The sequence below is a fragment of the Mustelus asterias genome, chromosome 12 (assembly GCF_964213995.1).
Source record: "Mustelus asterias chromosome 12, sMusAst1.hap1.1, whole genome shotgun sequence".
NCBI classification, from domain to species: domain Eukaryota; kingdom Metazoa; phylum Chordata; class Chondrichthyes; order Carcharhiniformes; family Triakidae; genus Mustelus; species Mustelus asterias.
This window is the reverse complement of record NC_135812.1, coordinates 21,532,184-21,676,362: the sequence shown is the minus strand read 5'-3', so window position 1 is coordinate 21,676,362 and position 144,179 is coordinate 21,532,184. Positions and strand designations below refer to the sequence as shown.

Below are 144,179 nucleotides of genomic sequence, written 5' to 3'. Positions count from 1 at the left end.
TGTTTCTGTGTACATTTCTCTTCATTTTGCTCTCTCTGCCTCTTTTCTCCTTCTTGTTAGTAATTATGTTTCATCCCCCAAATGCAATGGGCAGCACGGTGGCACAGTGGTTAGCATGCTGCCTCACAGCGCCAGGGAACTGGGTTCAATTCTCAGCTTGGGTCACTGTCTGTGTGGAGTCTGCACCTTCTTTTTTTATTCATTCGTGGGACATGAGTGTCGCTGGCTGGCCAGCATTTACAGCCCATTCCTACTAGCCCTTGAAGGGCAGTTGAGACTCAATCATATTGCTGTGGCTCTGGAGTCACATCTAGGCCAGACCAGGTAAGGACAGCAGATTTCCTTCCCTAAAGAACATCAGTGAACCAGATGGGTTTTCCTGACAATGGTTTCATGGTCATCAGCAGGCTTTTAATTCCATTTTTATTTTTATTGAATACAAATTCCACCACCCGCCGTGGTGGGATTCAAACCCGGGTTCCCAGAACATGAGCTGCGTTCCTGGATTATTAGTCAAGCGATAATACCACTAGGTCATTGCCTCCCCAATGTGTCTGTGTCTGCATGGGTTTCCTCCAGGTGCTCTGGTTTCCTCTCACAGTCCGAAATATGTGCTGGTTAGGTGCATTGGCCATGCTAAATTCTCCTTCAGTGTACCTGAACAGGTGCTGGAGTGCGGAGACTAGGGAATTTTCAGAGTAACTTCATTGCAGTATAAATAAACTTAAACTTAAAAACCCTGAGTCCCAAATGTGCAGTTTTTTTGGGGGTGTATTTTTTGTTATTCTTTCATGGACCTCGCTAGCTGCGCCGGTAATCATTGCCCATCATTAGATGCCCTTTAACTGATTGGCTTGTTAGGCAATTTCAGGGGGCAGTTGAGAGTCAACCACATTGCTGTGGCTCTGGAGTCACATGTAGGCCAGACAGGTAAGGACAGTAGATTTCCTTTCCTAAAGGACATTAGTGAACCTGATGGGTTTTTACGACAATGGTTTCATGGTCATCATTAGACTGTTAATTTGAACCCAGGTCCCTAGAACATTAGCCTGGGTCTCTGGTTTACGCATCCAGTGCGGGAAGACAATGGCCTAATGGTATTATCGCCTAACTACTAACCCAGAAATTCAGCTAATATTCTGGGACCCGTTTTGAATCCCACCACGGCAGGTAGTGGAATTTGAATTCAATTTTAAAAATCTGGAATTAAGAATCTACTGATGACCATGAAACCATTGTCGGTTGTCGGAAAAACCCATCTGGTTCACTAATGTCCTTTAGGGAAGGAAATCTGCCGTCCTTACCTGATCTGGCCTATATGTGACTCCAGTGCCACAGCAATGTTGTTGACTCTCAACTGTCCTCCAAGGGCAATTAGGGATGGGCAATAAATTCTTGCCACCCAGTGATGTCCATGTCCAACGAATGAATAAAAACACCATTGCTATTTGTGAAAGGAGATGTGGGGAGATACTTAAGTGGGTATATTTATAATCTGGTTCTGAATTTTTGATGTGTTATGTGAGGAATTGTATTTGTAAACCTGCATTAAACTATATTGTGTCAGAAAGTATTTTTGTTACTGATTGATTGAGGGGGTGGGGGAGAGGAGCGGGAAAGCTGTTATGGGGTGAAAATTGAATGAAGAGGCAGTGACATTATATAAAAGTCGGCAAGAAAACAAAAAAGTTAACAATTATAAAGGAGAAAAACACAGCGACTTAATATTTCCTTTGAAAGTAGAATGGAGCTGTGGTTGTTTGTGTTAGCTATAAGGTATGTTGTAAAAGTAAATGTAAGGTACATAATAAAGACACCAGAGTGATAAAGTGGCTGGTCCCCACTTGCTATTAGCATTTATGATGGACTCTTGAGTCTCCAGGGTATGGAGTGACCCTCTGGCTTTTGGGGAACTGTCTGATTTGCAGAGTCCCCCTATGGCGCTGTTTACCCTCGCAGCTATGTGGGTATTTCTGGGTTTGCAAAGAGCTATGACTGTAACATTACAATCGGCACTCTCCCCTTTCCTTCTCTATGAACGGTATGCTTCATATAGCGTGCAAGAAACAATACTTTTGACTGTATACCAATACATGTGACAATAATAAATCAAATCATCCTGAGATGCGATTAAACTCCTCGGTTACTGGCTCGATGAGGCAGCCCAGCGGCACGCAGCCGAAGCTGCGCCTGAGTCCTGGCGTTGTTGTGTGCAGTCGAACCCCTTGGAAGGCACCGACTGAACCCTCGGGCGGGCGTTGGGAATTAGGCCTAGTTTCTGTGTGCTGCTTTAGAGCGAGCACTCGGTGCTCAGTGGGAACACTCGGTGACTAGCCTTCAGTGCGATTGGAGCGATTAAGTCAACTGGCTCAAAGCACTGTTACCAGCAATCCCGTGAGCTGCGTGCAGAGGGGTGAGATAACGCAGCACTGAGAGGCACAGCACCAGTGAGTGGGTTAATTCAGCCTTCACTTTCCTCCGGGAATTGGCAATTAACCCTTGATGGTACTTAACAGCAACTTAAATTCCGGTGACATTTGACAATGCCTGTGATGATGTTGTTACCGACTAATGTCCGGAATCGCCAATAACTTGCGTGACACATAAAAAAAAACCAAATGTACAGTTGAGAGATCTGATATTTCGGAGCAGATACTCTGGCTCCCTGTTAGAATTGGCCCCTGTTTGGGGGGGGGGGGGGGGGCGGTTGCCATTATTGCTGTGGGGCTAGATGCTGTAGCAACTGGAAACCGCCTTCAGGGGCGATGCAGAGCACAGCCCGGGCACTGAATTTATAACATGCTACAATGAATTAGATCAGTGTAATGATATCCAGAGTAAAAATGCCTCCGTTGTAGAAAATGATAATATATTTGCAAAGTCTATGCTTTATTCCCAATAATTAAATACCACACAAAGATAGTTCTACCAAAATATAAAGATTCATTGTAGCAGGCTTCGAAATCAGGTGTTAGTTATTATTCGAAATGATCTTTTTCAGTAATTTCAGGACTTTAGGTTGCGGGGAATATTTCTCTGTTTCTGATTGTATATTGGTTCTGCTTTTTTTTAACACTTCCATTTATTATCTCATGGTCCTCCCTATTTACATCATATCGATATTCTTCCTCGTGTAGATTTTTTTTCCATAAGGCATTCTGATCTGCGTCTGTCGTTTTGTGAGTTATTCGTCTTATTTGCAAGTTAGAGTCTGCGAAGGTGAAATAAATTAGGAACCTCTCTTTTTTCCCATAAAAAAGAAAGCTCCGAATGTCTCAGTGTCAACGCTGCTACTCATAAATCGCCCACAACACATCAAAGACATTGTACCTTTAACCGATTGTTACCAAGGCCAGATTCGAGGCAAAGGCCAGATAAAGGTTAAACTGACTCCTGACACCGCCGACACCCCCCCCTCCCCCCACATCCTAAAGTTTGGAATGTCACTTGTTCCACCTCAACACTCTCCCTCAACTTGACACTCCTCCAAGTCTGACCAAGTGGCCACCCATCGGTGTTGCCTGCAGCTCTCCTGTTACCTCGTCGGCCAACATTTGGGCCAACCTCTCCCAGTCAAGGTGAGAACTCTGACCCGCCCGCAATCCACTGAACCGCCTTTATTTACAACCCGCAATGAAGAGGTGCCTGCAAAAACAACCAGTCGCACAAACAACGCCGGGCCGCGAGAATGAGTAACCCCTTTTAACTGCCACCAGTCTGATGGTTGTAAATAACTTTTTTTTTGCAATTAAAGAGACAACATCGCGCGAACGACGCATATATTTGAGACCAGCATAGATAGAAACAGTGCCTTTAAGTATCTTTTCTTTAAAAATATAAATCGCCCTCGATTCAATACTCATGTCACAGAAGAAAGCCTGCAGAAATCAAGTCCCTCTTCAAATTAATTTCAGATGAATAATGTCGTTTCATTCGAGGCATTTTATTTGTTTAAATAGGCGTTGTCTTCAGCAACCTGCGAAGTTGTGAGGCTATAATACTTAAATGCTACTTTACACGTCGTGTTTCCTAGACTGTGCCAACCCTGGAAAATAGGTTGTAATGGCAGGATTCATTTTACTATACAGCAGGAGAAAAAAACATTGCGAGATAGATGCGCTATTTTAGGAGGCTGCAGATTAGATTTCAAGAGGTTTAATACAGTCTTTTAGGACAACCACTGCAAATGTCATGCCTATTTGTATGCAGTCATTCAGGTGTGCAGTAAATTCAAATTACCCCTCCACAGCTCCTTATTTTACACATATGAAATATGAGCTGGAAGCCTTAACAGTTCCAGAAGCATTTGTGCGCCTGTAACATTTGGGACACAAATGACAACAGGAGCATAAAATATTGCCGCTGCCTGAAGTTTCCTTGCTGTTGGAAGGAAGCTTCCTGGCAGCAGCTCAGCTGGTAAAGGGAGCCGGTCTGTATATCAGTTGTTGGGTTGGATATGAGTTTTCACTCATCAAATTAAACAGCATCACTTGCTCTGACCAACAATGGTGCACACATGGCTGGAAAGTGCCCACTCCATTGTATTCCATTCCTCTACTGGGTTTAATGCATTGTTTGGGGCCAACCTTCTGCAAACGGTGTATTGTTGTTAATATTTATTAATTGGGAAGGCTTAGTGGTATTATCACTAGACTATTAATCCAGAAACTCAGTGAATGTTTTGGGGACACGGGTTTGAATCCCGCCACACAGATGGTGGAATTTGAATTCAATATAGAAAGTCTGGAATTAAGAATCTACTGATGATCATGAAACCATTGTCAGAAAAACCCATCTGGTTCACTAATGACCTTTAGGGAAGGAACTCTGCTGCCCTTACCCGGTCTGGCCTGCCTGTGTTTACAGAGCCACAGCAATGTGGTTGACTCTCAACTGCCCTCTGAAATGGCCCAGCAAGCCACTCAGTTGTATTAGCATTTCAAGAAGGCAGCTCACCACTACCTTCTCAAGGACAATAAATGCCAGCGACGCCCATGTCCCACGAATGAATGAAAAAAAAACGGTTCCATCTGTTTGCATTCCTTACGATAGTTGCCATCGTTTTGTGCGGATGGTTGAGAGGCAGAATACCCCTATAATACAGGTGCTTAAACAAGCATTGCGTATGGACTGAAGTCCCGTGCCGCCTCTTGAACTTATGGACACAGTGCCATGTATCTTTTTTTTAAGAAAAGGCCGTGGTCTTGAATTGTAACTTACATGAATATGATGGGTTTGGAAAAGGCATAATCAAACCATAGGCAAAGCGAAATCCAGGAGACATTGGGAACCTGCTTTGTTGTCAGAGCCTATTCTTCTGTCAAACTGCTCTTTCTTACCCAGTGCTCCCTCGCCTTTTTTTAAAAAGTAAACCAGAACCATTCCTTTGCCCTAGGACCAACGCTTTCAAAATGTAGTCGGAAAGCCCATCATCACTCACTGATTTTGTACAGGAGAGAGTAATTTCCAACTTAAATCCCTCAGAGCCTCCCATCCGTCCTAAATCCCACATCACCACTCCTTCCATACAGTGCTGACACGCAGCAAGCCAAAGCAGTCGGGTTTTGCTTATGCATTAACAATTTATTTTGTCTCCCTGACACGTCGCTAACATAAAACCGTAAAATATAAATAAAATATCTCTCCCCCAGCACCAGTTCCCAGCGAGAGAAAAAAACTGCTCTTACCACCGCCCCCCCCCCCCCCCACACCCCTTCCCCATCTAGAAGGAATAAAATAAGGCTTAGCCGGTGCCTCTTATGCTAGAACTGCGGTGACCACAAATACACACACACACATTCAGACAATGAAGATGGATGAGCTGGGATTGGGATCACACTCTTAGGGGACACTGTTCTCCTTTTCAATATACTCTCTTCCCCCTTCTCTCTCTCTCTCCCTCGCATTCTCTTCACTCTGTCTCTCTCAGTGTAAAGCCATTGATAAGCACATTTGTATTTCTGTGCCCGCCGTTATTCCCAGGCCCCCGGTGTAGTGTTGGGGCTGATTGCAATTTATCAGGCGCTCGCATCAGTTTGTAGCATGTGTTCTTTGCCTCCTCGACATTTGCACTGATAGTATCGTCCGCTTGCAACGGCATCATTCTGCGAAACTCAACGTTGGGTGGACAATTTGCCACCTCTCCCCCCACCCCCGTTATGTTTTCGGAAAACATGTATTTTGAGCGTCTCAATCCTATCTGTTGACGGCGATGATTAATTGGAGCATTTACTAAACGTTGTGGAAGTGGTATAAGGTTCCTAGGGTAAAATGCAGTTGATCGATGTCACGGCTAATCTAAAAGTTTCTCCCCCCCGACTGAAAGTTTGGCGTTGGACCTGGGAGTTAATGAGGGGAACAAAAACAGAGAGGCGGGGGGGAGTGGGTGGGTGGGGGAAAGAAATGACATTGTTGTGCCTGTAGATTATTGGGTTTGGAGTGAAACTAGCAGCTGTCCCAGTGACATGACTACAGGAAGATCTATAAACTTCATCGAATTTCTAACCCAGGCTGTCAGTGAGATTTTTAATCGGGGGAAATGTCGCGCTGCTTTGTTTTTGGTCAATATCTCGACCCGACTGGCAGATGTTGTGATTTCTGCCCTCCCTATCCTGGGAAGAGACGAGATGCAGGGCCCCGCTGAGTCGCAGGAGCTCGGGAAATCTTCCCCTCCTCAGAAGCCCCAACCCCAATTAGTAGCACGAAGTTCGAATAATGTTGGTTCTGCAGTTGTCCATGTTGTAATGAAGTTATGCACTGTATTTTATTTAAAACAAGCAACACAATAAGAAACAGTAATTCCTTATTAATATTCTGTTTTAATGCTATGGATTCAAACACACATTATAGTTCTGCTAACAACATCTGGCCGTCTGTTATTAGAAGCAATATCCTCAGAGATAGTTAACTCAAGATTCTTTCCAAGTTCTGCAAAACGATTGGATATATAGAACAAGGCTGCACTACTTGCTTATATTTTAACTCCCCCCCCCCCCCCCCCATTACCCACCTAGGTTTAGTTCAAATGTATTGGTGACCTCTTCCCGCCCCCCCCCCCCCCCCCCACTTCCGCTCCACCACTCCACCCAACCCAGCCGAGAAAAAGATAGTTTTAGATCAATCAAAAGTTTAATTCACGGTAACTATTAGCTGTCGATGCTTTGGGAACCACAGTCTATAGTCCTAAGACTACAATGTTGGTCTATTAGTGTAAGCTAGAGTATTGTTAAAAACAACTTATGCTGTTGCGCCCTCATGTAATTTCTGGATCTCAATATTGATAGTTAGAGCTTCTTTAGTTTGGGAGGAGTTGGTGAATGATTTGTTCATTCATTTCCCATTGCTACCTGGAAGGACTATGATTCTGTTTAAATCTATTATACGATCGACCTTCGCAACCTATAATTGCGGTTATACGTGCAACATTATCAGTAATGATGGACTGTTTTTGTTCCATATACCGTTAGAATTACTAAGGTGACAGGGGAACGCGTGATTATCGGAGAGTCGTGTACAGAATTCGACTTGATAACTTCCCGGAAATATGCCTTATTGACGTCTTATTGGAAATACCAACAAATAGCTTGCTGCTCCAACTAATCAAATACAAATTGGGGTTCAAGTAGTTTGTCAGGTCCATAAGTGTTTGAGAAGCAATAATGTGTCTGTATGTGGCTGAAATTTTGCTCCAAAAGCGGCTTACTTCCTATTCACAACTAATGGGAAGTTACTCAGACCTGATCTGATCTTACATATAAAGTTATTCAGTAGTTTACTCCCAATCATATTACCGGGTCGCCATTACAATTACAAACATGTCTCGTTAGCTGGATGGAAATGTTAAGCTAGGTGACAGTGTTCCTAACGACCACCTCTTGTCTGTGTGCAAATCTTACTTCCAGAATGCATTCTGCCATCGGTAGTTTAACTGTGTGTTCATTATTCGGTACTGTGTTTATGTCAATGGTATACCTTCCCGTCCTCTTGAATCTTGTCTTCCTGATAATCGCGCCTATTGGAATTAAGATACGGAAGGAAAACGGTGTGGGAAAAAGGCAAATAAGGGTCACCGAAACACGTTGGTCAACAGCCTCGGAGTATAAGTATGACTCCGTGCCATTTTATTCATTTTATATGTCACTGACTGAATGCCTTCTTGTGTGTTTTGCAGCAATCGAGCGAATTGTATCCATCCTTCTATTGCTGCCGTATATCGTACTCAGATACACTGATTTAAGCATAATTGCAAACAAATTCTAGCCAGAAAGTTTTACCCTATTGAAACATAGAAAGGTTACAAAATTGGAGGAGGCTATTCAGCCCGTCCAGTCCATGAACATAGAAAATAGAAGCAGGAGGAAGCCATTCGCCCCTTCGAACCTGCTCCGCCATTCATTATGATCATGGCTGATCATCCAACTCAATGGCCTCATCCCGCCTTCCCCTCAATATCACTTGGTCCCCTTCACCCCAAGAGCTTTATCTAACTAATTCTTGAAAACATACAAGGTTTTGGCTTCGACTACTTTCTGTGGCCGCAAATTCCACAGACTGACCACTCTCTGGGTGCCTGCAAGAGAAATCCAGAAAGCAGCCCCCCGCCCCCCCACCCCTCCCTCCCCCATCCCAAATTCACTTCAACTACTTATCCAATTCACTTTTGAAAGCCACGATTGAATTTCAAACTTTAATCATGCGGTTAAATGACTTAATCCATGAATGCAGTAAAAATGTCCAATGTTGTACTTGTGTTAAGAAGGAGGTGAGTTTGCCTTGTACAGGGCTGGTGTTCATGTGCTATTGGAGAGCTGGATATAAGTTCGCTGACAGCGCGGATGGTAAAAAGTTTTGAAAATATTGTTGAGGTCTTTTCTGTCTGGCGTGCCGGAGTTTCCAGCGGCGAATCAACTCGTGGTGCGTTTGATGCCGGCCTGCCTGTTGTGTTACACTTACTGCTGCACTCACTCACTCACTCACAGGGAGTGTTCTTTCAGTCGTTTGTAATCCCCGTCGCACTTGGCCGATCACAGCCCCCTCAGCTAGAGCGCTCTGCAGTTTTCTCAGTCCATCACAGGTGTCACCCACATCTTCCGACACAGAGGTCAAGGTGGGGTGTCTGGGGGTTTTGACAAACGAAGCGACCAGTCTGATGGCGGCGGGCAGAGAGTCACTTGTGCTGGAGGTGGGGTGGGGGTGGGGGGTGGAGAGTGGAAAGGAGTTCCATGGTTAAAAACAGGACGACAAAAAGAATCCTTGTAAACCTGAACTTGGCAAACTTCCCCTCCACTTACATTCCCAGCGCTTTCCTGAACCCATTCAAATTTTCTGACCCCTGGCATCAACGATACTGAAATCCCGAGTCTCTCTCTGTTACTGTAATTATACACATTGAAGGTACTTTATGTTCATTCCGGTCGACTATTTATTGAGTCTAAACAGAAAGCCTTGGTTTGGTTGATTTTAAATGTTTGTAGAATTGGCAAGAACATTTTATTTTAAATGCCCCCCCTCTCCCAGCAGTGATAATGTTGATAATAGGACATAACTTGTGTTTGTATTGAATGGTGATGATTATTAATTTTGCATTTACGAATAGTCGATGCAAGTGGCGATATTCCATTGTACTCCCTTTTCAATAGTAATTAGGTGCATATATAGTTACAAAATACCAAATTACAATTGCAACTGACCGGACCTCACCTTAATTCTTCATTGCATGTATTCTGTGCTAATTATTGTTCGGGGGGGGGGGGTTATTTACAGATTGAATCTCTGTAAGTCTTCCTCGTCTCTATCTGATAAACTGCCCTCCTTACTGAGCGAACATACCTACTATCACCGAGTCGCTGCGGCGCAGAAGGAGGCCATTTGGCCCATCGTGTCTGCAGCGGCTCTCCAAACGAGCATCAACGGTTTAAAAAAAACATCCGCTCGGGTCTAGGAAGTGAATTGCAAATTGCATCGAACGTGACAAGACAAAACGTGTTCTTTTGAAATAACAGAACTTTAATAAACGTGTTAAAATAGATTAACGACGTTCCCATTCTCTTTATTTGATAACAGGTAATTATCCTAGTGTATTTCAATATGTTGTGGCCATTAGTCAGCCATATAAACGGTATGTTCACCACAGAGATGCATGTCATTATATAAAAGTGCTGACCGCTCACAAACATTGATGTTAATATTATATTGTCTGCATAATTGGATGTACGGGTTAACGCACCGCGTGGGCCATACACGTTAGTCATAATATAAAGGTAGAATGTAATTAAAACACGCTGGAAAGAGAGAGATGAGGAGTAGGGGCACCTATTTTGTGTGGACAAGGTCGAGAAACTCGCATCCTGCTGTGCAAAGGAAAAGGCTGAGTTTGTGAATTGTGTTTGGGCCGGTTAACATTCATGCACATTGACTGGGTCCTCACTTTCAATCGATATCTCCCTCCATTCCGCGCTGACAACCATTGGCTGCGACTCTGGCTGCTTCTGTCCTTGTTTTCGTGAAGCTAAAGAGATTCTAGATCTGTTTATACCGCCAGCCTTTGAGCCTTCTGCCGATAATCTCCTCCTCCGAGCCATGGCCATTTCTGAGATGAAGTGTTGTGAAATCGCCCTGTCAATGATTGTCGCCTTGTGTGGGTGTGTGTGTTTGTGGGGGGGGGGGGGGGGGGGTGGAGAGGGAGGGTGCTGTAGGGGGCAAGGGAAAGAATTAAAACAGAATTCACGGTTGGAAGTTGAAGTGTCAAGAAGGATTATTTTGTGTCATCTTCTAAACGCTCCACCTCGGGACATTATGTTTCTTTTCACGTCAGCTCAACCCTCATTATTATTACCCTCATTTTTAAAAATACATACCAGTGCAAAGACACAATACTCTGGAGTAAATTGGGGCAGCCTATTTTGGCCCACATACGTATTCTATCTGGCGAGCTGCTCGAATTCAAATCTACCCAGCAACCCTTTGCAACGTGCCCAACAATCGCTTCACACAATCTACTTTTACCAACCAAAAGTGGATGTCTAACAGGGGGAGAGTCCGCTTACAATGCCGGGTCACACTGTTTGCAGCGTTGTTTATGCCGGCTTGATTAGATTCCACTTCAGTCCTTTGCAGAGTGAAAGGATATTGCCAGTGAGGGTGGCTCCTATCTTGAGATTCCGGCTTTATGCAGAACGAGGCCTGATCAATTAATTCCACCCAAACCTCCCCAACAACAAGCACAACAGCAAAAAAAACCACACACATATTCGAACCAGCCTCTTTTACAGATTTAGAAATGCCTCGGCGTCAAATTGTCCCACAAATTTCACTTTTAACACCCCCATCACGTGATTGGAAGGAACTTATTTCGACTCAGTTTCACCTTTATAGGCGGGCCTAGGGTTTGCCGGATGTTGTGATTAGTTGCACAACCCTATTAAATGCACAAACTGGGGAGCAGTTTCGTGTTGGCTTCTGGTGGTGTGGGCTGTGCGAGGTGGCGGAGTGAACGACTTCTGTCACCCAACTGCAGAACTCTTTTGATACGGCGCGACAGAAGCTTGTGCAGCGCTAATACAACCAGATGCTTTGCAGCTGAACACAATCTTGGGAGCGGAGATAGAAATGATGGCCGCAAAGATGTTGCTCATCTCTTATCTCTATTCATTCCTGACCAACACATGTCATCTGGGGAGAGAGTCAAAAGGAAAAAAAAGGGTCCCTAGATAGAAGACTACAGCTGTCACTGTGAAGTCTGGAGTGCCAGCTCCGTACGCAGCCACGCTTCTCTCTCTCCCTTTTGCATGAGCAGCCCCCATATGCAGAAGGGATTTATTGATTACTTTTCTTTTACGTTTATCACAAAGATGGTTCGTGGGACATAAACTGGGAAGCGTCTGTTTTTGGGGGGGATTCTGTACGGAGGGGCGTCAAATGCAAAGAAAAGGCGAGCACCTAAGCGAAGGAAAAGTTGGCGCTCACTAAATGCTGCACCTTTATCAGGATGTTCCCTTGCTCCTCCTAATTCTAGGAGTTTTCACCCAGATGGCCCCCTAGTCTGCAGGGAATAAGGCCTATTTATTTGCACTTTTCATTTGTCAGAAACTACACAGCAACTGCTGCCTATTGGGTTTCCCGGTTAGAAATTAAAGCTTAAGATTATTTGGACGCTTAGACATATTTCCGTTGTGAAAGAACAGAACTGGGTGGGAAATTGCTCTGTTCCAAATGGTGAACATGTGAGTGTTGAATTAATTGGCGACGTCGGTACACATTGCGACACAGCAATTGTCAACCCAATATGTCAATGCTTAGTCCGGGTGGGGTGCGGGGGGCGTGGGGGGGGGGGGGGGGGAGGTGGGATAAGATTTGGGAAGCTACAAAGTTGTGTGAAATTGAACGGTCTGGGCATCAATGACAAGATGAGAAACCCCGACAGGAAATGGTAGAATATTTTGTCAAAATAAGGACTGGCTATAGGTTTGCTCGGAACTCGTTAAAGCAATGCGATGTGAAAAGTTCAAACGCTGTCTCGCAATCGAGTTGATTCGCTAATTGAGGTGTTAAGACGCTGCCGCAGAAGACGGGTTCACATGTCTTATGGAATACCCAAAATGAATGCACACCAAACAGTATGCGTGGGTTTCCCAAGCAATCTGCATCCCCGGATTAACTCCCGTTCAAGGCCGATTGAAATGGAACTGGAGGTGGCCTCAGGATCCTATCCGGAGAGATCGGTTACTCTTAGCCTCCTCATTCATCCTTTGCCGTTCCTCTGCCCGGCGAGACGCTCGGGTTCCCCCACTCTACAACTACTTCTGGCCGCAAGAGAAAGATTTATCTGGGGCGGACTGTGGTGCTGCAGACATTTATTTTTTTTTGGGGGGGGGTCTGGGTGGGGGAGAGAAAGAAGTATGGGAAGCGTCTGAGCTGAATGCAAATTTTCAACTTTCACGGCGCCCACGGCTTTGGCAGCTGAGATCTGTCAACTGTTAGAGAGGCTGACTGCAGGGTAAGCCTTTCTTGTCTTGTTTCCATCCGCGCTGACGCGAGACGCAATACACACATCAGAAAAAAAATCAAAACTTTTCATTCTAACACTAACTATGCAAATATGGCCAACCACTATTTGGTGTCGAGTTCAAGATTAATGGGGGAGGGGGGTGGGGGGGGGAGGTTGGGTTAGTGGGACGTCCATTAAATATTGCAAGTAAGCATTTCCCTTTTGAGTAGGACATTCGTCAACAAGTGCAGAGGTGATAACATGACTTGTTAGGTCTGTTCTATCGTCTCTCACGTTTTAACGGATGCCACTTCAAAGGTTAAGACGCATTTGCAGGCAGGGGAAAAAGGCTCATGCATATGCAACTTATTTATTGACTCACCCCACCGTTGTGTTTGCATCAAACGTCATATACTCCTTTTCCATTTTCACCTGCTGATAGGTATCTACACAGCAGCCCTCCCCCCCCTCTAACCTGCCGAACTTCCTAAGTTTGTTGATCAGATAAAGGAATCACCTTGCCCCCCCCCCCTTCCCATCCCTTTGCAAATAAATGTGGCTTACCATTTTAATAACAACTCAATCATTCTCCAACAGCAACATTGCAGAATGACCATCAACCAAGCAAAACAACAAAATAATAAATAACTTGGGAAGTGGAAGCAATCCCTTGAATCTCAGTTGCTGGACTCAAGCACTCAAAATTAAAACTTGCTGAGAAGAACCCTCCAAAAAAGAAACAATCCCCCCAAAAAAGGGGGTCTGAACATACTTGCTTTCTGCCCCCCCCCCCCGCCCCCCCTCTCAGCCGGGCGCTTCCCCTGTGCAAAATTAATATTGCAACTGGAGGGGCATAAAAGGAACCCCCCCCCCCCCTCAACCCTCACCAAAATTAATATTGCAACTGGAGGGAAGGAAAGCAACACCCCCAACCCCCCACCAAAATTAATATTGCAATAGGAAGGGATAAAGGCAAACTCCCCACCAAAATTAATATTGTAACGGGAGGGGATAAAAGCAAACCCCCCTCAACCCCTCAACAAAATTAATATTACAACGGGAGGGGATGAAAGCAAAGCTCCCCAACCCTCCACCAAATTAATCTTGCAACTGGAGTGGATAAAAGCAATCCCCCGCCCCCCCTCCAAAAAAAACGTAACTGAGCGAAGGAATGCAACAAAAGCAACAAAATGCAACAATGCAACAATACCTAACCCCTTTTGGAAGCGGCCCGCGGCTTGCCTTATTTCTCTGAGGCGGAGATGTTGCGAGTGGTCGGAGAGGCAGAGGGGGGTGGGGGGAAAAAGGCAACACGGCGGAGAGGACAGCGCGACAGGGGGAAAAAAAAGTGTCATAAATTAGCGGTTGCCATGGCGCCGCGGCGGCTGATTGGACGGGGGCGCCGGTGACGCGGCGGGACGCGTGACGGCGATGTGAATAAGGTGTGCACCAGCTCCAGGAAGCATGCAGTGGAGTGAGGGGCGTGCGGCGGGCAAGGCAGCCAGAGCAGCCGGTGATTGGCATGTTTACCCACACAACTACTCTAGCTGTACAGTAAACACGACTGGGGGATATTTCTCTACCAGACCAGGAAAGTTAAATCATGAAATCAAAATCAATGCTTGCCACAGGCCTGTCACCCATATTTTATGTCTGGAGTATTTAATATCTATCTATGTATTATAATTATTATTTCGCTAATGGTACTCAAGACAAGCAAACTGCAGTATTTATTATTAAAACAAAAGCCAACCAAAAAACAAAGTTGGCATCTTCTGTGCATCATGTTGAAATCAACAATTTAATACTCCGGAGTGACAGCACTGTTGCTTGTTGATAAGTGTAGTTTCTTTTTTTTTCCCAATTTTTTTTTGTTTTGTAGTCATTTCTTTTGAAGAGGGCGATTTGTTGCTTTAGCAGCACACCTGCAATCGGTTTGCTTTGACTCATATCAGCTACCTCAACAGAAACAAGAACAACAACAACAAAAAAATAAAACCGCTGGCCACTTCATCCGTTGGAAAGCATCGCCCTTTAATAAGAGCCATTCTAAGGATCAGCGTGCTGGACGTTCGAGGACCTCATTATTACCAGCCAAATATCTAACCGTCAGCTATCTCATTATCGGGGAACAATCCAAAGACAATGGTGCACTGTGCGGGGTGCGAGAGGCCTATTCTTGATAGGTTTCTACTAAACGTTCTGGACAGAGCTTGGCATGTGAAATGTGTACAGTGCTGCGAATGTAAATGCAATTTAACAGAAAAATGTTTTTCACGAGAAGGAAAGCTCTACTGCAAAAACGACTTCTTTCGGTAAGTGCAATTTGGCTGCATTTTCCAAGGCATCGTCGGAATGGTGGTGCCTTGTTGTATTAATACGGTGTGAACTTCAACTTTGCTTTACATTATCCTGTTAATTTAATTTATTGGGACCTTATTTAGTGCATGTAACGGATTATCCTTAGTTAAAAAAAACAGGGATAACTTTCATGATTATAAAGACTGACTGACCCGAATAAATTAGTATAGTAAATATAGTACTAATTCCTCGGATAACTTTAACCGCTTTGCGATTCGATGAAACAACTGAATTGCTTGAAGGTAGAAATTCGCACAATTTCGTTCAGCCCTGTCCAGCAACTCTGCGGGTCTGAAATACAGAAAATGTGTATTCGGCAGGCGAGAACACGGCGGGGAGTTTGCACGTTTCTATTGCTGAGGCAAATTAAAGCAAAGATCAATAACTACGAATCCTGGAGGAAATCCATTCACTCTGTCTGCCTTCTCGGTATTTTTTTAAACTTTATTGTAACGATGTGATGATAAGTGGTCTTGAATAACAAAGTGAAGAGGAAACCACAGACAAAAGGGTTTATGGGCAAACCTTTTGTCAGCAATCACCTCAGCGCAATCACCGCACAGATACCTGCACAAATGCAATCCCCCATATAGGAACTAAACCCCAGAACCAAAATGTACAAGATGATTCTGATAGGAGATATATTGCATGATGTAAAGTAGTGTTTTTTTTATCTTGCTTCCTAAGCAAGTTATTCTTATCTAACTTTTCATTGTTCACAATAACTTTCATTTGCAACCGTGCATAATATTACTGCTCCTTTTTTTAAATCAATAACCCTTACTTGCTTTACCATCCAAGGAGATGTTTTAACATTTTAAATTATATTATCTCTTCCCTCAAATCAAACTACCAGTTCTGTTTCAAATTCCCGACAGCAAAGTTATCCTTTACCTATTGCTTACACACCGGAACCATTGATTGAACTAGCCAACTCCTCAGTTATTATTAATGAATGGTTTAATGTCAAGTTTGGAGACCTTTCTAATCAGGCTCTCCTGAAGTCTCCTTCCTCCTCCGGGATCATACGCCGTCATCACTTCAATCTGCCGTCACCTGTAAATGACGTAACGTTTATTAATCCAATGATTTTTACATCCAACATGGACAAGAGATTATTTTAAAATTTAGTTTTCGATAGATTGTTATTCTATTTTCTGCCGCATCGATAGTTACGAAAACATTCCCCACTCAATTGCCGCCCCTGCTGCCTTTAAGGTCTTTTTCTCGAATATATTGGTGAGCCCTCGCCCTGGTTTAGATAGAATTGCAGGTGAACCCCGGCAAAGTATTTTGTGCTCACTTGTGATACGATTTCGTTAAGCACAATCTTAGTGAAGAAGTGCACTGAAATTAAATCATACACCGAAATGTCTTCACCATAAAAAACGTAAAATACCTCGGGCTGGTCAGCAAACTTTGTATCAGGCTGAACAAGCCAGGAATCGGATAGGCGTCCCGTCACCCTTACAAATAAGCTCAAGAGTTTGCATCTTCTGAAAGATAACACCAGGACGCTGTGACCATGAGTATCTTTACCTTTACCGACAATTAAAACTCATTTAAGGAACGTTTATGTCCACTCTGGCTTTTTAAATCGAAATGGAAGCCTACACATTAATCCAGTTGATGCAAATAATACCTGAAGTCCGTTGGCTTTACCAAGGATCATAACATGCATGTGAATTCCCCACAGCATTCTGGACACTTCTGGTCAGTTTGCTGGTATAGATTTCTCAGAAATACCAGCACTGGTTTTTAATAGTTTTACTAAGAACAAATACCGGCCCAGCGAGCAATCTGTTCCACGCCGTTGTAACAGCCCCGATAGTTGGGTGGTTTGTGTTAGTTGCTTGCTAACGCGCGGACCGGTACAATTATAGGTGGCTTTTCGTTTCCGCTTGTGGGCTGGTGCACACATATGCGGGCAAAACATAAATTAAATATCAACGCTGATCCTCCTCCCTGTATAAAGGCAAACCAGTGTCTGCGCTTTGCTTGTCCTAATCGGCCGGGATTAAAATAGCTAACTGTACTGAATGAAATTGAAAATTTATTGGACTTTTTCTTTCTCCCCCTCCTGGGTGGTGCGCCTCAGTCGTTTTGGTACCAAGTGTGCCGGCTGCTATCAGGGTATCTCCCCGAGCGATCTGGTGAGGAGAGCGAGGAGCAAAGTCTTTCATCTGAACTGTTTCACTTGTATGATATGCAACAAACAACTTTCCACTGGAGAAGAGCTCTACATCATAGACGAGAACAAATTTGTTTGCAAGGACGATTTTTTAAACAGCAATAATTCGAGAGAAAACGGCGCGCTGTCAGGTAAGGCCAAATACATGTGTGTGTGTATCTGTGTGTGTGTGTGTGCTGGGTGGGGGGAATCTGGGCGACAGTGTTATCCAGTGAACTGTTTAGCCTGAACCTTATTGTAGCAGTCGGCTTGTAGCATTACTCGAATCCCGCCCGCACGTGTTTTATAAAACGAAATAGCAACACCATCACAAAACAGCGCTGCTGGTCAGTGTTAAATGTAAAGTATTCGGAATTGGGGCTGTACGGGGATTTGATTACAAAAGAGAGTGTGACATGCTTTGAGTCTCCACGTCCGCCCCATTTTTCATAATTATTGGCCGGTTGATTCCCTTCAATTCTTCATAAATCCCATGTGCTATATCCACACATCATGGGGAGCAGACACCGCTTGTACGGCGTTGGTGTAAACGCTTTCCTCTATGTCCATCCTGTCATTTTATTCCGGTTTTTAAATGTGCCAACATTCTCTCCCGTTTTTTGTATTTTCATTTCAGTGTAGATGGTAATGTGGAAAGCGATGCGCTTAGGGGAGAGTTGAGGAGGAATATTTAGAACGCCCGTCTTTGTATAATTTAACTTTGTTTGGGATATCTCCTATTTTAACTCATAGAATCCCCCCCCCCCCCCCCATTGTGCGATCCAGCGGGGCTGTATATCAATGACCGGTACACTCTCGGTAATTAACATCGTCTTACCGCGTTATTGATGTGATGTGGTCTCATACATCATTCCATTTCATTTTGTGTGTTGTACAGTAACGGCATGTAGTGATCAAAGTTTATCACCGGATTCTCAAGATCATTTGCAAGATGACACAAAAGACTCAGAAAGCGCCAATATTTCAGATAAAGAGACTGCCATTAACGAGAACGAGGAACAGAATCTGGGAGCCAAGCGCCGGGGTCCCCGAACCACCATCAAAGCCAAACAACTGGAAACTCTCAAGGCGGCGTTTGCAGCAACCCCCAAACCCACCAGGCACATCCGGGAGCAGCTAGCGCAGGAAACCGGGCTAAACATGAGGGTTATACAGGTAAGGGAAGACCATTTGGAAATGAGTGCTCAATGGGGGGAACAAAACGTGGAGAGAGGGAGAGGCAAGCACAGTACAAATCATGTAGAGGGATTAAACGGCGACGAATTACTTCAGGAAATTAAGTTAGGGAGGGTTGTTGAAACGAGATGTTTCGATATAATACAAAGAACAGTTAAGTCGGGGAAGCAGACTAAACATGACAAGTGGAGGAGGGGTGTGGGGGTAAAAATTGTGAAATAACGGGTATAGTTAATTGATATCTTTGGCCCGGGATAAATCCTCACAGCGCATTATTGCATCGAAAGATTGATTATCGAGGTGGCCAAACCTCAGTGGGGAAAAGTGTTTAAAATCTAAAGCGTGCAGCACAAGAAACAAGGCTAAACAAGGGGAGGTGGGGAAATAATTGGTTTTAATCAGGTCTCAATGAGCACAGGATGCCGAGAGAACCCAAACGTCTGCGCCCAAGAGGTCAAGCCGCGTCCAAGCAAACCTGGGTAGGGATAATAAAGCGGGTCAAATGTAGCAATGATATCGGCAGAGCGGTTCAAACCAAAAACAAGTGAGTGTACCCGAGAATAGCTGGATCAGGAAATCGGATTAATCACATGAATTGGACAGAGGTGGCTTAAACTACCCCTGTTTAGGGAACCAAACCGACAGCCCAGCAAAAGTGCACAGGAATAGCTGGGTTATAAATGGTAGTCATGATGTGGAGAAAATGGTAGGGCATCTGATGAAGCCGGCTGCAGAATTAGGTTGACCATTGGCGTGAGTTTAAAGGATGTGATGTACCCGCTCCCGATTAATTAATGCCCAGCTTCCAGACAAGTCAGGTACAAAAAGGGAATTCCCGTGTAATGGGGGTCCAGTGTCACCACATTGCAACAGGGGAGTATTTTTATCCATTCATCCAAATTGTGGGACAAATAAAGGGATGGAGAATCCTGAAATGGGTTCCGAAGGGGTAAAAGGCTGTCATTGTAATTCATAGAAGCCAATTGACCCTGGAACACACCAGTCCCAGGTCAGGGATTACAATTACTTATAATCGTGCAGGGCCAACTGAAATTGGCTTCACAAAACTTCATCTGTCAACAAAGCAATATGTACTCTTGAATATATATACATAAATATATTTCAATTTGCGGCACTTCTGTGCTAACTGACTGAACCATCAATTTACCTCATTCAATGTAACTTTATTTATTGACCTCAACCAGAAAGTTCAGAACTGAACTGTTACTTCATGCGTCCATTGTCTTGTTAATGGGCGTTTTAAAGGCAAACTGGCCAAGAATCTTAAAAGGCACTTTGTTTAAATTATTAAGGCCCACCCCCCCCCCAAAAAAAAAGCAGTCGAAGCAGTATCCCAGTTGGTCTATTCTTTATTTGAGAAGAAAGAAGTTGAGTTTTCATTCGTGACATTTTTAAATATGGTCACTACATAACTGGGAACCGGGAAATCTGGAATCGTTTGCATGACTATTGTAAATGTGGGTTCGCCTCGAATTCTGGGCAAGCCTTTCGAGCTTCTTTCGGCTTATACTAGAGGCTGATGTAAATATTGGCATTCTGTGTTCCAAGACTGACTCGAGATTAATGTTGCGGTCTAAAATTAAATGGAAGCTTTTTTTTTAAAGAAAGATGTGCTGCAGGCTCACCTTGGTTCTGAATGATGGGACTGTTTGCGCTGCATGTGTGGTTTAATATTAACTCGGGGTTGTGGAAATAAAAGGAATGTTGTGGCTGCTTTGTGCCCCAGGTCTGGTTCCAGAACAGGAGGTCTAAGGAGAGGCGGATGAAGCAGCTGAGTGCTTTAGGGGCACGTAGACACGCGTTTTTCCGCAGCCCCAGACGGATGAGGCCCCTGGGAGATCGCCTCGACGGAGCTGACATGATGGGAAACGGCCCTTTCAATTACTACGGGGGTAAGTCCCAATTCATTTCTGTTAAACACTCCCCAGGATGTGCTTAAAAACTGATTACTTATTTAATGAGAGGGACGCGGCAAATTCAGTTTTACAGTCGCGTATTGAGGGACAATTGAAATACTGTATGAAGTTAGCCATGTATTGATTTATTATTGACTTATTCAATCACTGATTACGCGAAGAGACTCTCCGTGCTATTTTAAGGCTAAAGTATCTCTTTTGCCTCAACGATCTACTTGTCAATGTCAGATCAGTTTCATATGCCGAATCAACCAAGCAATCTTTCCTGCGTGCGTGAACCGAGTGAGGAACAGGGAGCCCCCCAATAAATAGCCTGTAAACTAGAGCACAACAGGATTATACAAAAAAGAATTAAAATAACGCAACATGCGTGCACATCCGTCCATATTAAAAATATACAGAAAACAACATAATGATGCAGTGCCATGGGGTTGTGCTTGCGGCTGACATCTACTCTGGGTTCTTAAACAGATATCGCAACACCTTAAAATGTTTTCAGTCTTCCTACGCTTGCAACAATGGCTTTTGTTTTCCGATTTGGAGTTGAACAGAATGCAAACAAAGCAGGTTGCATTCATAGAGTATGCCACAAAGTTGAGCATCGTTGTTTTGTGGCTAGGCCCTATTTGATTACTTTATGGGTTGGCTTGGCTAGGTTATATTGCTAGAGATTATGCATTCGGCATTTACCTATTTAAACTTCCCAATATATAAACATCGCTCTCTCTCTATGTGCAACATGGACACCCGCAATATGAAACAAGTCCTTCCGTTTTATTTATAACATGTTTACTTTATACAATTGTAAACGTTATAATTACAATTCAGACCAGGGCGCTGTTAGAACAGGGTCTGGAATTGTTTGGTTTGTATATGGATACATTTTATCTGTAATTTATATAACTGGCTTAATTTTAAAAGAACAATGCGCTAGAATGCCCATGATATATATATTTTTACATTATACCGAGATGTCGAAAATATCTATTTGGTAGAACGCTCCTAAACTGTCAGCTGGAATAACATTTGTGAACTTTTCTGAAACAAAGTTTCCATGTTTATGTTTAGTGACAGGCTGGCTGGGGCTTCCAGTGGATTGTAAACATGAGACTTGCTGTTATTTGATGGCAAGAACACAGGGAAGACAATAAGCACACAGGAGGGGCTGGGGTTTAATTAATATGGTGTGAGTGTACAGAAGAAATATGGGAGGCTCTGAACAAAACCATAGCTCCTCTTCCAATGCCCCCACCCTCAAGTCACAACTTTTGCGTTTAAATCGTAGCTTGTACACCTTTCCCATTCATTCCGAAAGGAAGAGGAGGTGTGCTGCCATCCGCTTCAAGTGAAAACGAGAATGAACGCGCTTTGCTGTGTTCATTTAACTGCGAATCATAGGGAGAGGAAGTTTAGTTTTAACTTCATTGACATTAGATTATGATGGCAGTAAATCGCCAATGCCGTCTCATCCAAAGTACCTTTAAAATAAAGCATTTTAGAAGGTGCTTTAAGCACGGCAGTGAACGGGGCAGCTGCCAGGCACACCCCCTGGTTCCATCTTACAGTGAGAACAAATTAGCTCGGATTTGAGCGCATTTATTTAAGTCTTCTATACAGCTATTGGACGATTCTGAAGTACCAGCATCATTTTCATCCGATATGTAGCTTATACTTAGTGGCCAGCTTCAGCATGCATATTCTCCATTTCATTTACTTATGTAAATTAGCATGCATTCAGGCGGACTTGTAAAGGCACCACCAGGCGTGTACACAACAGTGCAGCGGCGTTTGAGTTTCGAAATATGTTTTACAAGAGAAGAATCCAGATGAATTTCAGAAAATCCTTCAAAAGAATTAAGCGCACATTTAACATTCAATGCCGTTGTTTGAAAAGAAAACAGACCCTAAGAAGATTTTGTGGTGTAAATTGTGTTGGTACATAAACCATTGTTTTTGATACTCGGATGTTTAAATAATGCCCGCGGGGAGTATTTTACATTAATACCTGTGGAGCATTTAGGCAGCGCGCTATTTTCCGAACATTTTATTGAATTCTTTGGTAACTAATAAGTGAGCGTGTTTAAACCTGGGCTCCGAATAATAAACAATCTTACAAGATCTTTCCAACTGCAAGAGCGCGGTGGCAGGTTGTTATTTGCCGACAGCTCCACAATGACTGGTTGAGTGGCGGTTTCCAGAGAGCGGTTGCGTTTGTGTAAAATGAGTGAGCATTATTCAAAAAAATTGGGACCCTGCTGCGCCAGACCTTCTGTGTGATAGGGATTAATAACACCGAATAGTTTCCCAAGCGTTTGTTTGCAATCGCATCTGCTTCATTTTTCACTTAAGAGGTGAAATCTTGAGGGGGGGAACAAGACATCAGTCTGATTTACAAATGGGACATAAATTAGAACAAAAACGTTTGATTGTGTTTGCCTTGTACGGTGCACGTCACACTGTGAGCCCGGAGAGTGATTCTGATCAAGGGAGTTTGGGGTGGTAGAATGTAAGGATCATTAACTAAAAGAGAAAATAATTCAGTGTGCCACAAAAAAAATGTTCTGATTTTATTGCCCGTTACATGGCTCTGAAAGAATTTACTGAATGTTTGTTCTGGCTGCCAGAAATTAAAATTTCTAGAATTTTGTACATGTTTCGTTTTGTTTACATCCCCGAAGCAGAGATATTACCCAACCACAAGGCATATCATTGGGCCAGAAGGGATCATTGCCAGCTTACCGCGCCGCCCTGTGTTACAACAAGGCCGCTTTATGATATTCCACGTTGGCACCCAGCAGCATGTAGGCGCCGGTGGAGGTTTAGTTTCTGTTCACAGATTGCAGGTTGACAGCAGATCAAGTTTGAGTAGCTTATGGAGGATAACAATGAACGCAATAATTTGTAAAGGAATGCGCATGACTTTTTATTGACAGGTGAATCTATGGGCCAGGTTGTAACTGTGTGTGTGTGTGTGTGTGTGCCTGCGTTGGGAGGCATGAACAAGTTGTGAGTTTGGTGCCTTTACAGGCCAATTAATGTTAAGGAGGTACCAACCGTTTAATGGGTCCCCAATGCACAAAGGAAGTTAACTAAAATCACCGATTTTAATTCTAAAGTATTCAGAGTTCAAGTCTTTCAGATTTTTAATTGGTAATGGGTTGAAGGGTTATGGGGAGAAGGCAGGAAAATGGGGATGAGGAGCAAATCAGCCATGATCGAATGGCGCAGGAGACTCGATGGGCCGAATGGCCTAATTCTGCTCCTATATCTTATGAATTTATGAAGACCAAGTTAAATTCCAAATTGAATACTTTGTTCGTGAGTTTTGATTCGGTTGGCGTATTTTTAATGTGTAAAAATGGTAGATTGTTTTTTTTAACTTTGATTTCATGTGGCTTGCGTTTTTCTTTTGAATAACGCTGATATGCTCCAATAAAATCTAGCCCGTTTGATTGCAAAGTTTAATTATTTGATTTCTTAGAACTGCAACGTGTGTGTACCAATGTCTAAGACTACTTGATTTTACATTTAGTTGCTGTTTTCCTCTTCACCCCCCCCCCCCCCCCCCCCGCCACAGATTATCAGACTGAATATTATGGTCCTGGAAGCAATTACGATTTCTTCCCCCAAGGTCCTCCTTCGTCTCAAGCTCAGACTCCAGTGGATCTGGGTTTCGTGCCCTCCTCCGGGCCTGGGGCGACCCCACTCGGCGGACTCGAGCATCCACTGCCCGGCCATCACCCAAGCAACCTGCCGGGACCGGGCGACAGCCAGAGGTTCACCGACATGATCTCTCACTCTCACGGGGACTCTCCAAGCCCGGAGCCGGGCCTGACTGGACCGTCAATGCACTCGATGGCGGCGGATGTGTTCGGGCCGGGTCCCAGTCCATCTTTCTCCCTCACCAATGGGGGATACACCAGCCACTTGTCACATCCGCCTCCGGAAATGAACGAGGCTGCCGTTTGGTAACGACTTCCCATTTAGTGGAAATTTGCTGAAACTAACGTCAAGGGACAATATTGACAATGATGTGCCCCCCCCCCCCCCGCCCCCTCCCTCTCCTTCCTCTCCTTCCTCTCTCTCTGCTCATCCCAACCCCAAAGACAATGCGTTGCCCGGACAGCAAGTACAAAGTTCAAAACTCGTTACAACAGACATTAAAATCGTAATTTAAAACAAAAAAAAATAACTTCAATCAAAGAGAAAGTTCGAACGAGCTGACTAAACATAGTTTTAACCCTTGGGCGACAAAAGCTGGGATCCTAAAACCCAAAAGGAACACATTTCAGAACGACCTCGAAAAGACAAAAAAAGCGTTCGGAAGCCCACAAGACTTCGACGCGCAAACTACTCTACCTACACAAAGCTGAACAACAAATAAAGCTCATGAATGAACTGAAAGAGTCTACTGTTTACGTATTATATTTAATTCAGGACTTTAATGTTTTAGAAAACATTTTAGAACCTCTTGATCTGAATTGAAGAAACGGGCATCAAGTAACCAAACTTTTTTTTTTGTTTTTCCAAGAAAAATGTACAAAGGGTTTGTTTTGAGTTGTGGTTCACAGCTCCAGTTTGTACAGTGTTTCTTTTTTTTTGCGTATGTTTACAAAAGTGGAAAACAAACTAGAAAGGTGCCAAATAGATAAGTCATAGCACAATTACTGTAGGTGCACTGCACCATCCACTGGAGAAAGTGTTCGGAAAGAGAGTGTTAAAAATATACTTTCTGCTAATTTTTAGCTCTCTCGTAGGAATCATTCATATTGTTAATAATGCCCATATAGATTCATACAGGATTTTATTTTTGTGTCTCACAGAAACAGAAGGTCAAATATTTAAACAATTTTACTACATGGTCAAATATGCAGTCGATAGCTGCTACTTTTTTGCTTTATACAGTATAGGATTCCTCATGATATCATTTTTGTCATAATAGGCCTAAGCTTCTGTGACCTCCGTTGCATATTAGACCATTCACTGTATAAATGAAAAACATGTTGAATAAATTTGTGACTTTTTAATAAAAAATTGATGTTTTAATGTCTTTAAATGTAGTGCCTTGTTTATGACCAAGTTATGGTGGCAGAATTAAATAGCTGTTTCTTACCCTCGCTTTCACTTATCTATCTATTCATTAAATGTCAATTGCTGCCTCAGAAGCGCGATCTGGTTAAGACTCCCAACGTTTATAAATTACCCACCCCAAATTATATTAGAACAACTTTAAAGCTTGCATAACTTTGATGTCTTTGCATTGAAATGGGTACCTACCACTCTATCCAAATAGTTAATTTAATTACATTACTTAAAAGTTAAAGAGAAAATGTAGATAGGATCAAATGTTTACTCGATTGTCATTTAAATACACGGGAGTTGAACTTTATCCAGTTTAGTTTACTTTGTGATAAAACACCATTTTAGCATTAGCATTTGCAATTACATCGAGTTGCAAGTAACGGGGTACAATATTTGTAAAAAAAAGTCTAACCGTTGAGTCTTTTCATTATCAGTAATTAATAATGTTCGGCATTGATTTTACAGTTAACTGCAATTACTTACAAACAAAAATTGGCTTAAACCAATTTTAGCGATGTATCAATAAGACAGGTCAGATGAATAGTAAAACTTGCACCTTGATAAAAATGTAATTCCTCAGAAATTCGTTTTTTTTGTTGGAGAGGAGACACAATTATGATTAGAGGACCAGCATATTTGTCTTTTCAACATACCGCTTAAAACAATTTATGGAACTGGTATCCACAATTTATAAGAGAGATGTTAACCACTTGTACACATGTGTAACTTGAGTGTAACACCTAGATTTTCCTCCAACGATGTCATCGCCGTTCACTTTCTGCACTCTTTTTAACCACTGAAGTACTATTAATGTCGTCCTTGCAGATGATAACCATAAAACGAATTTCTACATAGGTTAGAGTTAGGGACTGATTTAAGAAACGTGCAAACACCCTGAATATTCCTTAAAGTGTGATATCACCAACTCACTTGCCTCCCAAATTTGGATCGCCGCATTGTTAATTTTGCCACAGAAATGTGATTCCTAGGCATTAAGGAGCACCAGTTTGACATCGCTCTTAGCTGTAATGAAAATCCAACGCTGTATTAGAATCATAGATTCTTTAACGTAATGAAAATCAAACACCGTGTTAGGAAAGACTTTCACTAATAACCACCTCATAGGGGTCCGGTCCATTTCACTTCTTTTTCGGACGCCAGATTCTACTGTTTTACTTTATTGTAATCGTTTATACACTTGAATTGCAAAGTGTTCTTCAACCCTCCCGGATACAATTTTGACACAAGGGATTTTAAAAAATTTCCTGTTGTAAGGTCACACACCCATAGAGCACATATTGCTTTTGCCTCCGTGTATCGTAAATATAGAATCCCTACAGTACAGAAGGAGGCCATTCGGTCCATCGAGCCTGCACCGACAACAATTCCATCCTATCCATGTAACTCCACAGTTACCCTGCTAATCCCCCGAAACTAGTGTCAATTTAGCATAGCCAATCAACCTAACCCGCATATCTTTGGTCTTATATTTTAAAAGAATCCCATTGTATTTTGCACATCTTCCACGCAGTACCCATTAGGAAGCTGAATTTATATTTTCCGAGTCGAGTACGACGAAATTATTACATTTAAAACAATTTTATTAAAATAAATTAATATAAATCCGACTGGTTAATCAAAACGTCCGTTAAAATAATTAAATGTAACGTTCAAAGATACGACAATAGATTTTGAAACACTTATTCGCCGTTTACGAATATTTTAATAACCGAACCATAGTATCATGGTTCGAGCAGTATTTGATGAGTTATGATGCGAATAATGCGAAACAAATACGACATGTTTGTTTCATTTTCACTATATGCATCACACGTATGAATTGAAATAATGGTTAATATTTTCATTAACCTAATTCTACTGTACTTCCACAGCGGATCTTTCTCTACACCCTATTTCTAACTGCAACAAGAACAGCTTCTTCCCTGCTCCCGTCAGACTTTTGAATGGATTTACCTTGCATTAAGTTGATCTTTCTCTACCCCCTAGCTATGACTGTAACACTGCATTCTACACTCTCTCCTTTCCTACTCTAGGAACGGTATACTTTGTATGGAAAGCAAGAAACAACACTTTTCACTGTAGGCTAATACATATGACAATAATAAATCAAATCAAAAACACTATATTCTGCACCCTCTCCTTTCCTTCTCCCCTATATACTCTACGAAGGTATGTTAAGTGTGCAAGAAACAATACTTTCACTTTTTCCAATACATCTGATAATAATAAATCAAATCAAAATGAAACAGCCATTAACTATTAAATAAAGTCTCCTTGGTTGTCGATAGGACAAGGTTCTCAACCTTAGGAAAACTCACAGAAAAATAAGAGTGAAATGATTGCCTATCAGTTTTATTCAGACCCTAAGCAGGTTTAGGCTGCTGTATTTTATAGGAATAAGGGATTTTTGAATATGTTAAAACTGTCAGTGCAATAGAATTGGGGAAAAAATGAATATCCTGCAGAACTTTTCTATAATGATTTTTTTTATTCATTCGTGGGACATAGGTGTTGCTGGCCAATATTTATTGTGTTTACCCCAGTCCAACGCCAGCATCTCCACAACATTTATTGCCCATCCCTAGTTGCCCTTGGAGGACAATTGAGAGTCAACCACATTACTGTGGCTCTGGAGTCACAATTAGGCCAGACCAGGTAGGGTTGGCAGATTTCCTTCCCTAAAGGACATTAGTGAACCAGGTGTTTTTTTTTCTGAAAATTGTTTTATGGTCACCAGCAGATTCTTAATTCCAGATATTTTTTATTGAATTCAAATTCCACCATCTGTCACGGCGGGATTCAAACCCGGATCCCCCCAAAACATTAATGAGTTATCAGCACAATTATGCAGTTTCTTATTCTGCTGCCTCATAGCGCCAGGGACCGAGGTTTGATCCCCGGCTTGGATCACTGTCTGTGCGGAGTCTGCATGTTCATCCCATATCTGCATGGGTTTCCTTTGGGTGCTCTGGTTTCATCCCATAAGTCTGAAAGGTGTGCTGGTTAGGTGGATTGGCCATGCTAAATTGCCCCTTAGTGTCCCAAGATGTGTAAGTTAGGGGGATTAGCCTCCCATTCATGAGTGCATGAAATGTGCCTTGACATGTTCGAAAGACATGCTGGTTAGGTGCATTAACCTTGCTTAAAAATTCTCCCTCAGTGTACCCGAACAGGCGCCGGAATGTGGCGACCGGGAGATTTTCACAGGAACTTCAATGCGGTGTTAATGTACTTGTGACACTAATAAATAAACTTTAAGCTTAGGAGAGTGGAAGAAAAGAAGACATATTTCAGAAGAAGGTTATTGCAGCAAGGAAGGAACAAGCTGAACACTGAAAGTAGATGGGAGGTGATGATGAGCCCTGTGTGTGAGAGGCAGGGTGGGGGAAGGGGACCGGAAGTCCGCCTTGTAACCGGAAGTGCGAGCTGGAGGCAAGATGGCGGCGTCCATATCGAAGCAGCTGGAGGATTTGCTGAACCCTTTGCCCACGTTCCAGGACCCGGAGGACGAGCAGGATGAAGGTAACCGTGCTCGCGGTCGGTTCGTGGCTGGAGGAGAGGAGATTGGTCGCCCGTGGGTCGCGATAAGCAGATGTTTTCGAAGCCGGCGTGTGAGCGAGGGTCTGGCGGCGGGCGGTTGCTATGAGTGAGCGCTCAAGGCCCTGACTCCTTCGAGCAGTCACAGCGGGATCTGGGCATAAACAGCCCGGCTCTGGCTCACAGCTGGAGCTTTTAAATGTTTTCGCCAACAAGAGTCTTGAATAATCCCCAATTCCTGGAAAATACAGCAGCCTACAACACAAACAGAAAATGCTGGAGCATCTCAGTAGATCTGACAGCATCTATGGGGAGAGAATAGAGCCAACGTTTCGAGTCTAGATGACTCTTCGTCAGAGGTGGAATCTGTTTAAGGTCCGAATAAAATTGATGGGCAATCATTTCAGTCCTATTTTTGTCACTCTTGTGAGTTTTCCTGATAACCTTGACAATCAAGGAGACTTTATACTTAACAGCTGGGTTTGGAGTCCTTTGGTTTTGTTGGTTTTAAATGCACAGTGCAGTCCATCTCCCGCGCCATGGCCTTCACCCCCTCCCCTCTCTCCCAGGACAAGGATACAGTCCCCCTTGTTCTCACATTTCACCCCGCCAGCCATCGCATGCAAAGCATAATCCTCTGCCATTTTCGCCAACTCCAGCGTGATGCCACCACCAAACACATCTTCCCTTCACTTCCTCTGTCAGCATTCCGCAGAGACTGTTCCCTCCGGGATAACCTAGTCTATACCCAACACCTCTCCTGTCACTCTTGGCACCTTCCCATGCAATCGCAGAAGGTGTAACACCTGTCCCTTGCTTCTATGCTCACCATGCAAGGTCCAAAACATTCATTCCAGGTTAAGCAGCGTTTCACTTGCGCCTCTTTCAATTTGGTCCATTGCATTCGCTGCTCCCAATGTGGTCTCCACTATATCGGAGAGACCAAGCGTAGACTGGGTGATCGCTTTACTGAGCACGTTTGGTCTGTGCGCAATCAGGACCCTGGCCTTCCGGTTGCTTGCTATTTTAACACATGATCCTGCTCCCATGCCCACATGTCTGTCCTTGGCTTGCTGAAATGTTGTAGTGAAGCTCAACACAACCAGGAGGAACAGCATCTCATCTTCCAGCTAGGCACGTTACAGCCTTCCGGTCTCAACATTGAATTCAACATCTTCAGATGATTTGGTCTACCCCACCTCGGCCCCCTTTGTTTTCATTCTATTTTTTTTTCTTGTCCACCCCTCCCCCCCCCACACCTCCCCCACTCATCCCCCCTCCCCCCCCCACTTCATCCCCCCCCCCCCCACTCAACCCCCTCCCCCCCCCCACTTCATCCCCCCTCCCCCCCCCACTTCATCCCCCCTCCCCCCCCCCCCACTTCATCCCCCCTCCCCCCCCACTTCATCTCCCCTCCCCCCCCACTTCATCCCCCCTCCCCCCCCCACTTCATCCCCCCTCCCCCCCCCACTTCATCCCCCTCCCCCCCCCCACCATCCCCCTCCTCCCCCCCACTTCATCCCCCCTCCCCCCCACTTCATCCCCCCTCCCCCCCACTTCATCCCCCCTCCCCCCCACTTCATCCCCCTCCCCCCCCACTTCATCCCCCCTCCCCCCCCACTTCGTCCCCCCTCCCCCCACTTCATCCCCCCTCCCCCCCCCACTTCATCCCCCCTCCCCCCCCCCCACTTCATCCCCCCTCCCCCCCCCCACTTCATCCCCCCTCCCCCCCCCACTTCATCCCCCCTCCCCCCCCCACTTCATCCCCCTCCCCCCCCACTTCATCCCCCCTCCCCCCCCACTTCATCCCCCCTCCCCCCCCACTTCATCCCCCCCTCCCCCCCCACTTCATCCCCCCTCCCCCCCCACTTCGTCCCCCCTCCCCCCACTTCGTCCCCCTCCCCCCCCCACTTCGTCCCCCCTCCCCCCCCCACTTCATCCCCCCTCCCCCCCCACTTCGTCCCCCCTCCCCCCCCCCACTTCGTCCCCCCTCCCCCCCCCACTTCGTCCCCCCTCCCCCCCCACTTCGTCCCCCCTCCCCCCCCCACTTCGTCCCCCCTCCCCCCCCCACTTCGTCCCCACTCCCCCCCCCACTTCGTCCCCCCTCCCCCCCCACTTCGTCCCCCCTCCCCCCCCCACTTCGTCCCCCCTCCCCCCCCCACTTCGTCCCCCCTCCCCCCCCACTTCGTCCCCCCTCCCCCCCCCACTTCGTCCCCCCTCCCCCCCCCACTTCGTCCCCCCTCCCCCCCCCACTTCGTCCCCCCCTCCCCCCCCCACTTCGTCCCCCCTCCCCCCCCCACTTCGTCCCCCCTCCCCCCCCCCCACTTCGTCCCCCCTCCCCCCCCACTTCGTCCCCCTCCCCCCCCACTTCGTCCCCCCCTCCCCCCCCACTTCGTCCCCCTCCCCCCCCCACTTCGTCCCCACTCCCCCCCCCACTTCGTCCCCCCTCCCCCCCCACTTCGTCCCCCCTCCCCCCCCCACTTCGTCCCCCCTCCCCCCCCACTTCGTCCCCCCTCCCCCCCCACTTCGTCCCTCCCCCCCCCCACTTCGTCCCCCTCCCCCCCCCCACTTCGTCCCCCCTCCCCCCCCCACTTCGTCCCCCTCCCCCCCCACTTCGTCCCCCCTCCCCCCCCACTTCGTCCCCCTCCCCCCCCCACTTCGTCCCCCCTCCCCCCCCACTTCGTCCCCCCTCCCCCCCCCACTTCGTCCCCCCTCCCCCCCACTTCGTCCCCCCTCCCCCCCCCACTTCGTCCCCCCTCCCCCCCACTTCGTCCCCCCTCCCCCCCCCACTTCGTCCCCCCTCCCCCCCCACTTTGTCCCCCCTCCCCCCCCACTTCGTCCCCCTCCCCCCCCACTTCGTCCCCCCTCCCCCCCCACTTCGTCCCCCCTCCCCCACTTCGTCCCCCCTCCCCCCCCCACTTCGTCCCCCCTCCCCCCCCCACTTCGTCCCCCCTCCCCCCCCCACTTCGTCCCCCCTCCCCCCCCCACTTCGTCCCCCCTTCCCCCCCCACTTCGTCCCCCCTCCCCCCCACTTCGTCCCCCCTCCCCCCCCACTTCGTCCCCCCTCCCCCCCCCCACTTCGTCCCCCCTCCCCCCCCACTTCGTCCCCCCTCCCCCCCCACTTCGTCCCCCCTCCCCCCCCACTTCGTCCCCCCTCCCCCCCCACTTCGTCCCCCTCCCCCCCCCACTTCGTCCCCCCTCCCCCCCCCACTTCGTCCCCCCTCCCCCCCACTTCGTCCCCCCTCCCCCCCCCACTTCGTCCCCCCTCCCCCCCCCCCACTTCGTCCCCCCTCCCCCCCCACTTCGTCCCCCCTCCCCCCCCCACTTCGTCCCCCCTCCCCCCCCACTTCGTCCCCCCTCCCCCCCCACTTCGTCCCCCCTCCCCCCCCACTTCGTCCCCCTCCCCCCCACTTCGTACCCCCTCCCCCCCCACTTCGTACCCCCTCCCCCCCCACTTCGTCCCCCCTCCCCCCCCACTTCGTCCCCCCTACCCCCCCCACTTCGTCCCCCCTACCCCCCCACATCGTCCCCCCTCCCCCCCCCACTTCGTCCCCCCTCCCCCCCCCACTTCGTCCCCCCTCCCCCCCCCACTTCGTCCCCCCTCCCCCCCCCACTTCGTCCCCCCTCCCCCCCCCACTTCGTCCCCCCTCCCCCCCCCACTTCGTCCCCCCTCCCCCCCCCACTTCGTCCCCCCTCCCCCCCCCACTTCGTCCCCCCTCCCCCCCCCCACTTCGTCCCCCTCCCCCCCCCACTTCGTCCCCCCTCCTCCCCCCACTTCGTCCCCCCTCCCCCCCCACTTCGTCCCCCCTCCCCCCCCCACTTCGTCCCCCCTCCCCCCCCCACTTCGTCCCCCCTCCCCCCCCACTTCGTCCCCCCTCTCCCCCCCACTTCGTCCCCCCTCCCCCCCCCACTTCGTCCCCCCTCCCCCCCCCACTTCGTCCCCCCTCCCCCCCCCACTTCGTCCCCCCTCCCCCCCCCACTTCGTCCCCCCTCCCCCCCCCACTTCGTCCCCCCTCCCCCCCCCACTTCGTCCCCCCTCCCCCCCCCACTTCGTCCCCCCTCCCCCCCCACTTCGTCCCCCCTCCCCCCCCCACTTCGTCCCCCCTCCCCCCCCCACTTCGTCCCCCCTCCCCCCCCCACTTCGTCCCCCCTCCCCCCCCCACTTCGTCCCCCCTCCCCCCCCACTTCGTCCCCCCTCCCCCCCCCACTTCGTCCCCCCTCCCCCCCCCACTTCGTCCCCCCTCCCCCCCCCACTTCGTCCCCCCTCCCCCCCCCACTTCGTCCCCCCTCCCCCCCCCACTTCGTCCCCCCTCCCCCCCCACTTCGTCCCCCCTCCCCCCCCCACTTCGTCCCCCCTCCCACCCCCACTTCGTCCCCCCTCCCACCCCCACTTCGTCCCCCCTCCCCCCCCACTTCGTCCCCCCTCCCCCCCCCACTTCGTCCCCCCTCTCCCCCCCACTTCGTCCCCCCTCCCCTTACCCTTTCTACCCCCCACTTCACCTTTTCTACATTCTCCCTCTGTTCCATTCTGCCGCGCCATCCGCGCCCCCCCCACAAAATCTCCATCTGTTACAGCTTCTCTGCCATTTGGCCATTCACAACCTTTATTCTCTCTATGGACAGCTATCAGCAATCTTTTCCCCTGGTTTCTATGGCTATGACTCATCTTTCATTTCCTCCTCCAACAGTATAAATACTTCCCACTTTCTATGCCTTTTAGCCTTGACAAAGGGTCATCTGGACTCGAAACGTCAGCTTTTTTCTCACCTAACAGATGCTGCCAGACCTGCTGAGATTTTCCAGAATTTTCTCTTTTGGTTTCAGATTCCAGCATCTGCAGTAATTTGCTTTTATTAAATGCACATTGCCCAGAGTCTGCTTGGGAGTTTTTGGCCCTTTTCAACAGTGGGCAGAGTTTGTGAGTGCTGTCTTAGGAAGGGCCACCCCATCTGCTTCAGGGAGTGTTTATAATACTGCCGTTTACTCTGTCCCATGTACAAGCAGCTAGAATTGAGGATCAGTCTCACCTGGGTTTTTGGGGGGTGGGGGAGTGTCAGATATAGGTGTGGGCATCGCTTCCTCCCTGTGTTAAAACATCACCATTGTGCAAACAGGCCATTTGGCCCAACTAGCCTTTGTTGGTGTTTTATGCTCACCCCACTAGCATCCTTTTATCCTACTTAATTTAAATATTTACTGGAACAATTTGAATTTATTTATTGCCTTTAACGTGGTTTTAAAAAGCTCCAAAGCGCTTCATAAGAAAGCACTGAGCCACATAGAGGATAAAACCCTGAAGCAGATGGTCTTTCAAAACATTTAACTTAAATGGATTTAGCTTCCTGAGTGCTTTGTAATGTAGCAATGTTTGCTGGCGGAAGACCTTGGGTTCATCCAGCTCGCCTCTCCACTTCAACTAATAATGTATGAACAGAAAAAGCTGGAAAATCTCAGCATGTCTGACAGCATCTGTGGAGAGAGAATAGAGTCCATCTCCAGAGATGCTGTCAGACTTGCTGAGATTTTCGAGCAGTTTCTGTTTCAGATTCCAGCATCCGCGCAGTACTTTGCTTTTATAATAATCTATGAATCCAGGTTTGAAGTCAATCCAACCCTCCTCCTCCCAGGATTTTGTTTCTGTTATGACAAATAAAAGTGGTGTGACAATGCAGTTTCCAGGCAATCTCTCTCTGCTCTGGGATCACAGTGCTAGTTCAACATTGCTGTGAAGATAAAATCACACTACAAAAAAAGACTTGGGCCAATTAGACAAACAAATATAGAACAACCCTTTCGACAATGAAAAACTACTACAGCCCTTGCGTCACTTGAGATTGTGACCTCTGATTCTCCCTCACCTATTTAGATCAAATAGACTGTAAACACAAACACAATTTCTCTGTCTTTTAAATCTAGATCAAGTTGCTTCTAAATATATTTTTCTTTTAAGTGTAGCATCCCAGTTGTTTGAGCTTACTTTGGTAATTAAGATACTTCAAACTCTGTGGTCCTCATCTGCACCCTTTCCAAAACCACTCACCATATGAGGAAACCAAAATTGAATGTATATTTTTTTTAAACATAAGCTAAAGGTCTTTATTTCAGGATAAAACTATAGGACATATCTTCTGGTCAATTGTTCCATAAGTACATCCTATTTGCTCCACCTATCGCTTCACAGCATTGTTTGTGCACCTTCCAGATACATGCATTAGACTGTACTTTTCTAAGTTTTACATCATTTGCCAATCATAAGCTTAATTTTCCAGCAGCTCAGTAATGGTGTTCTTTCCCCTGACTTCAAGCCCTCATGCTCGGGGTTTTGAATACTGAAACTGGGGTTGGCATTTCAGAGCTGCATTGTTGGAGGTACCAGTATTTTGAATTAGCATTAAGCAAAGATTATTTCTTAGTTCATGTGAATGTTAAAAAAAATCCTGTCATGTTTTTCAAAGAAAAGTATGGGAATTTTCCTCCAGTCCAACATTTACCCTTCATCCAATATAAGCAAAACAGGTTAATGGTCATTATTCTCAGTGCTGCTTGTAGAGCCTTGCTGTGCACAAATTGGCTTTTGCATTTGCATCTGTAACAGCATCGACTATACATCCCAAAAAATATTGGTAGGAAAGTATTTTGGGGTACCTTGACAGTGTTAACAATTCTATATCAATGTTAGTGTTTTTTCTCTATGTCACCTACGTTTTGTTGCCAGTGTTCTTGCTCATGACAAGTCCATTTCACCCATCATCCCTGTGCTAACTAATCTACATTGGCTCCAATTCGAAAAATGCCTTGAATTTCCTCCATGCCTCACCGATCCCTTTCCCCTCCATCTCTCAATCCTCTGAAATATCTGCATTTTATTTCTGACCTCTTTATCATCTCCAATTTTAATTGCTCACCATTAATGGTCATGACTTCAGACTCCGGAATTCTCTCTCAACCTCTCCATCTCTCTTCCTTGAAGACACTCCTTTAAACCAACCTCTTTCACCTAACCTTTGGCCGTCTGCCTTAATATTTGCTTTGGTATCCAATCTTGCTTTATAACTCTATGGGCGGCACGGTGGCACAGTGGTTAGCACTGCTGCATCACAACATCAGGGACCCAGATTCAATTCCGACCTCGGGTCACTGTCTGTGTGGAGTTTGCACTTTCTCCCCGTGTCTGCGTGGGTTTCCTCCAGGTGCCCTGATTTCCTTGTCTGTGTGGAGTTTGCACTTTCTCCCCGTGTCTGCGTGGGTTTCCTCCAGGTGCCCTGATTTCCTCCCAGAGTCCAAAGATGTGCGAGTTAGGTTGATTGGCTATGCCCCCTAGTGTCAGGGGGATTAACAGGGTAAATGTGTAGGGTGACAGGAATAGGGCCTGGATGGGATTGTGGTTGGTACAGACGCGATGGGCCAAATGGCCTCCTTCTGTACTGTAGGGATTCTATGATTCAACTCTGCTGTGATGTATCTTGAGATGTCTAATTGCATTAACGGTGCTATGTAATTACAAGTTGTGTCACCCATGGCTCAGCAGGTAGTACTCTCGCCTCAGAATCATAAGGTGCTGGGTTCAAGATCCACTCCAGATGTAGTTCTGAAAGACTGCTGCATTATCATTGGTGTTGTCTTTCAGATGACGTGTCATAGAGTAATAGAATGACTAGAACACAAAGTGACCATTTGGCTCATTGTGTCTGCGATGATTCTCTGAAGGAGCAGTTCACCCTGTTCCACTTTCCCACCTTCTCCCTGTAGCCCTACATATTTTCCTTTTCAGATAATAATCCAACTCCCTCTTGAGTGTCCTGGTTGAACCCGTATGCAGCAGGCTCCCAGGCAGTGCCTTCCAGATCCTGGCCACTCGCTGCATAACAGCTTTTCCTCATGTTACCATTGCTTCTTTCGCCATTACTGTAAATCTGTGCCCTCTAGTTCTTAATCCTTCCGCCGTGGGAACAGATTTCCCAGCAACTCTGCCCAGATTCCCCTCAGGCATGAACTGCTCCATCAAGTCTCCTCTCAACTGTCTGTCTCCAGGAGAACAGCCACAGCTTCTCTAACCCATCCACAGAACTGAAATTCCACATTGCTTGTACTACTCTCATGAATCTTTTCTGCAACCACCTTAATGTTTTCACATCTTCCCTCAAGTGTGCTGCCCAGAACTAGAAACCATATTGCAATTGAGGTCAAAACCAGTGTTAGATTTATCAGAGCTTCATTACTCCCCTATTTATAAAGCCCAAGATCTCGCGTTCTTCATTAACCACTTTCTCAACCTGCCCTGCCACCTTCAGCGATTTCCTCAGATTATACCCTAGGTCCCTCTGCTCCTGGACCCACTTTAAAATTGTACCCTTTTATCTTGTATTGCCTCTCCTCTGACCAAAATGTCCCACTTCACATTTCTCTGCATTAAATCTCACCTACCACATGTCTGCCCATTCTACCAATTTGTCCATAGCCTTGAAGTTCTATCCTACCCTCACATTTCAGGTGTTAAACCAGGGGCCCACTGCCTACTTGGCTGCACAAGACCCCATACATTATTTTGAAGAAGAGCAGGGGTTTATCCCCACTGACCAAGCCTCAGCATTACAAAAGACAGATTATGTGGTCATTATCACATTGCTATTTGAGAGAGGTTGCTGTACAAATTGGTTGCATGTTTCTTATATTACAACAGTGACTACACTTCCAAAAGTACTTCATTGACGGCAAAACCCCTTGAGTCATTAGGTGGCTGTGAAGAGCACTTTATAAATGCAAGTCTTTTTTTCCCTTTTTAATTAGAATTAAATGATTCTTTCTTCAAACAGCTTTCCAGCTTCTCAGCATCAGTTGACCTGTAGTTGATTTAATCTTGTGTGGTTTTCTGCACTGAAGTTGGAACTGTATTGTGGTACAAATGCTAGACTTGTTTGCAGCTAAAACCTAACAGATGTGAAATCATACAATTATTTTAATGTATATTCGACACACTCATTTCCGGATTTTATATTTATAAATGTGGAGATGCATGCTGTTAATTTGCATGGATGGCAAAAATGCTGGCCCAGCAGGTGACACCCGCATCCCATTAAAGGATTTTTAGAAGTTTTATTTCAGTGGTTTTTGTTTACATGAAGTTCAGTTTTGGGGCTTTGCCTACATTCAACTGTAAAAGTGGAAAATAAATATTTGCATGTGTATAAAGCCGTCACATCTATGGGATGTCCAGAGTGCTTCAGTCTCTGAATTACTTTTAATATAGTTACTGTTATAGTGTGGGGAAACATTTAACAAATTTATACAAAATAAGGTCCCACAAATAGCAATGAGAAAAACTTAACAGTGTTAGTTGTGTTGATTGATTTGATTTATTATTGTCACATGTATTAGCATACAGTGAAAAGTATTATTTCTTGTGCACTATACAGACAAAGCATACCGTCCATAGAGAAGGAAACGAGAGAGGGCATAGGGTAGTGTTACAGTCATAGCTAGGGTGTAGAGAAAGAGCAGCTTAATGCAAGGTAGGCCCATTCATAAGCCTGATGGCAGCAGGGAAGAAGCTGTTCTTGAGTCGGTTGGTACTCGACCTCAGACTTTTGTATCTTTTTCCTGACGGAAGAGAGAATGTCCGGGGTGCTTGGGGTCCTTAATTATGCTGGCTGCTTCTCTGAGGCAGTGGGAAGTGTAGACAGAGTCAATGGGTAAGAGGCTGGTTTGTGTGATGCATTGGGCTACATTCACGACCTTTTATAGTTTCTTGCGGTTTTGGGCAGAGCAGGAGCCATACCAAGCTGTGATACAACCAGAAAGAATGCTTTCTATGGTGCATCTGTAAAAGTTGGTGAGAGTCGTAGCTGACATGCCAAATTTCCTTGAGAGTAAGTAATCAGATGGGGTGCTGAGGCAACCTGGCTTTTCTTCAAATTGTGCTAGAACATCTCTCATTTCCATTTAGAAGGGCAGTTGTAACCTTGGTTCAATGTGCCATTGAGAAACGACATCCAGTGTTACACTCTTTCAGCTTTGCGCTGGAGTGTCAGCCAAGGTTCTGAAAAACAAACTCTTTCAGATGGGCCAGAGCTTCAGCTTTTTGTACACTGAGCTCTGTGAATCACTGACACACTCGAGTATCATCTTGCTTCAAAGCTTTTCCCAATTAAATCTGAAAAAGAGTTAAAGTGGGAAGTCAATATCTGCTTGGTATTAAGACCACGTACTTGCATTTATTTTATAATATTTACAGTTCCAGTGAATCACAGCTAAAAATTAAACCAGCTTCAATACATTATGAAAATATAGGGCAATTGGGGCTGTGCCAGGTCATAATTCCTAACTGTAATTTCCACTAATGTGATTTTCATGATGGTGGACCCAATTCTCTAGAGGGATTTGGAAGGCACTTTCAATAAAGAGATGGGAGGCACTAAAGTGCTCTCTGTGCTAACAATAATGCTGACAAAATGTAATAAATGGAATTTTTATTCTTCCATAAACACAATATTTAATTGCAAGCCTTTTGAGTATTAAATTAATCCTAATCGCAACTCATTTTCACCTGTGCTCGTCAGTTTCTCACATTTTCATATTTAACAGCTTGGCATTAAGTGTTTTCCATATGTTATTTCACCTTGATCTGTCCCCTGTTGGTGATACATATGCACAATTCTGGTGGTAGGCTGGGATAGTCAGGGTGTGTTTTGTGATCTAATATATGTCTGCTGCTTCATTTTAGTGACTTGTGAAACAGTACAAAATAACCAATAGAAGGTAGTTCAGATGACAAAAAGCTCCTTGCTCTTCCATTCACAGCTTTCCTGGTCCAACATTGTTCTTATTGCTTGAGCTGTTGAAGCCTTTCACTATTTTTCATTTTCTTCTCGCCTCAATTTTTAAAGCTTATTATCTTCAGGCTTCATAATTTTAATAAAAGCAAATGACTGCGGATGCTGGAATCTGAAACCAAAAGAGAAAATGCTGGAAAATCTCAGCAGGTCTGGCAGCATCTGTAAGGAGAGAAAAGAGCTGACTTTTCGAGTCCAGATGACCCTTTTGGCTTTGACAAAGGGTCATCTGGACTCGAAACGTTAGCTCTTTTCTCTCCTTACAGATGCTACCAGACCTCCTGAGATTTTCCAGCATTTTCTCTTTCAGTTTCATAATTTTAATGCTACTTTTTAAATTGAAAGATTATTTTGATACTAGTATACTGCACACAGCTTGGTGATTACCTGTAATTCAATGTTTTGGAAATGTCAAAGAATGGTTCTATTAATTTGGTAATACAGAACTTGAATATTGTTGAAAAAAGAGACATGTTGTCGAAGCTTTTCTTCACTATCAGAACAGTTTTCAAGAATACAAATATTAAAGGGCACAACAATTTATACTGTATGAGAAGTGAGTGCCAGTTGATTGGCATATGGACTCTGATTGGTAAAGGCATTCCATGGTGAATGCACCAGGGATGGTTAACTGCCAAGCTTTTGTCCAGATTCAAACAGGCAGGTTGACTCTGATTTAAGGCATTGCTGTGGGGGCAGAGAATGGCAGTCTTCCAAGCTTTTATTTAGTTGAAGAGGGTGGACGTGCTTTTTCTATCTGCAAAGGTGACAGAATCAGCGAGTTTACTCGCCAACCAACAACATTCGCTTCTCAGCCAGTATAAATTGTTCTTCCCTTTACTTTTGATATTCTTGTAAACTGTCATGATGGCTGCAAGGCAAAGAGCTTTGACAGCATGTCTTTTTTTTTTCAGCAGTAATAGTTTAATTGCTGAATCGGAGGTAAAGTTACATATATTTACTAGTTTCATCGAGATGATAGACTGGTTTATAGTTATCACATCTGTGGCCTATTATGTAATATGCTGTAATGCTGGCTATTTCATGCTGTACAGAAATGTTTAACGATTTTAGGATGTTGTAAATTAAGGGGTTTTGTTAAAAAATGACTATAGTCAATAGCATTTTTCTCAAAATGCAAGTATCATATGAAGTAGAGCTTTAAACAGGCTTGTGACTTCATGCATAACTGTTAACCACATGTTGAAACATTAGATTTGGAAGCAGTTTCAACATACTAAAACTATATATGTATTAAAAAGTCTTGCATGCATTGATTACTTTCCACCACGTGCAAATTTGCTACTTTGAACCCTAACTCTTAAATAGAACTCTGATTAATTATCTCCAGTGGTTCTCCTTGTTGCCAAATTGTACCTCTGACCAAAGTGGAGCTGTTCACAGGAATTCCACCAGGCACCTCATATCAAACTATTGCTGGCCCACTGATTGAACTTATTGTGCTACAATGAAGCCAGTCACAACCTGTTTGGAAAATCACCATTTTTCCATTTGGGATTTGGCCATCAACAATGCCAAGAAAATTGATTTCAACAAATTTTGGGTAGCTGTAATTCTAATCCATCAGCCCAGCAAATAAGAAATATTGGTGAAAAGAATGAAGGAGTTGCAGGTTTTATGAGGTGTTTGTGGGTATTTGACTGCAGTGTGAGCAGTGAGGATGATTACATTGTACCACACACCATTTCACACAAAACCTTTTTTTTAAACAGATGTAGATGAAAGAACCATTTTTGTTCAGGAACGAAAGGCATATTGTATCATTGACTGTGGTGTCCAGGGTACTGCTGAGGTTTGCAATGCTAAACCAGCTCTTCCTTTCAATTGGCTGGAGTGTCCGACATAGTGCTGAAACAAGTGTGACTGTCCTATGGGCAGCTATTGATGGGAAATCAGACTACAGATGAAGCAACAGACAATGGCAGCCTACCCAATCCACCAACTCTGCAAATGTCAGTCCGAGCAAGGTGGCAGAAAATCTTTTAAAACAATCACTAGAAGTAAATTGTAACTGTCACCTGTGTCAATTAAGGAATATTGCATCACGAACAATTCTCTAATGAGACAACCTTGCAGCATTTATTGGAGTGGATCTGAGTTATTTATATCTGAGCTAGAACTACATTGTCTTGCTCTTAAAACCAAGTGCATGCCAGGGCTAAAGTTTTCTCTTTGCTTTGCAGCAACAATTGCCAAAGTCATTGACAGATTTGATGAGGGGGAGGATGACTGGACATTTGACAGTAAACTGCGGAAACATGCTTCAGTTTTGCTGTCTGATACAGACAAGAGGTATGCTGGGAAGACAACCTCTCGAAAGGCATTGCGGGAAGAAGGTGGGGAGAATTCTTTGCCTGGCTCCTCAGGTAGGTGATATGCTTGAGCGCTTTCATAGTTTCAAGCAGGCCTAATAACACCATATGCTTTTGGGATTCAGATCCAACTCAACTATTAGCTATAAAGTTCATATATCTTGTAGAAGTAATTTATTTTTGTCACAAGGTTATGACTTTCTCAATTTTCTAACTTTAAAATGAGAGAACAGAAACTTTACAAAAAAGTATTTTAGTTTGAAAATACATTGTCGAAAATACATTATCAAAAATACAGGAGTGTTCCTCCGTTATTAGGAATTCAGAGTTAATATTCAGTAACCATTTCTGTGCACATTTCCATTTATTTTTATCTACTGTAAGTTGAATTCCAAAATGTGTTTTTCTAATTTTAATGAGCTATGTTTGGATTATGAACAAATAAAAGTTATGTAATTAAAATGGCATGTACCAAGGGTGGGTTGGGCTTTAAATATATCCTGCAATGAGAGTAGAATTCGCTTGCCAAAGTAAGCAGCTGACAATTAAATAGAAATTATTGTAATGGTTGTAGGTCTCAAATACCTTGCAGTTGACTTCAAGTCACTTTAAATAGAGGTGGCTTTATGCTGTCCGTGTGAATTATTTATTAAATATTTGCTGGTCACAAGGCTGTGCAACTCATGACTTTGTCTTTTGGAAGTTGTCCAGTGCATCAGGTCGTAGAAATAATAAGAAAAAAACTATTTCAAGAAAAGGCATTGAATCTCCTTGAATTCCATCTTGGGTACTGTGCAGCTCATATAGCTATCAATGTTGGCACTGTTTGCTTTAAACATTTGATGGTGTCTGTGACCATGAATTCTCTTCGTGTAAGCCTACCACATTTTGAAAACATGTGTATACCTCAAAGTAACCTAACTTAGCAGCAATATTCCCACCAATTTGGACCATCCGGTTAATCTTATGGTTTTTAAAATAATTTTTGTAAAATAATCTGCCAGAGTGCTGCCAGCCTAAGATGCTGAGGATTGTCATTTCACCTACAGTTTTAACAAAGTCATCAGGAAATTCAAAGGAGGCCATGCAGTATAAACATTTAGATGGGGAGTTATGAATTATTTTGCAAAAACATTTTATGTACACGTTGAAAGGATGTTTCTGAGTTATGCAAAATATTTCCTGAGTAAGGAGGCAAAAGCATGAAATCTTAAGAAACCAGTTTTAATTTTTTAATGTTTTGTGTTCGTCATTGTTAGATGAAGAGGAAGAGCAAGCTGAAGATTTTGAAAGCACTGAAGATGACGAGGAAGAGGAGACAGACGTAGAACCTTTGTGTAATACGATGAAAAAATGTAATTTTGACTTCCAAAAAATTAAGGATTTTGAGAAGTTCACAGAAGGCATGGATGATATTGGAGAAAGTGATGATAGTAGTGAAGAAGAAGAGGAGGAGGAGGAAGAAGATCAAGATGATGACATAAATCACGAAGATATGGAGGAAGACAATGTCACAGTAATGAGGTTGTCCAAGGAAAAAGTGGCTGAAGAGGTGGAGAAGGGACAATCAGTAAAAAACCAAATAGGTACATTAATGTTTCCATAGTACTGCTGATTGTGGTTATTGCGGCCTTATGATTACTTTCGGAAATATGTTTGATTGTGTAAAGAAATGCTATTTTCTTTTTTTTGACCTCTTGTTATATTTTCTCTATTCTCCATTCACTACATCCTTCACCAGGTAGCACAATTTTGAGTTGATTCCAATTTTTCTGTCATTGTATGTTGTTGGGTTGATGGGGTTTTTTTTCTGATGGGGCAGGATTGATTCTGATCTTCAATTAAGAATATTCTTTCAGGATGCTTCAAAGTGTTAATGGTGTTATGAGTGGGAGCAATATATTTGGAGTTAAATGATAATTGAACGTAGGCTTCCTAGAGATGTATATTTTTAGTAGCTTTCCAGCCCATGAAGAGAGACTTGAGTTTTTTTTCAAATGCAGGTGCATCCAGTGAGAATTGTTCTATTGCTTTATACCTGTCCTCGCACAGTGGTTGGCACTGCTGCCTCACAGCGCCAGGGACCCAGGTTTGATTCCCGGCTTGGGTCACTGTCTGTGTGGAGTTTGCAAGTTCTCCCCGTGTCTGCATGGGTTTCCTCCGGGTGCTCCGGTTTCTGCTATCAGTCTGAAAGATGTGCTGGTTAGGTGCATTAACCTGAACAGGTGCCGGAGTGTGGAAACTAGGGGAATTTCAGAGTAACTTAATTGTAGTGTTAATGTAAGCCTTACTTGTGACCAATAAATAAACTTTTAACTTTAACTTTTCCCATCACCACTTTCTCTCATGCCACCAAAAAGCCTTAAAATATGTGGCCATTTATTTCTGATGCAGTTTGTGTAGTGTCAGAATGGAATAGGGAACCCTGGGGCTTGCATTGAGCCTGGAAATAATTCCTCTTGTGACGGGTTGGCTTTCTTTTAGCTGAGGCAGCATTTCCACTTTTAAGTAGGAATTGCCTCCAGAACCAAAGAGGCATATCTGCTGCAGGCTATGAACACAATTATTCTAAACTTCCAAAAATGGTTATGATAAAGAAATTTGAATTCCGAGGAACCATTTTAAAGGATTGCACAAGATATTCACTTTCTAAGATGTTTAGTGCAACAAATACACTAAAAGCAACATTAAATAAACATTACTTTGTAGGCAACTAATACACTAAACTACAGAAAAGATATCCCCTCTTAACTTCCTACCACGATTGAAAATCCCCTGCTGCCTTTGTGTTACACCACGCTCTCCGCAGAATTGTAGTCTTTACAGGAACCAGTCCCAAGTTATTCCAAGCTTCCAACAGACTCACTTCTCCCTGCTTCTCTGAGTTGTAATGTCCGTGTCCATCACAAGTCCTTTCCCATAGGCTTTTGAGAATTACTGAACCGATTTCCAACAGCAAGAAACACTCTAGCGCCGCCTTCTCCCAGCCAAGCCAGGGTGAATCTTCCAGTGTCCTTAAATTTCTACTGGTCCAATCTCTTCGACCAGAGAACTTGCCCCCATCCTCATTCTGATTGATGGCTAAGAGAGTTAATAGTGATGGTTTCCCTCTCCCTCTAAGTCGAAGTAGGATCATCATACTTGCTAATGTAAGCTTCCTATATATCGCATTCTAGCTTCTGTGTTAAAAGTTGAAAAGAAGGATGAAGGAACATGGTAGAAATGCTAAATTCTTGTGTCAGGATTTCTGCAATGTGTCAATTAATGGACCTACTCAGGATTTGCTTAACATCAACCACATTTAAATTGACTTCTGTGAGCCCAATGTTTGCTTTGTAGTAAATAGATTTGTAGTCCTTAATGGGGCACGTACGCCTATAGACAGAGCCAGTTTTTACCAGCAGGTTGAAGGGGGCGAGATGCGATTCACATTGGAGAGAAACACAAACTCAGCAGAGCCATTTGATCTTAGTTCAAACAGATCCGATTTTGGCTTTAGCAAGGTCCCTTGCACTGTGTGAATCACAAATTTATGAAGTTTATGAAATTTACGAAATACTCTTGAAGGGAGAATGAAGTGGAAATAATGTCGAAGTGCCATGATCTGGAAATTTTTTTAATCCCCCAATCTTTAAATATGGAAAATAAGCCATTCATGAAAGTTTTTTTAAAAACCCTGAGCTGGATTGCTTTGATTGACAGGCCACCTGATATAAGTTAGTTTAAAAAAAAACTATCGGGTTGTGTAGTCTCAATAGATGTCGTTATTGACATTTATCCCAGGACTATGTCATTGTGACCACTTGGCTGAGTGAGTTTCAAAAGCTGAATGTATCTAAACTGATGATGAGACTTCACAGTTTGATTGACAGTTTAAAGAGATATTAGAGGATTAGCTCTCTGCGGCCTGAATAGAAGTTTGTTTTTAATATGAGATTAACCATGTCAGATTTTGAATGGTTTCATGAATGGGATTTTTTTTACTATCAAGTCTATATGAGTGAAATTCTACCTGGCTCCTGAGGCTTGTCCATAGTATATACGGGGTGAATAGCTATCGGGGTGTAAATGGGCCGTCTGGGGGTGAGTGGGGGTTGTGAGCTGAAATGGGGGGTGACGGGGTGTAAGGGTTGATGGCATGAGAACCTAACAGCCTTGAAAACAAAGGGAAGAAGTCTGATAGAACTGAGGTGGATCTACTGACCAGTATGCATTCACCCTGCCCTTAGGCTGCCTGAGATCTGCTTCTGTGGGTGGCAGGCCCAGCTCTATCCTGCCCTGCATCCCTGGAACCAAAATTTGCTTTAACATAGTCCTTTAAATCGAGGTGGATCTGCTGAGTTGGGAAAGTTCCTGAAGCGAACTACCCTGCCTCGACAGCAAATATCCAGCCCAGTATATCCAGTGTTTGCCACTTGTCATTTTCAGTGTTGGAACTCAATTTCTGTATAGCCCTCACTTCAACAGTAGTCCAGAAGTTCTTCATGAATGCATAATACCAAAGCCAATATATTTGTTGGGGAATTTCACAGAAACTTCATTGCAGTGTTAATGTAAGCCTTCCTTGTGACTAATAAATAAACTTTAACTTGTAGGCTCTCAACCTTTTGTACAAACTCTCACTTAGTGCTCACGTAACAGTAATTATACTTAAATAGACACGTCAACATGTTAGCGAAATAACATATTGTTTGAATGGTCTAAATTTTCACACTTATAACATATTCCACAATTGAACCTGAGGAGTACCACTGGATGCTAATATATTAAAAACTGTAGGTCTGCTAGTTTATATTACAAATGCAAAATCATCTGATTTTAACTTTCACTTAATCCCATCTTGCTTTCCCTCTCTATTTTGCTTTCTGTACATAGCTTTTCATCAATCTAAATATTCAGACATTTCCTGGTTTAGACTCTGTGCTTCCATTAAAACCTTTCAAACTGATAAGTTAAGGAGATACACAGTTGTTTGCCCTGTTCACACAGGTCCAAAATCCCCTATCAAAGACACTGCACCAAAATGGATTTCTAATTACTGTCAACGTTAATTCCCCAGATGTCAGTGGCACAGTGGTTAGCACTGTTGCCTCACAGCGCCACGGACCCGGGTTCAATTCCCGGTTTGTGTCACTGTCTGTGTGGAGTTTGCACATTCTCCGTGTCTGCGTGGATTTCCTCCAGGTGCTCAGGTTTCCTCCCACAGTCCAAAAGACATGCTGGTTAGGTGCATTGGCCATGCTAAATTCTCCATCCGTGTACCTGAACAGGCGTAGGAGTTTAGCGACTAGGGTTTTTTCCACAGTAATTTCATTGCAATGTTAATGGAAGCCTACTTGTGACACAAATAAATAAAAATGTTTCTGGGCTTGGCACTGATGATTCAGTTAATTCATCTTGGGCCAGGAAATAAAGCTATTTCTTTCTTAGCTAAACAATTGGGTTCCTTGCTCAAATTGCAATTAATTGTGCTGAATCACCTCCAATTTAGGCTGGGAGAGAATGCAGCCTGAGAAAATAGAGTCTAAGGTATTAACAGACTGACAGACCATGTTCATAAAGTTACCTGTAATTTTGCTAGGCTGTGTAAAACACAAACTAAATTGAGTTGCAGTAACTTACAGGCATACTGTAGTTTGCAATTGAAGACAATTGTCTCATTGTTTAATCTTTTTTCTCAATAATAACTATGATTAGTTTGTATGCACCCATTTATTGCTTAAATATTGACAAGTCAACCACACTAAAGTAGAAGGACCGTAGGCAGCATGGTAGCACAGTGGTTAGAACTGCTGGCTTGATTCCCGGCTTGGGTCACTGGCTGTGTGGAGTCTGCGCGTTCTCTCCATGTCTGCGTGGGTTTCCTCTCGGTGCTCCGGTTTCCTCCCACAGTCCAAAGGACATGCTGGTTAGGTGCATTGGCCATACTCAATTCTCCCTCGGTGTACCCGAACTGGCGCTGGAGTGTGGCAACTAGGGGATTTTCACAGTAACTTCATTGCAATGTAAATGTAAGCTTACATGTGACGATAATACTAAATAATATTTAAAAAAAGGAACTAAAATAATCTGCATTCTTTTTGTTTTAAAGTATTATGGGATCAAATACTTGAAGGACGAATCCAAATGCAGAAAGCTCTTGTGACAGCCAATCAGCTTCCACAGCCAGACTGCTTACCTACTTTCAGAAAGGAAGGTGGAGCAGAATTTGCAACTGCGTTGAAGGACAGTAAGTTGTGTTCAGTCATATATTTTATATTAATAATCACTTTCATGTCTGGTGCTTTCCAGGTGCAGATATTCATTACTTGTTGATACAGATTCTGTTTCTGGCTTTGGAGGTTTGCTGGTTACTCAAATAGCCAGAGTAATGTTTAGATTCCCCCTCCAGACTTATCAAGCAGAAGCCACACCCAGGCTGGAATTTATTACTTGCTTCTTGCACTTGTTTCTGCCTTTCTGCTGCCGCTTGCTGTTCATTCACTGTGGTCTTTGAAATTTTGCAGCATTTAATTTTTTGTTACGGAATGGCAACTCTTCCACTCATGAATTCTGATGTTACAACTGCGGTTCTGGTTTAAGGCATATTTTATAATATCACACCTGTTAACATTTTTTATTGTCCTCACCATGCCACACATCTTCCCCAGCTGAAAAGACAATCTAGAAATCTAATAACCCAATAGAAGTCCACTAAAGTTTCATGAGACAGGCATAGAACCATAGAAACCATAGAAAATTACAGCTCAGAAACACGCCTTTTGGCCCTTCTTGTCTGTGCCGAACCATTTTATGCCTAGTCCCACTGACCTGCACTTGGACCATATCCCTCCACACCCCTCTCATCCATGAACCCGTCCAAGTTTTTCTTAAATGTTACCACTTTGTTACCACTTTATCTGGCAGCTCATTCCACACTCCCACCACTCTCTGCGTGAAGAAGCCCCCCCTAATATTCCCTTTTTTCTCCCCTAGCCTCAGCGGAAAAAGCCTGCTTGCATTCACTCTATCTATACCCATCAAAATCTTATACACCTCTATCAAATCTCCCCTCAATCTTCTACGCTCCAGGGAATAAAGTCCCAACCTATTCAATCTCTCTCTCTAACTCAGCTTCTCAAGTCCCGGCAACATCCTTGTGAACCTTCTCTGCACTCTTTCAATCTTATTTATATCCTTCCTGTAACTAGGTGACCAAAACTGTACACAATACTCCAAATTCGGCCTCACCAATGCCTTATATAACCTTACCATAACACTCCAACTTTTATACTCGATATTCCGATTTATAAAGGCCAATGTACCAAAGGCACTCTTTACGACCCTATCCACCTGTGACGTCACTTTTAGGGAATTTTGTACCTGTATTCCCAGATCCCTCTGTTCAACTGCACTCTTCAGAGTCTTCAGAATGCATGGTGAAAGAAAATAGTAAGGGACTCCAAGTGCAAAGATGTAACAAAAAGAATCCAAATTTAAATAATTGCAGGTAAAGTGGTTTTGATTAATCTGGATTAGAAGCGAATAATTGATTTTGCACATCAAGTTGAGATGACTTGCATCCCAAGTTGCTCAAGGAAGTGTAAGTGGAGATAGTGGAAGCGTTTACCATAATCATCCAATCTTTCCTCAATATGGGTGAGGTGGCAGAGAATCGGAGAGTGGCAAAAATGATAACCCTTATTCAAGAATCAGTCAACGCTCAATGTCAACAAAATGAAGGAGATTGTCATTGACTTCAGGAAGCATAGAGGAGAACATGTCCCTGTCTACATCAATGGGGATGAAATAGAAAGGGTCGAGAGCTTCAAGTGTTTAGGTATTCAGATCACCAACAACCTGCCCTGGTCCCCCCATGACGACACTATGGTTAAGAAAGTCCTCCAATGCCTCTACTTCCTCAGAAGACTAAGGAAATTTGGCATGTCAGCTACAACTCTCACCAACTTTTACAGATGCACCATAGAAGCACTCTTTCTGGTTGTATCACAGCTTGGTATGGCTCCTGCTCTGCCCAAGATAGCAAGGAACTACAAAAGGTCGTGAATGTAGCCCAATGCATCACACAAACCAGCCTCCCATCCATTGACTCTGTCTACACTTCCCGCTGCCTCGGCAAAGCAGCCAGCATAATTAAGGACCCCACGTACCCCGGACATTCTCTCTTCCACCTTCTTCCATCGGGAAAAAGATACAAAAGTCTGAGGTCACATATCAACCGACTCGAGAACAGCTTCTTCCCAGCTGCCGTCAGACTTTTGAATGGACCTACCTTGCATTAAGTTGATCTTTCTCTACACCCTACCTATGTTTGTAAGACTACATTCTGCACCCTCTCGTTTCCTTCTCTATGAGCGGTATACTCTGTCTGTATAGCACGCAAGAAGCAATACTTTTCACTCTATGCTAAAAAATGTGACAATAAATCAAATCAATTCAAAAATCAAAAAGAAAAGGTGACATTCCCACTAACTACAGGTTGGTCAGTGGTAAGGTGGTAGGGCAGGTTAGCTCTGCTGGTTAGAGCATGGTGCTTAATAACACTAAAAGCTCAGCCCCTGTACTGGCTAAAGTGGTTCTTGGAGCCTGCCTCTTCCATTTGACCTATTGTGATATCCTGGCATCAATGAGCCACGATTGAAGGGATGAGAAATTTGATTCCAATTTTTGAATCACCAATTTCACCCGTTTAATTTTTTTTCCTGACCTCTTGGGGAACCCTCTTTAATCCGCCATCAATTGTGACTCGTGTTTTGTGGTTGGGAGATGCAGAGGTCATGCCTCCTGGTAGTTGCTGTTCCAATGTGCAATCTGCAGAGTGTCTTCCTGCATTGGGCTATCTTCCTGGTGCTATCACCGCTGTAGGAATCACCGCTAATGGACAGGGAGGGAAGTTGGACTAAGGCCTGGAGCTAGGATCTGGGGCTAGTGGGGAGAGGATCCAATGTCTGGATTCTGGGATCTGTGGGAATTGGGGCTCTGCAATGCTGAGGTCTGGCAACTGGGGTCCAGGGCCTGGCTTCTTTCCCACATCAATAGTTCATAAAAGTTTAGGTTTTGAGTCTATTTTTAAAATGTTTCTCTTTGTATCCCCTTTATGGGACACTATTATTGCTGCTTTTACCCTCCAGCTGCCCCACATCCAAGGAAGGTGGAAAAATCTGGGTGGGGATGGAGGCATGTGTGAGTGAGTGGGGATTGTGGGATGGGAGGGTGGGCATGAGTGAGTGGGGGAGGCTGGTTGAGAAGAGGGGTGTATATGTGGGGGGATTAATTCACTGACCTTCAGTTACCATACAGTATGGAGAGTTTGGCTGAAACCTACATGAGTGCATCAAATATTTTTTGCAAAGTGCTTTAGAAATACAGATTTTCATATTTATATGATCTATTATTATACGCTGATCAATAATACACAAACATTTACAATGTTACTACGCTGTTTTATTGCTGTTTTGTCTTTGCTAGTGTCCGGGGCCATGTTAATTTTCAAGAATTCTTCTTGTATATGTATTCATTGATGAGATGTGGGCATTGCTGGCAAGACTAGTCTTTGTTGCCCATCCCTAATAGCCTTTGAGAACATGGTGGAGAGTTAAAATTGGGCCACATTGCAGAATAGTTTGCGAAGCACTCCTATAGTTCTTTGCTTTGTTTCACACGTACATGATCCAGTAAGGTCATCTTCTGTTTGCATGGACTTCATTCTGCATTACATGGAACCGCATTGAATGCTGAAATCCTGAAGTCACTTGTGATTTTTTCCAAATGCATTGGCCCACGGTTTTGATGGCATTGGAGGTAAACAAAGGGAAGACTAATGTTACTAACCACTTGCAGTCTAATAATTCCACCCATTTGAAATGTAGAAGTATTTGTATTTCACTGCTGATCATAAAGAATGCTAAGTTTGCACAATCCCTTGTTGCAAAAGAATTTCAGGCTTTTTTGTCTTTGGCCCCTCTTATCCCTATGATTAAGCAATCCTCAGACATTGAAAACACCAGATGGAGAGAAAGGGATGAGTAAGGTATTAGAAACTATAATACAATCATGGCTGATCTCATTTCAACCTCAACTCTACTTTCCTGCCTGTTCACCATAGCCCTTCAAACCCTTACTAATTAAAAATCTGTCCACTTTCTTAAATTTACTCAAAATCCCAACATCCACCACACTCTCGGGTAGTGAATTCCACAGACCCATGACTCTTTGAAAGAAGTAATTCCTTCTCATCTCTTTTAAATCTGCCATCCCTTATCCTAAAACTATGACCTCTTGGTCTAGATTGCCCTCAAGAGGAAACATCCTCTCCATGTCCACTTTGTTAATCCCCTTTATCATCTTCCACACCTCAGTTAGATCTCCTCTCTTTCTTCTTAACTCCAGGGACTATAGGACTAAACTGCCCAATGTCTCTGCGTAAGACAAACTCCTCATCTCTGGAATCAATCTAGCGATTGAACTAGCCTCCAAGTGCAACTACATCTCTCCTCAAGTAAGGGAACCAAAACTGTACACAATATTCTAAATGCGATCTCACTAATGTTTTGTATTGTAGTAGCAGCACTTCACTACTTTTATATTCCATTCCAATAGCAATAAATCCAAGAATCCATTTACAAGATCAGGTTTGAGTTAATTAAGGAGAGCTAAAATGGATTTGTAAAAGGCATATTATACTTGACTAATCAACTTGAATTTTTTGACGAAATAACAAAGAAGGTGACGAAGGGAAAGCAATGGATGTTGTATATGTGAATTTTAAGAGTTTTTTTTACAAAGTGCAACTAAAGGATGGAGATTTATGGATTAGGAGGGTCAGTGTCAGCTTGGATAAAAATTTGGTTTGAGGCCATAAAACAGTGAGTTGTTAAATGGTTGTTTTCCAGACTGGGGGATGGTAAACACAAGGCATAATGCTGGGACTACTTTTTTTTGATTATATATAAATGATATTGGAATACAGCGAAAAATTTCAAAATTTGCCAATGGTACTAAACTTGAAGGTGTGGCAGATGGTGAGGATGATACCAGTTGATGGCAACATGACATAGGCTAATACAATGGGCAGACAGGTAGCTGTTGAAATTTAATACAGGTAAGTGAGGTGATGCATTTTGGTAGATGAGATCAGAAGAGTCAAAAGTGGCTAGATAACACCATTCTAAAAAAGCTGCAGCGACAGAGGAACCTGGGGGTTCACGTGCATTTATCTTTGAAGTTGGCAGGACATATTGAAAGAGTAGTTAGCAAAGCATATATGATATTGGGCTTCATAAATAAAAGGTATTGAGTACAAAATTGGGGACGTTATACTGATCCTATCTAAATTCGAGAGGATTGTGTCCTGTTCTGGTCATCACACTTCAGGAACAATATAAGAATCCTTGAGAAGGTGCAGAGGATATTGACCAGAATGATTCCAGGAATGAAGAATTTTAGCCCCAAGGTTAGGTTGGAGAAAAGAAGATTGTGGGGAGATTTGATAGAGATGTAGTCAATTGACAGGTTTAGACAAGGTAATCAAAGGAAAGTTCCCATTAGCCGATGGTTCAAGGACTAGAGGACATAGATTGAAGGTTTTTGGCAGGAACTTGCTGCATACGAGGTTGGTGGAAGCAGAGATGATTGGTTGAATAATGTGGGGGGATACAGACGGCATCAAGCCTAATCGTTCATTTAAATATGGCGGGCTGATTTTGAGCTTGGGGGTGAGCAGAAAGGTGGTGGGGCAGGCACCCACCCCATTTTATGTGTCCCCCTCTATATGCTCTCCCCGTGGGAGGCAGGTCAAATTCAATCTCATGAATGAATCCGTAAGGAAGTTGGATTGGCACTTGAGAATAAAGTTGCAGGGGACAGAAAGACAGCATGGACCTGATGTGTTGTTATTACTCTAAAGCGTTAAACAGATTGTTTAGTCAGTAAAATAGCTAAGCACATGCTATTCTTTGGTTCTGAATGCTCTTGTAAACCATGTTGTGAATTGCTTGCACAATAAACACATTACTTTTGGTAGAATGTTTTATTTCACATTTGCAATTCCTTTTGAGTTAACTGCACCCTGCCTCAACCCCAGTGATGATGCAGAGCAGTGCTTTGGAGTTTGGGTTTTACGATATATTGGTTAAAGGTGAAAGTAGGACTTTTGAAACTTGGCATTTTGAGTGATGTGCATATTGCGTTGAATGAAGGTGATTGGGAGGGTCAAACTGCATAATAATTATTTGACCTTATTTGTAAAATGCATGTTGTTAACTTATTTAATGAGTTACATTACAAGCTGTGGAAAGTGCCATGTTTCATTACCGGCCAGGAATGCAATATCATTACAGAGGTATGGCAGAATAAGCAGTTGGTGCTTTGACTCGTCAAATTAGTCAACTGTGTCCAATAATAAAAACAGCATGCACTGCAACTGAATGTGTATTGTGAGGTAAACTGTTGCTGTATAATTGACAGCTTAGTGACTAAATTGCCAAATGGTGATATGAAAAGCCATTTCTGTAGCAATATCATTTGACATGCTGTAAACTGCCCTGTTTTACACCTGGGGCCACCTATAATGCCTTTCTATACGTCTTTGTGTCTCATTTTTCAAATTGTATTTTGCTATTAAAGCTCGTTTTGTTTTTGTATACAGTACGTGTACATTCAGAATAGATCTAGATAAATCCAAAAATATTTTGATCAACTGATACGGGTTTAGTTATATAGACATGAGAGTGAATTGAATAGGATCGTGGCACTCAAATTAAACTGAGAGAAGCTTTACACAAGTTGCTCGATCAATTATTGAAAATTTGTAGACATCCTCCTGGCTCTTTCACTTGTACCTCTGGCAAAACCCAGGAGTGTCCCTGAATACCATTAACTCATCCAGATTACAGTTTTCATTAATGATTCCTGCCTCTCAAATGAAAGCGGGAATTTTGTATACTTAAGAGTTTAGTGGAATCTCACCATGACTGGACTAAAACAATGTTTGTAGTATCTGAAACTGTCAATTTTCTTGTGATTTTGGCTGTAATTATATTGATCTGAGTATCTAGGAAGTGCAATGCTACATTTTTTTATTTGTTTCATTGGATGCGCAGGTTGCTGGCTAAGCTAGCATTAATTGTCCAACCCTAATTGCCCGTGCAAAGATGGTGATGAGCTGCCAGTTTGAATTGCTGCAGTCTCTTAATGCTATTAGGATGGAAGTTTCAGAATATTGACCCAGTGATGATGAAGGAATGATTATATGTTTCCAAGTCAGGATGGAATGTGACTTGGCTGTGGGGGGGGGCGGAACTTGCAGGTGGTGGCATTCCTATGGGCCCACTACCCTTGTTCTTAACAGTGGAGGCCATGGATTTGCAAAGAAGCCTTGGCAAGTTGCTGCAGTGCACCTTATTGGTGGTAAAAGTTGCAATCATGGTGCGGCAATGTTAGAAAGAGTGAATGTCTTAAAGTGGAGGATGGGATAGACTGGGATCAGCGTCAAAGGTCTGCACGTACGTTCTTAAATGACTGTGCATCCCAAATGCCTAATTTTAAATGTAAGAGAGCACACACAGGGATGTAGGCTTTCTGTAATGAAAATAATGTTTTTGTGTGTATCTCCAAGGTACTTTTGAAATATAACTCCAGCCTGGCCAGTGGTTGATGCAGTTTCTGGATGGAACCCCTTACTTTTTGATTTTGCCATTCCACTTACTTGGGGCACCATCTCCCAAGTTATACTACATTTTTTTGCCTCCATGTATGAAAGCTCATTAGCATTGGCTTGTGAATGGCAATGTGGATGCAGTGTCCATCACTCAACTCTGTGATTATGATTTAGACAGAAATAATGCTTTTCTGTTTTTCTGATACTGATAAAGTAAAAGGTCTTTATTCTTTGCACATTTGTTTTGATCTGTTTCTCTCTGGTGTAAAACATTTTTATGGTATTGTTCTTGTTCAGTCCTCAAAAACGTTCAGTATAAAGACTATTCCTCCCCTCCATATTTCACCCCTGCTCCGCTCAAGCGCTGACTCTCTGGTATTTGGGTCCATGAATGGTGGTCATGCTCTGGTACCTCAGTCAAGTGCCGTCTTTGTGTGAGTCTAAACAATGGAGGCATTCTAGTGACGCCTGATTCTGTCTTAATCTCACATCTAAACGTGCACAGTTATAGTAGAGGCACGTTCCTCTGAAGCACAGAATCATGGCTAATTTTTTTTCTCTCTCTCTGTCTCAGTCCAGTTGTGCTGAGGTGCTTGGAGGCCCCTACTGTCCTGGCTGAGATTTGCTCAGGCTGGGAATTGAACCTGGCAGTTTCGGGTCTGCACAGCTGTTGCGTTGATGGCTCAGTCCCACTCAGCCATTGGAGTTCATCTAATGTCTTCATAAACTTTTGCTGAAGTACAACTTTTTCAATTCAAATGTCTGGCTACTGTAGATATTGCTGTATACGTCAACATCCGAAGCCTCAAAATCCCTTTTTTCAAAAAAAAACAAGGGCCGACTTATATGCCCAGTGTAAAAATCAACTGCTGCTGTGGGCCATCTTTGCCATTCACCTCATGGGGTCTGCCCAGTATGGGTGTGCCTTAACACAGCCCTATATTGCTGGCTTCATCTCTTGTACTCATCTGTAAGGTACCAGTCAGTAAGATATCCATCAATGGAAATCATAGAAACCCTACAGTGCAGAAGGAGGCCATTCAGCCCATCGTGTCTGCACCGACCACAATCCCACCCAGGCCCTACCCCCACATATTTACCCGCTAATCCCTCTAACCTACACATTTTAGGACTCTAAGGGACAATTTTTAACCTGGCCAATCAACCTAACCCACACATCTTTGGACTGTGGGAGGAAACCGGAGCACCCGGAGGAAACCCACGCAGACACGAGGAGAATGTGCAAACTGCACACAGACAGTGACCCGAGCCGGGAATCGAACCGGGGACCCTGGAGCTGTGAAGCAGCAGTGCTAACCACTATGCTACCGTGCCGCCCCAAATGTGTGAAAGATTGACACTGACTATTCATATGAGTATTGCTGAAAAAGAGGGTTGACTTGTATGCTGAATATATGCAAAAACATGGAGCCAAAAGAATGAGAATGTCTAGTGCGCCACAATCTACGGTGAATTAAATGACCTGCAAGTTCAGACATGTTATCTTCACAAAATAATCCCTGTGCTCCATCAGAATATTTTTGTATTCCTAACTTCTATATTTTTGATTATTTTCAACTTTGATTGAAAACGACTGTAAACCCAAATATCACGATTATTTAATGAAACTTGAAATGTTTACACCCTCACCTGCAGTTTCTTCCAATTGCTCTCCTTCATAATTTGTGCATCTACTCCCTTGAAATACCACAAGCTTCCAGGTTGGGAGGAGGAGCATAATGCACTTTAGAGTGATGCAAATTAATGCTATATATGATGCACCATGGTTGTGCTAATGCCATGTATCCTGGCTTAAGATGTCAAATCTGCAAATGAATAGTTTAACAGCAGAATTTATTTTTATATTTATTTTATCCATGCATATAATTAAATTCAAGTGAAGGCAGCAGCTGGTTAGGGGCAGAACAGAAAATGGATTTGGTATGTGACATGGACAAAATTTGATGAACTGTTGTGTTTGAATTTGCTGGTATAGATGCAACCTGAGTGCTGGTTCCAGCTCATTCTTTAATCAATATAAAGTGTTCAAAAATTAACTTTTTGAATAGTGGTCAGTTTTTGAAGAATTTTATGCCTTCCTGCTGTCCGTATGCACCATAAAACTGATCACAGTAATCTAAATCACATCATTACAGAAAATTAGTGTGAAATCTATTGCCACTGATCTGATCCTTACACTACTTTTTACACGTTCTGCCCAACCCCAAATTGAGTATTAATTTGCTGAAATTTAATATATTCACTACTTTGAAATGTGCTTGGTTTGCATGCAATCACTAATGATGACAGCGCTGCCATGCTGTTTATTGTCTTTGTTGTTCAGAATGAGGGAGGATTCTTGTGCTGTGCACTATTTATTTGTTTAAATTGTGTGGCACGATGGTACAGTGGTTAGCACTGCTGCCTCTCAGCGTCAGGGACCCAGGTTCAATTCCAGCCTTGGGGGACTATCTGTGTGGAGTTTGCACATTCTCCCTGTGTCTGCGTGGGCTTCCTCCTGGTGCTCCGGTTTCCTCCCACCGCCCAAAGATGTGCGGGTTAGGTTGATTGGCCATGCTGAATTGCCCCTAGCATCAGGGGGATTAGCAGGGTAAATATGAGAGGTTACAGGGAATGGGGTCTGGGTGGGATTGTTTGGTGCAGACTCGATGGGCGAATGGCCTCCTTCTGCACTGTTGGGATTCTGTAGCTACTGTTTCCCATTTATCCAATGTACAGCAGGATAATTAAAAGTAAAGTGATTGGATTTTGCAGCTCAGAAGTTCTGTTTGGCTAGACCTGCATGCCGAGGCTAACTCTGCCCACTCAGTGCTTATCCATCAACAGCATTATTTTAGAACTCTTCCAATGTCATCATGGAACCTGATGATATTATCATACGCCCACTATCATCATGATATAACTCACTATATTTAGACGTTTTGTCCATCTTAGCGAATTGTATGTTGTGCATGCATAATAGCCAATTTGTCCTGGCTACTGTACTCCAGAACAATGCCTTTAAGCCAATGTTCCAGAAAATGCCGTACATTGTTAGAAATGAGCCGTCAGTAAGATAGCATCTGATTTTGTTTCTCACTGGTTGGTTTGGAAATGTGTTCCTTGAAGGACAGTATGATTTTGCCTTTGGTACATCGCTTACCCGAATTCTGACAGCAAAGCATTTAGTACCCTGAATATTCTTTTTCACTGTTTGGTAACTCGTGTAAAATGTGAAAGCAGAATATTTGAACTGTTAGTGGCTGTTAAAATAGTTGACGTATTGGTATTACGTTAATTGTTAGTTTTGCCTTAATTTGCCCTTAAATCATTATTTATTTACAACTGTCTCAATCTATTGTGGAGAATAATATGACGTGACCTTTTGTAAAGCTCAAACTCTTGAACCAGATCAAAGCCCTGTGCAAACCTATAATAAAGGAGAACACTATGGCCTGAAGCCCCTTCAACAGAGAAGTCTTTGTCTCATTACTACTAATCTGAATTGCTCTTGCACTGGATTTACTTGGTTAACCACTGGAAGGAATTGGCTCCACATAATGAAAAGTTATTTCCAAAGAAGGTTCATGTAACTTGCACCTTCCGTCACCATAGGATGTTCCAAGTATAGTCACTGTTCTAATATAGGCAGCTAATTCATCCACATTCCCAGACAGCAATATGAAAAAGTGACCAGATAATCTGTTTTATGTTGATCAGGGCACTTATAGAATTCCTCTGCTCATCTTTGAATAGTGCTAAGAGATATATATATCAGAGGCCAGAAAGAGTCATGGTCTGAAGTCTCGCCCTAAACCAGCACATAAGATAATATAGTATCCCCCCAGTACAGCACTTGAATATACGCCTAGATTATGTGCTCAGGACTTGAATGTTGCTCGAGTCCACAATCTTTTGAGACAGATTCAAGAATGCTACTACTAAGCCCGGACTGACACCCAAGTTCGGGTTTTAGTTCACAACAATATGGCTTGTTTGTTTCCTTGAACGTAGTTTGTTGTTTATCCAACAGAAGTGCAACAAGTAAAGGTAGAGTTGAACCTGTTGTCATTTACACACTCCAGTGGCATTTTTATTTACACCAGAGACAGAATGAAGTTAACCAACTGGGAGGAAAGAAAAACACTTTGAGAATGTACCTTTGATTAAATTGATTTTGTGCTAGAGGACTGTATAGTTTGATTGTTCGAATAAACCAAAATGTAGTTTTTCAGCTTTTGAGTTTTGCTTTTTCCGGCAAATTAAATGTGGCAATTGATTAAGCTAATTTTTCCCTTTAGCTCTAAAATCAAAAGTTATTTTCTTAATCCACGCCTTATTTTACAATTTTTCAGTGAACCTTGTCCAGAGCTGATGTTGACATGTTGAGTGCGAATTAAATAAACTTGATTTGTGTCTATGGTACAGGAATCTTGTATTTAAAATAGCAGCTCCTACTTCGTTTGCTGCAATTTGGTATCCTATTGGAAAATCTTATCCTTTCAACAATTCCAATATGAGACACTCCTTTTCATTAGACATGTATAAACTCCCATATAATTCCTCATTTCATAGAATTGCAACGGTGCAGAAGGAGCCATTAGCCCATCGTCTCTGCACCGACTCTCCGACAGAGCATCTTACCCAGGGCCCAGCCCCATAACCCCACACATTTACCCTGCTAATCCACCTAAGTTACACATCTTGGGACACTAAAGGGCAATTTAGCATGGCCAGCCTGCACATCTTTGGTCTGTGGGAGGGAACAACCCGGAGGAAACCCACGCAGACACAGGGAGAATGTGCAAATTCCACAGACAGTCATCCAAGGCTGGAATTGAACCTGGGTCCCTGGCACTGTGAGGCAGCAGTGCTAACCACCGTGCTGCCCCTAACATTTCCTATATGTTAACATTTTATGTTTTGCTGAATGAAGAGATGTGCTGTTGAAGCTTTCATCTTGTACTTACCAGGACGGATGTACAAATGCTGAATGTCAAAGGAGCAATAATGTATCTGAGATGAGGAAAGGATGCTGATTGCTTGGCAAGTCGACTCTGGTTGAGGCATTGCTGTGGAGAATGCATCAGGGAACTATTGTCCCCCATGCTTTTATTTAACTAGAAAAAAGGTGCAATGCCAGAACATGTTCCTTTTGCCTGCAGGGAACACGTCCCTGCATAAATATATGTAGCTTCTAGTAAGCATGAGTGAGCCACATTGCGAACCCGACTGATGATAAATTTGTTGTTAAATGGTTGCCTGTTCACAGTTTGTTTTTTTTAAAGCTTGCCATTTCCTAATTTTGTTTATTGTCAATAAGATCTCATGTTTCATATAAACCTGATGCTGGTACAAAAAAAATTCCAATAAAATTCTGATCAAACAATTAAAGCATGAATATAAAGAACAATTAAAGTAATCCACTCCATCCTGCGGTCAATCGGTAATCCAGACACTGTTGTGATTCGATCTATTTTTGGTCTTTTTTTTAAAAGAGAAAACTTTATTTCAAAGTCAAAACCCTCTCATCTTTGCTGACCCAGGAACTTAACCAGTTCCTGTTTGAATTCTGTAACAACTTCATGAAACGCTCAGCTGGCAGCACAGTGGTACACGGGGCCAGAGACCCGGATTCGTTTCCCGGCTTGGGTCACTGTCTGTGCGGAGTCTGCACGTTCTCCCCGTGTCTGCGTGAGTTTCCTCCGGGTGCTCTGGTTTCCTCCCACAGTCCAAAGATGTGCAGGTTAGGTGAATTGGCCATGCTAAATTCTCCCTCAGTGTACCCAAACAGGCGCTGGAGTGTGGCGACTAGGAGATTTTCACAGTAACTTCATTGCCGTGTTAATGTAAGCCCACTTGTGACACTAATAAATATACTTTAAAGCTTAATTGCACTTGGATTAGGTTTTCTGATTGATCATGAAAAGTAAAATACTTACCCCAATCTGCGCTGTAGCAGAAGTGAAGTTAAAAGACTTTGGTATGCGCAATGCAAAAGGGGACTGACAACTGCTGGACTGACCACATTCAGTGTGCTGAGCACTGAAAATCTAAATAGTTTGGGGAACGTTGTATGCTTAGATCAGGAGTTCTGAATATTGGGCGAATGGATGTTGATTTGGTACATTGGAATTCTATGGTTGGGTCAGAATTTTGCTTAGATCAGATATGCATTTATCTGGAGTCAACTGTAATAGGTTAATGCTCCTTCAGCAAGCTTTGTAAACACAATTACGGTACTTGCTGATGCTGCAGAAAGGGTTTTAAACCTGGATGCCCCAGCTCATTTGAGCAGTACCAAGAAGATTACTTGAAATATGCAAATGAGTTTTCTGGGATTCCCCTAATGGGCCAGTGCCTAGTAAAATGAGCTCCTTGGGGTTCTTCAGTTTTCCCTCCCTAAGACGCGTGGTTGCCTAGTTAGAATGTTGTGTGGCTTGGCTGTGATTAACCCTAAATTGAAAGTTAGGTTGATTGGCCATGCTAAATTGCCCCTTAGTGTCCGGGGGGACTAGCAGGAAACAAAACTTGGGGTTAGGGGAATAGGTCTGGGTGGGATTGTTGTCGGTGCAGGCTCGATGGGCCGAATGGCCGCCTCCTGCACTGTAGGGATTCTATGAACCCTTTTCCCATTGCTGATTAGTCTGCCAGTACTCCATGTTTAGATTCATGCACATCTATCTGATCAGGGTGCTGGAAAGAGATACTTGCATTCCTGTTACGCCTATCACATCCATGGGCATTCCAAAGCACCTTATAACCAATTTGCGTACTTATGAAATATAGTCGCAATTGTAATGTAGGAAGCACAGTAGCCAGATGGCATGTGAAGCCATAACCCTATCGGATCTTAAATAGGCAGAGAATTGGGTAGGGAATATTCTGCACAATGAGAAATATTTTGATTTTTCTTGGTACTTGGTTTCTGAATAGAGAGATAAATAAAATGGGTATTAGCTTCCCATGTATTGAAGTGGAAAAATATTCCAGTGATTAATTAGGAAAAACACCTCAAAAGTTACAGTATTGATTATAGTCTAGATTATTTTTACAGTGTATGATTCAACTACTCGATACATCGGCATCTTCAGGCTTTATAATCTGCACTTAATTTTAAGATTGTATGTGTATCTGTGTGGTTACGTCTTTTGAAGGGCAACTCCCTAGGTTGCGTTTTCCCTAATATCTGTTTTTGTTCATACTTGCCTGTTTCTTACCTGCTGTCTTCAAGTCGCTGCTTTATAATTTTTATTATTTTGTCACCAAATGATATCCCCACTGTGGTAACATAGATTTTTGTTTCAACAGTTTTTAAGTTGTCAATTAATATGCTCAGTCTGTGGTCTGTTAACCCACGTAGTTCGCCGTGCATTCTAGTCAGTATCTGGGAGAGATTCGAAATACCCACCTTAAAATCTTGTTTTCGTTTAGCAGAAATTAGTTTGCAGTGGGGTATGCACATAGATTACATTGTGGTGTCTCTTTTAATTTTTAAAAAATACTGTCTACCATCCCTTTCGGTGATGTGTCAGATTTGTGAAAATTAAATTGTTTATTGTGCACACCCTTGAAATAAGACGCTCATCCTTCACTCTTCGTGATTGCAAATGTGGTTTCAAAAATTTTTCCCCAGCCCTGTTCCAAAGCAGTCTACAGTGTTTTATATAATCAGAAGTATTTTCATAACTTGTGATTTTAATTACTATTTCTCCTGAATCGTAGTTGTGCAGCTGGAGAAAGTACTGCACCAGTAGTAGTGTGTTGCGTAGATTTTGTTTTGAGAAGGGCCTTCATTAATCACTTGCTCCCTCCTACATGCATGAATTACTGTTCTCTCACATTTGTGAATCTTTATTTTATCATAACTGATACTGTGTACTTTTATCGTACATGTGAGCATAATATTTTAACAAGTGAAATGGACTGCTTCAGGGAATTGCTGGTACAGTGGACTTAACACGTTGTCCTTCTATCTTTGGGAATTGGAATATAACCTAGCACAGATCAATGGAATAAAAGGTCTCTGTCTGCTGACTGGAAACATCTTAAGGGAATAGTTTATAGACTTTCAAGTTGGGGTTTCTGACTAGGCTGTTGCTGTCTGAGGTCAAGCATATTGGACAGCATGTTGAGAGTACAGTATTGTACATTCTGTTCTCAATACTACTTTTGCATTGGTTGACTTCCTGCATGTTGTTGCCATTATAGAACAATATTCAAAAATGTCTGAATTGATAAATGTTTACCTTTAGCTGATGCTATCTTTTGCAAATTAGAGTGAAAAAAATGACACACATTAATCTGCCAACAGTTGAAAGTGTTATAAGGGCAAAAATGTTTTGTGCACAGTACTTATGGATCTCTTGTCTAAAGTTGAGCCTTTCACCTTAGTTGTTCCAGGCTGCCGAAATTGATAATTTATAACTGCAGCCATGTGAGCCTTTACTCAAGTGAGAACCAAGTGTTTGAAATTTGAAATTCTGGGTGCGCCGGGAAGTTGGGTGGCTTCAGAAAGATCAGCTGGCATCTCGCCAGTTTGCGATATTTCTTTGGAAGATTACGGTTCTGGGAGGCAACTGCAAAGACAACTTCCATCTACATAGCACCTTTACTGTCGCAAAAAATTCCAAACCATAAATAAGGGGCTTATCATTAAAAACACATTTGACATTGAGCCACAGGAATGATTCAGAGGATTTCAGGGAGATATAATTTACATAGGTCTGTTTTGTAAGGTGTGCGCTTGTGGGATGGATAACATAATACCAGGCTAGGTTGATGCATGGTTGTGAATCTGTGGGAAAAATTGTAGTAAAAAACAGTTGTTGACTAAAGAGATGATGATGGGACTGATAGTTATTTTTTCGTGTCAACGCTTGTAGATGGCATCAAATTCGGTGTAGTAGTCAGTGATGCTCTCCAATGTTTGATGGGTCTCTAATGGGTCTCAATGCCAATAGACAGAGAAATAGCAAATGGATAAGTGTAAAATCCAGAGATTAAACTTTTTGTGTTGAACCCAGTTTAAAGTTAAGGGCTGTTAGAGGAAAATGGATCAGGTTAGCATTTGTTTTGGAGGAGGGTAAGTGAATTATAGAACTGAATACCAACAAGGCTTGTAGAATAGAAAGCAATGCAGTTTTACAAACAAAAATAGGTTTACAGGTGATTTACAAAATCACGGTAAGGAAACTGATAAGCTTTTGAAAAATGAGCTAGGTGAGCCAAAGGTCCTTTGCCTAAAATATTGCCATTAGAATCATGGAACCTCCCAAATGGTTGCTTTGCACCAATCTGGTTCTGCTTATCACTTTAGCATAATTTCACATACTACCTCGTAAAAGAATAAGCATGTTGGGAAAACACATTTTTATGTTGTAAATTTGCACTGTACAGCAATCTTGTGGCCTGTTATTTGTAGGAAAGATATCAGCTGGAGTTCCTGATTGCTGATAGTAAGCATGAGCATAATATATAATAAGATTTGACTTGGCTGTCATGCTTCCCAAAGTCCAATAGCTTGACAGCCTGCACAGTCTAGGCTGACACATGAAGAATGGCCATGTACCAGAATGCAGTCGTCGCCTGATGATTTGTAACCCAGCAAGGATCAGTAACAAGAAGTGGGGGAAAAATACAATTATACAAAATGTAAGAATTTCAGTTTTCGAAGTTGTTTGGGAAAAATGTAATGATTTGACTATGCCTGACATAGCCCAATTTGTTTTACCAATTCCTCTTTGCTAAATCTGAATAGTGTGCAGACTACAAAATAGGGATATAATGGAGAGGGAGAGAAATTGATAAAATTGAAGGAGTGGGGAAACAGCGATGTGCCTCCTAATGTAGATTTCTGTCGCTGTACTGTTAGTTTCAAGTAGGGAAAGAATCTTGCAGAGGTAGCGTCTTTAGAATGTTCCAATCATTTGTCACCCAATAGATCCGTTTCGTATCTGCAATAATTAATTAGGCTGTGCTACTGGATAAAGTTAGGGTCATTATTTATGTATGCTGCTTTTATCCTTTGCTTTATCAATTATAAACGGATAAGATTTTCAGCAATTCTAATTAAAAAGAGATGTTAAATTTTCCTTGTAAATCTAACCTTTCACTTCATAGCACTGCAAGGTATCACACTGACTCTGGTGTAAAGCAATGTGACCTGCTGTACTTACAAAGGCTTCACATTACTGGAATAATCTACCACTTGCCTATACAAAATGATTACACTGCCTTGATTTTATTTTGGTTTGCATCTCTAAGATAACAAATTGCATGTTTTTTTTTTGCCTCTGAGTAGATATACATTCAGTCCTAAACTGTAAATTCGATCTCCTTGACACACATCTCAGCACAAAATTTAAAGCTTTATTATTTAGTTTTATATAAGCGTTCCAAAATTTAAACTTTGAATATTGCTATTCTAAATCTAAATGTCAGCATGGATCAGTCGTAGGGCTCTAATCTCTGAGACTGAAGATTATTGGTTAAAGCCCTGCTCCAGGTCTTGGCGCGCACAAATCTAGGTTGACACTTCAACAGTGCCGCACTTCACCAGCACTGTACTGGAGGGGCTCATTTTTAAATTAGATGTTAAACTGGGGTTCTGTCTGCCTGTTCAGCTGGTCCTTCTCGAAGAAGAAAAATGAGTTTTCCCAGTAACCCAGGCAATACTTACCTGAGCCAACACCATCTAAACAGATTAGATTAGCCATTCTTTTCAATGCCATTAATAGAATTTTACATGCACAAATTGGGAACCATGTTTATGAAACACTCAGATATCCTGATAAAATGAAAGTTCCAGTGTAAATGCAAGTTTTTGCCTTAACTACAAAAATCCTTTGTGACTTTAAGCATAGCGAGATGGCTAATCATCCTTTTCAGCACGGTTTTAGCTCATTTTTAAGAGACCTAGCTGGCACAGTAAGATTATAATGTTCCTTAACCATGAGAAGTTGGGTTTGATTCTTGTCCATAATGAAATTGACAGGGATGCAAATCTCTTTGCCCCTCCTGCTGGGTTTGTTTAACCTAGTTCAATTATAGGTCGGCCAGAATTTCTTTGAACAAGTGGCGAACTGAACTTTTGTTGGACACTGTACAATACTTTACAAGGCTAGTTCAGAGGTGTAAAGTGCATGTGGAAAATGTTGAAAACCACACACTTGTAAACTATAGAAAATGATTTAAATTTCAATGAGGCATTTTACTTTTGGTTTGAAGCCCTCTAATAGTGGCTTAAAAAGTGACACAGCTCTCTGATTCCTCCTGTGTTATAATACGGTGATATTCTGTTCTGCAAATTAGGGGGGAAAGTTTCAAAATTCTAAAGTGGAAGTTGACCTTCATTGGATCCCTTCTGCAATTTTAATCATTTTTGTAAAGAATTCCCTCAGTTTTATTCACACAATGAATTGAAGGTCCTCTCCCTTCAGAGTCCAGTAAGACCCATGATCCTGATGTTATTTCTGGTCTCAAGATCTACCTTCAGCATTGTTCTTGAATTATGCAGTCCTCTTTTTGATTTTTATTGGAAGCATACTCCTGCATTCTCTAAGAAAATTGACCCATCTTATCCTTCTGCCTTACTGTTCTTACATTGGTTATCCTCTTCTGGAAGCTGTTACTTTGTCTCAGATTATCCATCACTTTGAAAGTTCTTACTGAATCAGTAATTGGGGGTATTGTTTCCAACTTTGCCATTTAATTGGTGCATGCTGTGTGTAACAGTGCTCTAGAGCTCTGCTCTTGAACACTGACCTATTAGCCATCATTGGTTTGAACACTTCCAAAGCCTTTTGTCTGTTGTCTACTGGCATGCAGTTCCAAACTAGTAATCCTATGATCTCTCACCAAAGCAATGATCATGGCGATTTAGTTCTTTTTGTTTTATTTATTTGAGCAATGATTGATGGCTCATATTCTGACTTTTCTATTTACTCAGCCACCCTCAGCGTTTTATACACTGTCCCAGTTGATCTCTCATATCATTGATGTCCTTCATTCATTAATATCATTCTCTCTTCATCAAATTCCTTCAATTTAAATGCCATTACCATTTACAGTATCCAGTACTTCTGCTATTCAGTAGTTGAATCACTATATTTTGATCTTTTCCATGCTCTTAATGAAGGGATTATTTTTCAGATCTTCAAAGGCACTAGGCTAAATCTCAACTTCGTGAAATGGGTGGGTTGGAGGTTAAAATGCAAAAGGTTTCAACAGAAGATGGGGGGGTGAGACGGGTGATTAGCCCCATCGAAGTTGTTAGGTCATTTAAATATTATGAAGCTGCGTGCCTTCATTTTAACAGTCATTCTATTTTAACCACAGGACTTTAGGAAATGTGGCGGCTTAAAAAAGGCAAGGGCTGAATAAATGAGGCAGATGTGTTTACAGCACTGCGTGTGGGCCAGGAGCAGTGGGAATGCTTCAGACTACCATCTGACCTGTGCCAACTTCCCAGCTCCCACACCTTGGTCTCTCTCTCTCTCTCCATCAATATTCCTGCCTGCTCTCATAGGCTTTGGCCGCGATTTAGTAGCATTGCCAGACATGGGCGCAAATCCCATAATGGCCACTCCAGAGAGGCTAAAAACGAGATATGTGCCGGCGAGAATCCCAACCGTAATCTTCCCCACGCCTTGAAGGGTGCAAACCCGATTAGCATACTTTATAATTTTAAATATGATTACAGGCTTATCGCTGTTACTGCCACCCTCACTGTATGTTCCCACCCACGCCATCTCAAATCACTACCTGTTTCCAAAAATGAAAACCAGTTGTGATGACCATGCCGGGGGCGCACAGTGATGTTTAGCCCCTGGGTGTGGGGCCTGGGCCTAGGTAAGGGGGAATGCCAGGGTAGCAGTGTCAGGTTTGAATGGGGTGGGGGGAGGAAATGGCAGTGGGCGGGGTTCCCCAATCTTGTGTGTTGTTTGTGGGGGGGGGGAGAACGGGACTGTCCCCGATGCTTGGGGGCGGAATCCTGATGTCGAGGAAGGGAGGGCTTTAACTTTGATATCGGGGCGCCTTTGAGAAATGGTGCCCTGATCTCAGAATCCTGGGGTTGCTGGCATGTTTAGGCCCCTTCCCGCCAGCTGGCTGTGTGATCCCGCCAGCACTTTTATTGTTTAATCAGGCGAGAAAAGGCGGCTGTGAAGCCGGTGAGTTTCACATAGCTTTTCCTGCCTGATCCATCTTTCCGTGCAATTTTGGGGATATTGCTTCCTGCCTATCCAAAAGGTCTCCAATCTGCTAATCAGGCTTCTTTGTGGGCAGGAATCCACATTCTGAAGGACATGGAAACATGTCTTTCGGGTTGGCTCTTCAGATCACGGTTTTTGTGGCAGGGTTAACCAACAGCTCTATTTTCTGCCCTTTGTGGTCATCACCCTTGATCTATTAATATTCTTGTTCTCCCTATCTTCTTTGATCTTAGAGCTACTAGATTTCTTCAATTACCAATGCTGCCTCCAAAACGCTTGGTGCCAAACACTGATTTTTGCATCAGCCACTCTTAACACCACATGTAAGTCATTCAATGAAACCCTACTTTGTCCAAAACTTGATTACTACTTTGTTATTTGACAAGATTCTTATAGCAGTACTAGGACACTCCAGGTCAACAAATCAACATGTTGAGTATTTTCTCTTCTCAACCTCAGTATCAAAAACCTTCTTGCCTCTCTATAATATTGTACTGCTCTTAACTTCGCTTTGTTGTTTCTTTTAAGCTCATAGTGTGGCATCGTAGACCATCTTTTTTTGTATGCATTTCTGCTGTGTTGGAATCGCGACCCATTGCAGTTTCCTCTTCTAATCAATACTTTTGCCTGACCTAAAAAAAACTGGAATTTTATATGTTCCCTCCTCCTTGGGATCTTAAGATTTTTGAAACTTTTATTCATCAGCAATAAATGCAAAATAATACAGATGCTGGAAATATGAAATAAAAACAGAAAATGCTGGAAGCATTCAGCAGGCCAGGCTGCTGAATGAAGAAGCAGAGTTAATGTTTCAGGATTGTGATCTTCGTTAGAACTGATAACTAACTGATCAATACTTCTTGATTTTTGCATCATCTTTTATTACTCTCGGCTGAATATACCGTAGTGACTTCACCTCAAATTCTGAAGTTCTTCAGCAATAGACATGTGAGAGCAGTTTTACTTTCATCTAAGGCCAGCAACCGCTTGGTATCACTCTTAAAATTCCAAAATAAATCAGGTTTTATTTATCTGTTTGGAGAGAAACCTGTATCCTTGGCTACTTTTGAGACTAGTATGTGAGGAATAATAAACCAATGTGAGAGGAATAGACCCCTAACTGTGGGAATGAAAGTGACCCAGTAGGCGGTGTCGGTAAGTAAGCATTTTTTTAAACAAAATTTGTTGTCAGTGATTTTGTTGACATAAACTCTAGCAGAGATTGTAGGATTGTTTCATTTTGTGCTCGTCAGTTCAGGGAACAGAGCCTAAATATCACACTTCACTGGCTTCCAAGCTGAGATCAACTGACTTGGCAACCTGGTTCGTATTTTGGACCTTGCTGGTTTGTGTGGAAAGCTACAATTCTTTTTAAAAGCGATGGCCACAGAAGCAGAGCCTAGTTTTAAATCTTGATGGGTAAGATACCTTTTCAGATGAAAGTCATGATTATCCCTTGGAGTGAAATTTGCAAGCTAATGCATTTTGATTTGGACTATACTGTTGTATGACTTTGTTGATAAAGTTAGCAAAATCGTTGATTGGCAGCATTTATGTTACCAGGCAGACTTATTAGCCGGAGGACAGCAGAGGATTGTGGCTCGTAATTAAGCCATTTATTCTTAACAATATCACTTTTCATGTCATCAATTTTGCACAGAGATTGCAAAAGTCAAGTTTTCTCTGCAAAACAATGACTTGCTGTTATTATCGGACATTCACGTTCATAGAACTGAGAGTTAATTGTTCAAATATGGAGCAAATTTCCTGCTGAACAGAGTAGCTTGTGGATAATATGTGATGGATAACAATGTTCCTCTGCCCCCCCACACCTCTCCGTCATCCCAAAATGTACACTTTGCTTTGAGGTTTTCATGCAGTGATGTTGGGCCACCTTTTTGGTTCAATATTTTCTCCTTTCCCTGACTACCAATCCAGAGGACTCTGGAATTTACGAGTGATGTAAACTAATGCTGTTCGTCCTAACAGTACACTGCAGCTTTATAGAATCCATTCCATTGTGTGATCTAACCGTGCTAAAACATAGCGGAGATCAAGCTATTTTATAAAGTATTCATAAGACTACATTTTCATAATGGTGGTTAGGCAGGAACAAGTTGGTAGAACTTGTACAGTATATATTTCATAAGTTAGTGGATGTCAATTCATGTGTATAAATAAAAAACCATCCCATTGTTATGTATTGATGGAAAGAATAGAGACCTGTTGTTAATTGTGAACTTCCAATGTTGACAAAGATTTTAATTTCTGTAGCAAACTCTTGAGCAGAGAAATATCTCAAAAGTGCTTCATTAGGTGTTGTCCTCACAGTTCTGGGGGCATGTTTGGAGCATCTCAATTAAATAACAAATAGACTGTTGTGAAATAGCTGCACATTGTAAGATCAGGGAGAAAGGAAAGCATTGTTTGAAGAGAATTGAGGGCATGAGAAGCTTTTGTTTCAAGATGGGGTGGTTTCTACAGCAGTTTTGAGAACCTTATAAGACTGTGCCACAGAACGTTGGCAAACCTAGGCCCAAGAATGGGAAGCTGAGTGCTCAGGGGAGATAAACAGGAGCATCTCGAGGATGGAATTAATGGGCATCATGGATGTTAAGTGAAGGCTGGATAGAAGATTGGGAAGAAAACCAAAGTAAATTGGTGGCAAAAGCTCAGCTCTTAATACTCTTGATGACAAAAGACTTCTGAGTAAGAAAATTGTGCAGGAACAAATGCGGTGTTGGACTTGGGTGTATAATCTACAGTTACACTTGAACAGTGTTACTTTGAGCTTTACATTGTTACAGCTGCTATCTTTTGGATGCCAAATCAAGGCTTAATCTTTTTGTAGAAGAACAGGTAATTTTGCTAGCCAGGATTTATCCTTCAGGCATTACCTGGTCATTTATCTCATTAACTATTTGATAAGCCTCACCATATGCAGATTATCTGTCTTTTTTCAATCTAATACTGTCTGGTTGTGAATTACTTGGGAATGATAAGGTGCTATATGCGAGCACTTTTTTTACCTTTGCAACATAATTCCGAAACAAGTTCTTTAAAACAAGTTTATAGAAAATAAATGGAATGTGCAATTATAGAATTATTATTATAGAATTCTATCTATGTTTGTAGTGGAAATGGTCAATGTAAATTTGTCATGCTTTAATCGCACCTTCCCATCAGTGAAACTCCAATCAATTTACTCTGCTTCTCTCATTACCACAACTTTTGCTGTTTAACTACAAATAATATAAAATCAAAGTATTACTTCATAGGACAGAATGCATAACTTTAAAATGGGAATGAAATTGCATCAAGCCCTGGTTCAGTTATTCCCCATTCTGTAACCTGAAAACCATATTTGACACTTATTCCCCATGTTCAATATCACAAGTATTTAAAAGAAAACGTTTCACCACATTTTGTACAGTGAACTAATGAGGACAAAGTGGAAGAGCAAAGTAAACATATTCAGACTCTTTATTATGTTTGCATTATGTGATGCCTTGGATGTAATTGATGTTCAGAAAATCCACTCTTTATGTGGATTCCTGTCAGAAATAATACAGAAAAAAACACCTCAATGAATAACTAGCCAATGAAAAGTTAACACTAATTATTCTAGGTATTTTTGTCAGATGTCCACATGATTAGACAACTAATTGTATATATTTTCAAAATCAAAATTCTGAACATGTTAATAAATATCAATCTATAAACCTATATTTTGAGTGTGTACATAATGTGTAGGATCTATATTAGTAACTCAGATGGCATGCTTTGCTGCTTATAACAGCTCATTTAAATGGCTGATTACCTGCTAATAAAGGATTTTTGCTAACTATATATTGGCATTCAAATTAAGTTTGATAAGGTATTAAACACGCATAAGGTTGGGCTGAATTAATACTTTCAACACTCTTCCGTCAGTCGGATTGAAAGTCTAAATTCATCAGAGCTTCTTTCTGTCAGAATTACAATTCTGTAGGGTATTACAGGATAAACTGAAAAGTAGCACTAGTGCGCTTTAGGATTATGGAATAATGCTAATTCAGCAGCAGAGCAGTTCATATGTTATTCTTTGTTAAGGAACTTTGCAGAACCTTAATGTTGAAGCTTATTGTCATTCCGAGTTGATAATCTTCGACTGGTTTAATAATTTTTCCTCATGCCTGGATAGTCTGCAAGTTGCACAATAATCACTCAGGCAGCTTTGTAATCAATGCCCACAGTAATAGGATTCCTCTGGCCACTGGCAATTAATAAATTTGTGTCTTTTTAAAACACTAGCAAGTTGGCCTGAAATACGAGTGACTAGCTTCTCATTTGCATATTTATTGCAGTGGAAAAATTCACAAGGAATGATTGATGTGGAGCCTGCCTTTTGAATTCCAAACAGCACATTATTATGAAATGAAAAATGCTGGTGTACAGTTGATTAAAGTTGAAGACGGCAGGATCGGTGTTTTTTAGATTGTAGGAGAATTAAAGGCATACTTTAATGGATGTTGACAAGAAATGAACTAACAAAAGCAAAGCAAAGGATTTGCTTGAAAAGATTTAATCAAATGTATTCTTGGGATTAATTGCAGGGGACGACTAGAGAAAGCAGCAGGCTTGTGGATTTGAATGAAAACCATTGTTCTCAGGTCACAGATGTGGGTTTCCTGTCATATTGAGCGATAGACTTGCTATCCTAAGAGTGATGGTGGACGAAGCAGCTTTTTTTGAAAGTCATTCCTCCTTTGCTTAATAAGTAACAGTCATACTTTTCTTAACCGTCTCAGAAAGTGGCTGAAAATGATCCGAAAAGACAAGGATGTACCAAAGGCTTTGCCCCGACCATTTCGGGGACCTATTTTTCAGCCATATTCATCCTCTCGTTAGCTATCTGAGAATTACGGCTGAGGGAGGAGACATAATTGAAAGAAAATATGCATCTCAGCACCCATCAAAAAATGTATTCCCCCCCCCCCCCCCCCCCATTTGATATTCAGCAATAGAAATGTTAATGAATTTTTGTGGAAACATAATAAAAACTGCTAGCATGTGTTAAAGGTCGTATGGGAAATGTGCTCAAATAGTTAATCAAAGGTTAAAAAACAGATATTCGTCGTAAGCTGTAGAAAATTGAGTCACCCTGCTGAATAAACAAACTACTTGACACAAATATTGCAGTAAATACCTTAATGCTTTAACTCCTAAACATATGACACTTTATTTTTTTCCATAACTTTGATTAATTATTTTCTGTATGACTGTATTGCAGATTATTGGGTTTATTCTGGATACTGCCTGGAGAACCTGGCTTTTAAGTTTTATTTAAAGGGAAAAAATATCCACTGATGCCCTTAAAAGTTCAAAAATGAGTGGTCATGTATTGAATATTTATTAGGCGGTGTATTCTTGATTGGCATTTATCTACAGCTCTATTTTCCAACAATTTAAGGCTGCTGTCAGCACTTTGTGGGCTTCTCGCTCCTCACGACTACATTCCTCCCCCAAAAAACTAAATAGAACTCAGGTTGACGTGTGAGAAATAAATATGGAGATTGTGGAAATGCATTAACACCCAGTAAAATAGCAAATTTTTCAGAATATTAAAGTTGACATTCGGTAAACTTAAGAAACAGATCATACAGTGACACAGGGTGAACTAGTTGCCCAAGGCAGGCAGATTTACAGTGCAGTAAGTGGCAATCAATTTCTATATGAAACCAGAATACAAGAAATCATCAATAAAATAGATATGTAGCCATTTCTAGTTTCCTGCACAAATTCCAGGTCCTTAGTTCCCCAATCTGTCTTCTCTCCCTTTAACCCTTTCTCTTTGCCAATCCCTAGTGCTCACTAGGTTTGTCACTTGAATTGATTAATGTCTCCATAATATGTTTAGTTAATGTAAGAAAAACTTTAAAGGGAGAGGGCATGTTCTAATTTCTGCTCCTTTTGTGTTGTCGGCTTATCGTACCTTACGGCTGTTGCACTTTAATCAGGGCGTCCCAACATCCAGCACCATTATGAGGAGCAGCAATGATGTGCAACAGTCCCACTCCAACCAATTCAGTTGTTTTACTACTACAGAAAAAAAACATCACTTTATGCCAAGCCCCAAACCGAATTCCACCTTTTCACTATATTTGATGGTTGAGAGGTATGCCAATTATATGCTCATACGAATGGATGCTACAAACAATTGACATTTCCTCGTATGTGCAGATTCAGCAACGTTTGAGCATGTGGGCCCCTGGAGTTGTTAAAGTGGCAGCTGTGATGAAAGCCTTTACCACTACATCTGATATCTCATATTGTCATTTACACGTGTAAGCAATTGGAAATGTTTAAATGTTAATGATATTGACGAAAACCAAAACCCCTGATTTATACATATTGACCTATAACTTGGACACTAGTACTTCAATTAATACAATTAGCTGTTTAACCCTTTCACCACAACTAATGAACTTGACCGACTGTAAGAACTTAAATTCTTCATTGTCCTTCCATGCACCAGTTGATTAGTTCCAGGCATTTTACAAAATAGCATAGCCACAAGTTTTTCTGTTCTCTCATGAATTCATAGTAAATTCCTAAAATCTAAAATTGATACTTTGAAAAAAAAACTGAAGGAAATTCTAACGAAAACAGAAAATGTTAGAAAGACTCAAAACTGCTTCTGGTTCACATCCGAAACGTTCTCACCACGGATGCTGACTGACTTGCTGAGTGTTTTTGTGTTTTCTATGAATTAATATTTTAGTTGCCCTTCTAGAAATTGTTCGATTTGACTAGCTACCAGTAACTAAAAGCATCAGCTTTTACTCAAGTAATTTATCAAATATCCTAAATTAATCTTTGTGAATGTTGTGTCTGGTTGATGTGTGCTAACTTGTGCATTGAATTTCTGTCCTGGGTGTTTTGTTGTTTGGTTGTAATTCACATTTTTGTACAATGGATTGAACGTTTAGTGCCCTCAGCTCCAATGATAGCTCCAGCCTCTAAATAAATTCCTGTCATTTGAAATCCCTGAAAAGTTATTTAGCACCTCCAACTGATTGTTGTGTGAGATTCCCAACATAAACACAGCAAATTAAAAGTGTAAATAAAGCATTTATCTCGAGCTTTTTAAGCAACAGCCTACTGCATTTGAGGCCCTTGGTGGGCGACAACTGAAGACTATCTCATTCTTTCAAACTGCGATCGACATCAATGCTTGAGAGGTTGAAAAGCTGTCTACAATGAAAGAGCAATCATTGATACACGTCAAATGACCTCCGTATGCTGGGATGCACATCAAATCCAGGTTTCATTGTAAATAAGATTCTCAAAATATTCCAGCTCAACCAGAGTTCTGGCTACTTCATCTTAACATTGAATTAACCTGCCCCTACTAGGGTCTATTAATGTAGTTAAATATTTAACAAGGTGTTGGGGAAAGAGTTTGATGATACCAAGAGCGGCACGGTAGCACAGTGGTTAGCACTGCTGCTTCACAGCTCCAGGGACTTGGGTTCGATTCCTGGCTTGGGTCACTGTCTGTGTGGAGTTTGCACATTCTCTTCGTGTCTGTGTGGGTTTCCTCCGGGTCTCCGGTTTCCTCCCACAGTCCAAAGATGTGCGGGTTAGGTTGATTGGCTATGCTAAAAATTGCCCCTTAGTGTCCTGAGATGCGTAGGTTAGAGGGATTAGTGGGTAAAATATGTAGGGATATGGGGTGGGATTGTGGTCGGTGTAGACTCGATGGGCTGAATGGCCTCTTTCTGTATTGTAGGGATTCTATGATTCTATGATACAAAAGCCTGATTGACATAGATTTTGAGCATTTTGTTTCAGATGGCATGGTGGTTGAGGATGAGTGTTCCAACGTAGGAGTGCGATGGTTTTCATTCTACAACATTAGCAAGAAAGGGAAGATTTCAAGATGGACGGAGTTTGGAGAGAGTTAATGGGTGCAAGGTTTTGACGTGGGAAGAGCACTTGAAGTAAAGAAACAGCAAAAGCTTGAAAAAGAATAAATGAACTTGGTTCAAATGTTTTGCAAATTCAGTGGATGAAAGGACTAAAATTGTCCTCGCGTGCTGGCAGAAATTAGTGGAAAGCCTTAACAAGAGCATGATTTCCCTTGCAGAGCATTCTCTTGAGTAATTTAATACCTTTTATTGGAATTGATCCCTCAAAATTCAACTGTCTGAGGCAAATATGTTACGTTAGGAAGAGGAAGAATATTTGCACTTGATCTTGGCCTGCCACAGCCCGGGGGTGGGGGGGGGGGGGGGGGGTGATTTTTGTATCTTTGAGAGATTTTATTTTTGTTGGCATTCATTAAATATTAGAATAGCAAGTTTAATTGTAATATGTCTTGCTTTAGAATCAATGGTTTTAAATGTAAATCTAGGTGTAATGTACTCGGCAAACATGTTGAGCAGTTTCACCTCAACACTATCTGTAGGTCACTTAATTCCCTGTGCACAATTTATGGACTCCAATTTTTCTGTTTAATTTGGGATTTCCGGTTCTTTCTGGATGAGGAGATAAATTAATATAATTACTGTCCCAAGACATTTGCATGTGCATATATGTGTAGATTTGTATGTGTTTGTGTAAAGTGAACAAGTTTTAAATTGGCCTATATAACATTGGCTTGATATTGTGGATTGATATTAACTGTATTGCCTCCATGTTGGGAGGTGAGAACTTTAGTCATAGGCCATGCACAATCATGATTTCATGGAGTTGCCTTTCAGGTTTCTATGGCTGTGGCCATCCAGTGGATACTCGCGTGCATTATAAAATACTTGATTTGTTTTACTTTTAGCTCTCCAATAAATTTTGAAGACTTCAAGGCAATGTTCCTCCTTTGCTTATTCAGTCTTCCGGCCACTGCTTTTCCTCATGGTTTATTTCTCCTATTTTCCGTTCAGTCACTGTCCTCATCCTTTTCTGTGGAAAACAAATCTCAACAGCCCCTGCTTGCCCCTTTCTTTTAGAGTAGCATGAATGAGGTGCCTGTGATGCATGTTCATCTCAATAAAGCTGACAAAAAATAGTTCCAGTCACCTTACAGGGTTGACTTCAACCTTTAGGATTGTCAATGCAGCCTTTGTTCTGAAACTCTGCCTTCAGCACAGGACCTAATGAATAAATCTAGTAGTATTCTTAGAATCCCTATAGTGCGTAAAGAAGCCATTTGGCCCATTGAGTCTGCATTGATTCTCCGAAAGAGCATCCTAACAAGATCCTCCCCTCCGCCCTACCTCATAACCCCACACATTTACCATGGCTAATCCACCTAACCTAGGCATCTTTGAACTTTTGGAGGAAAGCTGAGCACCTGGAGGAAACCCATGCATACACGGGGAGAACATGCAAACTCCATGCAGTCACCCAAGGCCAGAATTAAACTCGGGTCCCTGGTGCTGTGAAGCAGCAGTGCTAACAACTGTGCCACTGTGCCGATATTTATAAGATTTCATCTGAACTAGATTTCATTCTTGTGGGGCTACCTTCAGGGCTGATCTCCATTTTGTGACCAATGAGGGCAATTTCAGATCAAGCCTTTAAAGGCCTCACTAATTTTTTTAAAAAAAATCATAAGCAGGAGCTTAATCCCATGTTAATTCCATATTTTCTCTACAAATTGAAAGCTTACCGATGAAGTGACAAAAAAGGTTCAATTAATAATTAATTATAGTCTGATGTGTAAACTCCGTGCATGCCTTTTCCCCTTAGGTTGCAAAGCAATGAAGGCACTGCTCAGGTCACTAGTTGAACTTCAGGATGAACTGCTTTTCCAGTATCCGGGCACACAGCATTTTGTCAATGGCAAGAAGCCAGAACCAGACAGGTAAGCGCGGTGATAGGAAAGTGGATAGCAGTAAGTGAGTTGATAATGGGATATTTCAGTCACTTGCTTTCTGCTCTAAAATGCTGCCCAAACAGTATTCAGACTAATTACAGCGGATGTTGAGCAGGTGTTTGTGAAGCTGTTGGGAGTTGCAGCCGACAAGATTGTGTTGGCAGTCCAAGAACCGTCCCAGTGGACATGAATTTGCAGCCTTTATTTGGCTGTCAAAATGAATGCTGGTGATTTCAGACTCAAAAGATTTATACGACACTTACAATGAGTTTTGTAGGTGCCAAATCTTTCTCCTGCTGTTTTAAGTATCTTTTTCCATGTGTAGTACATCTTACCAGTAACTCCAAGTTGTCTCTTTTCATATTGGCATTTTACTGCTGTATAAATATTAGTCAATATTCTAATTTCTTTTCTCAGTTCTTACATAAACTGGATCTATATCCATTAAATGGTTAGCACTTGACAGTTACCAAAGTTGCTTGATGTATTTTCCAGGGAAATTTAGTTAGAGCTGTAGGTATTATTGTTTCAAAGGAGGTGTCTGTTGCTTCTCTAAGAAGCAGATTGATTTGAGTCCCTGGATGGACATTCCACTTACAAACCTGTGAAATAAAAATGTCAAGCGCTTGAAATAAAACCTGAGGAAATACACCTCCAAATTAGCTTAAAGGTGCATTCAAGAGCATCACAGATGTCAAAAATGTCATTGCTAATATTGGTAAGAGCAAAACATTTGGTGATGTTGAGGCATTACCAAGAGTTAACCAGGATTGCGGTTATTAATTGTGAATTTTGTACTTGTGCAAGGAAAATAGAAGCCATTTTTATAAGGTACCACTTCCTTTGTTTCTAGTGAAGAGATTCCCAGTGACGATGAAGTGGAGGAAGTGCAGAAGAGGAAAAGGCCGCAGAAAAGGAAGCTTGAAATGGACGAGTACCCAGAGTTCATGGCTAAGCGGTTTGCTGACTTCAAAACATATCGGAACAGTACATTGCAGAAATGGCATGAAAAGACAAAATTGGGTTCAGGCAAAATAGGCAAGGTGAATTGACCTTTTGTTTCTGCATTGTTTTTGATTCTTTTTCAGAGCAGGAGGGAAGATTTTATTTGAAAAGTGACTAGAACTGTTTGCAAGGATGTTTTGCAGCTATGACAAAATGAAGCTTTGTATATGCATGCACGCTGGCAGGTTTGGTGTATGGTGCGTAAAAGATACAATTAATATATATGAGGATCTTTATTGCCTTGGTCTTGTTCCTGTGGCAGACTTTGTCCAGAATGGGTTGTTTATCCATCAAAAGTGCAGTAGATGATCTCATCTGACCTCACCAAAGTTCTGAGGCTGCATTCCCATCATCTCTTGCAGATGGAAGGATACTGACCTAACCCTTGGTCTTGATACAAAACATGTTCAGTGAAATATTTCACATTATTGAAAACGTTATTGCACTTATATTTGGTGCAGGTGAGGGCAGCAATATTTTTGTTTAGTTTACCACGGCAATGGTCATCTTTCTTCACTATGCACTATTGGATCAAATATCTTAGCAAGTATGTTTAATCAAACACAATTAAAGTTTGTGGAACCCCTATAACAAGAAGAGGTGGTTTGATGGATAATTGATCATCCTCCTATTTAATCAGGTGCATTTTTGAAATTTTGATTGGCCTATTATTGTTTTCTATAAACAGCAACCTATTTTTCTTCAATTCATAATTTCTGATGATGTTTAACAAGCTAACTCCTGGTCTCCAGATCTAAAACCAGAAGTTAAACACCAGAGCTGTCCAGATTCTACCAGGTGTTGAATAAACAGATTCATCTGGATCAACTATCCAGATTCCAAAAAACATCAGATGATGGCACATGTCTTATCTGGATTACGCAAAAGTAATCCCTGACATTTTGGCATGTGCATAACTGAAACTTCATTGCATTTGTTTATAGATTTTGTTGGCTGGACTCGTGTGTAACATTTATCCTGGGGAGGCAGTGGCCTAGTGGTGTTATCACTAGATTATTAATCCAGAAATTCAGCTAATATTCTGGGGACCCGGGTTCGAATCCTGCCATGGCAGATGGTGGAATTTGAATTCAATAAAAAAAAATCTGGAATTAAGAATCCACCAATGACTAAGAATCTATTGTCGATCGTCGGAAAAACCCATCTGGTTCACTAATGTCCTTTAGGGAAGGAAGTCTGCCATCCTTACCTGGTCTGGCCTACACGCCATTCCCGAGCCACAGCAATGTGGTTGACTCTCAACTGCCCTTGGGCAACTAGGGATGGGCAATAAATATTGGCCAGCTGTTAGGAATGGGTTAACTGCAACCTTCCACTTTTGACCTAATTGTTGAATAGTACTCACTGGGATATATAAATGGGTTACAGGTGGCACTGGGTGTTAGGGTGTGTGTATATGGAGTTGTAAAAGAAAATAAAGTGAGTTTGTGAAGAAGCTGGACTTGCAGGATCTTTTATTACTGGACTACAACTGGGAGGCTTAACACCAGCCAGTGATGCCCATGATCCACGAATGAACAAAAAAAATGTAGCTTTTTGCTTCATAGATTCTGTAAATTTGCTTTTACTTTTAAGAAAATGACCTGTGGGGAAGGACCATTAAATAAAACTGAAAGATAATTTTGATCTTCATCCAGTTAGAAGTAGCACTCAAGCTGTCATTATGAAATGGAATGTTACCTGAATTCTTGCTGTCCTGATATTGTTGTTTCAGGGGTTCGGCGCTTTTGAGCGTTCAATCTTGACACAGATTGAGCAGATTATGGTGGATAAAGAGAGGTTGCTACGACGGACGCAGACCAAAAGATCCTTGTATAAAATTCTTGGCAAAGCAGAGGATGATTCTCTGAAGATTCCAGAAACTGCGCCTGGGGAAATGGTATGTCAATAAAAAAAATTAAAACTCTAAATTTGTATTCTGAAGGTCTTTTTTTAAAAAAAGAATAGCTTCTCTGGTTGGATATGTAGATTGGGGGGATTAGTGGGTTAACTATGCGGGGTGGGCCTGGGTAAGATTCTCTGTCAGAGAGTTGGTGCAGACTCAATGGGCCAAATGGTGGCCTCCTTCTGCACTATAGATATTCTGAGATAAAAACAAATGTGTAACTGAGTCTCTCAGTCCCGAAAGACAAAAACAGAAAATGCTTGAAAAACAGAACAGGTCAACTAACATCAGTGAAGGGAACAGACAGTTAAGCTTCCAATTTATAGCTTGCAGCTGAGCCCATGAACTAGTGGGTTTTGATGAAGGGTACAGACCTAAAACACCCACTGCCTGTTCTTTCAGCGGAAGGTTGATTTGCCATGTGTTTCCAGCTGTTTCTGTTTATGATTTGCAGAGTTTTGTTTTTTTTTCCAAACAAGAACATTCCAGGTTCAGTCCCAACCTGTGCTATGTTTACTGATCTCAGCTGGAGTGATTGAAGGAGCTGTGTGGTTTGACTCACTGCCCCAGGCACTGGAGAGAGAAGCAGTTAGGATTCGTAGTCCTGATCATTATCCAGTGACACCTGCTGGAAAGTGTGTGTCGTGGTGTGGACAGGTTTGGGCTTGACTGGTAATGCCTGCTTCCTCCCCCTCGCCCCCCCCCAACCTTGCACACACACGCACACATACACACAGTCACAAAGCCTGCCAACACTAACTGTTAAAGAGCCAACTGAAGAATGACTACTTAGGATAGGTCCCAGAGGGGAACCATGGAACTGTAATCCAAGAGGCATTAACACTTTCAGGAGGGTAAAAATATCGTCAACCTTTTGGGACATTTGAAGCAAGTTTTAATACCATTGCTTTAAAATTTAACTTGAATGCTTGGATCTCGTGTATCGTTCTGGTATTGTGCTTGGTATGGTGTTTCTCTATTGTACTTGTTGAATGGATTGATGATTGGATGCCCTTTTGAAGCTTTCAAAATGCATGCTGTTTGGGAACAGTAAACTCTACTTTTAATGTTGGATACTATCAAAAAGAATGGACTCAAAAAATTGAACAACTATTAACAGCTTAGACTTGACATTTCTAAACAAGGAAATCATAACATGCTCAGAAATACCCCAAAGTTTAAAACAAATGGTGGCAACCTTAGTGGGCAAGTGACATGACAGTGAGCCACCAGACAAGCAAAGCCCAAGCAGTCGGTGTCATGTTGCCGAATTTCAGCCATTGCTGTCACTGTCTTCACTTGTTCACTCCTGAAAAGGGCACTTGTGTGAACATTGGGTTTGGATGGTCTTAAATGTAATTTCTCCTGTGGATAAATGGCTGGCCAAAGCCACACATGAAAGGTGGATTTGCAGCAAAGTTATTGGATGTGCCCATGAATGTATCAGAGAACTGTAGAATCCTAACAGTGCAGAAGGAGGCCATTCGGCCCATTGAGTCTGTGCCAACTCTCCGAAGAGCATCTTATGCTGCTCCACCCCGCCCTATCCCCATAACCTCATTGCACATTTGCCATGGCTAATCCACCTAACCTACACACGTTGGGACCCTGAGAGGCAATTCAGCAAGACCAATTCACCTAACCTGCACATCTTTGGGGTGTGGGAGGAAACACCTGGAGGAAATCCACGCAAGCACAGGGAGAACGTGCAAGACAGTCATACAAGGCCGGAATTGAATTTGGGTCCCTGGTGCTGTGAGGCAGCAGTGCTAATTACTGTTCCATGAATCCATGCCTTCAGTAGTGGCAAATACCAGAGATTTGTTAAAATGTACAAAATATCTTTTATGTATCTAGGCAGTAAGAGAAATATGACAATGCTTTTAGTGAACTTTGAATTATTTTTTTCCCTGACCTCTGTAATGGATAGATTATTTTTTCTACACAGGAGACTGTGCCACAAGGAAAGTCAAATGCACATCTGAAAGACATAGATGAAGAGATTTTTGATGATGACGACTTTTACCATCAGGTAAGTGTCCATTAATAGAATGAGGGGTTCACCTACCCAAGCCACTGTTTGGATATCAATAAAGCATCTAAATTGACGTGAGTAACCTAGCGATAGAGGAGACAAGGGTCATTGTAGTTCAGGTTGTTCCAAATCAGAGAAACATTTCAGTCAGCAAGTCTTGCATTAAGAGACATTTTGCAATAAATCATCTCAGAAAAGATACGGAGCTGGCACTTGTTCTGGATGAACAGAGTAGTGACCTGGATAATAGACATTGTTATCAACTCCTATTTTTTTTTTTCAAAGCTGGATTAAAATGCCAAACACAGTGAATAACTGTGATCAAGTTCAAGTAATGTCACATGGCTAAGCATTTTTTATTCTGGGGGATGCAGGGGATGTGATCTTCCAAAGTCACGTGAAGTGACACTAAGTGATGTTGTGTGAATAGTTCAGCTGGGGAGGTACTGCAGCGTCTTGGAAAAGTACTTAGCGTTCACTATGAATATGATTTATGCCCATGCTATATGGGAGGCTACAATGTACCTTAACCCAACCAGCGTACCGTCAACAATCCAAGCGAGTTGCTTTTATAATACGCTGGGCAGCAGTGCATCATTCAGTCAGAACCTTTGTAACAAGCTTGAATATCACAAGCTGCTTCAATAGACACGTCTTTTGTAGTGATTGCTTCAGGTTTTAGATATTTCAGACAAGTTGAAATTCTCACTAATTTGAATGATGGCCGGCCTGTGAAGGAATCACTGATGGAGTCATAGAGATTTCAAGCACGGAAACAGGCCCTTCGGCCCAACTCGTCCATGCGATGATAGGCCACAACTTCAGGCTTCCTAGTCCAGTCTGCACATGGCTGACATCCTGAAGTGGTGATTTTCAGAGGGGTAATGGCATCGAACGCTGGCAGTTTGCCCTCAACCCCCACCCCCACCAAAATCTGGCCCAATATAATGAATGGATTTTCAAATTAATTTGCCTTTCTTTCCATCCACGATGTAAATGTTTTATGTTGACATTTTAGTGTCGCAAATGTTCTGTCACTATGTTCTTGTGTTATGGCTAATTACTGGATAACCCTGCTTCACGTAGATAACAGCAGATGACAGTGACTGAGCTTTGGTGCTGTAAATTGGAAAAAAAAACATTATATTTCAAACTGTGAAAGTGACGTTCCTGGGTGGTTTAGAAAACCATCAGAATCACAAAGATTGGGCAGCAGTGCTGAATTATTCACTTGTATGTGTAAATATTAAGAGATTTTACCTATCTTTTTAGTGTTTCAAATTTTGAAACTTCTAGGCCATCACTTGGTGCCTCTCATGTCTGCTTTCCGGAAGTAGGGAGTACTGCAATATACACCATTCCTATTTCAAAATTATGGTTGTTCCAGGAGGAGAAAATGTTTTTGAGAGTAAAGTCAACTGTGGTTGACTTTAGGGCGGCATGGTGGCACAATGGTTAACATTGCTGCCTCACAGTGCCAGGGACCTGGGTTCAATTCCGACCTTGGGTAGCGGCGGACTCTGTGGAGTTCGCATGTTCTCCCCGTGTCTGCGTGAGTTTCCTCTGGGTACTCCGATTTCCTCCCAAGTCCAAAGATGTGCAGGTTAGGTGGAGTGGCCATGATAAATTGCCCCTTAGTGTCCCAAGATGTGTAGGTTAGTGGGGTTTGCGAGTTAAATATGTGGGGCTGTGGGGATAGGGTTGGATAAGAATTTTAAAAAAGGGTCGGTGCACGAAAAGAAAGCCTTTTAATAAAGATGTCGACTAACACAAATGAGACATTAATCTTGGAGAGGAAGCAATGGGTCTGTACTCGTTGGAGTTTAGAAGGATGAGGGGGGGATCTTATTGAAATTTACAGGATACTGCGAGACCTGGATAGAGTGGACGTGGAGAGGATGTTTCCACGAGTCAGAAAAACTAGAACCAGAGGGCACAACCTCAGGTTAAAGGGACGATCCTTTAAAACAGAGATGAGGAGGAATTTCTTCAGCCAGTGAGTAGTGAATCTGTGGAACTCTTTGCCGCAGAAGGCTGTGGAGACCAGGTCGTTGAGTGTCTTTAAGACAGAGATAGATAGGTTCTTTATTAATAAGGGGATCAGGGGTTATGGGGAAAAGGCAGGAGAATGAGGATGAGAAAAAAATCAGTCATGATTGAATGGCAGAGCAGACTCGATGGGCCGAGTGGCCTAATTCTGCTCCTATGTCTTATGGTCTTAATAGTAAGAGTTCCAATTATTTGAACCACTGTGTTCTTTACCATCTTGCTGTCATGCTCGTCAACCTGCTGCAATAGAGCCCAATGCAAGATGGGGGAACAGAGCCTCGTTTTCTGAGTGGGCACTCTATAGTCTTCCGAGCTCAACATGAAGTTCAACGACTTCAGACCATGAACTCTGTCTCCTGTTTTGAACTCCTCCTCCATGCATTCCCCCTCCTCCCCCACCCCCACCAACCAAGTGCTAGTCTCTATGTCATGTTTCAGGCTTTAAGACAGCTGACCATTATCCTGTTATTAACACCTACTCTGGACCAATGCTTATTTTGTTCACTGCGACAATAACCATTCCCTCTGCCCTTTTGTTCCATGACATCTTTGCTATTTAATCACTTCATCCTCTAACATATCGCTGGCCTTCCCTTTTATTTCCATCTCATTGTATTGGACTCAAAACATGAACTCTGTTTCTCTCTCCACAGACCCTGTCGGATCTTCTGAGCTTTTGCAGCACTTTGCTTTTTATTTCAGATTTTCCATGTTCTCTATCAACTGTTTATAAAATAGTTAATGATTTAGCCAGATTTTTTAACATTTAATTTTTAAACATAATTTTGAGAATAAAAATATTTGCTTCACTTGACAAAAAAGGCTTCATTTTGAATGCACTGTGCTTGCATTTATGTAGCTACTTAAAATAGTCCTCAAAAACTGGAGAAGTTGAGATGGATTACCTAGTACATAGTTAATATATCTATTAACATAACTCATTTAGTAATTGGAAATAGTAATTATATTTAGGTATTCTTTCTTAAATTTTCGATATTAAAAGTGTCACCCTTGTTAAGGGTTAATAAAGGTGAAGGAGTTAAGTTACAGAAATATCAAATCACTGAGTAAACCCAGTGTGTCTCTGATGCAAAAACTTCATTAGTTCCCCAAAGGATTCGCCACATCTGAAACAGCAGCAAGTCAGAGAGATTCTGACATTCTTTTGGTTGAATGATGGTTGACACTTGTTAACGCAGCAACTGCAGAATGTTCCAGATTGTGTGGCTGCTGTGCCAACTCATTCTGTCCAAGTGAAGTAAATAGAAACTGAAACGCTAGCCAACATCTGGCATCGCAGCAAGGAATGGGTGCAAGTCTTGACTCCTGTAGACTTTAAATATGGTGCTTAGACTGTGGAGGCTTTAATCACTTAGCCAAACCTTGACAGATTTCTACGACAGCTCATCCCTGCCTTGTACATCACCCACAGACATCTGCTGAGCTGCAAGGCGGCAGCACATTCATTTTCCTTTATAGTTTTCAATACATTTCTTCAGAGAGATGATCTGTAAAGATTACTGCTTCATTGTGTACAAGTAATTGTGGGAAGTGAGTGGTTGACAGACATAGTGTTGCACCTGTTTCGCTGACCTGGTTAATTTCTTCTGTTGAGTGGGATTTGGCAGGGAGAGCCACTGAACTTGCTGCAGTGATTAAGGGCACACGTTTACTGAGCAGCAGTGGTATGTGGGTTTACAGTGTCATAAGCCAATGCATTGGTGGATTTGTATCTTTTATTTAGCTGCCAGAAGTGACTATGATGAACAACAATAGATAAACTGACAGATTGTCTGCCAGAGAGATGTTGGAAGTAGGTCAGATGAATAGAGCGTTGATGGGAGGGATGCTTTCTAGTAACGTAGTGAGTGCAGTGGCTTATTAGGTTTGTGAAATGATAGTATCACAATAGACCTGCAAATTATTGGTATCCTAAAAGTTCTGTTGAAAACTGCAGTGAGTCTATTGTTTTAATAATAAAGTTGACTAATATTAACAGGCACAATTCAGTTCATGGAAAATTGTAGTAATAGTGTATTTTGATAAGCTGTGATCCAATAGCTTTTAAAGTGCGCATATTTGGTAAATATGTTCATCAGAATGCTGAACACTAACGCTGAGAAATTGAACGTGTTCAATTTTGTCATTGTCCATCAGCCTTGAGCACAAGCAGATTCAGAGTAAGGTTCCAAATCTCTGTCTCAACAAACCTCAATTCCAGCTTCAGCAGAGGATCCTATACTTTACATTTTCTGCCACCCATCCTGTGACCCAGTGATTGAACCTGTCTGCACGGTTCTGAAGAATGAGCCGTTCTCCTCATTGTGAGTTGAGACTGCCCAAACCCGCCTCACAAAAAGCATCCTCTCGGCCTGAAAAGGCAGAGGAGGAGACATTTATCCCATCATTGAGTTTTAGTCAAACTCAGGACAAGCAACAGGGTGGTGTGCTAACCCACCATGCTACTCAATTCAAGAATCAACCATCACTTTGTATTTTGAACATTGAATCTGTGCTCATTCGCCTCCTCATTGAAACTAAGCTGAGCCTTGGAGCAGCACTGCTATTTAAATTTGTGAGAATTGATGTCTGTTGGACTGGCAGAAAGCAACAGAATGTGAATGCAGTGATAGAGAGATTGAAGATTTTTTTCTAATCGTTGTCCTCAAGTTTGCAGTTGTCTGATCATAGCTGTAGTGCAATGGTTATCAAATAATGTAAGTTTTGCACTTAAATTGATGTTTGTAGTATAAAAAGAAGTTGCTGTGGATCTTGTGAATTTGTGGAATTCACGACCCCAAAGTGCGGTGGATGCTGGAACAGTGAGCAAATTTAAGGAGGAGTTAGACAGATTTTTAATTGGTAATGGGTTGAAGGGTTATGGGGAGAAGGCAGGAAAATGGGGATGAGGAGCATATCAGCCATGATCGGATGGTGGAGTGGACTCGAGGGGCCGAATGGTCTAATTCTGCTCCTAGATCTTAAGAACTTAGTGATAATTTCTCTTAATTACTTGGCAAAGAAAGAAAGACTTTTTTTGAGAAGGATGGAGCATCCATGGCTGAACAAGGAAATTAAGGATAGTATCAAATTTATAAAAAAAAACAAATATGCAAATAGCTAAGATTTAGTGGGAGGGCAGAAGATTGGTCAAATTTTAAGAACCAGTAAATAATGACTAGAAATAATAGAGAATTAAGCAAATGGGAGAAAGCTAGCAAGTAATATAAAAACAGGTGGTAAGAATTTCGGCAAGTAATTAAATAGGAAAAGAGTAACCAAAGCTAGTGTTGGTCCTTGAGAGAATGGGGAATTGATAATGGAAAGCAAGGAAATGGCAGAAGCTTTGAACATGTATTTTGTGTCTTTCTTCACTGTAGAAAACTTTAAAAAATTTCCAAATGTACTTGAAAATCAAGAGGCGAACGGGAATGAGGGAGTTTTTTAAAAAAATCACCAACTAGGGAAAAAGTGCAGGGATAACTACTAAAGGCTGACAGGTTCCCATGACCAGATGGCCTGCATCCTAGGGCTTTAAAAGAAGTGGCTGCAAAGAGAGCAGATGAATTGGTCATAATATTTCTTAGATTCTGAAAGGGTCCCAGTGAATTGGAAAATTGTTAATGTAACACCTTTATTCAAGTAAAGGGGGTGTCAGAAAGCAGGAACTACAGCCCAGTTAGCCTAATATCTGTATAGGAAAATTGCTAGAATCAAGTATCCATTAGGCTATAGCAGGATACTTAGGAAATCATAATTTGAACAAGCCAAGTCAGCATTGTGAAATAAAATTGTTTTAAATTAATTAATCAGAGTTTTTTGGGAAAATAACAAGGTGGATAAAGGGGAACCTGTAGATGTGGGTTACTTGTATTTCCAGAAGGCATTTGATAAGGTACCACATCAACGGTCACTATAGACACTGGTGCTACACAAGATGTACTGCACACATGGTTTAGGAGGTAACATATTAACATGGATAAAGGATCGGTTAGCTAATAGGAAACAGAGCGAAGAGATAAATGGGCCTTTTTTAGATTGACATGCAGGGATCAGTGCTGGGTCCTCAACTATTTACAACCTACATCAATGATTTGGATGACACCAAGATAGGTAGGAAGGTAAGTTGTCAAGAGGAAGTGGAATGTCTGTAAATGGATATAGGTAGGTTAAATGATTTGGCAGATGGAGTATGATGCGGTTAAATGTGAAGTTGTCCATTTTGTCAGGAAGAATAGGAAAGCAGTATGCTATTTAAATGGAGAGAGATTGTAGAACTCAATGGTATAGATGGACTTGGGTGTCCTGGTACATGAATCATAAAAAGTCAGCATGCAATTACAGCAAGTGATTAGGAAGACAAATGGAATGTTGGCTTTTATTGCAAGAGGAATGGAATACAAACGCAGGTATGTTTTACTGAGGCTGTACAAAGCATTGATGAGACCATATCTGGAGTACTGTGTGAACTTTTGGTCTCCTTATTTCATAGAGTTATAGAGGTTTACAGCATGGAAACAGGCCCTTTGGCCCAACTTGTTCATGCTGCCCTTTTTTTTTTACCACTAAGCTAGTCCCAATTGCCTGCGTTTGACCCATATCCCTCTATGCCCATCTTACCCATGTAACTGTCTAAATGCTTTTTAAAAGACAAAATTACAACTACCTCTACCACTACCTCTGGCAGCTCATTCCAGACACTCACCACCCTCTGTGTGAAAAAAATTGCCCCTTTAGATCCTTTTGTATCTCTCTCCTCTCACCTTAAACCTATGCCCTCTAGTTTTAGACTCCCTGCCTTTGGGAAAAGATGTTGACTATGCACCTTATCTATGCCCCTCATTATTATGTAGACCTCTGTAGGATCACCCCTAAGCCTCCTACACTACAGGGAAAAAAGTCCCAGTCTATCCAGCCTCTCCTTGTAGCTCAAACCATCAAGTCCTGGTAGCATCCTAGTAAATCTTTTCTGCACTCTTTCTAGTTTAATAATGTCCTTTCTAAAATTGCATTTTGAGTTTCTAATGGAAAAAAAAGATGTAATTGCATTAAAAGCAATTTAGAGAAGGTTCATTCAACTTATTCCGGGGATGAGGGGCATTTCTGATGGAGAAACGTTGAATAGGTTGAATGAGAGGTGACCTTATTGAAACATATGAGATTCTGAGGAGATTTGATGGGGTGGACTACCAGGAGACTAGAACCAAGGCACACAGTTTAAAGAGGTCTACTGTTTGAGATAGAAATGAGGAGACTTTTATTTCTCCAAGGGTCATTGATCTGTGGAATTCTCTTCCCCACAAAACAGTGGAGGCTGGGTCATTGAATTTACTCAAGGCAGATTTCGACAGATTTTTGATAGACAGGGGAGTCGAGGGTTATGGCAGACAGGCGGCAAAGTGGATTTGAGATTACAACCAGATCAGCCATGATCTTATTGAATGGTGGAGCAGGCTCAAATGGCTGAATGGCCAACTCGTGCTCCCAAGTCCTATGTTGGCTTATTTGAAAACAACTCTTGCATCTCAAATCCACAGTAACTTACTCTGCATCAGAGGTTTGTGGTTTCAGTCCTCCTCTGAATCTGGAGTACATGATTCTGGTTGACACTTCACTCTAGTGTTTTGTGGTCAGGTGTGTTGCCTTGCAGTTGAGGCCCAGACCTTCAAGATTATAGTTGTGTGTCCTGTTTGCATTTTGAGTTGATGTTTGTAGAGTGAAATTAACTTTGTATGAATCTTAGTGATAATTGGTCTCAGTTGAATCCTATTAGACCAAGACCATCTGTCTTCTGACTTCAACATTCAGGATCCCAAGTTATTTTCAAAAAAAGGCAGTGAGTTCTCCTGGTGACTTAGCCAACATTCCTCTCTCTATTTAAGACAACAAAATTAATTAAATGGTCATTCCTATCTGATTTGTGGAAGCTTTGTGTGTGTGATTTGGCTGCCATATTTGATCGCAAAAGTGTACTTCAAAACGTAACTCATTAGTTGTAAACTCCCTTTGGCGCATCCTGAGAATATGATCTTTCTCTGCTGTATGAGTGGCATTATACATACTCATTCATTTTTGTGGAAGTGCAAACTCCTCCCCCACCTTGAACACAATCAGCAGCTGTTAGTAAAATATTGTATTTGCCTGGGATAGCTAAGTAGTCAGCCTTTTGTATTTAAAGCTAACATTGTTTGAGGTTTAGTCTTAGACTTTTGGAACTCTGTATGTGTACCTATCATTGAAACTGTAATCTTTTTGGCGCCTTAACTGAACTGCATCCATGTGCTTATGAGGTTGTCGTTCTTTACTAAACGTTTTGAATTAGATCAGAAATACAGCATGCATACTTATTCAGGTAGAAGCAAAATACTGCAGATACTGGAGATCCGAAATAAAAACAAAGCACTGGAAAATCTCAGCAGGCCTGGGAGCATCTATGAAGAGAGGAACACAGTTAATGTATCAAATCCAATATGGCTCTTCATTGGAACTGAATAGCTTGGAAGAAGTCATATTGGACTCGCAACGTTAACTCTGTTTCTGTCTCCACAAATGCTGCCACACCTGCCAAGTTTTCCCAGCACTTTCTATCGTAATTTATTCAGATTCTCCCTTGATTCAGGAAGAATGCAAAATGAGTTAACATAACTTTGATAAAGACACATAAGCGAGTTACACAAATGTCCAGGAACTAGAGGTACACTAACAGGATAATTGTATTTGTGTTTTATCAACATCTCTCTACGCTCCCCACCCCCCCCCCCCCCCCTTCCATCGCACACAAACCTAATAGTACAGATTTTAAAACCTATTTAGATTTTCATATGCAAGTTGTGATGCAGCTGGCCTTCTGAGGGACAAAGTTTTCCCATTTCAGTAAGTTTGGGGTTTGGCTTGTGGCTGTAATTTAGTTTTTAACCTATTTTGGTTTCCATCTTGGATGTTTGCCATGAATGAAAGAATTGTGCTATCCCAAAGGCACTGTGTCTACCCACTGCTCCATCTGTTTGCCCCGCACTAACCATTGAGTTTTCTCCAAACCTATTCTGAGATATGATTTCTACAATTGGTAATTTGAAATCTAATCACTTATCTTGATCTGCTTTTTTTTTGCAGCTCCTTAGAGAACTAATCGACCGGAAGACTACTTCTATAGATCCAAATGATCAGATTGCTATGGGCCGGTAAGTATTCAAAGATAGTACTAAAACGGGTTATGTTTGTGGTGAGAAATTAATACTCCAAACATCATATTTTGTATTTCATTGTCAAGGTGGGTGTAAAAAAAATTACAATGTTAAGTTGAAAATTATTTGCAGAGCCACTAAAATAGCCCCCCTTCTGTCAAATTAATTAATTCAATGTAACTTCTACTTTATTTCAAAATTGAATTCTTTCCTACAATTCTGTTTATATGGAATGAATAGCAACATAAAGGGGAGGCAGTGGCACTGTGGTTCATGATGCACCACCACAAACAAACTGAGCTGGCCAAGTCCTAAAGGTGCTACTGAGTCTGGAAACCAAGAGAAAAAAATGTACTTGACCTCATCCTCATCAATCTGGCTGCCGCCGATGCATCTGTCCATGACAGTATCACTAGGAGTGACCACCGCCCAGTCCTTTGGAAACAAAGCCGTGTCTTCACATTAATGATGCCCTCCATCATAGTGTGTGGAGCTTGCACTATGCTAAATGGGATAGATTTCAAACCAATCTAGCAACACAAAATTGGGCATCCATGAGGTGTTGTGGGCCATCAGCAGCAGAATTGTACTCAACCACAATCTGTAACCTCATGGCCCGGCACTCAAAGCGTGCAGGAAGGTTTTTTGACTCAGTATGTAGACAGGCCAACTAGAGGTGAGGCTATATTGGATCTGGTGCTGGGAAATGAGCCAGACCAGGTGCTAGACTTGGAAGTTGGTGTGCATTTTGGTGATAGTGACCACAATTCGGTTACGTTCACCTTAGTGATGGAAAGGGATAGGCATGAACCTCGGGCCAGTGGTTTTAGCTGGGGGAAGGGTAATTATGAGGCTATTAGGAGAGAATTAGGAAACATAGGTTGGACTAGGAGATTACAGGGACTGGGAACGTCCGACATGTGGAGTTTTTTCAAGGAGCAGCTACTGCGAGTCTGTGATAGGTATGTCCCTGTCAGGCAAGGAGGAATTGGTAGGGCTAGGGAACCGTGGTGCACCAAAAAAGTTTCTTTGTTGGTTAAAAAGAAAAAGGAGGCTTATGTTCGGATGAGACGTGAGCACTCGGGTAGTGCACTAGAAAGCTTTAGATTGGCTAAGAGGGAGTTGAAGAGCGAGCTTAGAAGGGCTAAAAGGGGACATGAGAAGACTTTGGCGGATAGGGTTAAAGAGAATCCTAAGGCGTTCTATAGGTATGTCAAGAACAGAAGGTTGGTTAGGGCAAGTTTAGGGCCAGTTATAGATGGCAGAGGGAAGTTATGTGTGGAACCGGAGGAGATTGGTGAAGCATTGAACCAATATTTCTCTTCGGTGTTCACGCAAGGGGACATGAATATAGCTGAGGAGGACACTGGGTTGCAGGGGAGTAGAATAGACAGTATTACAGTTGATAAGGAGGATGTGCAGGATATTCTGGAGGGTCTGAAAATAGATAAATCCCCTGGTCCGGATGGGATTTATCCAAGGATTCTCTGGGAGGCAAGAGAAGTGATTGCAGAGCCTCTGGCTCTGATCTTCAGGTCGTCGTTGGCCTCTGGTATAGTACCAGAAGATTGGAGGTCAGCGAATGTTGTCCCATTGTTTAAGAAGGGGAACAGAGACTTCCCCGGGAATTATAGACCGGTGAGTCTCACTTCTGTTGTCGGCAAGATGTTGGAAAAAATTATAAGGGATAGGATTTATAGTTATTTGGAGAGTAATGAATTGATAGGTGATAGTCAGCATGGTTTTGTGGCAGGTAGGTCGTGCCTTACTAACCTTATTGAGTTTTTTGAGAAAGTGACCAAGGAGGTGGATGGGGGCAAGGCAGTGGACGTGGTATATATGGATTTTAGTAAGGCGTTTGATAAGGTTCACCATGGTAGGCTTCTGCAGAAAATGCAGATGTATGGGATTGGGGGTGATCTAGGAAATTGGATCAGGAATTGGCTAGCGGATAGGAAACAGAGGGTGGTGGTTGATAGTAAATATTCATCATGGAGTGCGGTTACAAGTGGTGTACCTCAGGGATCTGTTTTGGGGCCACTGCTGTTTGTAATATTTATTAATGATCTGGATGAGGGTATAGTTGGGTGGATTAGCAAATTTGCTGATGACACCAAAGTCGGTGGTGTGGTAGACAGTGAGGAAGGGTGTCGTAGTTTGCAGGAAGACTTAGACAGGTTGCAAAGTTGGGCCGAGAGGTGGCGGATGGAGTTTAATGCGGAGAAGTGTGAGGTAATTCACTTTGGTAGGAATAACAGATGTGTTGAGTATAGGGCTAACGGGAGGACTTTGAATAGTGTGGAGGAGCAGAGGGATCTAGGTGTATGTGTGCATAGATCCCTGAAAGTTGGGAATCAAGTAGATAAGGTTGTTAAGAAGGCATATGGTGTCTTGGCGTTTATTGGTAGGGGGATTGAATTTAGGAGTCGTAGCGTTATGTTGCAACTGTACACAACTCTGGTGCGGCCGCACTTGGAGTACTGTGTGCAGTTCTGGTCCCCACATTACAGGAAGGATGTGGAGGCTTTGGAGAGGGTGCAGAGGAGGTTTACCAGGATGTTGCCTGGTATGGAGGGGCGATCCTATGAGGAGAGGCTGAGGGATTTGGGATTGTTTTCGCTGGAAAGGCGGCGGCTAAGAGGGGATCTTATTGAAACATATAAGATGATTAGAGGTTTAGATAGGGTGGATAGTGATAGCCTTTTTCCTCTGATGGAGAAATCCAGCACGAGGGGGCATGGCTTTAAATTGAGGGGGGGTAGTTATAGAACGGATGTCAGGGGTAGGTTCTTTACCCAGAGGGTGGTGAGGGATTGGAATGCCCTGCCAGCATCAGTAGTAAATGCGCCTAGTTTGGGGGCGTTTAAGAGATCCGTAGATAGGTTCATGGACGAAAAGAAATTGGTTTAGGTTGGAGGGTCACAGTTTTTTTTTTTAACTGGTCGGTGCAACATCGTGGGCCGAAGGGCCTGTTCTGCGCTGTAATGTTCTATGTTCTATGTTCTACTATTACCACCAAGCCAAGGGATCAATCCTTGGTTCAATGAGGAGGGCATGCCAGGAGCAGCACCAGGTATACCTAAAAATGAGGTGTCAACCTGGGGAAGCTATAACACAGGACTACCTGTGTGCCAAATAGCATAAGCAGCAAGTAATAGACAGAGCTAAGCAATTCCAAAACCAACAGATCAGATCTAAGCTCTGCAGTCCTAGCACACCCAATCATGAAATAACTATGCATGCAATCAATTCTGTATTTTACATGTACAAATGCATGGACTAAATATTTCTGATGGTATTGTTAATTATTTTTTCCAACTGAGCAAATGCACTGCGCAGTGTAGTGCAAAGCAATAATAACAGAAGGTCCAGGAGTTGATTCCTGACCTGTGCTGAGTTAGCTGATCACAGTTGGGGATCTAATACCGTACAGTTGACATCGGTGTTCCAGGGCTGAACAGAGGCAAGATTAGCCAGGGCTTCCATTTCTGAGGGCTATCCTGTTCCCTTTCTGGAAAGTGAGAGTTTTGCTTAACAGCAGAACGATGCTGTTACAGTTATAATCTATCTTCCTGCTACTGCCGCTTACTATCTAGACATGAAGATTAGCTACTGAAAATGCTGGCAATACTCAGCAGGTGAGGAAGCAACTGTGAAGAGAGAAGCAGAATCAACGTTTCAACTTGATCGTCTTGTCATAAAGTCATTGACCTGAGACATTTAACAGGACTCAATTTTAACCCATTCAAATCCCATCCACTCGCGCAGTTAAGGTTAAATCAAAATCAAGCTGCCTGGCCCGCTAAGTATTTCTTGAATTTTGTTTCCAACTCAGATGTGCGTCATCTGTCGTATTTTACTTTTGTGTATGATTGATTACTCACTTGGGTCTCTGCTATCTTTGAAACCATTCCCAGCAAACGTCGCTGTCTTCAAAAAAAGGGGGAAAGGTTTGGGAGGGAATTTGTTTTTTTCAGTCATTGGAATATCATTTAAAAAGACATTTCGACTTCCTTGCTTGTAATCTTATTTCCCCTGTTGTCTGGAGGCATGAGGAAATTTGATGGTGTGATCCTTATCTGAAATGCTCCTGGAATGGGGAGGTTCAGTGCAGTTTTAGCTGGATCATAGACCGGGAACAGTTGGGCTAAATGGGTATGGCTTGGATTGGCGAAAACCAGGTTGCCTCAGGGATCAATGCTCGGTCCACTTTATCTATATAGAGATCATTTGCACTTGGAGCGCAGTTCCCAAATTCACTGACAACACAGAAGTAGACACTGTGTGGAATGGGGATCAAGCCTACACCTGTACCTATTAGACTCTTCTAACTAGTTTTGCGCGTTTTGCTTTTTTCTTCAGTCTAATTCTAACAATCTTTTGTTCCTTCATTTAGACAATGGCTCACTATTCAGAAACTACGAAGTAAGATTAAGAAAAAAGTGGATACCAGAGCAAGCAAGGGCAGAAAAGTAAGGTAAGTATATCACAGTGATTTCACTCCAAGAACTTAACACTGAGGTCCATTAGAAATACCCAGAGTGGTATTCTAGTCAAATTATCGAAAAGGGGGGCATAATAATGACTGTATTTAGATGGATGCATTAGCTTCTATAACTATGTACAGCTTTTCTCCCTTTTTATTTTGTTGATTCTTTCTCTTTTTATTTTCTCTGCTTCCTTCACCTTTATCGCCCCTCCCCAAAAGCTTGTATTCAAAATAAAGTTGGGGCAATCTGGCTGCTCCCGATACTACTCCTGACTACCTGCCAGGCTGTGTCGAGCAATAAAAAAAAAAGTGCCAACTTTGGGTTTAGTCACACGTTTAATACAATTATTGTATCCATCACGTTCAAGTTTGTTTCATTGCTGATGCTATTATTGGTATTATGAAAAACAGACCCAGTTTTTCAGGATTCTCCCCATCCTTTTCAGACCTAATCACTATGTGCTATTTCCTTGATTTTGTCTGTTTGCACTGTTTGAGAGCACATTTCCACTCCATCTGACGAAGGAGCAGTGCTCCGAAAGCTTATGGTTTTTGCTACCAAATAAACCTGTTGGACTTTAACCTGGTGTTGTGAGACTTCTTACTGTGTTCACCCCAGTCCAACGCTGGCATCTCCACATCTATTTCCTTTACCCAGGCCTTTGTCCATGTTCCTCAGTGGTCAGCCACGAGGAGCTGCAGGAAAGCTTCTGGTTTGACTGGGCAGCAGAGTGGTTAGCACTGCTGCCTCACAGCTCCAGGGACCTGGGTTCGATTCCTGGCTTGGGTCACTGTCTGTGCGGAGTTTGTACATTCTCCCCGTGTCTGCGTGGGTTTCCTCCAGTTGCTCTGGTTTCTTCCCACAGTCTAAAGATGTGCGTGATAGGTTGATTGGCCACGCTAAGTTGACCCTTAGTGTCCCGGGATGTATAGGTTAGAGGGGTTAGCGGGGTAAATATATGGGGTGACAGGGATAGGGCCTGGGTGGGATTGTTGTCGGTGCAGACTCGATGAGCCAAATGGCCTCCGTCTGCACTGTAGGATTTCTATGATTCTACAACTGTTTAACCCTCCCCGTGTGATAATGGTCATGATCTGCTGTGTGCCCTATCCTTGGATTCCCAGCTGACATCAAGAATCCATTGGGCTGGTTTTACTATCAGCAATGAAGCAATAGCGCTCACCTTGACGAAAGCTGCTCACCAAGACCTGGTGGTCTCTGTGGCGCGAACCTCCTCTTTCCAAACGACAGTGTAACTCCAGTCGGGATCACTCGGCATTCAGCAGCAGAAATGTCAGCAAGCAGGATAAACTGCAATTGAAATATTTCCACAGGCAGCAAATCAGGAAATTAAAAAACACCAAAGCCCTTCCCTTTTAAGTTAAATTTTCAGTTCATGAAGTACATGATCGGATTAAGATGGAAGCTAAAACACTCTTTTTTTTAAAAAAAACTTAAATCTATTTTTAAAATGTTAATTTTCTGACATAATGGAGAAATTTGACATTCAACAAATGTAAAGTTCACTGTGCAGGGCCAGTTAGGGTGTTCAGCTATAATTATGAAATTATATGAACTGTTAGAAACCCATCTCATTCAACCAGGCAGAGCTTTTTCATGATTTTTATTGTCAGACTGGGCAATGTAAAAATTTTGTCACTGGTTGCTGAGGAACTGCGTTTTGTGAGGTTTGGGGGAGCCTCAACCCCACACCTTCTGGAGAAGTGTCGAATCACTGAAGGCGACTTTTGGATTTCCTTCTTATTCTGCACACATGCAGACCCTCAGTTGCAGACGGTTTCATAGAATCCCGACAGTGCAGAAAGAGGCCATTTTGCCCATCGAGTCTGTACCGACCACAATCCCACCCAGGCCCTACCCCCTCATCTCTACATATTTACCCGCTAATCCCTCTAACGTACGCATCTCAGGCCACTAAGGGGCAATTTTACCATGGCCAATCAACCTAACCCGCACATCTTTGGACTGTGGGAGGAAACCGGAGCACCCGGAGGAAACCCACGCAGACACGAGGAGAATGTGCAAACTCCACACAGACAGTGACCCAAGCCGGGAATCGAACCCAGGTCACTGGAGCTATGAAGCAGCAGTGCTAACCACTGTGCTACCGTGCCGCCCATGGAGTGGAGTAATGATAGTGGAGTAATTCAGTGGAGTAATGATAGCAACACTGACAGTTGCATTGTCATTACCACCACAACGTCCGATTAAATGTCTTGAGAGAATCCTGGGTGCAAAACCTGCACCCTAAAACTCTGCAATATTATTAATTTAAAGGTTAATAAGGACTATATTTTCTGCAAGCTCTAACTTGAATTTTAAAACGTATGATGTCAGTGTCAGACAAACCAGATCCTTAACTTGTTCAATTGTCAGTTTCTAATTTATTGAAAGAAGCAGCTATCAACTTAAATTACTTACTTAGGCTATAATAATCTATCAAAAACTGCAACTATATCTAAATCTGTGAATAGCAGATGTGTACGAACATGTTTCAATGTTGCCTGTCCTCCTTTGCACTGTAGAATTCTGTTTCAGAGAGCGTTGGATAAGCGAGTGTCTGTGTGAAGGGTCAAGTATTGTACATTTTGTTTTGTGGCGAGAGCGGAATAAAACTCCAATCATACAAATACTCCAATGCTTTTAGGACAATAAAGCAAATAAAGTGAAATTAAAATGAGAAGCAAATGGCATTTTTTGTTTCTTTCCTGCCAGATACCACGTTCACAACAAATTAGTGAGTTTCATGGCACCTCTTGACCACAGTACAATGAACGATGATGCAAGGTAAGTAATAAATTATGGTCATCAAATGCATTCCATGGCACAGTGATATTGACCTGTTCTTCAACCCATCACCCGCCCCTTCTCTTGCTATCAGATCACCATTTGTCACTGGCATCAAAGTATAGCCATGCCAAATCTACTGCAGTAATCTTGCTTCTTCCATTCCTCTAATTATAATGCTACTGAAAGAGAAATCATTGGAAATTTATGATTGGCCTGAGGTACATTCTCTTCTCAGATTGACTGCCATCACTGGGCTTTAATCGCTTTTGTACTACCCTGCAGAGTGAACTGAGATATCATAGAAAATGTATGTTGGATTTGGAAAGCCATAAAAAGGCTGCTATTCTCCATAGTGGATAAAAAGGCTGGAGTAATAGCTTTATATTGCAACTTAACTACCCCTTTTGGGAGAAGGGTTTTGAGAGCCCAGTCAGCTTTACGTAAATGTGTCTTCATCTAAATTTAACTTTATGGGGAAACTTACTATTTGTAGATTCTGTAAGGTTCAAATTAATGATATTAACAGGCGCTAAATTAGGCATACTTAACTTGTATTTGTAACTTTGAAGGGATACTTATTCGATAAATGAGTAAACCGCTGTTTGCTCATTATAGTGAGGAATAATAAAGCTATAGAAATGTGGAAAACTTTCACTTTGATGCCCATAAGCAGTGGGGCAATGATGGTTTTATTGACAGTACAACTAATAAACCCATTTATTTAGCTTTCATACCCATCTCTTTTTTTTTCACGCACAGCTTTTGCACTTTTGACATGATTGGCTTCCTGAACTCCTGGAAGATGATGTTAACAAATAGGTGCTGAATCTAATCTTTTAGTAATGACCAGCAGTGAGAACAAGAGCTTCACTTTTCTGGGATAGGAATCTCCTGCGGTAAAGGACAGCAATGGAGATTACTAGTCATGACTCCTTACTAGCTTAACTACTTGGCTCCAACTCATAATGCAACTTAATTATTTTCTTGAAATAAATCAGATTTTTATTCATAAATTTGGGGAGTATTTATGTTGTGATAATCTGTTAATGACCATGGGACTGCTGTGCACAGTTACTTCAAAAATCCATTGTTCTCAACAAGGTGGTTTCAGAATAAGTGGGAACCCTTGAATATGAATGAGTCAGTAATATATTCATAAAATATAGCTTTTGGCATTCATTTTAATTTGGTTTGATTAATGCTGACAAGTACAAGTAAAGGGTAGGTTCCACGAAAGAATAAGGTGAGACAAGTTTCTTGTTACTTACTCAACTCTTTCCAATTAATTGTCATATTCTTCTAGTCCTCTGAAGAAAATGTTAAAAGTCAAAAGTTTTGCCCGTGAAATGTATAGCCAGTGACCCTGCATACTGAGAATGTTTGGTGGAACCACCGGCGAGTGCCAGCCGATAAAGGTTGTAGCAAACCATTCACAATCTAATGCTCATGCAGTAGCCAGGCTGTGAGACGGGTTATTTTGGGGTAACTATTTGTACCCTGTTTAACAGTGAGGAGTTGGGCGCTGTTGAAATTACTCGAACGTTATTGAGAGGTGGTCACAGCTGTACAAGTGCCTATTCCCAGATCTGGAATCTACTTGGATTCAAAGCAGATTTTTAAAAATTTGCACTTTGCTTTGATGTATTTGTTCTTATTCGGTTCATCAGATTTTGTTAGTGGCACTTGTGTATCAGAATATTAGAAACTTTAGCTTTTTTTGAACAGAAGCAGGTGGGATCAAAGTGACATTATCCATTAAAGCACAGCAAGTCGGGCAACTGTGGAACAGTAATAATACTCCCGTGGCTTGAAATACTTTTTCATTGCACCTTCTGGAAGTTGGACAGGCTGAGTGTATGGGCATATGCATGGCAGATGCAATATAATGTGGATAAAAGTGAATAAATATCCACTTTGGTAGCAATAATAGGAAGGCAGATTATTACTTGAATGGATGTAAATTGAAAGAGATGGATACTCTGCGAGACCTTGGTGTCCTCGTGCATCAGTCACTGAAAGTAAGTACGCTGGTACAGCAGGCAGTAAAGAAGGCAAATGGTATGTTGGCCTTCAGAGCGAGAGGATTTGAGTATAGGGATAGGGATGTTTTGCTGCAATTGTATAGGGTGTTGGTGAGGCCACACCTGGAGTATTGTGCGCAGTTTTGGTGAGCTTATCTGAGGAAGGAATTCCTCGCTATAGAGGGAGTACAGTGAAGGGTTCCCAGGCTGACAGGTCTGTCATGTGAGGAGAGACTAAGTTGGTTAGTATTATATTCACTGAAGTTTAGAAGAGTGAGAGGAGATCTCACAGAAGCTTATAAAATTCTAGCAGGGTTAGAAAGGGTAGATTCAGAAAGAATGTTCCCAATGGTGGGGGAGTCCAGATCTAGGGGTCATAGTTTGAGGATAAGGTAAACCTTTTAGGACTGAGGTGAGGAGAAATTTCTTCACCCAGAGGGTGGTGAATGTGTGGAATTCACTACCACAGAAAGTAGCCGAGGCCAAAACGTTGTCTGATTTCAAGAAGAAATTAGAGGGTAGCTTTAGGGGCTAAAGGGATCAAGGGATATTTTGGGGGGGGTGGGGGGGGACCATTAATGTACCTAACCTACATTACAACGGTGACTACATTTAACTATAAAGCACTTTGGCGTGTCCTGAAGTTGTGAATGGTATTATATAAATGCAAGTCTATATTTCTTTCTTTGAAATGACAATTGTCCCAAGTCTATAAAATATACTTTCTCTGACTAAAGAACCAGGGAAGAGATTAAAGAATCTTTTATGGACTCCAGAATTTCAGGACTGTTTTTTATTGACATTGGTCACACCTGGACCATTAACTAATAATTAGATTGATTTTGCAATATATAAAATTTTCTCTGGAGGATTTTGCAGTAAATACTGATGCTGATAAATACACTAACTTGTCTTGTTGTAGCAGGCCGTACATAGAAATCTTGTTTTAAAGGAGACATAATCATCTGGTGCAATTATTGAAGTATGTCATTGAAGGAGATTGACTTCAAAGAAGCAAAAATCATCATCGGTGATAGCCCTCATTTTAATGCATCTACCATTTACTGCCTGTATTTTTAAATTCGACATTATTGCTTCTATATATTTAAACCAAAAAAAAATGGTGTTCTCCCAGGGGATTGTTCACTGCTGTAATTCAGAGACACAACACACCTAGCTGGATAAAGATTTTTGCACATCCAAAATTGATGCTTCTATTGCAGGTGTTAGCAACTCCATTCTGGAAGGTCCTTTAATTCTCTCCCTTCCACTTCGTCCCCTACCTGTCAAAAGTAGAATTGGCGTCCATGTAGTACTGACGTGTAAGTGAAGCAAATAAGTTTGACAGGAGTTGAGCTCACAATCTTCTGGTTGAGAGACAAATGCTCAATCAGTTTCACTGTTAGTCCACCTATCTCCATGCAGTTGAACCTACTTGTTTCAGATCCCTTGCATAAACAATACATCGCTAGTCCTAGGAGTAGAAGTGTTCAAATCTTGAGGTGATCCCCAGTAAAGGATTAAGAAAAAGTTTTTATTTCATTGGGTTTTTATTTCATTGGGCGGCACGGTAGCACAGTGGTTAGCACTGCTGCTTCACAGCTCCAGGGTCCTGGGTTCGATGCTCGGGTCACTGTCTGTGTGGAGTTTGCACATTCTCCTCATGTCTGCGTGGGTTTCCTCCGGGTACTCCGGTTTCCTCCCACCGTCCAAAGATGTGCGGGTTAGGTTGATTGGCCAGGTTAAAAATTGTCCCTGAGATGTGTAGTTAGAGGGATTAGCGGGTAAATATGTGGGGGTAGGGCCTGGGTGGGGTTGTGGTCGGTGCAGACTCGATGGGCCGAATGGCCTCCTTCTGCACTGTAGGGTTTCTATGTTTCTATGTTTCTATGTTTTGGGTTTTTCTTCTATCGCTCTTTTGGCTAATTTTCTTTTCTTTACCTACTTCCCTCCTAATTTTTTTTAGAACCCAAGATATGAACTGAATATATGGTGAGGCACATGTAAAGAGGTGACTGTGTTAGCTTGTAATCCAGTTGTGTTTTTTATGTTTGAATTACTCCTCATTAACTTTTCAGTCAAATTATAAATACGGTAATTGTGGGTGGAATTGTCCCAAAATCTGGCAGTGTCAGCTTCAGACTGAAAACTGGCATCTATCTCTCCAGATGCACAGCTGAGTTTTCACTCCAGATTTTCTGGCCTGCAGTGCACAGAGAATGTGGCGTTGTGGTTTGCGCTGTCACACAGGTGGGGTGGGGCCTGAGAGCCGTGCACGCACACACCACACTCCACTTCACACTCCACACACAGGAAACAACGCCCTCCCCGCACACTCCGCCACCCTACCCCAGATGGGGTTTCACAGAGGGCCCATGCCTGGTAGTGCCACCTTTACTCTGTCAGGTTGGCACCTGCCCGGGCATGTCCCTAACTACCCCGGAATGGCCATTACAACTGATGTTCGTTTCTGAAAAGGAGTAATAATTTGCACCAGCGTGACGTCACTCCAGCTGGGTGCAGAAGGAGGCCATTCAGCCCATCAAGCTTGCACCGACGACAATCCCACCCAGGCGCTATCCCCGTAACCCCATGCATCTACCCTGCTAATCCCCCTGACACTAAGGGCAATTTAGCATGGCCAATCAACCTAACCCTCATATCTTTGGACTCTGGGAAGAAACCGGAGCACCTGGAGGAAACCCACGCAGACATGGGGAGAACGTGCAAACTCCACACAGACAGCGATCCGAGGTCAGAATTAAACCCAGGTCCCTGGTGCTATGAGGCAGCAGTGCTAACCACTGTGCCACCCATGAATACATCAAGGGCACAAGTAGCGGTGTTAATGGCATTAAAATATAGTAAGTGCTAATCAGGCCTACACCCTGGGCACAAACCTGATCACATCATCAGATGCGGGGGGTGGGTGAAGGGCAAGGAAGATCACATTCAGAAATCTCGCCGACACACATCCCGTTTCTGGTCTCAAGTGATTTAGTAGCCATTACAGGATTTGCACCCACAGTTAGCGCAGCTGCTAAATGGTGGCCTGTATCTTTCATATGTATAATTGTAATATGCAGTATACAAAGTTCATAGTTTTGGTAGGCTGTTCTTGTTTGGTATGCCTTTGCTTATCACTGACCTGAGGATTGACTGGGATGTGGTCATCGCTGTACTAGAATGCCGGGTCATGTGGATTTGGTTGTATCTCCATACCTTTTTAACAATCTGGACATGAAGCAAAATAGGGCAGACTCCTAAAACCTTCAATGCAGCCAACTGGGAACTCCGCGTGTCCTCACTCTAGCAACTTCACTCTGATTTCCAAGCAGTGGCCTATATGATGAGATGCACTGTTGCACCTTTCTTGATGTGAGACTCAATGAAAGAAAGAGACACAATCTTTACGTGTTGGCAATATCTGGATAAAAGTCCCGTCAGTTCACTATTGCAAAGCTGTATAATTGAGATGATCTGCTACTCTATTCTTTTGTGTGTAAGCATGAAACCTGATTAATTCAAATAAGAAGGGAAATGGATGGCACAATAGGTTTGGGACCATACTTGATGTATTGATGCGAGCTTGAACCCAGTCTGAAATGAAAATATCTTTCCTTTATTGGCTTGAAGTTAAGAGGGCAGAGTTAGAGCCTAAAACATCAGTAATGAGTGACATTTCATTGTGATTTCTCCCATCCCTGTGTGGGCTTTGAGTATCAGAAACTGACGTAAACCTCCATCTATTCATTTCGTCACGTTCTCATTTGTTTCTCCTCTGTTAACTAATATATAGGAATGTTGTTGAAAGTTGCACAAACTTGATACAAAAACTACATATCGATAAATACCCTAAACATTCTTCTTTGCAATTAGCTGATTATAATGCTTCAGCTGTCAGTTGTCTTCCCTGTACCCTTATCTATAGTTTATCTGACAAGTAGCAATAGACAGGGCAAGTATGCAACACAGATTTAATCAGTTTTTACAAGAGCAATATTTTAAGTTATTTTACCTTTTAACAGTGTCATTAAGGAGCCTCATTACTCTTTTATTAGAGCATTGTAACTCACTCTATTCTTATCAGATTATAAAATGAACATAACTCATGCCACATATTAGATCTCTTGTAAAGGGATTACAGCCTTGCATTAACTCAGATTGACACGGTTTATAATTTGCTTGTTGATACACATGCAGCGATGTCATGCATTTGACCTGTAGCAGCGTGGAGGAAAGGGACACCCATACATCATCATTAAAGATGGCATCCGCTAAAGAATCAGAGCCACAGGGTCTTCCTGCAGTAATTGTCACGAAGGACAAAGAAGGCACTTTCAAGTGCAAGCTGAAATCTAAAGTCTAGTTTAAACATGAATGCTTGAGCATTATGGCAGCATTGAAAATCTACTGCAAATTCAGTAGAAACATTTGAATCTTTAATTATAACTTTGCTCACATCAAATCTACTCGGTCAGTATTGATGCTCTGGTATTTTGCTTTGGAACAAGTTTGCACTTTCAGAATATTGATGAGCTTTTGGTTTGTATTCCTTTTACACAGGAAAAAAATCCTTGTATATCAGTCTTTCAGCATTGATCCAAAAGTTCTTTTGAACGCAAATGCATTTTTAAAAAACTGTTATTAAACAGTGCATTCCTATTCTGTTCTATTTAACACATTTCTGTTCAAATAATGGGCCAGAGTTTGCTGTCAAAACGATGGTGAAATTGATGGTGCTTGCCATTATTTATGCATAAATGATGCAACTTCAGGTGAGAAGCAGTTGTGCGATTAATACCGATATCCAAAACTTGTTGTCCATGTCGCAATGCTTCACTCTTCACTTTGCAAAGCAGTGTCTTCCAAGTTTGCCTCACCATTGACCTGCTACTTGTGTGGTAGATACAATCTAAACTCATTGCAGATATTCAAGACTAGTACTTACATGAGTAAGTACCTTTTTAAGGATGTGATGTGTTAATGACTGCAGTTTTTACCTCTGGGGCACCGGAATTAACTCTGAAAAATTTGGAGTCTCGTTTCTTCAGGTTGTGAATTGTTTTAGGAAATATTAAAATCCCAATTTATTTTTACTTTTCCTTCTCTTTTTCCTCTCAATCCATTATTTTATTTCCTCCTTCCACAAAAACAAAACACTACCGAAATTGCAAATCTTAAATGTGAATGAAAAATGCTGAAAATGCATGACTTGTCAGGTGGCATCTATGGAGAGAGAGAGATAGTTGATATATTTTCTGATGGAAGATCTTGAACCTGAAAGATGAACTGTTTCCCTCTCCACAGATGCTGCCTGACTTATGGAATATTTCCACCATTTTCTCTTTCTTTCCCTCTTTATTTTTTTTTCAGCACCTGATTTAAAATGGAGTTCCCTTTAATGCCCCCGTTTCTTCTCAGTCCTTCCATTGTTTAATCCTTAAAGCTTATTGATACCCTGTCAATTACTCTAGTCATTGAAATCCCAGATGGTTTCTTTCCTTTACCGTCCCATTATCAGCTTGTACTTTCAACAATTTTGGCAAAATTTATTTTGAGCTGAAGTGTCACAAGGGCATGTCTAACTAATTCCAGATGCTGCTACCCAGCTACAATAAAATTTAGCATGTCAGCCAAAGAGTGTTGGATATAATATAATTTTCAGGCCAACTGTATGTATGGCTGATTACTGTGCTTGACTTCCTTAAGAGGCATGGTTGAATCATGTGAAAGAACACATTTGTTAATTCCAAATGCAGTATAGGCATTCCAACATAAACGTAATGAAGACAATTGACTGCTATTTTAAAATTAATATTCAAAGTGAAGTTACATTAATTTGTGATCTGCAGAACTAAACATAAAGGATTTGACTCCATTTCTGGGTAACTGAGGACATAACAAGCTTAAAAGATCAATTCTAACTAAAGTATTGTGTTGGTAGTCAGGAATTTTCCAGAATATTTATTGGCCTGACTTTACTGGGAGACAATATGGCTGTGCTAACGTGGGGAATATCTAACCATATGCTTTAATCATCAAGAAATGCTTGGAACACTTATTTTGTGTCTGTCTTTAAGGTAGAATACACTAAAAGCACTCCAATAACAGTAGAAAATTGAGGGGCAAATGGGAGGGAGGAACTTGAAGTATTCACCATCACTAGAGAGAACGTACTGGGAAAACTAATGAGACTAAAGGCTGACAAGCCCCCTGAACCTGATGACCTGAAACCTTGGATCTAATGGCTGCAGGGATAGATTGCTTGTAATCTTCCAAAATTCTCTGGATTCTAGAAAGGTCCCAGCGGGTTGGAAAAACATAATCATAGTAGTCCTACTGAAGAAAGGAGGGAGACAGAAAGTAGACAGTAGGCCTGTCATTGGGAAAATGTTGGGAATCCATTATTAAGGGAAGTATTAGCTTGACATTTAGAATATCATAAAACTAATGTTAACTTTGCCTGATTGTATTACGAACGTGTTTGACAACAAAAAAATTTGTTCCATCCTCAAAGAATTCTAATAAATTTGTCAATCAGAATAAAGGAAAGCCAGTAGATGTATTTTAATTTCTGAAAGGCATTCGATAAGGTGCCACATAAAAAATTATTACAGTAGATAATAGTGCCTGTTGTTGGGGTGATATATTAGCACAGATAGAGGATTGGCTAGCTAACTGGAAACCAAGTCGGGATAAATGGTCATTTGCAGGTTGGCAGACTGCGATGAGTGGAGTGCCACATACATTGGTGCTGGGCCCCCAGCTATTTGCAATCTACATTAATGATTTGGTTGAAGCAGCCAAGTATATTGTATTCCAATTTTACTGACGACACAAAGACAAGTGGGGAAAGCGAGTTGTGAGAAGGACACTAGCGGCTGCAAAGATAGGTTCAGTGAGTGGACCAACATTTTGCAGATGGAGTATAATGCGGGAAAATGTGAGGTTGTTCACTTTGGTCGGTAGAAAAGTAACATGTTTTTTAAGAGAGAGACTTCAGTGCTGCAGTACAGAAGGATCTGGGTGTCCTATATGAATCGCAAAATGTTAGAATGCAGGTACAGCAAATAATTAGGAAGGCAATTGGGTGGTGGGGGGAAATGAAAGTAGGAAAGCTTGCTGCAACTGTACCGAGCATTGGTGTGACCATACCAAAAGTACTGCACACAGCATTGGTATCCTTATTTAAAGATGGATACACTGGTATTGGAGGCAGTTCAGAGAAGTTTCACAAAGCTGATTCCTGGGCTGAATAAGCTGCTTTGAGGAAAGGTTGAACAGATTGGCTTATGCTCATTGGCATATAGAGTAATAAGAGGAGATCATATTGAAACATAGGGGATATTTCCACTTGCTGGGGAGAGAATCTAGACCTCGGGTGGGGGGGCAGATGTGGGGACAGTTTCATCTGGTGAGAGCTACAGCTATCGCTGGTTGAAATTATATGAACCTGGCTAATAATTATAAAGAGCTGTACTTCAAATGGATGATCATTAATTGAAGCTAATTGGATTAATATTTATTTGGAACTCCCTGGAAGTGATGTTTGCTTTAAAAAGTGAAATCTGCTTCAGCCAGAAACGCATTTGCTTCATTCGGAGTGCAAATATGTACTGTCCAGCTAACCCAAGTGGCAGAGGCCAGTGGGTCTGTTGGTACTGTAGCTTTATTCAAGTTCTTTTTAAATTCATTCTTGGGACATGGGTGTCGCTGGCTGGCCAGCGTTAGAACACAAGTTAAAGCACTCCAGTGTCCAGATTATTTTCAATATATCTAAATGGAACAATGCCCTTGTGATGCAATTGCAGCTCACTCACTGTCAACTTAGTGGTTAAAACGCTGACTGCCATTGCTTCATTATTATCAGGAATTTAGTGCGTTCCCTAACACTGCAGGAATTCACTACCCCAAAGTACGATGGATGCTGGGACAATGAATAAATTTAAGGAGGTAGACAGACTTTTAATTGGTAATGGGTTCAAGGGTGATGGGGAAAAGGCAGAAAGATGAGGAGAATATCAGCCATGATCGAACAGTGGAGCAGACTCGATGGGCTGAATGGCCTAATTCTGCTCCTACATCTTATGAACTTCGGGAAGAATTTATGTGTTTCACGATTACATCTGGATTTTAATGTTCTGTGCTTGCTGTAAAACGCATTATCCATTAGTTTTTTTAATGGTTGTATCCACTTGAGGTCTTGTTTTTAATTTCTTATAAACCGGAATCCTAAAATCCAAACCATCAACACAACATTTACACATTCAAAGTATGCTTTTCTTAACCAAGCTGTATTGCCTCAAACTTACTGACAGTGAATTCCATCTGCCAAATATTTGCCAATTTCGCCATGATCAATATCCCCATGCAACTTCTTTCATGTTGCTACTTTAGTATTTAAAGATTTAAGACACAGATGAAGAGGAATTTCTTCTCGGAGGATTGTGATCTGTGGAATTCTTTCCTGCAGAGGCTGAGTCGTTAAGTGTTCAAGGCTAAAGTGGTCAGATTTTTTAATCAATGAGGAAATCAAGGGTTATGGTGATAAGGCGGGAAAGTGGAGTTAAGGATTATCATACCAGTGCAGTCATCTTATTGAATGGTAGAGCAGACTCAATGGGCCAAACAGTCTACTTCTGCTCCTACGTCTGATGGTCTCAGTATCATGTGAAAGTTTAGACAACAGGCTGCTATATCTGAGTCATTGGCACGCAGTGAACAGAACTGAACTCTGATCAGACCCTCCAGGACACCTACCTTCTTCCAGCTGTGCAACCTCTACTTCATGTTTCCATTTCTCTTACCAGGTTCAAATCCAATTCTTTGCCCTCGCCCCCTAATTTCATATCCTTAATCTTTCTTCCACTGCATTTTCGCCATCTGCCTTATCCGTCACTTCTTCAAAGAGCTTAATCAGTTTGAACTTGAATTGAATTACTTCACAATTTTAGCAAATTTGTCTGTAGATAACCCTCGATCACTCCATTTCTGATAGATTGTTGCACATAATGTAACATTCTATTTTAAAGTATGTAAATTTGTCATGTTGTAATAATGCCCCTCAACCTTTTGATGGAAAGCATTATAGACGCAAGATTTTTTTTATGTTGCTGTTGAGATGCTGGTATTTAAATTTGATTGCCTCTTGAGGAAAAATTCCCCTCAGCTGTCTTGTCTCTTTGCTATTTATGTTTTTTCTACATGGTAGAGAGATGTAGGTTGTTTGGTGTGCATGATATTATTTCAGAGCCATTTGTGTAGAATAGTGTATACAAATATATATATATACAAATCTACACAAGTACAGAGCTTTTTAACATGTGCCTGGATAGCTGAGCACATCCAAGCTGTAGCCATTCTGATGCTCTATTCAGATCAATGGCATTACCATTCACACAAAGTCTAAGGTCTCTGCCACAAGAGAAACATTGTAGGTGCATTATTTCAAGCAAGGCAGTCAAAGGATTTTCTGCATTTAAATCAGTTTCCAGTACTTGGGGACATCTTGGTGAATGGTTACTTAATAATTACAGGACTGATGTTTTGTAGTTCCCAAAGCAACCACACATGCCAAATCCATTGAAATAATGTTTTCTTGTGAAACTTTCCTTTCCCTGTTAGCATGGATTGGTTAGTTAGTTTTGGACCTCGTGATGATCACAGGAATGTGCAAGACGTCATTTACCCCCACCCTCCACTGCCCATTACATATCATGTTAGCAACCAGTATGTGCTCGACAATATGACCATCCTTTCGTCCATCCTTTGGACCATCCTTTGGCAGGTCAAATGGGATGAAGGAGTACAATATAAAGGGAAAGACTCTTAGTACTGTAGAGGATCAGAAGGACCTTGGGGTCCGGGTCCATAGGACTCTGAAATTGGCCCCGCAGGTGGAGGAGGTGGTTAAGAAGGCGTATGGTGTGCTGGCCTTTATCAATCGAGGGACAGAGTTTTGGAGTCCAGGGATAATGATGCAGCTATATAAGACCCTCGTCAGACCCCACTTGGAGTACTGTGCTCAGTTCTGGTCACCTCATTACAGGAAGGATGTAGAAAAGATTGAAAGGGTGCAGAGGAGATTTACAAGGATGTTGCCTGGATTGAGTGGCATGCCTTATGAGGATAGGCTGAGGGAGCTCGGTCTTTTCTTGGAGAGACGTAGGATGAGAGGAGACCTAATAGAGGTATATAAGATGCTGAGAGGCATAGATCGGGTGGACTCTCAGAGGCTTTTTCCCAGGGTGGAAATGGCTGCTACAAGAGGACACAGGTTTAAGGTGCTGGGAGGTAGGTACAGGGGAAATGTTAGGGGGAAGTTTTTCACACAGAGGGTGGTGGGCGAGTGGAATCGGCTGCCGTCAGTGGTGGTGGAGGCAAACTCAATAGGGTCTTTTAAGAGACTCCTGGATGAGTACATGGGACTTAATAGGACGGAGGGTTATAGCTAGGCCTAAAAGGTAGGGATATGTTCGGCACAACTTGTGGGGCCGAAGGGCCTGTTTTGTTTTTCTATGTTTCTATGTTTTGCATGAGACTTGGGCAAAGGAGACAACAGAGCAGTTCACCTGTTAAATCAGATCTGTCGACATCAAAGACAGTAACACTAGCATTGGAATATTTCCAAATCATAGTACGGTGCAAACCAGTGTGGTTGAACAACAGTGCTCCGTCAACAAGGATAGGGGTGGTGGTAGTGTTCGTGTTCCTAGTTCCTTTTAAGATACAATTTTGGCAGTGTATTTGTGTTTGTGTCACTAGATTATTCTCATGGCTGAGCATTCAGCCAGGCTAGAGAACATAACTGCAGCAACTCTGTCACGTAACAGATCATTCTCTAAAATGGCAGATCCACCCACAGCATTTTTGGAGTTGAGGTGTATCTAGAGGTTCACCAGGCACCCATCAACTCTTGTATTTCTGCTCGAGGAGAATAACTGTCTCCGCTTGGAGGTGGAAAATTCCTCCTTTTCTCGAATGCAAATATCCCATATGTATGGAATTTATGACTCAACTGGGTAAAATCATTCTGCCACTATAGCTAGGGTCAGTAACTCATTACAGGCCATGGATCAAGCTTGCAGTCTTGTTTTCAGTGTAATCTGGTGCCAGCCACACAGGGTCACACCGTTGTCCACTAAGTCACCAGAATAGCCATTGTATTCGATTAAATGCAAACAAACACTAATCTGGGTGCGATAATTTTGATAAGCAAATGGTGATGACAATTAACTAGTTAAATTGGTGTGCAAGTGGAACAGAGGTGCAGAAGTACCCCTTTTGACCATGGTGGTGATTCAGTGGAATCATGAACTGCACTATAAACATCTTTATCATTGCATGGAAATGTTTTGCCGAATTTAGGGTTCAAATTTTCCCAGTGGTTGGAGTGTGCACTGGTCATTAAGGATCTTGAGTGGGATGTTTCTGAACAGTCTGGATTGAATTCTCAATTGAAAAAAGTCAACTACACAAAATGAACCTCGTAATTCAGCATGATTGGTGTCCGAGTGAAACAGCTAAATGAACACAATAAATGTAGATAATCTGGGATATTGAAATACCAAATTGGTGCAACAGGAGATGTTCTTCAGAAATTGGAGTTGTGCTAACACCTAATATAGCTAAACACAGTAATGATACAATGGTATTATTGAAACAGCACCAAGAAACTAGCCGTAAGTGATAATGATTATTCAAAATTCCTATTATGTTTAGGTTTGGAGTGCAAAATGTGTTGGATTCAATTTTAGAAGTTTCCTTCATAATGCATTACGTTATACACTGTGACCCCTCCAATCTGAAAATTATTGTTCGGAAATACTAGTTGTCTGGAAATCCTTTGAGCAGACCCAAGTATTCCCTTGGTGTCATCAGCATCGTTTTAGTGCAGGTACTTTGGGAGGAGAGACATGGAAGATACTATATTTGAATAAATCAATTTTTATTACAGTTTATCACTGTTTGAGGTAAATATTTTTATCTACAGTTTTTTCTGGTTCTCTCACTTGTCATTAGGCATTCTAATATTTTTCTATAATCCAGAAATGATTAGGTCCTTAGCAATCTGGACTGGAGAGATTGTACTGTACTTTAAATACTGCGATATATTTCCAGATCTAACAAAATGTTGTTTAAAAGGCAAGCAACCTCAAAATAAGTAGAGGTCCGTGTGGTGCTAATCTTAAGTTGGCTATCTTACGAGGCATGAGACATTATACTGTGCCTCTGACTTCCTGGCTCCCCAGCGTCGGATTTTGGGGGTACCCCAAAGATGTGCTGGGGTATCTCCTCTTGGAAGTTCCCTGATAAAGGTTTACACAACAGTTGTCCGGAACCCTAACTACCCCTGGACAATTGCCCTGTACTGGGAACCATCTGACGAAAGCGATTCAAATCGCTAACGTTGGATGGTTCTACCAGCGTTACACTAAAAGCTACAAGAGTTAACACCACCAGCCCCTCCCAGCCTGACCCCTGACCATAGGACCTATAAACTCATCTGCTTTATAGCTGCTAGTGCTGTTTTAAAAAAAAGGGGGTGTTTCCTCCTCCTCCTCTGCTTCTTTTACATTTTGGTGCTGGAGTCGGGATGCTTTGTGCTGCCTGGATCGCACCCAGCTTGAGACGGGAGCTGAAGAATTTTAGCCCAGGTAAGTGGGTACAGAGTGACAATCCAAATAAGTTATGGCCCAGCGTGTTATTTTGCTGAACTGGAGCTGAGTGTAACATGGTGTGTCCATTGAAGGTTAGAAGGCTCCTGAAATCAATATCCTGAAATCAATTTAAGGCGAATTATTCTTGATTCACTGCTCACATAGAGGTCAGCCTAACTTTGTTTTCTATTTAATACTCTCAGGTATGACTCTAAGCTTAAAGTTAATTCAATGCTAGCTTTAGTTGCTGTAGAATTTGCTGTAGATACAGGTTTCCCAATGGTTCCAATGAAACATAGAAAATAGAAGTAGGAGGAGGCCATTCAGCCCTTTGAACCTGCTCCACCATTCATGATCATGGCTGATCATCCAACTCAAGTGCCAGATCCACCCCCCCACCATTCCCTATATCCTTTGATCCCCTTCGCCTCAAGTGCTGCATCTGACTGCTTCTTGCAAACAGTGTTTTGGCCTCGAATACTTTCTGTGGAAGCGAATTCCACAGGCTGACCATGGTCTAGGTGTAGAAATTTCTCCTCTTCTCTGTCCTAAACAGTCTACCCTGTATCTCCAGACTCTGACCTCTGGTTCTGCCCCCGCCATTGGGAATATCTTTCTTGCATCTCCCCTGTCTAGCCTTGAAAGAGCTTTATCGATTTTGATGAGATTGCCCCTCATTCTTCTGAACTCCAGCGAATAAAATCCTAACCAACTCAATCTCTCCTCTTATGTCAGTCCTGCCATCCCAGGAATTAGTCTGGAAAACCTTCTCTGCACTCCTTCTAGAGCAAGAACATCCTTCCTCAGATAAGGAGACCAAAACAGCACACAATATTTCATCACCATCCTGAAACATTAACACTTTTTCCCTCAGCAGATGCTGCCAAACTTGCTGAGGATTTCCAGCATTTACTGTTTTCATTACCCAATCGTTTAAAGTTCTATGTCATGTGGACCAGAATGCCCCAAGTTCAATCCTGATTGGTGTTGAGCTGGTTGGTCACAGTCCAAGTATAAATATGGAGGGTGAAATAGGCAAAGCCATTGGATGGATGCAAAGCTCGGGTAAGATTGGACTGCTTTGCTGCGATGTTCCCATTCCTGCATTCCAATCCCGTCCCCAACTGCAGTTATGTAACCAGTATATATTTGTGGGCAGCGTGTCTCACATTTGTCTGTACAGTAAAATGTATGACCAGTGCCATGGGAAGGAGACAACATCATTTTGAATTGATTTATTGTCACATGTATTAGTATACAGTGAAAAGTATTGTTTCTTGCACGTGATACAGACAAACCATACCGTACATAGAGAAATAAAGGAGAGGGTGCAGAATGTAGTATTATGCTCATAGCTAGGGTGTAGAGAAAGATCAACTTAATACGAGGTAGATTCATTCAAAAATCTGATGGCAATAGGGAAGAAGCTGTTCTTGAGTCAGTTGGTACGTGTCCTCAGACTTTTGTATGTTTTGCCCGACGGAAGGAGGTGGAAGAGGGTATGTCCGTGGGGTCCTTGATTATGCTGGCTGCTTTTTCGAGGCAGCGGGAAATGTAGACAAAGTCAATGGACGGGAGGCTGCTTTGCTTAATCGACTGGGTTACATTCGCAACCCTTAGGAGCGTTTTGTGGTCTTGGACAGAGCAGGAGCCATACCAAGCTGTGATACAACCAGAAAGAATGCTTTCTATGGTGCATCTGAAAAATTGGTGCGAGTCGTAGCTGACATGCCAAATTTCCTTAGTCTCCTGAAAAAGTAGTGGTGTTGGTGGGCTTTCTTAACTGTAGCGTCGGCATGGGGGACCAGAACATGTAGTTGGTGATCTGGACACCTAGAAACTTGAAGCTCTCAACCATTTCCTCTTCGTTCCTGTTAATGTAGACAGGGGCATGTCCTCCACTACGCTTCCTGAAGTCGTTGACATTGAGAGAGAGACTATTGTCATCGCACCAGTTCACCATCATCGGGATGCAGATAAAATTGACAAGGAAAGAAAATGGTGCATAATATAAATTGTTTGATCAAAATGAATGGTAAATAATTGACTGCCAGTAAGAGGGAAATTTTGATCCAGTGAATATTAAGGAAAATGCAGGCTTTGAACAGCATACTGTGTTTTTCTCTTGTATCTAAATGCAACTGCTGTTCATTTTGTGCAAGTGTCAGGTATTCTGTAACTGGTCACCAGAAAGTACACAAGTGTGATCCAGAGAGTTTGTAATGTCCAGCATTCCTTTTCTCCCTGTGAATGGTCTGATTTCCACTTGCACTCTCCCTGTACAGTACAAAATGTTCATCTTCTACAGCGCATTTGCTGCTTCTCGATTTACTAGGTGTTATGTCGCAAACTCTTCAGCTTAATTTTTATAACATCATATAATCAACCTTAAATTGAATAATTGTAGTTTCTATAATAAAAGAATACATCATACAAGTTTTTTTAAAAATGCCTACGGGAATCTTAGCGCCATACAGATTAACCAATTTGGTTAATTTTGCAAATGGTCGGACGTTATAAAATTTTCTTTTCTTCCAAAAGTGAGATCAGGTTTGATTTTAATAAACCTGCCCTTCTTTTGCTCACGATGTTCTGTTGTGGAATAACTAACTGTAGCTTGGGTTTCAGAAAGCAAATGTATAATGGCACATCCTGCTAATCAACATGGACTGAGTTCCACTGTTGCCAAGGCTGCCCTCGCAGGGGAGAAGGCATAAGTTAGAGAGCTTGGCATCTCTACTTGCACTTTTCTGTATAAGTAGGCTTGCTAAATGTGGTGTTTGCCTGTTTACAGTAGGACATTAACTCTGTGTCTGGGTGGTAAAATTACTACTGAAATTATGTTTGAACCGTAAGCTGTCTGTCTTGGTCACCAGAATTCAGCAGCCATCTTGACTCAGTCTAGGATAATTGCTTTTATCTTGCTCAGAGATAATTGTTGATGTTTAGCTTGAGCAAAGTGATTTTCTTCATTAATTTACCTAGATTATTATTTTAATCTAATTTAGTTTGGTCGATGGTCTATTTATCATCTAAACAAAACCACATTCGGATTCATCTATCTCTTGGTAATAATTTACAATTACTGTTAATTGTTTTTGTTTTGGAGCTGTCATCTCGAGTGTGCTGCTTTAGTTTCATCCAGTATTGGACGGGGCACCAAGCTAAGTTAGCTAGTCTCTGAAGCTCGGTTTCGCTCTTACAGTTTGGCATATATCTGTGCGTTGCACCTTTTGTCAATTTTTTTTATATTTCTGTGGGAAGTAGAAGAGAAAGAGAGAAATTGGGGATCTTGATACCATAGCAAATAAAATGTTCATTTCACAAGTGTGTAGCTTCTGGGTCAGTTGTATTCTACTATCCTCCCCACAGTTCTCTGTACTTTGAAATGGCTAGTCGGAGCCAGTCTGTCAAAATAGTGATGTGGGGTTTCCTCTACAGTAATTCTGAAGTTCTATTTCAATGTTGCAAGAAATTGCTAATCCTCGGGTGGATGGAGCTATTACAAGGGGGCATAACTATAGGGTTCGTGGTGAGAGATATAGGAAGGATATCAGAGGTAGGTTCTTTACGCAGAGAGTGGTTGGGGTGTGGAATGGACTGCCTGCAGTGATAGTGGAGTCAGACACTTTAGGAACATTTAAGCGGTTATTGGATAGGCACATGGAGCACACCAGGATGATAGAGAGTGGGATAGCTTGATCTTGGTTTCAGATAAAGCTCGGCACAACATCGTGGGCCGAAGGGCCTGTTCTGTGCTGTACTGTTCTATGTTCTATGATTTGATAGAGGTATAGTATACTTGAGCAGTGTAGACCTGGAAAGTTTTGGTTCAGTTTCACCATTCTGCTAGGCTAGTTGATCTCGCCCATTGTAACTCAGTGAAGCTTAGATTGGACTTGTATCTCCTGGGTTTTGGAGAAGAAAATTTGCGAGGTATCTCATTGCTAGTCAGTGTTCACAAACTGGAAAATGCACTTAGGATGGAGCTTGACTATAATTGTAGTGAGAATTGTCTAGCTGCCCAGCAATCAATATTTAGGTTCAGACACAAAGATTTAGCATGCATTGCCTTTCGTCATTCTTCCTACCAAAATGTGTCCCCTCACATTTCTCATTGAATTTCATTTGCCAAACGCCCCTTCCAGCAGCCGGTCTGCGGCCTTTTGAAGTTTATGATAGTTTACTACACTTCCATGTTTCATATAATTTGCAGATTTTAAAATTTGTTCTGCACACCTAGTCCAATTCATTAAAGTTTGATTTAATTTATTATCGTCACATGTATTAACATACAGTGAAAAGTATTGTTTCTTGCGCGCTATACAGACAAAACATACCGTTCATAGAGAAGGAAACGAGAGAGTGCAGAATGTAGTGTTACAGTCATAGCTAGGGTGCAGAGAAAGATCAACTTAATGCAAGGTAAGTCCATTCAAAAATCTGACAGCAGTAGGGAAGAAGCTGTTCTTGAATCGGTTGGTACGTGACCTCAGACTTTTGTATCTTTTTCCCGAAGGTGGAAGAGAGAATGTCCAGGGTGCGTGGGGCCCTTAGTTATGCTGGCTGCTTTGCCGAGGCAACGGGAAGTGTAGACAGAGTCAGTGTACATCAGAAGTGGTACTGGTGCTGGTACTGAACCTTGGGGAAAATGCCATTCTCTGCAAAATTCTGCTTTTTACCCATTAGCCACTTTTTTGGTTCTCTCTGCTGTCGCTGCCTCTTCTGTGGTCATCAGTTATGTTAACTAACCTATGGGCAGCACAGTGGTTAGCACTGCTGCCTCATAGCGCCAGGCACCCGGGTTCAATTCCCGGCTTGGGTTACTGTCTATGTGGAGTTTGCACATTCTCCCTGTTTCTGCGTGGGTTTCCTCCGGATGCTCTGGTTTCCTCCCACAGTCTGAAAGCCGTGCTGGTTCGGTGCATTGACCTGAATAGGTGCCGGACTGTGACGACTCGGGAAATTTCACAGTAACTTAATTGCAATGTTAATGTAAGCCTTACTTGTGACTAATAAATAAACTTTACTTTACTTTTAACAAGCCTAATGTACTTTTATCAGACTTTTGTTAGTCCATACACACAACATTAACTGCATTGCCCAAGTCCACTCTGTCTGTTAACTCATCAAAGGACCTGAATCCAATTATTCAAACACGATTTTCCCTTAAATCCGAGCTGGCTTTCCTTTATCGGTCCACGCTTGTCCAAGTGACAATTTTCCTCCCCACCCTCGTTTTGATTCTAAAGGTTTTGCCACTGCTGATTTTAAACTGACAGTTCTGGTCAGTAACTGCCAAGTTTATCCTTGTTTTGTTTCAATCACGCATATAGAATTTGTAATCCTCTAGCACCACCCCTGTGTCTAAGGAAGACTGCAAGATTGCGGCCAGCATCTCTGCAATTCCTATTCATCCCTCCGAAACCTATTATGTGTTCCATCTGTGCTGGGTGACTTATCTACTGTTAAGCACTGCCAGCTTCCCCAGTACCTTTTCATTTGTATTGCATCCAGTTTCCCAGCAAGCATCTAATTTATCTATCTCTACTAATCAATCTCCATTTTGGTCCCTAATCGGCCCCACTGCTGCTTTGAAAACCCTTTTACTGTAAGTACACCTGTACAATACCTTTGTATTTCCTATTATGTTAATAGCCACTGGGCGGGGAGGGAGTGAAAATCAGCAAGGGTCTCTGCACCCAAATATTGCCCCATGTTGAATGAATGAGTGTGTGCGCATTGGACCAAGCCTGTGTTATCATCTCCCGGACCAGAGTTACACAACTGGCATATTTCACTCGTCCGAGCGCCCTCATGAAGAGTAGCCATTCTGGCACGGTTCAGGGGGAGTGGGGCTTGAAGTACAAATAGGCAGCACGGTGGCATAGTGGTTAGCACTGCTGCCTCACAGTGCCAGGGACCTGGGTTCAGTTCCAGCCTCGGATCATTGTCTGTGTGGAGTTTGCATGTTCTCCCCGTGTCTGCGTGGGTTTTCTCCGGGTGCTCCGGTTTCCTCCCACAATCCAAAGATGTGGCACAGTGGTTAGCACTGCTGCCTCACAGCACCAGGGACCCAGGTTCGATTCCCGGCTTGGGTCACTGTCTGTGTGGAGTTTGCACATTCTCCCCGTGTCTGCGTGGGTTTTCTCCGGGTGCTCCGGTTTCCTCCCACAGTCCAAAAATGTGCAGGTTAGGGGGATTGGCCATGGTAAATTGACCCTAGTATCGGGGGACTAGCAGGGTGAATACATGGGGTTGCAGGGATAGGGCCTGGGTGGAATTGTGGTCGGTACAGACTCGACGTGCCAAATGGCCACCTCCTGTACTGTTGGGATTCTATGTGCGGCTTAGGTGGATTGGCCATGCTAAATTGTATCGGGGGACTAGCAGGGTAAATACGTGGGGTTGCAGGGATAGGGCCTGGGTGGAATTGTGGTCGGTACAGACTCGATGGGCCAAATGGCCGCCTCCTGTACTGTTGGGATTCTATGTGCAGGTTAGGTGGACTGGCCATGCTAAATTGCCTCTTAGTGTCAGGGGGACTCGCGAGGGTAAATACATGGGGTTATGAGGATAGGGCCTGAGTGGAATGGTTGTTGGTGCAGGCTCTAGGGCCGAATGGCCTCCTTGTATAGGGATTCTATGATTCTATAACCAGCCCCATGGCACATGTTAACATCTTTAGGGCAGGAACATGGAAAGTGTGATTTGTAATAAAATTCCAATTCAGCCATCGGAATTTATAGAAACTATTGCAAATTTGTATTTTATCCAACATTTTTGATGAAGGAAATCAAAACTTTCTGAACCTTGCATGGTGCTCATGGGAGGAGATATTACTTGTAAAATGTTCATCACTTCTCTTAAAGCTTGAAAGCAGGCAGTTCAGTATATCCACTAAAAAGCCCACTAAAGAACATTTTAATCCTTTATTCTGTACGTGGTAAAATATTGTCAGTTTTATGTTTTGCGGCGTTAAGTGCAAACATGCATCCATCTCAGTTAATGGAGAGCCCATTAAATACTGCCATCCGGTGGTCACGAGGTGCACTTTTGTGATTCCAGCAGCTTCTTGAATACGTTGTACATGAATAATTAGTTCCGGGTTTTGGTTTAAAAACTACAATAAACTGTTGGAAAAAAGTTAAGCGAATGCCTTCAAAACTATTTGATGGCATGTCCTGCAGAGATATAAATAATAAGAATTCTGTTAAATGATCTCTTAGCATTTGTGCAAAAGTGTGTATCTGTAAAAGTGGTTATGTGATGAGTAAATGTTTCTGTTCTGTGACTAGAAATTGTGGAACTATGTATATCTGTCGCCTGATGAGATTGTGAAAGGCGTTTGGAAATAATTTTGGTGCCAAATATTTCTTTCCCACTTTATCATTGTATCTTTATTAGGTCTATGTCACTATTACTGAGAGAATATAAGGACTGTTTGCTCCAAATCCTTTCCAATGTTCTTTTGGCCAATCAGTAACAAATGTGAAAGACATTATAACATCTGGAAGGGGTGCAGGGGGGGAAAGGGCAGGGGAATGGCACTAAGTCATGTTGCTCGTTTGGAGAGCCAATACAGACACGATGGGCCAAATGGCCTCCTCCTGCGCTAGTCCCGTTGGAATGCCCAGGAAGGGAATTCCCTCCTTGGTTCTCTCCCCTTCCCTCAATTCCAACCTCTGCTCACCATTTCCCTACCTGACAGTACTCGATCAAAAACCAAGCTGAGATGGCGGTTGAACCTGCAACCTTGCAGCTTTGCAATGGTTCATGTTAACATTTATTCCACGCCACTGCGCTGCCCCATATTAAGTTTTAGAACTCCTACAGGAAGCGCCAAATCTCTCAATGCACTGGCGATAATATGCTGCTTAATGTGAATCTGTATCAACCATGAAATACCTTACTACACTTACCTCTACTAATGATATTCCGAAAAAATGCTGTGAAGGGGAGGAAACCTGTTACAAATCACTGGCTCAAATCTACTTTTAATACGAAAAATCAAAGAATCATGGTTCATTTTGCATAGCCTTAAGGGAGCTGAAAGTATTAAAATGTACCCTTACCCTAGTGAATTTCAACAGTGACAAGGTTAAACTCACAGGATTGATGAGTTTCTGTTTCTGCATGGTGTACCTGGCAAAAAGAAACATTGCAGCTACGAAAAGAGGCAGAGAGGCAACCACAAATATTGTACGTAACCCCTGCCGGTGTGCGCTGATTGTGGGATAAATTGCTGTATTGAACTGAAATCTCGTTAACTCACATTTCATATTTGTAATGGACATTGGCAGTTTTTATTTATGTTATTTGTTTTTATAAAGGTGAACAGATTTGAACGGGCTTGGCGTTAGAAATTGCTTGTGTAATTCGTGTCCCCTAAGTTTTCAGTTCTGCGGTCCGCTCCCATCTTCTCACAGTGTCATCTTAAAGTGTGCCGGAGATTTACGAACGGTTATAGTTGTAAATTAATTTTATATGCTAAATACGGTCTTGTATAGTAATTGTCTAATTTATATGTAAATCACAAATCAATTGATGCTGGAAAACACAATAGTGCTAACAGCAAGGCTGTTAGTGGACCAGAAATTAATCCACCTCTGTAAGTTCTTTAAATTTGCCTGGGAGCAAGGGGAGGTGGGGGGGGTGGTTACCATGTTGCTGGGGAAGCACATTATTTGTCGTCCTCCTTCTTCCCCTCCCCCAGTTGTTTAGTGTGCAACATAAGATTTGAGATTCCATCCTAATGTTACTGGATGCCATAAAGTCATTGCCAATTAATTGTCCACTGCATATGAATTGAACATGATGACCTGGTAATGTTTGGGGCAGGAGATCATTGATCCACCCAGGCTACCATGCTAAGCTCGCCATCAATGTTCCTTACTGTGATTGCTAGAATCTACAGCCCTGGATATGATGAATTCATCCAGCCCACTTTAAAACTCATCATGGTTAAGGAGATGGGTTGTAGACAGAGTTGTTTTGCATCTGGAGCATGGACTTCAGTCCTGTTCTCAGGCTCTCATGGGTGTACCCAAGAATGTGTGGAAAAATGAACACTTTATTTTTCTTTAAAACAGCATGGAGACTGGACAGTCTTCGTTGCAACAAAATGGAGTTGAAGGGGGTCAGGAAACCTCCCTCATCTGCAGGTGTGCTGGAAGTAACCTTCTTGTCTGGACAGGATGTTAAAAACAGCAGCCTGTTTTGGAACATTCCTACGAAGAGACATTAAAAAGATACAACAGACCTCTCCTTAACGGCTACTATTATCTAAATGTTTGCAAAAGCTGATGCACGATGGCTGCACAGACTTGGTAGCTGCAGAATGGAATGAAGGGGTCTGAAAAAAAGCCACTCTATTGCGAGTTGCAAATTACTGCGATTCAAACCCCATTGTGTGTCAGTGCTAATGTTGCCGGGGACCATTTGTTTGAGCAATGGGAACACCAGGCAAACATTATGGTCACCTGACAGAAACCAGCTTATGATCAGAAACATTTTACTAACACACCTTGAGGGCAGAGTGAGTCATTCTGGGAGACAGAGATTCAAAGGATAGAGATCTCCCCCAGCGAAGGAAGAATGCTGCCTAGAAATTCACTAACTAGCAGAGAAGTGGGGGCTATCCTTTTACCTGCAGATTTGCAGAACCAAAAGTCATTTCTTCACTACAGTGTCTCAACTATAACTTTGAGTGAAACAAAGCCAGAAAACTACTGTTGCAGGAAATAAACCACTGAATTCATCGCCAGAAACATCCAACCCCTTCCTTTGAACCAAAAATAAACCATCAGGCCTGCAATGTTTTCAACTTCCACTTCAAGGATGATAGTAAAGACTTTGGACTCTTTTTAGGAGCTCTAATTGGATGCTATCTCTTATGCAATCATCTTTTCTTGCATGTGTGTCTTGTGTGAGTAGGTGCAGTTGTGATTACATTTGGATTTTGGAAAATAAGCATTTATCTTTTTTTAACTACTCACCAGAAAATCTTACTTGTGCCTATTCTTGGGAGCAACAGCACTCGAGGGGTTTAAACATTTCTTTGAGAGATGGAAAAAGAAAAGGGGGAACCATCCTCCCTTCTCTCCCCTCTCTGTGACATCCGTCCAGGCACCAATGTTGGAAACCTCAAGTGTGGACAGTCTTAAATCCTGCCTATGATAAACCTGAAGCCATTTCACAAAAGTACATTTGGAAAAAGTGAACTTTGATTTTTTTTTAACATGGATCCTGACCAAGTGTTTGCGAAAGAATATATTGGCCTTGGAGGGAGTACAGAGAAGGTTCACCAGGTTGATACCAACAAAAGAACAAAGAACAATACAGCACAGGAACAGGCCCTTCGGCCCTCCAAGCCCGTGCCTCTCCCTGGTCCAAACTAGACCATTCTTTTGTATCCCTCCGTTCCCACTCCGTTCATATGGCTGTCTAGATAAATCTTAAACGTTCCCAGTGTGTTCGCCTCCACCACCTTGCCTGGCAGCGCATTCCAGGCCCCCACCACCCTCTGTGTAAAATATGTCCTTCTGATATCTGTGTTAAACCTCCCCCCCCTTCACCTTGAACCTATGACCCCTCGTGAACGTCACCACCGACCTGGGGAAAAGCTTCCCACTGTTCACCCTATCTCCGCCTTTCTTAATTTTATACACCTCTATTAAGTCTCCCCTCATCCTCCGTCTTTCCAGGGAGAACAACCCCAGTTTATCCAATCTCTCCTCATAACTAAGCCCCTCCATACCAGGCAACATCCTGGTAAACCTCCTCTGCACTCTCTCCAAAGCCTCCACGTCCTTCTGGTAGTGTGGCGACCAGAACTGGACGCAGTATTCCAAATGCGGCCGAACCAACGTTCTATACATCTGCAACATCAGACCCCAACTTTTATACTCTATGCCCCGTCCTATAAAGGCAAGCATGCCATATGCCTTCTTCACCACCTTCTCCACCTGTGACGTCACCTTCAAGGATCTGTGGACTTGCACACCCAGGCCCCTCTGCGTATCTACACTCTTTATGGTTCTGCCATTTATCGTATAGCTCCTCCCTACATTATTTCTACCAAAATGCATCACTTCGCATTTATCAGGATTGAACTCCATCTGCCATTTCTTTGCCCAAATTTCCAGCCTATCTATACTTCTGAAGCTTCTGACAATACCGGAGATGAGGGGGTTAGCTTATGAGGAGAGATTGAGTAGATTGGGCCTGTACTCATTGGAGTTTAGAAGGCTGAGGGGAGATCTTATAGAGACATATAAGATAATGAAGGGGCTAGACAGGGTAGAGGCAGAGAGATTCTTTCCACTTAGAAAGGAAACAAGAACTAGAGAACACAGCCTCAAAATAAGGGGGAGTCAGTTTAGAACAGAGTTGAGGAGGAACTTCTTCTCTCAGAGGGTAGTGAATCTCTGGAATTCTCTGCCCATTGAAGCAGTGGAGGCTACCTCGTTAAATATGTTTAAGACACAGGTAGATAGATTTCTGATCAATAAGGGAATTAAGGGTTATGGGGAGCGGGCGGGTAAGTGGAACTAAACCGCTATCAGATCAGCCATGATCTTATTGAATGGCGGGGCAGGCTCGAGGGGCTAGATGGCCTACTCCTGCTCCTATTTCTTATGTACTTAAGTGCTCTGTATTGCTAAGAAACCTAATAGTTGCAGTGCTGAATCATCAATGAGGAAGTCTGAACTCGAATCCATGTCAGCTGATTATTCATGTTCAGTTCTCTCCAAGGAGGCAAGTTCGCCCATCTGTGGAGTTATTCAGATGAGGGAGGGAGAACTGGCCATGCAGTTATCTCCCCACAATACATCAATATGCCCTTGGCTTTATCAGCCAAATGTACCATTGACTATGTCTGTGGAGGTGACTATCAGGATGATTCACTTAGACAGCAAATGTAGCTTAAAGAGGAACTGCCTACTCTCAATTTATTGCAGTAAATTGGGGCCACAATGCTTCCTCAAACTCTTGAGATAACTACCAAGAAATGTGACCGGTTTTTTGTCCATGTTATCTCGGCTGCTCTAAGGTATTTCTATCTTCTCTACCTGCAAAGAGAGAGATGCTTCTTTGCTAAACACTACTTAATAGTATAAATTTGGTGCAGAGTTTATGCTCTGTTCACTAAGGTTCAAAAACAGTGTCGACAGCATTCACCGAGTTAAACTTCCCGAGTTCCAGTTTCTGCAGAGTGCTTCCTACATATCAGAGTGATTAGTTCTGAAAGTTGTGACGGTCATGTCATGTCTGCAAGGATATTGTATTCCTAACTTTCAAGATACAGACTTTGTGGACTTTTGAAAATTGGTCAGAGTGCTGCCCAAGGTGGCTGCCGAGAGTCAGATGACCTGTGATTTTTGGACAGTGAAATAACTCATGTCTGAACATGCTTCCAGAAGGTTCTTAAATTGCAAATGACAGTGGGTGGAATGCTCTCCCTTGAATAGACATTCACAATGTGAAAACAACTTGTGAACTGCCAGGATATTTACCAAAACTCAAAATCAATACCTCACCCGATGCAGGGTCTGCAAACTTGATGCTTAACAAAGAAGAGTGCAGAGAAACCAATTCATCTCAAGCAGGTGGGAAAAGCCACCATTAAAACACCATTGCCTGGCAGTGGCTTCCACCCTCCAATCAGTTATGTGGACAAAGGAGCTATCTATCATGGAGTGATCACAAGATTGAAACCAACTTCAGATCATGAGTTCTTTTACTCCCAGAGGCAGAGAGGGACAGATCAGCCTGCGAGCTAACAGGACAAGAGGGACTATCCTCCAGTTGGAAGAACAGAACTCTGCCTAACAACCAATCGACCCCGGCAGTAAAAGTGAGTGCCTAATTTGTTTGCACCTGCAAAGCCTTGCCTCTATAAAATTTTCCACGACCTTGTCAGGAAACCCAGAGGCTTCCAACTTCCATTCATCCAAAGAACCACAAAGGGCGGCACAGTGGTTAACACTGCTGCCTCACAGCGCCAGGGACCCTGGTTCGATTCCGGCTTCGGTTGACTGTGTGAGTGGAGTCTGCACGTTCTCCCCGTGTCTGCGTGGGTTTCCTCCGGGTGCTCCGGTTTCCTCCCACACTCCAAAGATGTGCAGATTAGATGGATTGGCCATGATAAATTGCCCCTTAGTATTAGGAGGACTAGCTAGGGTAAATGCATGGGATTATGGGAATAGGGCTTGGGTGGGATTGTGGTCGGTGCAGACTCGATGGGCCGAATGGCCTCCTTCTGCACTGTAGGATTCTATCGTTCTCCATCCAGACCTGGACACATGCATTTTTTAAAGGACTGAAACTTGGACACGTGATGTACTTCTTGCTAATAACCTAAACGTGCGCTTTGGCTCTGGAACCCATCTTTGACTGCGTGTATGTCTGTGTATGCTGGACTGAATGTGTGTTGCTGCATTTACATTTCGGGGCATTGAGTGAATAAGCATTCTCCTTTCTACGGATTTTAATTCACCCGAAAACCTGCTTTCAGTTTGTTACTGAAAATCACAAGGTTTAAAACACATCGTGTTGCAGACAAGAAAAGAGGTGAGGAAAAAGGGGAAAAGTGATCCCACCATCTCCCTCCTTGTTCGTAACAAGTGATGTTAAGTAACTAATGAAATGTGTTCCATTTTCACAATATTTTGACCTGTCACTGATGAGTAAGGAGAGCTAGATCAGGAATGTCAAAATTCTTTCAACATAGGCCTTCAGCCTAAGCCTGTTAGTGGGGAGCAGTTGTAAACCCACTGAATTGAAACACTCCTGGCAGGGGCGGAGGCGAGAGGGCCCAGAAACTTCAGTCCTGGACCCGCTAATGGGATTAAAATTCCGATTTAAATATTGACAGCAGCTCCATGCCGATTTCAGGCATGGAGCTGGCCACCGGAGATGCGGGGAGCCCATGACGCCCAGCGAGGAGCCCGTTAAACGGCCTCCGTTTATGTCACCCAGCTTTAGCAGCGCAGTGTTTGGGAGTACCGCCACCCTTCCCCGCACCCCCTGGAATGGGGCTTGCAAGCACGGTGGCACAGAGTGGCATGGTGGCACAGTAGTTAGTACTGCTGCCTCACAGCGCCAGGGACCTGGGATCATTTCCTAACTTGGGTCACTATCTGTGTGGAGTCTGCACATTCTCCCCGTGTCTGCCTGGGTTTCCTCCGAGTGCCCTGGTTTCCTCCCACAGTCCCAAAGATGTGCTGGCTAGATGCATTGGCCATGCTAAATTCTCCCTCAGCGTACCCGAACAGGTGCCGGAATTTTCACAGTAACTTCATTGCAGTGTTAATGTAAGCCTACTTGTGACTAATGTATTTTTTTAAAAACCTGTGATCTCCTCACTCGGACAAGAGTGCAACTAATTGAGCTAAGCTGACATTAAAGGGTGACAAATGCCTACTACACAAACATAATCTGTGTGTGTAGTTCTTAATTTCATGTGGATTTCCTCCAATTCTTCTGCTTATCCAGACATAGAAATCAAATAATTTTTAATCAACTTTTATGTAGCAAGTCACTGATCAGCCTGACCTTTATAAACTCAATTCCAAACTTTGTGCAGTGGGCCTTTGTTGCCCTTTGGCTCAGTCATATGCACTCACAAATGAGTCCAGAGGACGCAAGCACAAGCCGTTCCTCCAGGCTTTCAACATGTACATTGCCAGTGTATGACCCTAAAAGTGGAAATCACATCTTCGGCCTTTTATTAAATTCATGGGATGTAGGCACCACTGGCTGGGCCAGCAATTATTGCCCATTCCTGATGCCCTTGAACTGAGTGGCTTGCTAAGACATTTCAGAGGGCATTTAAGAGTCAACCACATTACTGTGGGTCTGGAGTCACATGTAGGCCAGTCCGGGTAAGGACGGCCAATTTCCTTCCCTAAAGGGACAAATTAGTGAACCAGATGGGTTTTTACAACAATCGACAATGGTCACCATTTGACTTTTAATTCCAGTTTTTGTTTAAAATTCAAATTTTACCATCTGCCATGGTGGGATCAAACCCCGGTCTCCAGAGGATTACCCTGGATCTCTGGATTACTAGTCCAGCAACAATACCACTGCGCCACAGCAAATTCAAGCATAGGATCAAGTGCTGGCTCAGGTTTAATGCCTGTTCTTGTCAGCTTGAATCTTGAATGTCTCTCTTGTGGGAACTAAGAATTGGATTCAATTTGAATTTGATTTTTTATTTGGAACAAGCAAGGATTAGGGGCTTGTCCGATTCACTCTGCGCATTGGCTTTGTAACTCTGAGACAGGAATAACTATTTTTTAAACCACATCTTAGAGGTTCGAACACCTCAGCAAGGTGTTCGGAGCCATCTTGTTTACAGTAATGACCAACGAGTCCCATTTTCTGAATGTTTATTATGGGCTAACCTACTGCATGTAAAGGATAGTTGATTCTTAAATTATCACGAGTAAAACACACTGAGTTAAAAGAAAATGGCATATCCAGTTGCCACCTCTTAGAAATCAGGTGTGTTTATTTAAGGTTGCTAGCATTTTTATTAAGGTGCCACCAAACCCAATATACATGTGGATCAACCAAGGCAGTAGAGTGCAGTTGATGAAAGTCCCAAAGGGTGAGTGAGATGCAAGAAGGCAACCCAATTAAATTGGGAGAGCCTCCAATTTTTGTTTACAGGGTTTTGTCATTTTTGTGCAACCATTTCCACCCCACCTACTGCTTGTGGCATGTGTATCTGACCCTCGCTGCCAAGGTGGTGTGCACCTAGTATTGAGAACTGTGAGCACTCGGGTAGTTCAACAATTCAGCTGCAAAGATTTGATTTCAATTGTATGTTGAGATAGGTGATCTCAATCAAAGCAGTGGTAAGACTGGTACGATTTGAAATAAAGCATCAAGTCAGGGGTTACGACTACATGGTGCTATCTCAGCTGTGGCTGTTGAGTAGAGGCAGCATCAAGCTCAGCCCTTCTGTAGTCAAATATTCTGCAGACACTTGGTCAAGCCATACATGCGAGTAACGATTGTTTGTGCAAAGTACTCGGAGGCAGCCAGTGTTCCTGTCTCCGTGACCCCATAAGAAATCAATCCAAAGAGTGAAAGGGCATTGAAATAAAGTGAGTCGGTGGGCTTTATCAATTATGTAGAAAGGGAGATTGAAATATTTGCCAGCTGGTCCTGAATTATTCTCAACAGGACATCCCACCCTAATTTCTGACTAGCTACTGTCTACCACTGTAAAGCATTCTTGAAACTATCACACGGGGCGGTATGAAGGTTTGCCTCAACTATAGACTTAACCCGATCCAGTGACAACAAAATGGGGTAACGTTTTGTTTCAATGGCAGTAGGTGAATCAGCAATGATAAATTATTTGTGGGTTTTCATTGAAAGCTGCTTGTGGCTGATTCCATGAATCTTCCTTTTGCTGTTTCTTTCCGTCAGAAACAGAATGTTGTATTCCGAACAAGCAATCCAGAAATAGATCACAAAGGAAGGACTCAGCAGACTAAGCTGTTGAATGGCCGCGAGTGATTGGAATCCAATGTCAGGGTTGCTTCCATTGTCTTTGAAGCATTATTATTTCAGTCCAAAATATCCAGAACTCTTATTGCCTGTTTGATTGAACGCCTCAAATCTTTTCAGTGCCTGTGATTTTTGTCTGTCCTATTAAAATATTCCATCAAGTTTCCCCAGTTGAAGGACCTGGCTAAAAGGGACATACCTCCAAAAAATACATGATTGCTTCAGAACATGATAGCCAGTCAGGGTGCACCTTTAGAATATTTGTTATTTAATTTGACAAGGTTCTTGGCAAAGTCGGTGTGGTGGCTTTGCCTTTAGAAAAAATTGAAAAGAAGCAGCATCAATAATGAATAGCTTTGCAAAAATGAGATTTCATTTTTAAAGAAAAAAAGTTTTTCAAGTTTCTGGCGTTCAGACTCCACGCTGTTTCCATGCTGCAGTAGCTACGGTTTTCCAACCTGGAAGAGTGAACCGCTCGCTGCTCAAGACAGCTGCAGTCTTTTACACTTCTTGCGTTAAGCTAGAAAAATAGTTTTGAGATATTTTGACGACTGTTTAAATGCCAGATTTTTCTGTTACTTTATTAGGACTATTTATCGGAAAATATCCTGTAGGTTTATGGGGAGGGAATAATACTTGAGCATGGAATGTGGGTTCGATGCCACACTTTATTATTACAGTTGCAACTACAATGTTAAAGCCTCTCTTTTTTGTGTGTGTGTGAAGAATTTGACTTTACTTTGGTCTGTTGCAGAACAAAGGCAATTAATGTCAGTTACTGACAGGAGATTATTTTTCCCTTATTACCATCCCCATGAGGAGTAATCTGGTTTGTTCTGTTGAATATTGTAGAGGAAAGTTGACCCTAATTAAAATTGTGTGTCTGCTTGAAGCCCACTTAGTGATTGTGTTGGTTTTTTGTTTGTGTCCAGCTGTGCCACACGGGTAGTGCCAGAAATTGCAAGCAGGACTTGGGCAAGTGTGTGCTAATGTCTGCCTCTCCTCTGGCAATGCCTTGTGTTGCAAGCACAAATTTACAATTTGGACTGGCTATCTCCGACATTTTGAGCCTGATGCAAGTAAGGGAAAAATGTCCGCAAAGTGAATCGTTTACTTGCAACAAAAATGTGTTGTTTCTACCAGTGTGTCCATATTGATTCCTGGCCTGCTCCATGAACCCAACTGGAGCCACAGACAGGTGACCTGTTCTTGAGTTTCCGCTAACGCTTTCTTAGAGTCGATGGGTAGCAGATTCATTAGTACTCGAGTTTACTTAGCTTGTCTAACTGTTAAGCAACCCTTTCTTGAATTGAGAGATAGGCCATTGCAGGCTAACCAGCGGTAGAGGTGCACTGTTTCGACTTCAGTTACTCTCAATGTTTTATTTTCCTCCCATTCAGGACAGAGCTGTACAGATCTCTCTTTGGAAAAATCAAGCAAGTTGAGGATGAGCAGTGATCATCGCCACCGGATCTTTGGACATTGGCTGTAAATACACCAGAAAAAAATTGTTACCCATTTTCTGCAAGGCAGGATTACACCTACTTCCCATTCGAATTCTGTTCTGGCTATGATTCTATGATTCTATCTATGATAAAGATTTTTATAAATGTCGGGAAGAGTTGCTGTCCTCAATGCCCCCACTCTGTAACTTGGACATTTTTATTATTTTTTTCTTTTGGAGGAAAAAGGGGCATTGGAGCACAGGTTACAGCAATTAGAAAACATTTGCCCAGCCTTCTGTGTACTTAAAGAGAAGTAAATAGTATTTCCCCCTCAGATTAACCAGGTCTCTCTCTTTCCCGATAGAAATCATATTGCCATTATAACATATTTATTCCTTCTTTGTTTAAAAAATTGAAATGTTTATTGTGAGAGCAGCAGGGCTGACTTTTTATACAAGTTATTGATATCCTCACACTCGTGACATGTTTTCTACGAATACACTTGTAAAGCTAATGACGCTTCTCAAAACTTGGAGCACAGGCTACAAGGCGAGTGAGATGCACCAGGGAGTGATTAACTGACTACTTCACCAACCTTGTGTTATGTTTGCAAAGTCTCTCCCTTGCATCTTAAAGTATGGAATGATTGAAAGTGCATTGCTGTTAAGAGAAGATGCTGGGAATAAAGTGAACTTGGCACAAGTTGACTTGTTGCAGAAGCTACATTGAAATGGTTGAAATAAACGATCTGTTGCTCCACATCACCAGCCTGGATAGTGCACTAATTTTTCTAGCAGACTGCAAAGTTTGCTTAGGAGGTAAAAGAGCGCCTTTCACCTGCACAGAAATTTAATATTTTATCACCTGCAGAAATATTTGAGATGCTAGCCGGGATGAAGCTACAAAAAAACCCACAACCATGCAAAGCAGCAGAAGCAGCTTGCTGTACATCAGTGGTTTCAGTAACACGGCACACTTCAATGAGACAAAACAATTCCACGGCACACCAACTTTCTTTCAGTTGAATCAATTGCTCATAAATGTCACATTTATTTACATTTACTATGGTTACAGTCTTACCAGAGAGGTTTTCAACTTTCAATTGAAATTCAGTGGATCAGAGCAAAACATGAAGTTGAGTAAATAATGACTTGCCAGGTTAGTGGCAAACCTGGGGCTGCTGGTGTGCGCAGAGCCTTTTGATCTGGGAAGGGATTGAAGAGAGGGGCTACCCGTGAATCTTGCTCACTGACGACTACTCCCTCCTGTTGCTTTTTAAGCACAGTAAGAAGTCTCACAACACCAGGTTAAAGTCCAACAGGTTTATTTGGAATCACGAGCTTTCGGAGCGCTGCTCCTTCAAAAGGTGAGTCCATGGGATTGAGCATGATGCAGACATCAGCTGAGCACACTCAGAACGAGAGTCACTCAAACACCAGTAATATTATTGAACGGAGACAATACAACACTTTTTTTTTAAGCATGCCAATGTTGAAAATGTAGCTCGCAGAGGGCACACTCAACCTGGCTCCATAATTTGCTCTGTTTAACACAGTCACTAACCCAGAGGTGCCCAAAGTGTCAATCACAGCTAACCAGTTGAACTACATCATTGATCAATCCTTTGGGAGATTAAATAACATCTATCAAGATCATGTCAGTGCACCTTACACATGGTTTGCAGTAAAGATTGGGCTCAGTGGTCCAACATAGCATATTTTTGTTCCAGGTTATCTTGTGTTCTTAAAGGAGGTAATAACTCGTTCGAGTGCTAGCAGCGGTAAGCACTGACCACAATTTTTTTCCACAACATTGTTTCTAAAAAATGTGTTCCCACACAACTTTAAGATCCAACAATCTGTGCATAGCTGGCCGTGAGGTGAGAAGAGATACGTACCTCTGATGCCCAGGCTCGACTCCCTGAACATGGTGCAGACAGCAGCTGAGCGCACTCAGAATGAGAGTCAGTCAAACAACAGTAATGTTCCTGAACAGAGACAATATAACAAATATCAAGAGAACTGATCCCCTTTACTTTCCATTGGAACCGGGTAAGTAAGTTGTGACATGCTCGCCTTTTATAAGTGTGGGAACCATCTGAAGAGCTGTTTCGCAGACCACTGGGACTTTGAGTCCGTCCCACAACCACTGAGTTACGCTCTTTTATCCCCGAGCCAAACTCCTGAACAGTTGCTCCATGTTTTCCTTGGTGTGCACCAGGGCCTGGGCTGTGGCTAGATGCATGAAGGTGTCGCCGCTCACTCTCCAGCCAGACACATTGATGTCATGGAACCGCCACCGCCACCACTTCCCAGAGGTGGCTGTGGATGTCCTCCGCAGTCATGCAGAACTTCCAGGGGCCCTTCCAGTGACCAAGCGCATCTCCCACCCCGCTCAAAGCCATAGCGCCCACATAACACTGAAGCAGCAAGCTCCATCGTAGCACACCCCAGCCCACAGACACTTGCTAGTCAGGGGCTCTTCCTGACTCTGGTGCTCAGGAGGGCAGTTCCCCTAAAGCTGAAGTGGCTGAGATTCGGGAAAACCGAGCCAACCTCGGGAAATTAACAGTGAGTGAGGGGAAATAAATGAAGTCGGGGCTCAGAATCTGCCCCACACCAGTGTGCCTTGGCACAGTGGTTAGGAACCACTGGCAAAGTAATCCCACAAGAAACATCTTAGATCAAAGTTGTGCAGTCCTGCAACATTCAGTCATGAGTGGTGGAGGATAACTAAAGAACAAACAGGAGGAGGAAGCTCTATGAGCATCCCCATTCCTCGCTTTAAGAGGACAGTGTGTCAATGAAAAGGACAAGGCAGAAAACCATCTTTAGACAGACCAGTGGATGATCCATTTCAGCCTTCTCCTAAGGAGCTCAGCATCACGGATGCCTGGCTGTAGCCATTTCAATGCACTCCACATCATTATCAAGAAATGGATGCAATGTATATAGCAAAGGCATCCCAGCTATAGTGCTAAAGACTTGTGCTCCAAAACTAGCCACACCCCAGTCAAACTGTTACAGCCTCCAAACTCAACAAAGTACAAAATTGCCCAGGTATGCCTTGTCCACAAAATGTAGGACAAATCCAATTCAACCAATCAGGCCACTCAATCATCAGCAATGTGATTGATAGAAGGTTACCCCGACAGTGTCATTAAACTGCATTCACTCGTCAGTAATCTGCTCACTAATTGTTCAGTTTGAGTTCTTCCAGCCTAAGATCTCATTACAGCCTTATGGACAAAAGACCTGAATTCCAGCAATGAGTTGAGAGTGACTGCCCTTGACATCAAGGCAGCATTTGACCGAGCATGACATTAGGAGCCCCAGTAAAATTAAAATAAATTGGACTGGACAGAGGGGGGTTAAGTTCTCCTTTCGAGTTATACTTCCAACTAAAGAACATGTTTGTGATTGCTGGGCTGGAGACCAATCACCTCAGCTCCAGGGCATTGCTACAGGAGTTCCTCAGGCTAGGGTTCTAAGTCCAGCCATCTTCAGCTGCGTCATTAATGACAATCATAAGGTTAGAAATTAAGATATTTGTTAATTGTTACAGTGTTCAGTACAATTTGCAACTCCTCAGATAACCAAGCTGTCCCATGCACACATGCGGTAAGACCTGGACAACATTCAAGCTTGGGTTGATAAGTGGCAAGTAACATTTGAGCCACAAATGCCAACTTTTACAAGTGCACCATAGAAAGCATTCTCTCTGGTTGTATCACAGCTTGGTATGGCTCCTGTTCTGCCCAAGACTGCAAGAAACTACAAAAGTCGTGAATGTAGCCCAATCCATCATGCAAACCAGCCTCCCATTCTTTGACTCTGTCTATACTTCCCATTGCCTCGGAAAAGCAGCCAGCATAATTAAGGACCCCATGCACACTGGACATTCTCTCTTCCATCTTCTTCCGTCAGGAAAAAGATACAAAAGTCAGAGGAAATGTACCAACCGACTCAAGAACAACTTCGCTCCTGCTGCCATCACACTTTTGAATGGACCTACCTCGTACTAAGTTGATCTTTCTCTACACTATGACTGTAACACGACATTCTACACACGCTCCTTTCCTTCTCTATGAACGGTATGCTTTGTATAGTGCGCAAGAAACAACACTTTTCACTGTATGTTAATACATGTGACAATAATAAATCAAATCAAATCTGCCAAAGTGAGAGTAATCATCTCCCCTTGACATTCAACGGTATTAATATCACTCAATTCCCTCCCCCATTAATATCCTGGGGGTTATCATTGACTGGACCTGCCATATAAATGCTGTGGCTGCATGAGCAGGTCAGAGACTGGAAATTCTGCAGTGAGTAACTCACCTCCTGACTCCCCAAAGCCTGTCCGTCCCCCTACAAGCACAAGTCAGGAGTGCTATGGGATATCCATGTGCCTGGATGAGTACAGCTTCAGCAACAATCAACAAACTCAACACCATCCAGCACAGAGCAGCCTGCACAATCGGTATTCTATCCACCATCTTAAACACTCACTCCCTCCATCACCACATGCAAGATGCACTGCAGCAACTCACAAAGACTCCTTCGACAGCACCTTCCAAACCCTATGCTACCTATAAGAACAAGAAACGTTCTCAAACTTTGGCTTAATTTTAGTTTATCAGAAAATAATTGGATTACTGCTATTTTGTTTTACTATTTTTCCAATATTATGAAATACAATAAAAGCAGTATATTGGTAGAAGAAGTCAGGCTGAATTAAATGGTGTGTGATGGACTTTGGAGAAAACTCTCAGCTTTGGAGCACTAAATATTTGCTTCAAAGAATCTGACAACCCATGATTATTACTCAGAATATAGTGGATGACTATTGATCATTCTCTACCAATCAAATCTTTCAAAACCTGCAGCAGTCGATACAACACTTAGGTACGGTTCATGCTGAGAAATGTAATGCTTGGATAATTTCATAATTCCTGTGGACTTTTTTAAAAAAGAAAATTGCCAAGTTGTGTTTAACAGAAACATGGGACTTCATTTCAGTTTCAGGAAAAATTAATTTGAGAATATTTAAATGTCTCATCTTTCACCCTTGAGTTTTTTAAGGATATATACCACATATTTTTATCTTGACTATAATCACTTTTATTCATTAATATCCACATTAAATGTCACTTCAAAAAGGTACAAAAATTTTAAATTTGAACAATGCATAAATTTCATTTCTTTTCACTTAAACTGTACGTGGTGAGGATGTCCCATAGATCATAGAAGATCATAGAATCCCTACAGTACAGAAGGAGGCCATTTGGCCCATCAAGCCTGTACCGACAACAATCCCTCCCAGGCTCCATCCCCATAACCCCACTCACTTACCCCGCTAATCCTCCTGACACTAAGGGACAATTATAGCCAATCCTCCTAACCCGCATGTCTTTGGAGGCAACTTCACAGGCAATGGATTGCCAACTTTTACTGAAAATGGATTGGAATATTAAAAATAAAGAAGTGTTGCTGCAATTGTACTGGGCTTTAGAGTGGTCACATCTGAAGTAGTGTGTGCGGTCTTGGTCCATATTTAAGGAAGGATATACCGACACTGGAGGTGCCAGTACCTGGGATGCGACATTGTCCTATGATGTGAGGCTGAGTAAATTGGGTCTATATTCTCTGGAGTTTAGAATGAAAGGTGATCTCATTAAAACATGCAAGATCCTGAAATTATATGACTGGGTAGACACTGAGAGGCTGGGAAATCGGGAACATGGGGAACTGCAATAGGATAAGTGGCCACTCATAAAAAAGTTTATTTATTAGTCACAAGTAAGGCTTACATTAACATTGCAATGAAGTTACTGTGAAATTCCCTTAGCCACATTCCAGCGCCTGTTCAGATCAATGCACCTAACCAGCATTTAGGACTGAGATGAGGAATGATTTCTTCATTTGAGCGGCTGTGCTTCTTAGGAATCCGCCACTCCTGAGGGTTGTGGATACTCATCCGAAATAATGGGGAATAAAATGGCCGGGACTTCGAACTTAAGGCTGAGTTAGACTGAATTTTGGTGCCTCAAGGGATCTGGGGATCAGCGGGAAAGTGGAGATGAAGCAAAAGATCACCCCACAATCTTCCAAAATGCCTTAAATTCTGGAAAGGTCCCTATGGATTGGAAAGAAACATGGAGACTAGACACAAGAGTCGGCCATTCAGCCCTTTGAGCCATTCATTTTGATCATGGCTGATCATCAAATTCAATATTCTGACCCTGCTTTCCCCCATATCCCTTGATCCCTTGGGCCCCAAGAGCTACATCTAATTTCTTCTTGAAATCAGACAATGTTTTGGCCTCAACTACTTTCTGTGGTAGTGAATTCCACACATTTGCCACTCTCTGGGTGAAGAAATTTCTCCTCACCTCAGTTCTAAAAGGTTTACCCCTTATCCTCAAACTATGGCCCATAGTTCTGGTCTCTCCCAAAACTGCAAAGATAGCACTGCTATTCAAGAGGAGGAAGATAGAAAGCTGGAAACTATAGACCCATCAGTCAACCATCTGTCATTGTGAAAACACTAGTTGAAAAGGCAATAGTAGTTGGACATTTAGAAAATCATAATACTGTCAGGCAGAGTCAGCTGCCCTTTATGAAGGCGAAAATGTGTTTGTCAAATTTGTTGTAGATTTTTGAGGATGTAACAAGCAAGTGGATAAAGGGGAACCAGTAAATGTAGTGTATTTAGATTTCCAAAAGGCTTTTGATAAGGTGCCACATAACAGATTATTGCACATGGTGTTTGAGGTGATATAATTAACATGGAAGATTGTCTAACAAACAGGAAACAGAGTCAGGATAAGTGGGTCACTTTCAGGTCTACAGACTATCTAGTTTGGAGTGCCACAGGGATCAGTGCAGGGGCCTCAACTATTTGCAATCTATATTAATGACTTGGATCAAGGGACAGACTATATTGTAACCAAATTTTCTGATGATACAAAGATAGATAAGAATGCAAGCTGTGAGAGATACAGGTGGAGATAGGTTAAGTGAGGGAGCAAAGAAATTGACAGATGAAGTCTACTGTGGGAAAATGTGAGGTTGTCCACTTTGGCAGGAAGGCGTTGAAGGATATATGGTGGAAGAGAAAGTCCAAGAGATTCAACAATATACCCCAGGGTTATCTATAGATCAAGGTCAAGTGGGCAAAAACTCCTCACACACAGGATGGTGTTTCTCTTCTTAAGGAGATCAGCACAAAGTGCAAGCTGCAAAAGTGAGACACTGGGAGTTGAGGTAAGTGTTGAAGTTTAGGGAAGTGGGGAAGGGAGGTATTGCTGTTTCTTGTGTCCCTTGCTACCTCCACAGGTCCAGTGGGGGCAGGAGTTGACCAGACATTACAGGTCCGAAACTGACGTGAGACCAACCGACGCAGCTGATTGGTGAGTAAGTCATGGTTGGTATTTCCAAACCATATTAAATTGTAACTGATTGTTTAGGCAAGGATAGGGAATTATTTGATTTATTTCTTTTTTTAAAAAGTCTGATGAAGTTTTTAAAACTTAAAAGGGTTTAGTCATGGCAGCAGAGCTCGAAATTGTTGTTTGTTCTTCTTGCCCCATGTGGGAGGCTGGGCACACTTCCAGTGCCTGGGACTAGCATGTTTGCAGGAGGTGTGTTCAGTTGCATCTCCTGGAAACTTTGGTTTCGGAGTTGGAATGGTGACTGGGGACACTGGAGCATCCGTGATTCCGAGAGCATTGTGGATAGCACATTTAGGGAGGTGGTCACACTGCAGTTGAAGGGACTTAAGGAAGGAAGGGAATGAGTGACCACCCGGCAGTCCAAGAGATATAGGCAGGTGGTTCAGTGGGGTCTCGCTCGCAAATCGCAGTTCCATTTTGGAGGCTGATGAGGGCAGTAGTTCCTCCATGGAGTGAAGACAGAGTCAAGCTTCTGGCACCACAAGCAGCCTGTCTGTACAGGAGGAGGTGGTAGAAAGGCAGGGAAATAGTAATAGAGGATTCTAGAGTTGGGGTACAGATAGGCGCTACTGTGGCCATCAATGTGACTCCAGGGTGCTATGTTGCCTCCCTGGTGCTAGGGTCTGGGATGTCACTGGCTGCAGGGCATCCTGAAGGGGGAGGGTGATAAGGCAGAGGTCATGGCACATGTTGATACCACTGACATAGATAGAGGGATGAGGTCCTGCATCAAGAATTCAGGGAGTTAGGCAGCAGGCTCTCGGGTTGTAACCTCTGGATTACTCCCAGTGCCATGTGCCAGTGAGCACAGAAATAGGAGAATAGTGCAGATGAGTGCATGGCTTAAGAGTTGGTGCAAGAGGGAGGGTTTTAGATTCCTGGATCACTGGGACCATTTCTGGGAATGTGGAACCTGTATAAGCGGGACAGTCTACATCTGAACCAGAGCGGGACTAACATCCTTGCAGTGGGTTTGCTGGTGCTGTTGGGAGAAGTTTAAACTTATTTGGCAGGGGGAGGGGACACAGACTGTTAGCAGAATAAGGGCACAGAATTATGCAGTAAAACAAACAAGTCAGAGGGAGTGCAGCTGATGAGACAGAGTACAGGAATGAGCTAGAGAATCTGGTGAACTGGTGCGATGACAATAATCTCTCCCTCAATGTCAACAAAACAAAGGAGATAGTCATTGGCTTCAGGAAGCGTAGTGGAGAACATACATCAATGAGGGCGAAGTAGAAAGGGTCGAGAGCTTCGGGTTTTTAGGTATCCAGATCACTAACAACCTGTCTTGGTCCCCCCATGCCGACACTATAGTTAAGAAAGCCCCACCAACACCTCTACCTTCAAGAAGAATAAGGAAATTTGGTATGTCAGCTACGACTCTCAGCAACTTTTACAGATGCACCATAGAAAGCATTATTTCTGGTTGTATCACAACTTGGTATGTCTCCTGCTCTGCCCAAGACTGCAAGAAACTACAAAGGGTCATGAATGTAGCCAAGTCCATCACGCAAACCAGCCTCCCATCCATTGACTCTGTCTACATTTCCTGCTGCCTCGGAAAAGCAGCCAGCATAATTAAGGACTTCACGCACCCTGGACATTCTCTCTTCCACCTTCTTCCATCGGGAAAAAGATACAAAAGTCTGAGGTCACGTACCAACCGACTTAAGAACAGCTTCTTCCCTGCTGCCATCAGACTTTTGAATGGACCTACCTCGCACTAAGTTGATTTTTCTCTACACTATGACTGTAACACTACATTCTGCACTCCCTCCTTCTCTATGAACGGTATGCTTTGTATAGCGCGCAAGAAACAATATTTTTCACTGTATACTAATACATGTGACAATAATAAATCAGATCAAATCAAATCAAAAAAAGCTGTATTAAGTTTCAAGGGAGTAAGGCCAAGCTGGGTGGCCTCTATTTAATGCCAGGTAATTGCTGGTAAAATTGATGAGTTGAAGGCAATGATTGGAAGTGTGATATAGTAGCCATCACAGAGACATGGTTGAAGGAAGGACATGATTGGCAACTCAACATTCCGGGATATAGAATCTTCAGGCAAGGCAGGGGAGGAGGTGAAAGAGGAGGCATTGCATTATTAGTTAAGGAGTCAGTTACTGCAGTAAGGAAAGAGGAGAGATGGTATCTTGAAGGAGGCATCAAATGAAGCTTTGTGGGTAGAGTCTAAGAATAAAAAAGGGGCAGCCACATTGTTAGGTGTTTATTATAGACACCCAGATAGTCAGAAGGAAATTGAAGAGTAAATATGTGCTCAGTTTGTGGAGGTGTGTAAAAACAATAACAATAGGGTTATTATATTAGGTGATTTCAACTTTCCCAACATTAACAGAAGCATACATAGTGTTAAGGGCTTGGATGGAGTAGATTTCTTGAAATGTGTACAGGAGAACTTTTTAAATCGATATGTGGAGGGTCCAACAAGGGAAGGAGCTGTGCTGTACCTGATTCTGGGGAATGAAGCCGGACAGGTGGTTGAGGTGGTGGTAGGGGAGCATTTTAGCGATCACAACATGGTACAATTTAAGCTTGTCATGGACAAGGAAATAGACAAGTTGCAAAAAAAAAAGTTTTGGATTGGGAGAGCGAGGATGTTAGTAAAATAAGGCAGGATCTGACCAAGGTAGACTGGGAACAGCTGCTAACGGGGAAATCTATAGAAGAGTAGTAGAACATAGAACAGTACAGCACAGAACAGGCCCTTCGGCCCACGATGTTGTGCCGAGCTTTATCTGAAACCAAGATCAAGCTATCCCACTCCCTATCATCCTGGTGTGCTCCATGTGCCTATCCAATAACCGCTTAAATGTTCCTAAAGTGTCTAACTCCACTATCACTGCAGGCAGTCCATTCCACACCCCAACCACTCTCTGCGTAAAGAACCTACCTCTGATATCCTTCCTATATCTCCCACCATGAACCCTATAGTAGTGGGGGTCATTCAAGAAGAAAATGGGGAGGATGCAAGCCCAGCATGTTCCCTCTGGAATGATAGGAAGGAGTAACAAGCCCAGAGAATCATGGATGACCAGAGATATTCAGGTTACAATGAGAGGGAAAAAAATGTTTTTTAAAGAGTACAAGGGGAGCAAATTGATGGAGACATTAGTGAGGTACAGAAAGTGCAGGGTGTGGCTCAAGAAAACAATTAGGAAAGCAAAGGGGACACGAGAGAGCTCCAGGTGGTAAAGGTAGGGAAAATTCCTAGATATTCTATATGTATATCAATAGGAAGAGGATAACCAGGAAAAGAGTAGGGACCAAAGGGGCAACCTGTGGTGGAGCCAGAGGACATTGGTAGAGTGTTGAATGAATACTTCACATCAGCTTCACCCGAGAGAATGAGGACAATGGTATGGAATTCAGGGAGAGA

At 42.5% G+C, this 144,179-nt stretch overlaps 2 protein-coding genes across 2 annotated transcripts; both read left to right on the top strand.

Moving 5' to 3' along the window:
• Nucleotides 1–15,130: 15,130 nt before the first annotated feature.
• LOC144501902 (LIM/homeobox protein Lhx1-like) lies at nt 15,131–24,622 on the top strand. Its single transcript, XM_078225938.1, has 5 exons — nt 15,131–15,300; nt 17,445–17,668; nt 18,415–18,692; nt 20,461–20,626; nt 24,228–24,622. The coding sequence occupies exons 1-5, from the start codon at nt 15,131–15,133 to the stop codon at nt 24,620–24,622; spliced, it is 1,233 nt and encodes a 410-aa protein (XP_078082064.1).
• A 4,510-nt stretch (nt 24,623–29,132) lies between these two features.
• Nucleotides 29,133–134,083, top strand: aatf (apoptosis antagonizing transcription factor). The gene is made up of 12 exons (XM_078224913.1): nt 29,133–29,275; nt 42,324–42,506; nt 43,712–44,038; nt 48,544–48,681; nt 79,056–79,170; nt 80,036–80,225; nt 81,923–82,087; nt 84,042–84,125; nt 93,291–93,358; nt 97,758–97,838; nt 100,588–100,659; nt 133,276–134,083. The coding sequence occupies exons 1-12, from the start codon at nt 29,191–29,193 to the stop codon at nt 133,331–133,333; spliced, it is 1,566 nt and encodes a 521-aa protein (XP_078081039.1). The 5' UTR covers nt 29,133–29,190; the 3' UTR covers nt 133,334–134,083.
• The last annotated feature ends 10,096 nt before the right edge of the window (nt 134,084–144,179 follow it).

Bases quoted from the DNA above. Each gene is read 5' to 3' on its own strand.
- aatf (XM_078224913.1), top strand. From the start codon at position 29,191: ATGGCGGCGTCCATATCGAAGCAGCTGGAGGATTTGCTGAACCCTTTG. The intron at 44,039-48,543 runs GTACATTAATGT...TTTGTTTTAAAG, and splicing joins ATCAGTAAAAAACCAAATAG to TATTATGGGATCAAATACTT. The intron at 79,171-80,035 runs GTAAGCGCGGTG...CTTTGTTTCTAG, and splicing joins AAGAAGCCAGAACCAGACAG to TGAAGAGATTCCCAGTGACG.
- LOC144501902 (XM_078225938.1), top strand. From the start codon at position 15,131: ATGGTGCACTGTGCGGGGTGCGAGAGGCCTATTCTTGATAGGTTTCTA. The intron at 15,301-17,444 runs GTAAGTGCAATT...GGTGCGCCTCAG, and splicing joins TGCAAAAACGACTTCTTTCG to TCGTTTTGGTACCAAGTGTG. The intron at 20,627-24,227 runs GTAAGTCCCAAT...CCCCCGCCACAG, and splicing joins CCCTTTCAATTACTACGGGG to ATTATCAGACTGAATATTAT.